Source organism: Enhydra lutris, unplaced genomic scaffold (genome assembly GCF_002288905.1).
Source record: "Enhydra lutris kenyoni isolate GAN:26980312 unplaced genomic scaffold, ASM228890v2 scaffoldscaffold26, whole genome shotgun sequence".
In the NCBI taxonomy this organism is placed as follows: Eukaryota; Metazoa; Chordata; class Mammalia; order Carnivora; family Mustelidae; genus Enhydra; species Enhydra lutris.
The window spans coordinates 2,138,164-2,279,799 of record NW_019154110.1 but is presented as its reverse complement, the minus strand read 5'-3'; the positions used below and the strand labels follow the sequence as shown (position 1 = coordinate 2,279,799).

Genomic DNA, 141,636 nt, shown 5'->3' with positions numbered 1-141,636 from the left:
AAACAAAAAAAAAAGAAAGAAAGAAAAAATGTACACTTCTGTGGGTTTTAGTATATTCACAGATGGGGCAGCCGTCCGACAGACAGAACATTTTCATCACTGCTAAGGTAAACCCTGTATCCTTCCACTCTTAGATGCCCTCTTCCCCATAAGCCCTGGGCAACCACCAGTCTACTTCCCGTCTCTGTAGATTTGCCTGTTTTGGACATTTCACATAAAGGTAGTCGTAGGTGAGGCAACCATTTGCGGCTGTCACGTTTTCAAGGTTCATCTGTGTTGTAGCATGAATAGGAACTTTGTTCCTTTTTATGGCCAAGTAATATTCCACTGTACAGTTTTGCCATATTTTGTTTCTCCGCTCATTGGTGGACGTTGGATGGACATTGGGTTGTTTCCACAGCCTTTTGGCTGTTGCAGACAGTGCTGCTACGAACACGTGTGTGCAAGGTTTTGATAGAACGCCTCTTTTCAGTTCTTTGGGGAACACGTCTGGCCGTGGGATTGTTGAGTCGTATGGTAATTCTACGTTTAACTTTTTTGTTTGTTTGTTTTAAGATTTTATCTTTAAGTCATCTCTACACCCAATGTGGGGCTCGAACTCACAACCCCGAGATCAAAAGCCATTCTGTCTGCCGACAGAAGCAGCCAGGCACCCCTCTGTGTTTGACTTTTGAGGACCTGGCAAACTCTTTTCCACAGTGGCCGCAATGCTTGACATTCCCCCCAGCAGTGTAAGGGGGCTCCAATTTCCCACATCCTCACCGACACTCACTGTTTTCCATTTAAAAAAACGTTCGCCGTCCTGGTAGGTGCGAAACGCTGTTTTGTTGTGGTTTTGGTTTGCGTCTCCCTGATGGCTGACAGTGTCCGACATCTTTTCATGTGCTTTGGGGCACGTGTATATCGGCCTTGGAGAAATGTCTATATCAGTCCTTCGCACATTTTTAAATTGAGTTGCCTTTTACTGTTGAGCTGGAAGGGTTCTTTACTTATTCTGAATACTAGACCCTTATCAGATAGATGATTTGCAAACATTTTCTCCCATTCTGTGGGTCATCTTTTCACCTTGAGAGCATCCTTTGGTGCGCTGAAGTTTTTAATGTCAATGAAGACCAAATTATCTGTTCTTTTTTTTCCTTTTGTTGCTCATGCTTTTGGTGTCGTAGCTAAGAAACCGCTCCTAAGTTTGAGGTTGTAAAGATTTACCCCTATATTTTCTTCGAAGAGTCTTATAGTTTTAGTTCTTTGATCCATTTAGTTAATTTTTAAAAAGATTTTATTTATTTATTTGACAGAGAGAGCGCACAAGCAGGGGGAGTGGCAGAGGAAGAGGGAGAAGCAGCCTCCCCACTGAGCAGGGAGCCCGATGTGAGGCTTGATCCCAGGACCCTGGGACTATGATCCAAGCTGAAGACAGATGCTTACTGACTGAGCTGCCCAGGCGCCCCCATTTAGTTAGAATTTTTAAGTGGTGTGAGGTCAGGGTCCAACTTTATACTTTTGCATATGGCTACCCATTTGTTGGAAGGAGTCTTGTTTCTCCGTTGAATGATCTTGACACCCTTGTCAAGGGCATCAGAATCACCCGGTCACAGATGCATGGGCTTATTCCTGGACGCTCAGTCCTGTTCCCGTGCACGTTTGGAGCATTGTCCAGGCACGAGGCTTGTCCTGTTCCCCGGGAACATTTGGTCCAATAGGAAAGGTCAGACACATTCATGAGCCATCAGGAATTGTCAGGTGCTAGGAAGGGGTAAAAAGTGTTTATGAGGATGTCAGTTGCTTCAGGCTGGGGCAGTGGGTATGGAGTGGGGGGCAGCAAGAGGGCTGCTTGGAGGTGGTGTGGGTTGAGACATGAGGAAGAAGGCCAAGTGTCTCTGCATGTCTGGAGACAAATTTGGCAAGGTGGGGTAGAACCTGTGGGTGGCCATGAACTTCTAGGTGAGGATGCTGGGCTTGATTTGGAAGTGTCTGAGGAGAGCCAGGCCTTTGTCAGGCCCATCTGATCACACGGTAGGCTACGTCTGGGCGGGGGATACTGGAGGCAGGCAAACCACTTAGAATCACAGGGTGCCCGAGGTCTGGGTGAGCACCTGGGTCAGGCAGTGGGAATGGCGGGGAGCAGGGGCCGTCAGAGACCTGTGGCTTCATGCCTCACTGCTCTGAGGGCTCTGGGGCGGGCCAGAGCAGCCTGCATGTGCGGCTGTGACCCAGATAACCCCAAGCCTTCCCAGAACTATTTGGCCAGTTTCTGTGCATCTCAGTTTCTGTGAACCCCTGCACACTCCGTGGTGCTGGGAGCACGGGAGATGGTAGCCGACTACTCCAGTCTTTGGCTTTCATTAGATGCTACATGCCATAGCCAGGGCTCCTTGGGGGACAGAGAAGGGGACCGAAAGTGCCAGCAGCCAGCTGGGTGGCCTTGAGGTTGCACCTCTCAAGCGTCAGGTCTCAGCCCCTTCTCTGGAAGGAGATGATGGTCAAGCTGTCCCCTTGGGATTGTGATGAACTTCAGTGGATCAGCCTGGGGCAAGGACCGGCAGGTAGGTGGTGCCCCGTAAAGCCAGCGGCTTTCTCTCTCCCATGGGATAGCTTCAGGGCCAGGCTGGCCTTTCTCCTGCTGTCTCCTCTGAGCCATGCCGCATGCTGGGCGTGCTCCCTCCTCTCATGCCTGAGTCCTTGGCAGTCCTCACCATGGACATTCAGGATGGGCACCCCCATTTGTTTGGGGTGTTCGCCTCTACCAGGGGAATGGGTGCAGAGAAGTTGACAGCTGGCACCTGGCAGCGCAGTACTTAACCTTGGAGTCGGAACAGAGAAACGTCTGTTTGTGTTTCCATGACCAAGAGGGGACAGCTGGCTGGCAGATAGCAGGCTAGGTCACCTGGGGCTTGCCTTGGCTGCTGACTTTAAGCATATAGCCAGGGCCAGGGTCCCTGCCCAGGCTCTGGTCGAATTGGGCGGAAGAAGAGTGGAGAAGTACCTGGCAGAGCCTGAGAAGAACCCCCCGAGAGCCAGTGTCGTGGCGGGGCCGTGTGGAGGCCGCTGGGGGCAGTGACAGTGTTGAAGCTGCCCCCCAGACCTGGGGGACTGCCCCTGTCTGCATACCTAAAGATTGAGACTGTACCAAGTCAGTGAGCTGGCGTGCACCTTCTTTCCTTCCAGAGGTTTCTCTGCTTCGTGGAGAAGTTTCTGCTGGGCTCCTCTAACGACGACTCCCAGGTGTGAACTAAACTCAGATTTCCTTTGCAAAAATTGTTGGGCTACAACTTTTCAGACCCACACACATTGCATACACAAAAGCAGGCTTGTCTTTCTGCACTAAAAGACAAATAGCACTAACACCCCTTCCCGTGTGCACCCTAAGCGGGGTGCTTGGCAGCCCCGAGAGGACTGGGGATTTTCCAAGCAGAGTCCCAGGGGCCACAGACACGTATCACACTGCAAGCTTGTTTTCTTCTGGTTACCTTAACTGAGCTCTAATTCCATCTCCCATTCTTTTTTTTTTTTTTTTTTTTTTGTGCCATCGACCCTTTTTTTGATAGCCTGGTGAATCCTGTGGTAACTTTCTCAGGATAATGATTTTAAATGCACAAACAGGATTACAGAGCAACCAATTATATTGACTTAAGAGTTATCTGAATATTTTTTAAAAATGAGCTTTTGATACAGTAAGCTCTGTCCTTTGAATCATTAAGTAAATCACCTTACAGTAAGTCTAATAACTATTACAATTTTGAAGTAGTGATGAACATAAATGATATTTGGGGATATCTGCAATTCTGTGATATATAAATATCTGTTGGTCTATTAGCGGCCAAGCCACAGGTATACTAATAATATGACTATGATGTGTTGCCTACATTATAGTGGAAGAAAATAGATAATGTCAGTTGCAAGTTAATAAAAGTAAAGGTATAATTTATTTCCATCCGAGTCACGACTCCCCTGTTAAGAGCTCCCAAGAGAAGCAATGACCAAAGGAGATTGTTGTGTTTATTATTCACAGATTATTCATTTGTCAGAGAGAGAAAAAAAGAGAGAGAGAGAGAGAGAGCAAGCGAACGCACAAGCAGGGGGAGCGGCAGGTAGAGGGAGACACAGGCTCCCCACTGAGCAAGAAGCCTGATGCTGGACTCAATCCCAGGACCCTCAGGTCATGCCCTGAGCTGAAGTCAGACCCCTAACCGACTGAGCCTCCGAGGTGTCCCGGAAATTGTTTCCTTGAATCCTCTTTTTGCGTCAACCATGACAACTCTCCTAGATTTAGGCTCCTCTCCCAGTTTCCTGTACCTAGGAGCTCCAGGGGGCATTTTAGACCAACTTATGCATCTGTGCATACACACCAAAGGGTCCTTATAGCCACTGTCTGCACCCCCAGTGTAGGGCTCCAGTTTCTGTGGTCGCCCTGTGTTTTAGGTTGAATCGTGTCCCCCAGAGGGCTATGGTGAATTCCCACCCCCCCAGCACTTCAGGATGTGGACTTATTGAGAATTAGGGGCACTGTGATTGTCCTTGATTCCAGTGAGGTCATCCTGGAGTCCCCTTGGTCTCAGTCCAGGACAGTGAGAGGCACAGGGAGACAACCATGTGAACACGCACAGGAAGAATGCCACGTGAAGATGAAGATGGAGATTCGAACGATACAGTATCAAGCCAAGGAGCACCGAGGATTGCCGTGCGAACCCCAGAAGCCAAGAGAGGAGCATGGGACAGATTCCTTTCTAGGTCTTTCAGAAAGAACTTGGCCCTGTCAGCATCTCAGGTTTGGACTTCTGAGCTCTAGAATTGTGTAAGCCCCCTGATTTTTGGTGAATGGATCCAGCAGCCCTAGGAGACTGATGCCACATGGTCTGATGGGGAATGGACCACTGCTGGTGAGGCCACCGTCCCTCCTGTGTGTGTGCAGGTAGAGTCTGGCTCTAGGGGTCTGGACCCCCAGGGTGGGGCTCCACCAGCTATTACTGCCTGGAGCTGGGACTTGGCCCTGCCCTGTTTTAGGCCTTTCAGAAGTAACAAAAGCGAGCTGTGCCTCTGGGGACATGTAGGCAGAGCATGTGGCTGTTAAAATTGGAGGGCTGGCATTCGAAGTGAGAGGGGGAAGAAGTGGGATGCTTTGCATCTCATTTTGATTGGAGGCTTTCCACAGCATTTCAGCCTGGGAACGAGAAAGCGGATTCAGTTAGACAAAGAGACAGGCAGGGGTTTGGGCCCAGCCGAGTGGGCATCATGGGTGAGGATTTACTTCCCTGGGGAGAAGACCCTGCCGTGGTAAGGGAGGCCTCCTCCCTCCCGAAGCCTTCTGGGGGCACAAAGAACCACCCCAGGTCACCCTGCAGCAAAGTCAGACACACGGTCCACACTCAGTGCGGTTTTGTTGAATGAATGAGGGCGATGGAGCCAAAAGTGGCTGCTGCTTGCCTTTCGGAGGGCCACAGCAGACTCTTCGCTCCGTGACTCAGTGGGGCTGTGCCACAGAACAGGCCATGAGGTGTCCAGGATTGGCTGGCCTGGAAGACAATGGACAAGAAAGGCTGCGGGAATCCGAGCAGGGGCCGTAGGGTCTAAGAGGACGTGAAAGGAGGACGGTGAGCCAGAGACACGAGGACAGGTAGGGTGCCTTACGTAGCCTTGGAAAATGATGGAAAGAAATTCACCCCCAGTGCCAAAGCGTACTGTTACGCGTGGACTCTGCATTTCCTGCGTGGGCACGCAATGGGTCCATCGTGCCATCACTGTGCCTACTTCTTGTACCGAATCCTGCCATAAACCCTTGTCCAGGTCATTTGTCATTTGTGATATCGACAGTGCCTTTGTGCTTGGATGTGCTGTTGTTGACCATTCCTCAGGAGCTGGGGTCCTTTCTAGATTTCCTATGGTTCTAGTCGGTGGAGACCACTTTGAAGGGTGGGCCAGAGGCAGGACCCGCGAGGCCTATGCGGGGGATGGGCCTGCGCGTGGTTAGGGAAGTGTGAGGGTCACACTATGGGGCCTCCACTTGAGGCCGGGGAGGCTGGGCGTTCGTCCACAGGCTGCGGTCAATGCTCGAAGGTTAGTATTAGGTCCGTAAAGGTGGACCGACACCCGCCATGTTCCGAGCACCGTGCTGGGGCCGCCGAGGTGCATCCTGGGAGCTGCGGTCTTCATACGGGTAACAGAGGTGGAGCGCCCCCCGCCCGCCATACGAAGGGGGATGAAATGCTGTGCGGAGGCAAGGGAACTGGATTCCAAACAGGAGCTGGGTGGGGAGGAGTAAGGGAATTCCCAGACAGGCGGGGCCAGGCCACCTCAGGTAGATGGTGTGCAGGAGCCATGTTTCCTGAGAGGCAGACCCGCGCGGCCAGAATGCTCCCAGGCTCCTGGCGGCTAGAGCGTGAGTTTCATGGAGGGATGTGGTGGCAGGTGAGCTGGGAAGGGTTGTTTGGGCCAGATCATGGATGACCTTGAGTGTGGCATTGGGTTTTGTTTGTTTGTTTTTTCCTTTGGCAGTGGGGATCCCTTGGAGGTTTTTGAACAAGGGAATCCCACGACCTGACCTGAGCTTTAAGGATGAGCTCTCTGGCTGCAAGTGAAGAACGTGAGGCCTCAGGAGGTCCAAAGGCCATCTGTGAGGCCTAACAGGAGAGGCGGAGAACAGAACGGAGCGGGGAGGGAAGAGTCACCCGAGGAAGCAGATCTGTGAGGACGCCTGCTGACGGGGTGGGTTCTAGGGACATTTGTCAGGCAGTGGCTTCCTCAGGGTGCCTCTTCTCCCGAACCCTGGAGCCCTGCCTCATGCGTAATTAGCCCAAGACACCACAGAGAGTTTTCCTCTGGCTTCAGACAGGCCTCTGAGGCTTCCTGTCTGGCTCTTTGATCCTCCCGGGGCTGCTGACAGGTGGAGGGAACGTGGATGTCTCCGCTCACCTTATCTTGCTATTAGCATGTTGCCCGTATCATGGTAACCGAACAGATGTCAGGGCCTGTTGCTAGGGGTTCCCTGGAATATTAATACCTGGGCGTAGAACTGAGGGCTCTTGCAGGCATCTCGGAGGCCTTGGGAAGCACCAGCTCGGGGGCAAGTATTTTTAATATTCATCCCTGCTTTTTCTCCCTTCTTTAGACCCTCGCCACCTCCTCCCCTGCCACCCCATCCCCTCATAGCGAGCTTGTCTCGGGTAGGCAGACCGGTGCTAGAGGGGGAACGGCCTCTCCACCCTCCCGGGTGAAGGCTCACAGCAGTGGGGCCCCGGGGGCTAGAAGCAGGCTCTGAGGCCTCGAGGGTGCGGGTGCTGCCGTCTGGGTGTCGGCTCAGATTTGGCACCAGGATGAAGCCTCTTTCCAGCTCTGCACAGGCCACCCGAGGAGGCTCCGGGCCCTCCCCCAGCACCTCCTCCTCACTCTGGCATGGTGCTGGGGGTAGGCTGCTTCTGTTTGCCCCTTGTGTCTATTTGCCTCCCGTGTCTGGGCTTTTGGCCTTCCCATGGGAAGCTCACAGGTTTGAAAGTCCAACTCCACAAACATCTGTGGGAGGGGGTTTGGAGGGGTACTGAGGCCGGGGTTGCAATTTTATTTACCAGGTATCATTTGTATCGGTTATTCGTTGCCACGATATTGCTGCATAATAACCACCCCCAAACTTGGTACGACATTTATTTATGGTTCCTGAGTCCGTGGGCCAGCTGTGGCCCTTGGCTGGACCACGCATTCCTTTCATCATGCTTCAGCAGCTCAGAAAAAAACCTCCTGCACTGCACATGGAGGGATGCATGTTTCTCGTTCTCTCTCAGTGGCTCTTTGTAGCCAGAGCCCTGTACTTGCTGGTGAGTGTGTTGGCCTTTGTACAGAGTGTCATCTCTTCGGCCCCGCGGTTTCTCTGAGCCCTTCCCTTCAGCCTGCTTCATTCCCACTCTTTTCTCTGTATCAGTTCTTCTCTTCCCACGAGGTTGTCGATGCACACCATACCCAGGGGAGTCATCGTCCCAGTCGTCTCCGTGGAAGTCTCCCTAAAACAAAATCAAGGAGGTGGAAAATACCAGGGTCTAAAGGTGGGAGACGGAACCACACCAAAGAAAAGGTCATTAGCTTTGATAATAGGGCAGTTGCCTCTTATCCCCACCCTGTCCCCTGGCAGGCAGAGCAGAATGTGTGTGTGTGTGTGTGTGTGTGTGTGTGTGTAATCCTTCTCAAAGGGCGGGTGGGTTTGCAGCTCCCCACCGGTGTGTGTGTGTGTGTGTGTGTGTGTGTGTGTGTGTGTGTAATCCTTCTCAAAGGGTGGGTGGGTTTGCAGCTCCCCACCCTCTGTGACCTCAGAGACAGCCTGGGCTGCAGCGTGTCCCAGTACAGTGTTAAAGCGGTTTGGAAGGCTGGGAGTCTGACCGCAGGGTTTTCTTGGATCAGTGATGATTTGGGCTGCTCAGTGGAGTCTATAGGAGCGTGCTCTCATCTCATCCTCACCTGGGATGGAGGGGGAGCCCCCACCCCCGTTTGGAGGAAAACATTGGCTGGAGGGGAATTACCTGACCACCTGGGTCACTTGGGGCTCTGGGTTCACATCTGTGTTCACTTTACTGGATTCTGAGTGCAGGAAGACCTTTAAGGTGACAGAAGGTTTCTTTCAAGTAGATCTGAATGTTTATGAAGAGGAGGCCTTGTTTTAGTGATTATGGGAATGTGTACATCATAAAACCAAATTGTTGGAGATTTCCAGATAGGTTTTAAGTTCTGGGATCAAAAATACAAAATCCACATGAGGCTAATGGGACACTTCAAAAGTGCTGCTGTCGCTTCAAAAAGTAGTGGATAATTCTATAAGCACCTTGGAGAGAGTAGGCCGAGACCAGCACCTGAAAACTTTGAGGGACTGTGAATGTCACTGTGGTAAAAGTTGTCTCAACAATATATGAGAAAAAAATATGCTTTCCCTTTGGGGAATTTATCCTAAGAAAACAATCAGAGATAGGCACAGAGGTTCACCCCCCAGAGATCCATTTTGCTGTTGAATATAAATACAGTAGAACAAAATTGGAAACGATCTATGGGCTCCCAAACAGGACAATGATAAAATATATCCAGAATGCTAAGCCAAATGATTAAAATCCATGTTTTTGAGGAATTTTAACAACGTAGGAAAGTACAATGTGATAAGAGAACACCAAGCAGGATGTGTGGCAAGAATCCAATTTTATTTGAAATCTCTATGGAAATACCTGGGGGGAAAAAATGGGAGGCCTTACATTGAGACGTCAGGAGTCTCCATGTGGGGTGGGCAATGAGTGAGTGTGGGCTGGTTTTGCTTGTGATACCCTGCTGTGCCCAGTGGAGACAGCCGGGCCGTGAGGGCAGGGTTTGTCTGCAGTGACTAACGCCCAGGGTGAGGGGGTTTGGACCTTAGAGAATTGAATCTCCCTGGAAGCCCAAGTTTGTTTTCACAGATCTGCTTCAGAAAGTTGCCTGAGGCTCATGAACTCCTTCCCCACAGAATTGTCTCAGGACATGATCACCAGGCATTTCCACTTCCCTGTTCCTGGTACCCAGAGTTAGGGTGTCCCTTGAGCCCAGGTGCCCCTGAGGGCACAGCCTCCAAGGGCTCAGTGAGCCTCGCTCTGTGGGAAGGAGGCCCCACTCACAGGCCCGGAGTCCCAGCCTTTGGGCACACTGCCTTCTTGGAGGGGAGGTGCTGACTACCCTGTGGTGAATCCTGAGGAACAGACCATTTTATGAGTGAGCAAGTCGCAGAGCATGGTTGGCCCCGCTCTGCTCTGGGCACGCTTGGCTTGTTGTCTGCATTGCTCCTTGTCAGGGAACACCTGTCTCTCTGATGAATCAGTTCCACTGAACAGAGAGTCACTGGGCACCTGCTGCGTGGCTGACCCTGTACTGGGCTCCAGGGATGGAGAGGGGAGGAGGACACAGGCCCCTGGAGAGTTCACAGGCCCGTGGGGGAGGATATGGGAGCGTGTGGTCAGTAGAATGGGGGGACTCTGGGTTCCCAGGTCTGAGCCCACCTCCTGCAGGACCAATCTCCTTCCTCGGTGGAACGCATATATGAGTATGCACACACACACTGGTTACTCTCTCCTTTGGGCTCTTTGCCTTCACAGCCGGACGGACTTCAGAGATAGACCTGGCCCCAGCTGCCTGTTATCCCCTTGCTTACAGAGGAGGCCAGAGCTCGGCGCAGCCCTCTTTCCACAGACCCTGCCACCTTGCTTCTCTCTAGGCCCTTGGCCCAGTCCCTCTTTCCTCCTGGAGAACGTGTGGTTTGCGTTTCCTGTCTTTACTTGCCTTCTCTAAGCCCCTGTTTGGTTCCCTCCTCAGCTGATTTTTGACCCGGACTGATTGGAGTTTGTTCATACAAGAGTGTAGTCCATGTTCAACTCCCAGGGTCCTGCTCTTTGGAGTCTTTAAGGTCCCAGCTCTGAAGTGTGCACGGGCCTTGGGAAGGGGCCCTCCCCGGCCCTCCTTCCGGAGCCCCCGTTGGAGGGGAGCAGAGCCCTGCGAGGTGTGTGTTGATTGGTGGTGAGCACACAGCTTGGCAGAAGGGCCCCCGGATGAAAAGGGTTCAGGAAGGACAGGGCTTGGCTGGAGAGTCAGGGAGCTGGCGGCTCAGACTGAAGAGCTCTGGAGAACCTAAGCTGGCTCCGTTGGCAGTTTCCTAAAATGTGACTCCTCGAGCTGCCCTTCCTCTCTCACCATCTGTCCCCATCTGTCCCGAGGTTGCTCTGCGTGGGCAGAGGACAGCTGTGCCTTATGAGATGTTCGCGGCAGCCTGGGTGGAAGCCCGAGTTCTCTCCCGGAGCCACCCCTGTGGACATGCTCAGCCATGATCTTAGCAGATCTTAGCATCGATGAGGACCCTGCCAGCCAGCATTCACAGTCTGAGACCCCAGGAAGTGACATCTGTCTGCTTGCCTTCCCTGAAGCTGGGGGACAGGGGCATGCCTTTCTGCTCCCACCCCGGGGGGACTAGGCTGGGATGGGGCTCAGTTCCCACCTCCTGGGTTGGAGCAGCCACCAGTTTCCTGTCCCCCACCGCCCTGCCCCTACTACCACCTGTCCCTCCCTCCCTGCTTATTGGAATTGCTCAGGGTGGCCCCTCCGGCATGTCTGTCTCAGCCCCTTCAGTACCTATGAGAAAACGCAGGCCCAAGGAAGATAACTGACTGGTTCCTGGCCTTCCAGTAAGTTTGCATAAAAGCCAGACTTTCTCAGGTCTTTTCTGTCCTTGAGTCTTTTCCCCTCCTCACTGCCCCTGAACCCTTCCCTCCGCCCTACAGTGGAGGGTGACCCCATGCAGAGACATCGCTATGGAACAAAGGGTTATTAGACCAGCGCTGTTAGCTGTGTAACCTTTCCTCAGTCTCTTAACCTCTCTTGTTTCTCTTCTAACAAGAAAAATAGTGATGAGATTTAGAAAGAACAGAACAGAAATGCCTGTGGGTGGTTGCAGAGTTGTTTCAGCTAAAGTTTTAAAAAGAGAAGAAGAGGAATAGAATTCAAATGGGTCAGAGGAAAAATTAATGTTAGCTAGGGGGTTCTCTTGCCTGTGATCCCCATGGATCTTGCCTCTCTAGGAAGTGACCCAAAGGAGACAAAAAGAGGTTCATTCCATAAAGATTGATTTCGGCTTTTGAAACTGCTGCATCTCCTTTCCACCTGTGCTGTCGTCTCCTGGATGTCCCCACCTGTCCTCACCATGAAGGAGGTGAAGGTTTAAGCCTGAGAGCATAGGACCCTTTTTTCTCCTCAACACCCCCCTCCCCCCTGAACTCCATACACTCTAGGTTTAGAAGTTCCTGCAGAAGATGGAGTTCCCACCCTGAGGTTCCCTGGCTTGCTCCAACCCTCTGGGGTCACCACTGGTGTGCCGCTGCTTCTGTGGGGGTGACTGGTAGAGCAGAGGGGTGACCCCCTCCTCACTATGTCCAGCTGCCCCTGCACCGTCAGGAAGGCTCAGGACCCTCGTAGCCTGGGACCTGGCGCCCCCTGCAGGAGCGGTGGCACCTGGGCCGTGATCACAAATGACCAGCGGGACGCCCACTTTACCCAGGCACCTTCTCTCCTGGTCAGAGAGACCCCCATCACTTTCATTTCTTGAAGCTTCTAGAGTATTCTTTTAAACAATAATAAACAGGGCTAATGAGCTGTAGTGTGGTCTGCACGTTCACTTGGAACAGAGTAATGCTTTTCACAGCCACGGGGCAGTGTGATTGTGCTGTTCCCAAGATAACAAGTTCTGAAAAGCAACAAAACAAACCGCAGAGCACTGGAGGCTGGAAGTGGGATGCTGGTTTACAGGTGTTTGATAAGTGTGTCATTTTTGTCCTGGTCTGTGTTTTCCTGGATCATACGTTAGCCTCATTTGGGAGAAGGTCAAGACTTTCCATTTGAGAAGGCCTTTAGTGATGGTGGCATCCTAGTGCTGGGCCTGGCCATGGGGTCTCTGCAGGTGGGTCTTTTAGGGTCTGGATGTGCATTGGGCTCTCTCCCAAGGTGGCCCACAGTGGAGAGAGAGCAGGTGCTTGGATGTGCCGAATGGGACAGAGACCACTGCAGTCAGGGTCATGGGCTTGGTCTCTGTGTGGGTCAGTTAGCTACAGCCTACTCACTGCCCCCTGCTGGTCATCATAGGAATCGGTGACATTACTCTGGAGCAGCAGTTCTCAAACCATGATCCCTGGATCTGGAGAGGCTGTCTCCACCACCTTTCAGGAAATTCACAAGGTCAGAACTGTTTTCATAATAATAACGAAATGCTCCATCCCATTCTCTCACAAATGTACAGAAAAGGAAGAGTTCATGAATATGGTTTCAGATGCCACATTAGCGCTAAATCTTTAAGAAGCTACCATCTGTTGAACCTGGTACATGAGGAAAAAATATCCACGAATATTTGGAAAGACTGTTAAAATACTCCTCCTTTTCCCAACTGTAGTACGTGTTTGTGAGAGTCTAGATGTCTGTCATGTGGAACAAAACCACAGAATCACAAAAGATTGAACAAAAAATCAGATATCATCCAGCTAACTTTTGTTAAACCAAACATTACACAGATCTTTAAAAATGCAAAACAAAGCCATTGTTTTCACTCGTTTTTGTTCTGAAAATGCAGCTCTCTAAATTGAAACATGTGAATGCCTAATGGGTTTATTGTTTTTCGATGAATCTAAATTAATTTTTTTTCTCAGTATTAATTTCTAATGTGGTATCAATAGATACAGCCCACATAATTTGGTGTTCTCAAAAACTTTTTATGACCATTTAATGAGATGTAGTTCATATACCATAAAATTCACATTCTAGAAGGATTCAATTCATTGGTTTTAGTTTATTCTCAAAGTTGTGCAACCATCACCACGACCTAATGGCAGAATATTTTCATGACCCCAAAAAGAAACCCTGAACCCATTAGCAGAAACTCATTCCTTCTTCTTTCCGCCCGCACTCCAGCCCCTGACAACCATTAGTCTGCTTTCTGCCTCTGTGGATTTGCCTGTTCTGGACATTTCTTATAAATGGAATAATACAACATGTGGTCTTTTGTGACTGGCTTTTTTTTTTTTTTTTTTTTAAGTAGGCTCTATGCCCAGTGTGGGGCCCAATGCAGAGCTTGAACTCATGACCCTGAGATCAAGACCTGGGTTGAAATTAAGAGCCGGACATGTAAGCGACTGAGCCACCCAGGCTCCCCTTTTGTGCCACCTTCTTAGACTTAGCCATCTTATAGCTTATAGCAGTACTTCACTTTTAATGGCCAAATAATATTCTGTTGTGTATGGGTAACTCCATATGATCTCCATTTATCAGTAGGCGGACATTTGAATTAGTTCCATTTTTGGGCTGTTGTGAATAATGCTGCTATGAACATACAAGCTTTTTTTTTTAATATTTTACTTGTTTATTTGACAGAGAGCACAAGCAGGGGGAGGGGCAGGCAGAGGGAGAGGGAGAAGCAGGGTCCCCACTGAGCAGGGAGCCTGACCTGGGGCTGGATCCCAGGACCCCGAGATCATGACCTGAGCCCTTGAAGGCACACGCTTAACCGACTGAGCCACCCAGGCTCCCCACCAGCCTCAGTAGTTTTTAAGAGTAGGAAGGATTCCTCTGTTTGAGATCTGTTGGACTAGATGGGATTGGACAAGGGCAGTGTGGATAACTCAGTGCAGCCCGTCATCTTTGCTCTGGGGTTGAGTTACAGCCGCCATTCTCTCCGCCCATACACACACACACACGCACACACGCATACACACACAGTCCATTCAGCATACATGCTCAGTACCCTTAAGCTAGATCATCAAAGAGCTGGTCATAGCCTCGGGGGCAAGGAGAAAGGCAGCTGGACTAGACCATGCACATTAAAGCACCAGGAAGTTCTGAAGCAGAGTGGCCTCCCCGCTGGATTCCCAGTGGTGCCATCTTCCTTGTAGTCCTGGCTGTAGCTTTGGCTCCCCACCCTCCTTCCTGTCCTGGGGAGCATTGTGATGGTCAGCAGAACATGTTGGGGAGCAGAAGCCGTGAAGGTGGCCAACTTTAGCTGCACCCGTGGGCCTGGGGTGGCCATGGTGGGTCCCCCAGGCTTGGAAGTGGCATACGGCTTCCCCGGGCCATCTAGCTGTGTGCCCCGCAGCCCCAGCCCCTCCTGCTTGGCACTGTGCTTCATGGGTAGGGGCTGTACTTGGGAGTGGTAGGAGTCAATTGCCCTCCCCTTTTTCCTCTTCCTTCCCTTTCTGCTTCTAACTCCTGATGTCCTGCCAGTCCTGTCCAATCTGGTCACTTAGCTGCATGAGCTACCTAGTTCCCCCTCCCCAAATTATGATCCTTTTGAACGATGAGTTTTGAGGGAACAGAAGCCAGAGGATTCTGATGGCCAGTCATCTGCGGGTGGCCAGGTACGGGGACATGCCGGAAGTGCCAGTGCTTGGTGCCTGACGGTCCCTGGCTGCCACCTGCACCCCAGCTGATGGCGTGCTCTTGGTTGTTCCCCCTTCTCCCTTCAGATGTGACTCCCTGCCCCGCCCTGGGCACTCCGAGCCATGGCCGACACCATCTTCGGCAGTGGGAATGACCAGTGGGTTTGCCCCAATGATCGGCAGCTCGCCCTGCGAGCCAAGTGAGTACCTCCAAGGCCCTGCCAGCCCTTCCCTTCCCTCCTTCTCCCTGCTTCCCTCCTTTTGGGGGCAAGATTCAATATCAGGGACCCAGAAAGAGAAGTTTGGGGACAAGTGCATGTCTAATGCCCGCCACACTCCTGGCCCCAAGGTTGGCACTGAACATTCACTCCTTTAACTGGAATTTACCCTCATTTCTCCAAGGAGGAAAGGGAGGCCGGGCTCCTTGCCCAATGGCAGACCTTGGGACACACGCCCAGGCCCCCTGACTCCCAGGCCTACAGCAGGCTGCAGGGGATCAAACCACTTCCTCTGCCTTCTCTGGTGAGAGTGTAAATCCCCCTGTCACTGAGCCTTCAGTCTCTGAGCCCCTGGAGGCGGGGAGCCTTTGATACCTGGATGCCCCTTCACCTGAGGGCCTCACACTGAGAGGGCAGAGCAAAGGCTGGGCAATAAACCTTGCCAGGCTGAAACACACAGCCAGCCTCGAAGTGTCCCCAGTCTCCTCCAGTACCCTGTCAGGGTCTCTCCGGTTCCGGTTTGTCCCCTCCGGCTCCCAGTTTTCCTGTTATCCCTCAGCCTGGTGACCCCTCAGACCCAGTTAGGTCAGGCCATCTCCACCCACCTCCCCACTGTGGCCAGAGACCAGGGCCTCCCAGATACCTCTCCTGCCTTCCAGGCTTCCCTCTCCATCAGGGATTTGGAGGCCCCTGGTGTCTGATAAGCCCCAAGAACACCTCTTCATCTGTCAAACCATGCCAATTATAGGAGCCAGCATTTCCCATAGGGGACCAAGTTCAAGAAATTTGCAATTAGATGTTACAGGCCTGCAGGGGGACAGAGCTGAAACATCAAAGAGGGCTAGAAAAATTAATCCAAAATGCCCAAGAGTGGAGTCCTCCGTGATTGGCAGGCATCTCTGTGCATCGGTTAATTTGTCCCTCTCTCCAGGATGGCTCGGCTCCTTTCAGTCTCCTGTGCAGCCCCTGCAGGGGAGACCAGGGAGGAAACCAGTCGCTCTCCCTCTCTGCCCCGATGCTGGGCGTGACGATGTGTCCTCCTTGGCAGGATACAAGGAGCTGGGGAGAGCTGCTGCCGGGGCCTGGTGTGACCCCTCATGACCCCCTGGCATTTCCTTCAGTTCTCCCTGACCTTGTCTTGCCCTCAGCAGCAGCCAGAAGCTGTTGTAGCATTTTTTAGTAGAGCAGATGCTTTTATCTCCTCCCCAGGGTGTGCTGCCTTGTAATGCCAGGCTCCTTGTAATGCCAGGCTCTGTAAAGGAGAATACTACAGATCTTGCGTCCAGGTTCTGTCCCGTGAAGGTTCCTCTGGGAGGCCTGGGGAATTTGCCTTCCCTGGCTTCGGCTCAGGTCTGTCCTCCAGCACTATAGGATGCTCTCTAAACCCCTATTAGGGGCCAGGCACTGACTGCACAGCTGTGAACAAGACTGATGTGGTCCTTTGTCTTAAGACCCTGGTGGGGAGAGGGAAGCAATATACATGGAATTACCCCTGCGCGGCTACTTAGACAGCAGAAACAGGCAGTGGGGTGAAGGCAGGTACTAATTTAATCTGGGAATTTGGAGAGGCTTCCCTGAGAATGTGGTTTATGTTAAGTCCTGGAGTAGCAGTAAGTGTTAGATGGAAATAGGGGGAAGGAGCTTCTAGGCAGAAGGAACAGCATGTGCAAAGGCCTTGGGGTAGAAGGAACAGGACATATACAGGGCCTGGCAGGAGGCCGGTGTGGCTTGAATGCAGAAGGAGGTGATGAATGGGGTGAAAGGAAGTTGGGGAAGTGGGCAGGGGCCAGATGGTGTAGGGCTGGTCCTCCAGACTCACATTCAAGAGGGGCGGACAGAGGGTCCTACTTGGCCTTAAAATAATGTTTAAGCTCCATGATGGAGCTATGCCTGGGTTGTCTGGGAATTCTGAGAATGGACTCAATCCATCTTGGAGGGGATCTTCACCCAGAATATGAAGCAAGTCCTTTTTTTTTTTTTTTTTTTTGAGATTTCATTTATTTATTTATTTTAGAGGGTGAGGGCATGAGCAGGATGTTGGAAGGAGGAAGAGGGAAAGAGAGAATCTCAAGCAGATCCATGCTGAGCCCGGAGCTTGATGTGCTGCTTGATCCCAGGACCCTGGGATCATGACCTGTGCTGAGACCAAAAGTTGGACACTCAACCGACTGAGCACCCAGGCGGTCCCTAAAAGAAGTCTTAAGACTAAAAGAAGTCTTTTTTTTTTTTTTTTAAGTGTTTTAAATTTATTTGACAGAGAGAGATCACAAGTAGGCAGAGAGGCAGGCAGAGAGAGAGGAAGGGGGAAGCAGGCTCCCCGCCGAGCAGAGAGCCCGTGTGTGTGTGTGTGTGTGTGTGTGTGTGTGTGTAATCCTTCTCAAAGGGCGGGTGGGTTTGCAGCTCCCCACCGGTGTGTGTGTGTGTGTGTGTGTGTGTGTGTGTGTGTGTGTGTAATCCTTCTCAAAGGGTGGGTGGGTTTGCAGCTCCCCACCCTCTGTGACCTCAGAGACAGCCTGGGCTGCAGCATGTCCCAGTACAGTGTTAAAGCGGTTTGGAAGGCTGGGAGTCTGACCGCAGGGTTTTCTTGGATCAGTGATGATTTGGGCTGCTCAGTGGAGTCTATAGGAGCGTGCTCTCATCTCATCCTCACCTGGGATGGAGGGGGAGCCCCCACCCCCGTTTGGAGGAAAACATTGGCTGGAGGGGAATTACCTGACCACCTGGGTCACTTGGGGCTCTGGGTTCACATCTGTGTTCACTTTACTGGATTCTGAGTGCAGGAAGACCTTTAAGGTGACAGAAGGTTTCTTTCAAGTAGATCTGAATGTTTATGAAGAGGAGGCCTTGTTTTAGTGATTATGGGAATGTGTACATCATAAAACCAAATTGTTGGAGATTTCCAGATAGGTTTTAAGTTCTGGGATCAAAAATACAAAATCCACATGAGGCTAATGGGACACTTCAAAAGTGCTGCTGTCGCTTCAAAAAGTAGTGGATAATTCTATAAGCACCTTGGAGAGAGTAGGCCGAGACCAGCACCTGAAAACTTTGAGGGACTGTGAATGTCACTGTGGTAAAAGTTGTCTCAACAATATATGAGAAAAAAATATGCTTTCCCTTTGGGGAATTTATCCTAAGAAAACAATCAGAGATAGGCACAGAGGTTCACCCCCCAGAGATCCATTTTGCTGTTGAATATAAATACAGTAGAACAAAATTGGAAACGATCTATGGGCTCCCAAACAGGACAATGATAAAATATATCCAGAATGCTAAGCCAAATGATTAAAATCCATGTTTTTGAGGAATTTTAACAACGTAGGAAAGTACAATGTGATAAGAGAACACCAAGCAGGATGTGTGGCAAGAATCCAATTTTATTTGAAATCTCTATGGAAATACCTGGGGGGAAAAAATGGGAGGCCTTACATTGAGACGTCAGGAGTCTCCATGTGGGGTGGGCAATGAGTGAGTGTGGGCTGGTTTTGCTTGTGATACCCTGCTGTGCCCAGTGGAGACAGCCGGGCCGTGAGGGCAGGGTTTGTCTGCAGTGACTAACGCCCAGGGTGAGGGGGTTTGGACCTTAGAGAATTGAATCTCCCTGGAAGCCCAAGTTTGTTTTCACAGATCTGCTTCAGAAAGTTGCCTGAGGCTCATGAACTCCTTCCCCACAGAATTGTCTCAGGACATGATCACCAGGCATTTCCACTTCCCTGTTCCTGGTACCCAGAGTGAGGGTGTCCCTTGAGCCCAGGTGCCCCTGAGGGCACAGCCTCCAAGGGCTCAGTGAGCCTCGCTCTGTGGGAAGGAGGCCCCACTCACAGGCCCGGAGTCCCAGCCTTTGGGCACACTGCCTTCTTGGAGGGGAGGTGCTGACTACCCTGTGGTGAATCCTGAGGAACAGACCATTTTATGAGTGAGCAAGTCGCAGAGCATGGTTGGCCCCGCTCTGCTCTGGGCACGCTTGGCTTGTTGTCTGCATTGCTCCTTGTCAGGGAACACCTGTCTCTCTGATGAATCAGTTCCACTGAACAGAGAGTCACTGGGCACCTGCTGCGTGGCTGACCCTGTACTGGGCTCCAGGGATGGAGAGGGGAGGAGGACACAGGCCCCTGGAGAGTTCACAGGCCCGTGGGGGAGGATATGGGAGCGTGTGGTCAGTAGAATGGGGGGACTCTGGGTTCCCAGGTCTGAGCCCACCTCCTGCAGGACCAATCTCCTTCCTCGGTGGAACGCATATATGAGTATGCACACACACACTGGTTACTCTCTCCTTTGGGCTCTTTGCCTTCACAGCCGGACGGACTTCAGAGATAGACCTGGCCCCAGCTGCCTGTTATCCCCTTGCTTACAGAGGAGGCCAGAGCTCGGCGCAGCCCTCTTTCCACAGACCCTGCCACCTTGCTTCTCTCTAGGCCCTTGGCCCAGTCCCTCTTTCCTCCTGGAGAACGTGTGGTTTGCGTTTCCTGTCTTTACTTGCCTTCTCTAAGCCCCTGTTTGGTTCCCTCCTCAGCTGATTTTTGACCCGGACTGATTGGAGTTTGTTCATACAAGAGTGTAGTCCATGTTCAACTCCCAGGGTCCTGCTCTTTGGAGTCTTTAAGGTCCCAGCTCTGAAGTGTGCACGGGCCTTGGGAAGGGGCCCTCCCCGGCCCTCCTTCCGGAGCCCCCGTTGGAGGGGAGCAGAGCCCTGCGAGGTGTGTGTTGATTGGTGGTGAGCACACAGCTTGGCAGAAGGGCCCCCGGATGAAAAGGGTTCAGGAAGGACAGGGCTTGGCTGGAGAGTCAGGGAGCTGGCGGCTCAGACTGAAGAGCTCTGGAGAACCTAAGCTGGCTCCGTTGGCAGTTTCCTAAAATGTGACTCCTCGAGCTGCCCTTCCTCTCTCACCATCTGTCCCCATCTGTCCCGAGGTTGCTCTGCGTGGGCAGAGGACAGCTGTGCCTTATGAGATGTTCGCGGCAGCCTGGGTGGAAGCCCGAGTTCTCTCCCGGAGCCACCCCTGTGGACATGCTCAGCCATGATCTTAGCAGATCTTAGCATCGATGAGGACCCTGCCAGCCAGCATTCACAGTCTGAGACCCCAGGAAGTGACATCTGTCTGCTTGCCTTCCCTGAAGCTGGGGGACAGGGGCATGCCTTTCTGCTCCCACCCCGGGGGGACTAGGCTGGGATGGGGCTCAGTTCCCACCTCCTGGGTTGGAGCAGCCACCAGTTTCCTGTCCCCCACCGCCCTGCCCCTACTACCACCTGTCCCTCCCTCCCTGCTTATTGGAATTGCTCAGGGTGGCCCCTCCGGCATGTCTGTCTCAGCCCCTTCAGTACCTATGAGAAAACGCAGGCCCAAGGAAGATAACTGACTGGTTCCTGGCCTTCCAGTAAGTTTGCATAAAAGCCAGACTTTCTCAGGTCTTTTCTGTCCTTGAGTCTTTTCCCCTCCTCACTGCCCCTGAACCCTTCCCTCCGCCCTACAGTGGAGGGTGACCCCATGCAGAGACATCGCTATGGAACAAAGGGTTATTAGACCAGCGCTGTTAGCTGTGTAACCTTTCCTCAGTCTCTTAACCTCTCTTGTTTCTCTTCTAACAAGAAAAATAGTGATGAGATTTAGAAAGAACAGAACAGAAATGCCTGTGGGTGGTTGCAGAGTTGTTTCAGCTAAAGTTTTAAAAAGAGAAGAAGAGGAATAGAATTCAAATGGGTCAGAGGAAAAATTAATGTTAGCTAGGGGGTTCTCTTGCCTGTGATCCCCATGGATCTTGCCTCTCTAGGAAGTGACCCAAAGGAGACAAAAAGAGGTTCATTCCATAAAGATTGATTTCGGCTTTTGAAACTGCTGCATCTCCTTTCCACCTGTGCTGTCGTCTCCTGGATGTCCCCACCTGTCCTCACCATGAAGGAGGTGAAGGTTTAAGCCTGAGAGCATAGGACCCTTTTTTCTCCTCAACACCCCCCTCCCCCCTGAACTCCATACACTCTAGGTTTAGAAGTTCCTGCAGAAGATGGAGTTCCCACCCTGAGGTTCCCTGGCTTGCTCCAACCCTCTGGGGTCACCACTGGTGTGCCGCTGCTTCTGTGGGGGTGACTGGTAGAGCAGAGGGGTGACCCCCTCCTCACTATGTCCAGCTGCCCCTGCACCGTCAGGAAGGCTCAGGACCCTCGTAGCCTGGGACCTGGCGCCCCCTGCAGGAGCGGTGGCACCTGGGCCGTGATCACAAATGACCAGCGGGACGCCCACTTTACCCAGGCACCTTCTCTCCTGGTCAGAGAGACCCCCATCACTTTCATTTCTTGAAGCTTCTAGAGTATTCTTTTAAACAATAATAAACAGGGCTAATGAGCTGTAGTGTGGTCTGCACGTTCACTTGGAACAGAGTAATGCTTTTCACAGCCACGGGGCAGTGTGATTGTGCTGTTCCCAAGATAACAAGTTCTGAAAAGCAACAAAACAAACCGCAGAGCACTGGAGGCTGGAAGTGGGATGCTGGTTTACAGGTGTTTGATAAGTGTGTCATTTTTGTCCTGGTCTGTGTTTTCCTGGATCATACGTTAGCCTCATTTGGGAGAAGGTCAAGACTTTCCATTTGAGAAGGCCTTTAGTGATGGTGGCATCCTAGTGCTGGGCCTGGCCATGGGGTCTCTGCAGGTGGGTCTTTTAGGGTCTGGATGTGCATTGGGCTCTCTCCCAAGGTGGCCCACAGTGGAGAGAGAGCAGGTGCTTGGATGTGCCGAATGGGACAGAGACCACTGCAGTCAGGGTCATGGGCTTGGTCTCTGTGTGGGTCAGTTAGCTACAGCCTACTCACTGCCCCCTGCTGGTCATCATAGGAATCGGTGACATTACTCTGGAGCAGCAGTTCTCAAACCATGATCCCTGGATCTGGAGAGGCTGTCTCCACCACCTTTCAGGAAATTCACAAGGTCAGAACTGTTTTCATAATAATAACGAAATGCTCCATCCCATTCTCTCACAAATGTACAGAAAAGGAAGAGTTCATGAATATGGTTTCAGATGCCACATTAGCGCTAAATCTTTAAGAAGCTACCATCTGTTGAACCTGGTACATGAGGAAAAAATATCCACGAATATTTGGAAAGACTGTTAAAATACTCCTCCTTTTCCCAACTGTAGTACGTGTTTGTGAGAGTCTAGATGTCTGTCATGTGGAACAAAACCACAGAATCACAAAAGATTGAACAAAAAATCAGATATCATCCAGCTAACTTTTGTTAAACCAAACATTACACAGATCTTTAAAAATGCAAAACAAAGCCATTATTTTCACTCGTTTTTGTTCTGAAAATGCAGCTCTCTAAATTGAAACATGTGAATGCCTAATGGGTTTATTGTTTTTCGATGAATCTAAATTAATTTTTTTTCTCAGTATTAATTTCTAATGTGGTATCAATAGATACAGCCCACATAATTTGGTGTTCTCAAAAACTTTTTATGACCATTTAATGAGATGTAGTTCATATACCATAAAATTCACATTCTAGAAGGATTCAATTCATTGGTTTTAGTTTATTCTCAAAGTTGTGCAACCATCACCACGACCTAATGGCAGAATATTTTCATGACCCCAAAAAGAAACCCTGAACCCATTAGCAGAAACTCATTCCTTCTTCTTTCCGCCCGCACTCCAGCCCCTGACAACCATTAGTCTGCTTTCTGCCTCTGTGGATTTGCCTGTTCTGGACATTTCTTATAAATGGAATAATACAACATGTGGTCTTTTGTGACTGGCTTTTTTTTTTTTTTTTTTTTAAGTAGGCTCTATGCCCAGTGTGGGGCCCAATGCAGAGCTTGAACTCATGACCCTGAGATCAAGACCTGGGTTGAAATTAAGAGCCGGACATGTAAGCGACTGAGCCACCCAGGCTCCCCTTTTGTGCCACCTTCTTAGACTTAGCCATCTTATAGCTTATAGCAGTACTTCACTTTTAATGGCCAAATAATATTCTGTTGTGTATGGGTAACTCCATATGATCTCCATTTATCAGTAGGCGGACATTTGAATTAGTTCCATTTTTGGGCTGTTGTGAATAATGCTGCTATGAACATACAAGCTTTTTTTTTTAATATTTTACTTGTTTATTTGACAGAGAGCACAAGCAGGGGGAGGGGCAGGCAGAGGGAGAGGGAGAAGCAGGGTCCCCACTGAGCAGGGAGCCTGACCTGGGGCTGGATCCCAGGACCCCGAGATCATGACCTGAGCCCTTGAAGGCACACGCTTAACCGACTGAGCCACCCAGGCTCCCCACCAGCCTCAGTAGTTTTTAAGAGTAGGAAGGATTCCTCTGTTTGAGATCTGTTGGACTAGATGGGATTGGACAAGGGCAGTGTGGATAACTCAGTGCAGCCCGTCATCTTTGCTCTGGGGTTGAGTTACAGCCGCCATTCTCTCCGCCCATACACACACACACACGCACACACGCATACACACACAGTCCATTCAGCATACATGCTCAGTACCCTTAAGCTAGATCATCAAAGAGCTGGTCATAGCCTCGGGGGCAAGGAGAAAGGCAGCTGGACTAGACCATGCACATTAAAGCACCAGGAAGTTCTGAAGCAGAGTGGCCTCCCCGCTGGATTCCCAGTGGTGCCATCTTCCTTGTAGTCCTGGCTGTAGCTTTGGCTCCCCACCCTCCTTCCTGTCCTGGGGAGCATTGTGATGGTCAGCAGAACATGTTGGGGAGCAGAAGCCGTGAAGGTGGCCAACTTTAGCTGCACCCGTGGGCCTGGGGTGGCCATGGTGGGTCCCCCAGGCTTGGAAGTGGCATACGGCTTCCCCGGGCCATCTAGCTGTGTGCCCCGCAGCCCCAGCCCCTCCTGCTTGGCACTGTGCTTCATGGGTAGGGGCTGTACTTGGGAGTGGTAGGAGTCAATTGCCCTCCCCTTTTTCCTCTTCCTTCCCTTTCTGCTTCTAACTCCTGATGTCCTGCCAGTCCTGTCCAATCTGGTCACTTAGCTGCATGAGCTACCTAGTTCCCCCTCCCCAAATTATGATCCTTTTGAACGATGAGTTTTGAGGGAACAGAAGCCAGAGGATTCTGATGGCCAGTCATCTGCGGGTGGCCAGGTACGGGGACATGCCGGAAGTGCCAGTGCTTGGTGCCTGACGGTCCCTGGCTGCCACCTGCACCCCAGCTGATGGCGTGCTCTTGGTTGTTCCCCCTTCTCCCTTCAGATGTGACTCCCTGCCCCGCCCTGGGCACTCCGAGCCATGGCCGACACCATCTTCGGCAGTGGGAATGACCAGTGGGTTTGCCCCAATGATCGGCAGCTCGCCCTGCGAGCCAAGTGAGTACCTCCAAGGCCCTGCCAGCCCTTCCCTTCCCTCCTTCTCCCTGCTTCCCTCCTTTTGGGGGCAAGATTCAATATCAGGGACCCAGAAAGAGAAGTTTGGGGACAAGTGCATGTCTAATGCCCGCCACACTCCTGGCCCCAAGGTTGGCACTGAACATTCACTCCTTTAACTGGAATTTACCCTCATTTCTCCAAGGAGGAAAGGGAGGCCGGGCTCCTTGCCCAATGGCAGACCTTGGGACACACGCCCAGGCCCCCTGACTCCCAGGCCTACAGCAGGCTGCAGGGGATCAAACCACTTCCTCTGCCTTCTCTGGTGAGAGTGTAAATCCCCCTGTCACTGAGCCTTCAGTCTCTGAGCCCCTGGAGGCGGGGAGCCTTTGATACCTGGATGCCCCTTCACCTGAGGGCCTCACACTGAGAGGGCAGAGCAAAGGCTGGGCAATAAACCTTGCCAGGCTGAAACACACAGCCAGCCTCGAAGTGTCCCCAGTCTCCTCCAGTACCCTGTCAGGGTCTCTCCGGTTCCGGTTTGTCCCCTCCGGCTCCCAGTTTTCCTGTTATCCCTCAGCCTGGTGACCCCTCAGACCCAGTTAGGTCAGGCCATCTCCACCCACCTCCCCACTGTGGCCAGAGACCAGGGCCTCCCAGATACCTCTCCTGCCTTCCAGGCTTCCCTCTCCATCAGGGATTTGGAGGCCCCTGGTGTCTGATAAGCCCCAAGAACACCTCTTCATCTGTCAAACCATGCCAATTATAGGAGCCAGCATTTCCCATAGGGGACCAAGTTCAAGAAATTTGCAATTAGATGTTACAGGCCTGCAGGGGGACAGAGCTGAAACATCAAAGAGGGCTAGAAAAATTAATCCAAAATGCCCAAGAGTGGAGTCCTCCGTGATTGGCAGGCATCTCTGTGCATCGGTTAATTTGTCCCTCTCTCCAGGATGGCTCGGCTCCTTTCAGTCTCCTGTGCAGCCCCTGCAGGGGAGACCAGGGAGGAAACCAGTCGCTCTCCCTCTCTGCCCCGATGCTGGGCGTGACGATGTGTCCTCCTTGGCAGGATACAAGGAGCTGGGGAGAGCTGCTGCCGGGGCCTGGTGTGACCCCTCATGACCCCCTGGCATTTCCTTCAGTTCTCCCTGACCTTGTCTTGCCCTCAGCAGCAGCCAGAAGCTGTTGTAGCATTTTTTAGTAGAGCAGATGCTTTTATCTCCTCCCCAGGGTGTGCTGCCTTGTAATGCCAGGCTCCTTGTAATGCCAGGCTCTGTAAAGGAGAATACTACAGATCTTGCGTCCAGGTTCTGTCCCGTGAAGGTTCCTCTGGGAGGCCTGGGGAATTTGCCTTCCCTGGCTTCGGCTCAGGTCTGTCCTCCAGCACTATAGGATGCTCTCTAAACCCCTATTAGGGGCCAGGCACTGACTGCACAGCTGTGAACAAGACTGATGTGGTCCTTTGTCTTAAGACCCTGGTGGGGAGAGGGAAGCAATATACATGGAATTACCCCTGCGCGGCTACTTAGACAGCAGAAACAGGCAGTGGGGTGAAGGCAGGTACTAATTTAATCTGGGAATTTGGAGAGGCTTCCCTGAGAATGTGGTTTATGTTAAGTCCTGGAGTAGCAGTAAGTGTTAGATGGAAATAGGGGGAAGGAGCTTCTAGGCAGAAGGAACAGCATGTGCAAAGGCCTTGGGGTAGAAGGAACAGGACATATACAGGGCCTGGCAGGAGGCCGGTGTGGCTTGAATGCAGAAGGAGGTGATGAATGGGGTGAAAGGAAGTTGGGGAAGTGGGCAGGGGCCAGATGGTGTAGGGCTGGTCCTCCAGACTCACATTCAAGAGGGGCGGACAGAGGGTCCTACTTGGCCTTAAAATAATGTTTAAGCTCCATGATGGAGCTATGCCTGGGTTGTCTGGGAATTCTGAGAATGGACTCAATCCATCTTGGAGGGGATCTTCACCCAGAATATGAAGCAAGTCCTTTTTTTTTTTTTTTTTTTTTGAGATTTCATTTATTTATTTATTTTAGAGGGTGAGGGCATGAGCAGGATGTTGGAAGGAGGAAGAGGGAAAGAGAGAATCTCAAGCAGATCCATGCTGAGCCCGGAGCTTGATGTGCTGCTTGATCCCAGGACCCTGGGATCATGACCTGTGCTGAGACCAAAAGTTGGACACTCAACCGACTGAGCACCCAGGCGGTCCCTAAAAGAAGTCTTAAGACTAAAAGAAGTCTTTTTTTTTTTTTTTTAAGTGTTTTAAATTTATTTGACAGAGAGAGATCACAAGTAGGCAGAGAGGCAGGCAGAGAGAGAGGAAGGGGGAAGCAGGCTCCCCGCCGAGCAGAGAGCCCGATGCGGGACTCGATCCCAGGACCCTGAGATCATGACCTGAGCCGAAGGCAGCGGCTTAACCCACTGAGCCACCCAGGTGCCCAAGACTAAAAGAAGTCTTAAAAAGGAATAGGAGTGATGCAGTGGAAAGGGGATTTAGGGAGGGGGGCAGGCACTGCAGGTGGATGGCACAGCGTGGGCAAAGGCCTGGAGAAGACAGCATGCAGCCCAAAGCACACTGTGTGAGGCCAGGGCAGCGGAGGGGTGAAGGTTCCGTACCAGGGGACCCTACTGATGGGTGCCAGGGGCCACTGAAGACTCTTCCTTGGGGCTTACAATCACAGATGCATTTGGCAGCCACGAGCAGTCCACCTTTGTGGCGTTGGGTGGGGGCATTCAGGGGAACAAGAGGCTCCGTGTTAACCAGGGCCATCGTGGGAGTTGCAACCTGACCAGATAGGGGCAGTGGGCCAGGGGAGGAGTTTGTCTGACGGGGCAGGTTGTCAGGGTTTGGTCGGTGACCAGATGGAGGCAGAAAAGGAGGCCAAGAAGATGACCCAGGGAAGCCTGGCTGGGCTTTCAGCAGCCATGGGCCCTGGACTCCATCTAATCGCTCTCAGCCTCCTTACTCTGCTGAGAGAAGGGGAGGCCAGCCTTATAGGATGACAGGAGGGTCTGGCGTGAGGAGGTATGCCATGCCCGAGGTTGGCGCCAGGCCCAGAGCTAACCGGGTAGGAGTGGCACCCTGCAGGGCGGATGATGGTGCTGGTGCTGTGCCCTCCCATTTCTGTGTTCCCGGACCTGCCTTTTCCCTGTGGGGTAGGAGGCCTGAGCCTGGGGACCCTGTTCTCCAGTTCTCCTTCGCTGGCCCAGGGACTTACACCCGGAGGGTGTCCTGGCCAATCCCTAATTACCTGAAACCCAGAAATGCTCAGGTGGAGAGAACCTGCAGCTTGGGGTGGGCAAGTGTTTCTTTTCAAGGCCTAAACCCCTTGAGTCTGCTCGATACACAGAAGAAAGGTGGGCCCGTGCCCCTGCTCACTCTAAGGACTGGCCTCCCTTCCTCTGTCTACCGGCCCTGCCCCTTTCCCACTGTTCGCTTCCCCCGGCCCTGTGAGGACCTCTTCCAAAAGTGTTGCTCTGGGCAGTACTTCTTTTTCACTTGGAGACATAGGCAGTCTAGAAGTCTGGAGACCCTTGGTACAGCACCTTACTTTATGTCTTTGCACCTTTGCACGTGTGGCTTTCCTGCCTGAACACCATTACCTTCTTTCTCTGGGGGAAGCACCTTTCATCCTGCAAAATCCTGTAGGAGCACTGCATCTTTGGTCTAGCCATTCCTGATGGTTCTGCCCATGAGAATGCTAGTCATCATCAGGAACCATCCTGGATGAAGCAGTTGGGCATTTGCTATGTGCAGAGTACTTTGTATACCCTGACCCATTTACTCTGCATGGCATCCCTTAAAGGGACGGATCAGGAAATCCGGGATGAGCAGCTGCCCACATTCTATGGTTGGGAAGGGACTGAGCTAAAGTTAAGACCATCTGGTGGACATCGGTCTGAACCCTTCCCCTTAACGGGCCTGCTGGACTTGCAGAGGAAGGACATGTTCTTTAGCTCTCCTGATGTGCACCGCATGGATAGTTACAAGAACCGTTAGCTGCAGTAGCCCGGATGGGGCAGTGAAGTAAGACCACCAGTGTCCATCCGTGTCAGGGAACCATCAAGAAGGCGTCCACATCCTCACCCTCCTGCCCTGTGTCCTGCATCAGAAACTCTTGCTTGCTGTCATTTCTTTAGGGAAGCCCTTCTAGAACCTTACCTCTGATTGGGTTAGTTCCCTGATTTATACAGCCTCCTAATGTCCACCTGCATGTACCCCGCCAGCAGCCTGTCCCCAGCACCTACCCAGTCTGGCCTTGCAGAGGACGCCCAGTGAATAGGCCACAAACGAATAGCTCTTCTCGTTTTGCATTAAGTAAATATTGGTGTCATTGATGGGTTGTCTTGTGTCCCCAAGCCTGTTGTCATTCTTCGGGGTGGTCACTTTGCTCTCTTGCCCACCTCCGTGTTCCTAGCACCTGGCACAGAATGTCTCGGACAGGCTGGGATCCTGGGCAGAGATTTGGGGCTTGGTCTGTGGCTGCCACTCCATTCCCTCGAGAAAGACAGAAAGGGCATGCGTCCTTCCACTCTGCACTCCTGTCTGTCACCTGCCTGCCCTCGTTGGTTCTCTTTCTGTGCGGCAGCGCCGCCCTTCTGCCCTCAAACCCTCTCGTTTCCAAACTGCTATGTGCACCTCCTTTTACATTCAGGGTTCATTTTTGATCTAATTACCATTCTTTCCCATGCCACAGTGAGCTCCATTCACTTAGATGCCACAGAGCTCAGTCTTTTTTTTTTTTTTTAAGATTTTATTTATTTATTTGAGAGAGAGAGGACAAGGGGGGAGAGGAGCCCAGGGAGAGGGAGAAGCAGGCTCCCCATTGAGCAGGGAGATTGATACAGTACTCCATTCCAGGACCCTGGGATCATGACCTGAGCCGAAGGCAGAGGCTTCACTGTCTGAGCCACCCAGGTGCCCCCAGATCTCAGTCTTGCTGATCTTCTGCACTCTTCCCTCGCAGCCCCTGTGCTGTGGCAGTGGCCTTCTCCGTCTGTCCAGTGGGTCATACCCACGATGCTAAGGTAGCCCTGCCATCTTTGTGGGGCCCGGTGGCTGGCAGGCGTCAGAGCCAGTATCTGAAGCATCTGCCCTGTTCCCCGAACCCCTCTTCTGCACATATAGCACTTGGGCTATCCCCAGACAGTTCTTGGCGGTGGGAGGGCTTTGTGATATGGAGGGGCTGCCTGAGTTTGCCCTGCAGTGGCATCAGGGCCGGCCATGTGCTCTCTCCAGGCTGCAGACGGGCTGGTCTGTGCACACCTACCAGACAGAGAAGCAGAGGAAGAGCCAGTGCCTCAGCCCTGCTGAGGTGGAGGCCATCTTGCAGGTCATCCAGAGGGCAGAGCGGCTGGACGTCATGGAGCAGCAGAGAATCGGGTAAGGACTGCTTCTGAGCTGGGGCAGGAACAGAATGCTTGAGAAGGAAGCAAAGTCATTTAGTGTCAGATCTGTGGGCTGAGAGTGGCGCCCTGGGTCCTAGCGCTGGCATGCAGCACTGGGAGGGAGTCTGCTTTGCCCGAACACCCCTGGGGTGTAGACGCATCACCCAGCCCCACAAAATCTCAATATTCTCCTCTGTAAGAAGTGGATTGTGGCTCCTGCATGGGCCCTAGGCGGTGCGGGGATGAATGAGCATGGTGAAATGCATTTGGAGCTCTTCAGCTCCATACATGTGAGGGTCTGCTCTGGTCCAGCCAGAGGAGGGATTTGAGGGGAATTGGAACCTGGATCGTCCTGCCCCAACAAGGACTCCAAGAGAAGATGCTCTCCAGCTTGTTCTAAGCTCTTCTCCTGGCCTCCAGCATCCAGAGCTGACCTCTATCCAGCCTTCAGACAGTTTGGTGGTGTCTCTTTTTGTTTGTTGAATTAAGAAAGCAGTTCATACCTCCTAGAAAATTGGAAAGACACGGAAAAACACAAGTAGGAAAACAAATGCAGTGCATGGCATTGAGCAGGATTTAATTTGATTCTGATCTCCTTGTTCTATTCATCTTTTTTGTTAAAATATGTGATCATTTAAAAAGTCAGACATTGTAGAAATGCAGGTTTGTTTTTTTTTTAAAGAATCTATTTATTTATTTTGTCAGTGAGTGAGAGAAAGAGAAAGAACACAAGCAGGGGGAGTAGCAGGAAGAGGGAGAAGCAGGCTTCTTGCTGAGCAGAGAGCCCAATGCAGGGCTCAATCCCAGGACCTTGGAATCATGACCCGAGCCAAAGGCAGAGGCCTTAACCAACTGAGCCATCCAGGCGGTATATTCTCCCCTGATCACCTCAGGGGAGAGTATAGGGAGAGGGGGCCTAGGTGTTGGGCCCTGGGCTCTGCCTCTTAGGAACTATGTAACGCTGGTGGGAAGTGACTTTACATCTCTCAGCCTCAGTCTTCTTATCTTTAAAATGGGGGAAATAACATCCTCCTCCCTGGGAGGTTGAGATAACATACCTGCACTCTGTCCTGTGTTCCTTCATTCAAGAACTTTCCCTGTGTGTCCCCTGGGGACTGGAGATATAGTGGCCAACAAAACAGAAGTGGCCACTAGTTTTGTGAGGGTTGTAGTGTTGCCATGAAAAGAAGGGGTCATGGTGGGCTGAGGGGCCATGGGACCCTGAGGAGAGTCCCCTGTCCTAGGCTTAGTACGTTTCAGGGATGGCTCCTGGACACCCGGCGTCAGAGGTTCGAAGGGAAGCTCTTTTCTTTCTTCCTTCAGCTTCTTCATTCAGCCACTTGCTCAAACCAAAACCTCTACGTCATCCCAGGTCGTCTTCTCTCTCTCTCTGACCTCCTGTACTCCATTTCCATGAATGCTGCCTCAGTGCCCCTTCAGTGGGCCTCCCAGCATCTCCTGTTGGCTTCCTCACCTGCACTCCCCTGTTGTAGTCCTGGATTTCTAGGAGTGAGCTTTGAAAACTGCCACTCGGGGGGGCACCTGGTTGACTCAGTTAGAAGAACCTGTGACCCTTGATCTTGGGGTACTAAGTTTGAGCCACACGTCAGGTGTAGAAATTACTTACATAAATGAATAAATAAATAAGAATTTTAAAGAATTAAAAAAAAAATTCAAATGTCCCTTAGATCAAATCCCACCTCTACTTAAAATTCTTCAGCGGCTTCATGTTGATCTTAGAAAATAATCCAAACCCTATTTTGTGTCCTATAAAACCAATGTAACCTGCCCCCTTCTCACCCCTCCAGCCTCCTTTTATCCCAGGATCCTTCAGGCTCACAAGGGAATGGCCACACTGGGCTCCTGGCTGTTCTCGTATGCCAAAGCCTTTGTCTTTGCCACCCCCCCGCCCAACGCTCTTCCCTCTATCTGGAGTGCCCCCCACCCTGCCCTGCTTTTCGCCTGGTTTTGCCTTGTCATCCTTTAGCTCTCAGTTCACATGTTCTCACAGAGGCCTTCACTGATCTCCACCAGACATGCTCCCTCTCAGTCTTCTCCCTACACACTTACTTGATTTCATAGCACTCCCCCTGTCTGAAGTCAGTTTGCTTGTTGACTTTTTATGGGCTTTCTCTTTATTGTCCTATGAGAGCATGTCTGTCTCTGGCTTGTTTGCTACAATATCCCCAGGGCATGGCACATTGTAGGTACTCAATTAATAATTGGTGAGCAAATGAATGATTAGAAGGTAGCCTGGAAAAAGGGTGGGGCAGGGAACAGTATCCCAAGTGAGGGTACAGCACATGGGCCCTGGTATAGTGCTGGGGCCCCATGGCAGCCATACTGGGACAGTGGTCAGGTTGGGAACAGGAAACACATCCATCTGACTCTGTCCTGTGCTGCAGACGGCTGGTGGAGCGGCTGGAGACCATGAGGCGGAACGTGATGGGGAATGGCCTTTCCCAGTGTCTGCTCTGTGGGGAGGTACTAGGCTTCTTGGGCAGCTCATCAGTGTTCTGCAAAGACTGCAGGAAGGTAAGACCCTGCTCTGGCTTCCCAATCTGGACCTGCTCTGTGACTTTACACCCTGGCTTCTAGGAGTGTATGTTGTATGTGTCAGTGTGTGTCCTTGTGTGCAGGTGTGTGCACATGATATCCTGTCCTTCTTGGCAAGAAGAGTTAGAGCCTATGGTTGAATGGTCTGGCTTCTAGGACCAACTCCGGGGAGTGGACCTCTGGGTCTCACAGGCCTGGGTATAAATTCAGCTTTTCCACTAGCTGGATGATCTCAGAAAACTGGTTTAATATTTTGAGCCTCATCTTCCTCATCTGTAAAATAGGGATAATGTACCTTAGAAAATTGTGAGGATTAAATATTATATTCATTGGGTCTTAAAAACCTTGTCTGGCACAGAAGTACTCAGAAAACTTTATTAGTTATTAAAGAACTAAAATTCTCCTCAGGGCGAAACAGTGTGCTAGGATTATTCTTCTAATTCTGTTGATCTGCTCTCAATCCCTGGTCCCTCAAATGAGAATGATCTTTGCTGCAAAGTCAAGTGGATTTTTCCCTTTTCTTATACTCCACTGGTTACTTAAATGGTGCCACATATTAAATTGTTTCAGATTGAGTCCCAGACTTCTTAAAATAACTTTTTGTTTTTCCTGGAGTTTCTAATTGCCTTTCTTTTCTTACTGACCCAAGAATAATGTGCCTTCCAATCCTTAGGATTATTTAGTATCCCAATTTTACTGTCTATTGCATGGAGCCTACATTTTTCCCTCTTTTGGACCTTTAGTCCTACTCCAGTGTAAACTTATTGCTGCATAGCTGTCATCATGGGACTTCCCTTTACTACCCTCCTAGGTTAGAGAGCTGTTCCCAAGATACCATATCTCCCTCTTTCCTTTGTTTTTACTCTAGTTTTACTGTAACTTATCTTCCATTTGTTTTAAGCCTCAAGTTATTTTAGTCAAGACAGAGATAGAAACTTCTCTCGAGATTATATTGGTTGAGGGAACAAAAACCAAATAATGATCAAATAAATAAGAATGTTTCAGGAAGCAATACATTCTAGGAAGAAATAATAGGAAATAGAAGATTGGGGATGGGGTGGAGTGAAGTGGCTAGAGCCAAGAGGACTGTAGGATATAGAGAAGTCAAAGAAGTAAAGATGGACTTAGCTGCGTGAAAGCTGTTGGCAACCTTGATAAGGTCATTTTGAGTGGCATTCAAAAACTGGGTGAGGGAACCCAGATGCAAAAGGGTCAATACACTGAACTAATAAGTGGAAAAGTCAGGATTTCAGTTAAGGTCATTTCCCCGCCTGTTCTGGGACATGTGGTGACCTGGGCTAAGGACTGTGGAGTCTCTGGTGAAGGGTCTCAAGAACAGTGGAGATGTGACCGGGGCCTGGGTGGCAGGATAGGGGTGGGCACTCCTGTGCCCGCCTCTCCTTAACCCTTCCATGGCCCCAGGCTAGATACCAACATAGGCAGTGGGCAGAGGGACTCAGAATGTCTTGCTCCCAGCCCTTGGGCAGATTGGGTTGTACTTTATGACTTCTGCCTGGGACAGTGGGGCCCAGCATCCCATTTCCCCTTTCTGCCCCTCAACCCACAACTGCTGTTAATGTTCAGGTTTGCAGGACCATGACGAGGGGGCAGAGGCTTGTCTCTTCGCCTGGAAAAGTATGGGACCTCTGCTATTGGGGCAGGATGCTGTCTTGACTGGTAAAGGATCCTTGGAGAGCCATTTCCTAGACAACAGTGGGAATCCCAGGGGAGGATCCCAGCTGCTTGTGGAGGGGTGGTAAAAAATGTTCTTCTAGATGCTCTGGACACTCCCCACCCCATTGTACCCTGGAGTACTGGGCTGTTCCAGTTTTTCTCTTTTTTAAGGTTTTATTTATTTATTTATTTATTTGAGAGAGAATAAGAGCTAGCGAGGGAGAGAGCACACACAGAGGGAAAGGGAGAGAGAGAGAGTTCCAAAGATGGAACTCCTGCTGAGCAGGGAGCCCTATATGGGGCTTGATCCCAGGACCCCAGGATCACAATGTGAGCCTAAGGCAGAAGCTTAACCAATTGAGCCGTGGGCTTAACCCAGACAGCCCTGGGCTGGTCCAGTTTGAAATTGTTCATATCCTGCTGCAGACCGAGAATCTGATCTTGGCTTGGGCAGCAAGGTGAAGAGGCCTTGGGGTTTCCAAGGGAAGTGCTCCTGGGTAGAAGTGGGAGGAGAGGGTGCAAGTAGGCATTTGTGTGTTTTCTTCTTCATCCTTGAGAAGATGGTGTCATTCGTTCGTTCATTCATTCATTCAGTCATTCTGCAAATAGTAGAGGGCCCACTATATGCAGGCCCTGTTCTAGGTGCAGGCAATACCATGAGCAAGAGAGACAAAGCCCTTGCTCTCATGGAGCCTTTTTCCAGGAGTGGGAGAAGGGGAACAACAAACAAACAAAATACTATCCGGTAGACTAAGGGCTCTGTAGTGAGTTAGAACAGGGCAGTGTGGTAGGGTACAACTAGGAGGGCCTTTCTGAGCTTAGACCTGAGCACAAGCAGGACCCGGCTCTGGGAAGATCTGGATGGAAAAGTGTTCCAGGCAGAGGGAGCAGCCGGCATGAAGTTCCTGAGGGGGAAAGCAGCTGGGCATGTTCAGGGAACTGATGAAGGCCTCTGGGGCAGAGGTGGACATGCCCATCACATGAGAGCTTCATAAGTCAAGGTCAGGAGTTGAGATTTGATTCTAAGTTTCATGGGATGCCAGTGGAGTGTTGTGAGCGTGGTGTGATGTGATCTGATTTGTCTTTATAAGTGATGAGCCTCTCTGCTGTCTGGTGAGTGGTTGGCAGGGGGACATAAAGCGATAGTGAGTGGCGAGTTAGGCACTGCCTGTCCTTGGGGATGAGACAGTGGGGCTGGAGATGAGGCAGCACGGCATGGAGGCCATGTTCTAAGAAAGTCCATCTTTTCACTGTATCGAAGCAGGTGGGTGATGGAGGGTCGCAGGAGGAAAAGCGGGTCCTAGACTGCCGCCAGGCCAGAGTGAGAGGTTACTGGGTCCGTCCTGCGTGATGGGGGGCCGTGGGCCCCCTGCCTGCCTGCCAGTGCTGTTACTATGCACACGCATGGGTTGCAGTCCTGGTGTGGGGGTGGGGGTAGGCTGCAGAAGGGACGCTGGGAGATCTGGGAAGTGTCCAGATCTAAGTCTCAGGTGCTCCTGGCCACATGGAGCTATCCCCAGCAAGATCCCTGGCACATTCAGCAGCCACAAGCTAATGAGTGTGCCAGCAGAGCCTGTGATGCCGGGCAGGCCTTGGTGCGGTGACCCCCTCCGTAATTGGGCCTGCACGCCCGGGCCACCAGCCCTCATTATGGGAGGGATGTGGTGGGAAGGGAGAGGGGCTGGCTGCTAATTAGAGAGGCCTAGCGCTTCTGATTGCTTAGCAGCTGAGTCAGCCAGCTTTCGGTTTGATTGAGAGCCTTGTCTGCACCAACCAGGGGGGAGGCCAGATGGAGCTGCCGGAGAGCCAGCCTGAGCCTGGGATGGCATTGTCACCGTGACAGGGAAGCAGTCGCAATTGTTCTGGTCTCAGCCAAAATGTGTTCCAAGGTGTGGACAGAGGGGCCTGCCCGGAAAACAGTGGTCGCCACAGTGTGTGCTGAGTACCCGGGGAAAAAGAAAGCTTCTGCTCTAAGATCCCAGCCCCAGCACTAGCCCCCACCACCGGCTCAGACTCAGGCCCATGTTTAGGGCCCTCTGCTCGCCTTGCCCTCCCCACACCTCCCCACCCCCACACCACACACACCCAGCTCAGGGTCCCCACAGCCTCCCTCAGGCCATCCTTGCTCTTGCAGACAGTGGACACCAAACCTGTGGTCTTTCTTACCTTACAGTGTCCCTTGGGCTTTAGAACGCTCTTTCACAAAACTCCTTGTTTGATCCTCAGGACGAAGCTATAGGGAGAGCAGGGGTGGTGAGGCTATTCCCCAGTCATAGCTGGAGAGTAAGGGTTCAGTTGAGGTCACGTGGCCTGCTTGGGTTACCCAGCCGGGTGGTGGGGAGCTGGGTCCCCCGGGGGTGTTTGCTGAGCCATGCTGGGCCTCCTCTCCTTCAGGCCAAAGCAGTCACAGCATTTCCCTTCCTTGGAGAAGCAGGGTTTCATCTTTCTTTCCTTTTTTTTTTTTTTTTAAGATTTTATTTATTTATTTGACAGAAATCACAAGTAAGCAGAGAGGCAGGCAGAGAGAGAGAGGTGGGGAAACAGGCTCCCAGCTGAGCAGAGAGCCCGATGCGGGGCTCGATCCCAGGACCCTGAGATCATGACCTGAGCCGAAGGCAGAGGCTTTAACCCACTGAGCCACCCAGGCACCCCAGGGTTTCATCTTTCTAAAGAATGCAGGAGAAGAAGCATATTCACGGGTTAAATATCGAGAACTTTTCTTTAAAATCAGGAATAAGGCAAGTTCTATGTATGTTTATCACTGCTTCTATCTAACATTGAACTAGCCCCGGCCCGGTGCATTCAGGCAAGGAAAGAAATGTATGGTGTACAGATTGGAGAAGCAGAGCTAAAGCTGTCATCCTCTGTGAATAACGTCATTATGTAACGAGAGCGTCTGACAGAATTTAAATACAAATGGTCACAATTAGTTGGTGGATTTATTAGCAGGGTTGTTGCCTACAAGTTTAATACTACTTGTCAGAAAATCAGTATTCCCATAGACCAGAGACAAAAATGAGAGAAAATAAAAAGTGCAATTTAGGGCAGTGGAGCCACTGATGGGCAGACAATGGTCTTTTGAATAAATAATGCAAAGCTGTTTGGATATTCATCTGGAAAAAAAAATGTATCTTGACTTACCTCACACTGGGCACAAAAGTCAATTCTACATGGATCTCGGATTTATTTATTTATTTATTTATTTATTCAAGCTTTTATTTATTTGTCAGGGAGAGAGGGAGCACAAGCAGGGGGAGGGCCAGAGGGATAAGCAGGCCCCACTCTGAGCAAGGAGCTCGATGTGGGACCCCCTCCCAGAGTGGGTGTCTGTGTCAGCATGGACAATGCCTTTGGGGACCCCCCCACACCCAGATGGCCCTGTCTGGAGGCTGCCCTCACCACCACTGGGGGAAACAGCTCTTCTAGTCCTTTCTCCAAAACCTTCCCAAGCAGCCTGCATGTTCTCTGGGTGTTCCCAGTGCGAAAGCTAAATACCTGGGGCCGGATCGAGCCCACCTTGAGGGGCCAAGGGCTGATGCGGGCAACAGAATGGAGCAGCCCTCTTGGGGAACTTTCACTTCCTCTTAGGGCCAGCTCCGCTCCCTGGGCCTTGCAAATGAAATGGACTTTCACGAAGGGCTGTCTGTCTGCAGAATTTTGTCCTCCGCTCATTCTGCAGTCTTTATTGGGCACTGACTGTGTTCCAGGCCGTGGCGGTACCAGCGATGAACAAGGCAGGAGGCATCCCAGCCCTCGGAAGTGGGGCTAATAACTCCTCTCACTGGCTGTGCAAACAGTGTTGTAAGCGCTTTTCACGCATGAACGTACTCAGTCCTGCTAACAACCCTGTGGGGTAAGCACTGTCCTCATTGCCCTTTTACAGATGGGGAAACTGAGGCACTGAGCGGTTAAGCCTCACCCAGGGGACCTCAGCAAGTTAGTTAGGGGAGCCAGGATTTGAAACCAAGCAGGCCGGTCCTGAGCATCCTGGCTACACACTGGGGCCCTGCCTCACCTCTGTGGAGTGGATGACCTAGAAAGGCAAGATGGTCAAGAATAACTAAATACGCTAATTCCAGAAAGCGGCAGACAAAACCATAGGGAACAGGGGGAGGCACAGTGACAGCCAGTGGGGCAGGAGTAGTAAGGAGCTGTTTTATTTTGGATGCATGGTGTGGGCCCCTGTGAGATGACATTGAGCTGAGACGGTGACAAGAAATTGACGTTGGATCTGAAGAAAGCGTCCCAGGCCCAGGGAAGGGAGGGGTGAGCGGACAAGATGCTGAGGGGGAAGAGAGAGGCACAAATGAGAAGCAGAGGAAAGAAGGCCAGGGAGCCTGGGGAGGGAGAGGGCCCCACAGATGACCCTTCAGATCTCTGTAGGCTGCCCCTTGTCAGACCTCCATGGTGGGGGCTGCTCCACCCTGCTCCTTTGATGTGCTTGAGTCCCCCAAAACAGGAGGCAGTTTTTAGAAATGTTGTTTTAATTTGTGTAAAATGTACATTCCATAAAATTTATGATTTTAACCGTTTTTAAGGGTACAGTTCCGGGGCATTAAGTCCATTCACATTGTTGTCTACCATCAACATCCATCTCCAGAACTTTCTCATCTTGCAAATCCGAAACTCTGCACCCATTAAACACTAACCTCCATTCCCACCCACCCCAGTTCCTGTCACCCGCCAGCCTACTTCTTGTCTCTGGGAGTCTGGCTTCTCCAGGTGCCTCGTATAAACAGAACCCTGGAGCGTTTGTCTTTTTGTGACTGGCTTCTTTCACTTAGCATGATGTCTTCAGGGTCCATGCATGTGGGAGTCTGTGTCAGAAATTCCCGCCTTTTTAAGGCCAAATAATACTCCACTGGGTGTACCTAACCCACTTTGTCGATGCGTGCATCGGTCGGTGGGAATGTGGATTGCTTCCACATTCTCGCTGTGTGAGTAGTGCTGTGAGGAATATGGATATGCAAATCTCTTTTCAAGGCTCTGCTTTCCATCCTCTCCAGAAGTGGCATTGCCACTGCGATTCTGTGTCTCCTTTCCTGAGGAGCTGTCCTGCAGGTCTCCATGGCACCCACACTGTTTTCACAATGCCACCAAAGGTGCAGGAGGACTGGGAGGGGCTAGGTACTCATGGGTCCACCTCCTGGATGGCTGAAGGTCATGCCCGAGCCCTGCCCCCACGCCCAGTCCAGCCCCCTGTCCCGCCCCCATCCCCAGCAGCTTTGTTCGGACCACAAAAACAGCAGCCTCCTCCAACAGCAGCCACGTCCTCTCCTCGCCTTGTCCTTTCTCCTTCTCAACCTAATTCAGATGTAGAAGACGTGTGTTTGTGCCTCATTACCAAGATGAATTTTTTTCATTCAGCTACTCAGGTTTCCTCAATTCCCAGGAAAAGTCACTTAATTCGTCTGCCCTGCGGGCCTGCTCTGGCTGCTTATGTGTTGCCCAGGCTGCTTGGCAGGAATTGACTTGGCTGCTGTTGCAGGAGGATGGACCAGACACCACACGCACACGCGCACACACACACACAGGAGGCAACGTTTGCCTCCCTCCAGCATCTGAGGAACAGAATATCTCCACGAGGGCACACTTCTCTCTTGCTGTTCCGGTGCCTGTGGCGTGGCTTTTCTGCCCCCACGCTGGCTTCTTTCTTGGCCATTCTGTGCAGTTCGGAGCCCATTCTGTTCACTCCATTGTGCCGCTGACCTTGATCTCAGGGTCATCAGGACAAAAGCAGCAGAGGAGCTGACGAGCAAGGATGGCCTCTGGGAAGCACGCAGCCTTCTGAGCTCAAGGCCAGGAGCTTCCCAGAGAGAGAAGGCGGGGGAGTTGTGGCCACTGGGTCATTCCCTGAGGCCCTCTGGGGACTCTCGCCTCGCTCAGCTTCCCGCCAAGCCCCGCCTCCCAGAGCTCACCGGTGGTGACCGACAGTGCGGGGCTGTGTGAGAATGTGTAGCACAGAGGTGTGTTGTGATCCAGGATCCAGAGCACAGGGCTCCAGGAGAGCTGGAGGGCTGCAGAGAAGAGCTGGTTCTCAGCCGTCTGCGCCCAGGAGGGTGGGCTCTGAGGTCCCAGGGGAGGGCGTTTCAGGAGACACAGTTGTGTAGAGGCAGGGTGAGAGGGAGAGCTCAGACTGGTGGCCCATGGGCCATAGCTGGCAGTTGAGGGTGTGGGGGAGTGCCGGTGGGGGACAGGTGGAGGGGGAGAGACAGGCTGGGGGAGGGAAGGAATCCAGCGGGCTGCTGAGGATCCTATAGGCAGCAAAGCCATCGAAGGGTGTGAAAAAGGGAAGGACAAACAGGTGGGTCTTTGGGGAGGTTCCTTCCAGAGACAGATTTGGAGGAGGGAATGCATAGTGGGTTGGGGAGCCTGCTGGATGCTGAATTATCCAAGTAGTAATAACAGGGGCCTGCATTCAGAGAGGAACACCAGGATGGAGACTCAAAAGACAGAAAGGAGTTGTAAATAACAGAAGCCGCCAGTGATTGGAGACCACTGAGCTGCCGTCGCCCTAGGACGCCATGGTCCCCACTTTGCAGGGGAGGAAACAGGTGTGTGTGTGTCCCTCGCCTGGCCGCATGAGGGTCAGTGGCAGGGCCAGATGGCCTTGCCCAGGTGCTATGCTTGTGCTCAGGGACTGGCATGCGGGGCCGGGGCAGGAGCAGGCCTGGGGAGTGGCTGGTGGGACCGGGTGGGGCATGCAAGATCCGAGGCCGAGGCCGCAGCATCTGAAGAGGGACCCTGGAGGGAGACGAGCAGCCCAGAGGTGGATGTTGCGGGGGTGGGGCGAGACTGAAGTGACCTGGGAGAAAGTGAAGATCTGGGTTGAGTAGAAGACTCCCACCTCATGCAGCATGTTGGGAGAGTAGGGGGCAGCTGTCTTCTCCCTTTGACCCTGCCTAAATGACTCATCCAGAGACATTTCTGTGACTTACTGTCCCCATGTGGGTGTCCTGCTTTTGAAGTGCCAGGGCCTCTCTGTACAGCAAGTGAGCCAGGATGGGTCACTGGGCACCTGCTCCATACAGTCAGGTCACCCAGGTGTGACAGGGATCACCCTGAGAAGGATGGATCCATGTAAATGTCAGGGGAGCTGCCCAGTAGGCTGCTGGGGGGCAGAGGCTGTGGGAGAGAGCTGGGCCACCAGGGAGGGCTGGTTCTCCTCTGCTCTGGGGTAGGCGCTGCCCCAGCCTCCTGATTGTCCCTTGCGGGGCCACCTTCTTGTGCTGCCTCTTGACAGTGCCCCTACTCGGGCTTCACCTTGAGCCCTGACTCTGCCAGCACCTGCACCTCCAGCTCTGAGTGTGGCATTCTGGGGACGCTGCCTGCTCCCTGTTCTTCTCCTGCACCAGGGACCCAAGGTCTGGGGGGCACTCCATGGGGTGTCAATACCAATTTTTGTACAGCCTTTGAACTGGAATGGTTTTTACATTTGCAAATGGTTGAAAAAATCGAAGATATATATCTTGTGACACATGGAAGTTACATAAAATTTAAGTTTCAGTGTCCATCAAGTTCTGTGGGAACAGGCTCTGCCAATTCATATACAGCTGCTTTGACTTGACAGTGGCACCCTTGAGTCATTGTGACAGAGAGCCTAAAATGCTTACTTTCTGGCCTTTTGCCAAAAATGTGCCAACCCTTGTCCCAACCTGTTAATATCCCCACAGGGTGCCAGGCCCTCAGAAGTGAGGAGGGGTATGTGTCGTGGGGGGCTGTGGGTGTTGCTGGGGCCCAGAGTATTAAAGGATTTCGTAAGATAGCCTCCCCTTATTTGTATTGGTTCTCTTCATCTAGAATTTATTTTCCCCCTTGGAATTTCAAAAAATACTTTTCACCTTTGCATAGAGGTGCTGCCTGTGTGCACCACCTCCCTTGAGTGAATTGCCTCTCCCCTCTCTGCCTCAGTTTCCTGACCTGAAAATGAAGACTAGGGATAGCACCTACCTCACACAGGGGTGGGAAGGGCGGAAGGAGTGAGGTATATGGTAAGCTCTTAGAAACAGTGCCTGGCATATGGTAACTGCATAATAATTCTAGAAATCAAACAGTACAGAGCATGTAAAATTCAATTCCCCACTCCCCATCCTTCACAGCCTGGGCATTTGTCCTTCTGCCCCCTTCTGTCTCCACATGTGTACAAGTGGGCATAGGTGTGTATACATACATAACTGTAAATGGGACCATAATATACTCTTTACTCTGGTTTCCTTTTTTTTTTTTAACCTTTTTTTCTTTTTCACTCAATAACATCAAAGATATCCCCCTTCAGGTCCATACATGGAAATCTAATTCCATCTGTAGGAGCTGTACGACGTAAGAGAATTTTTCACACTTCCCTGTGACCCTTCTCTTCTAGGCTGCTCACAAACACCCTCTGGGGGTCGGGATTGGGGAGGGACGCAGGGCCCAACCCCTCTCCCTGTTAGGTGTGTTCTCTCCCCACAGTCCCACCTCTCTCAGGGCCACAGCCCCACTCTGCAGCTTGGGCTTCTCTGGTGCACATGCGTGAGCACACTCACTCCTCTGCCTCCACCAAGCCTGCAATCCAGCTGGGGCCGCGGGTCAGGTTTTTTCCCAGGAGGGAGTGCGAGGATGGGCATATCGACTGGGGTGCGGCTGGGACTGCGGTGCCTACGTCTGTAGGTGCGAGCCATCTGCATCTGTGTCACCAGTACCGGCCAGCTCTGTCCACACCTGCAGCAAGTGGACCTGCAGTCAGGAGAGCCTGCCATAGGCACATCTCTGTTCCGATCCCCCCAGGGGACCCTGGGGCAGCATCCCAGGGCCTCGGTCTCCCCCTCCCCTGCCCCCGCCCCAGCAGAAGGAAACCATGAGGTAAGAGGGTCTCTCGGGCCCTTCTAGCACTTTCCTCCTATGAAGCTCAGGCTGCGTCAGCCTTTGCAGCCTTCCTGCCCCAGACCTGCTCCCCAGGGACCAGCACCAGCCTCACAGATCACGGAGCAGCAGCTGAGAACTAAAACTCGTTTCTCAAGCCTCCGGAACGCAGCTGGGTTTCTTGTTTTAAAGCCGTGATCAGTTTGTTTCCCAGTGTGCTTTGGCTCTGGCTGTGGTTGCATCCCTGTCCTCTCAGCAGGAGGAGGCCAGTGTGGGGGTTGACATGTGCTTCTGAGAGCTCCTTTGCCTCTGATGTTTCTCTGATGCCACACGGCCCTCACAGCCCCCCTCAGAGGTAGGTAGGCAAAGGGCAGTGATTATACCCATTTTCCAGATGGAGAAATAGGCTAAAGAAGAGCTACTCTCACTGCTCATTTCAACCCTTTGCCCATATATCCTGTGGGAAGTAGAGAGAGCTAAAGACATGTAGGAGACCCTGCAAAGGAAGGTGCTGTCTGGTGCCAGCTTGCCGGTGGGATACCAAGGGTATTGACCAAGTGCATTCCCCTTAGAGCCCACCATCATAGGGTGCAGTGCCCAACCCTAGCACTTGCCCCCCTTCCTGAAGCAGACCTATTACAGAGTGAGCCTGGGGACTTACCCTGATTTGTCACACCCCTGAGGTATCTGAGTGGCTGGACGTGTGTTGGTGGGGGGTGTCTGCTGGGGGTTCTTGAGTGGTGAACCAGAATCACTGGGAGGCCAGCTCCTCACTGAGCCGGCAAAGGCTTCTGCAGGCTGCAGGGTGTTAGGGACTGTGGTTGGGCCTCGTCCCTGAGGACACCTGTCCAGCACGCCCTCAAGCCCCTCAGGCCCCATCCAGGCTTAGCAGCTCTTTTCCTAGGGTCTGGTCAGGGTAGCTTTGAGAGAACACAGACAGCAGGAAACAGTGTTGGCAAATCTGTTTAGTGGCTGTTACCAGGAACGGTAATTTCGTGCAGCCTCTTGTCCTCTGTTGTGGTAAATAACAGATAATGACATTTCCAGGCAGTGGTGTGGCCCTCACCTCTCCGGCAAGCTGCCACACTTCGGAGGGCCTGCGATTCTTCATCGCTCTCCAGTGGCCTCTGTTTTTCCCTTCACGACATTTCCCTCCCGGCTGTTTGCTGTTCGCTGACCTTAACTCAAGGTGGATTTAGCTGGTTCTCTGTTCCCCCATTGTGAGGAGCATAAGGCGCCTCTTCTGCTGAGGGGAGAGCGGGGAATGCACTCTCCTCCTAGAGCTCCCATTAGCCCTGGCTTCCAGACCAAGAAAGAACCACGCCCTTCTCAGAGACAGCTTGGGGACTCTGTAAGGTCCCTTCCAAACCCTTTCCTCACCTTTGTCATTCCACCTTCTGTGGGAGGCGTGTCTTGACAGATGGAGAAGCTGAGGCCGGGAGGCCTTCCTGAGACCCCTCCTGTCTGGGAACCACACTTGCCTTGCTGAGCTTCCAGGTGTAGCCAGGAGTGTGGCTTGGGCCCTCCGGGGAGAGGGTCCTGAGCGCCAGGAGCCCCTGCAGAGCCTCCCCACCCAGCTCCCAACTGCCTGCAGTGGAGACTCATTCCCTTTCCAGCTCATTCTCTGCTCAGGTGTGATTGGTGTGCTGCTTCCTACCGCCTACAGCATCAAGTCTCACCGTGCCCACATGGTATCCATGGCCTCCTGTCCATTCCCTGGGCACACGCTGGGGATGTCAGCAGCATAAATGAAACACCTGGGCTGGGGGGCCTGAGGCCTGAGGCTGGGGCCTGACTCCACCCTGCCTAGACCGGTCACTGCTCTCCTTGGTGCTCTGTTCAGGATCATCCTCAGGGCCCCTCCTTGATCATTAGTGCTGCTGCTCCTGGAATGTTCTGAAGCCCTAGGGTGTTTGTCTAGTCTGCTGTGTTTTTCAAGTTTAGGGAAAAAAAAAAAGTCAGTTCCAACAGGGTATTTTTTAGCTCCAAGAATGTTCACTGTGTCCCAGGCACTGGAGGGAGAGGGTATTTTCACATAAACTGAACTTTTGAGAGTAATGATAATCCTGTGAACTCAGAGAAGGCAGTGCTGACCCCGAGGACAGATGGGAGTCCCTAGGGGCTGGAATGTCCCATGCCAAGGTGGTGGGCGCAGGCTGGGGGATTGGTGGGGTCTCCTGTCTTGAACCAGGCGGACCCTGGCTTCCTGACTTGGCTTCTCGCAGACCCTGACCAGCCACCCCCAGTCTCCCCAACCCTCCCGTTTCCCAATCTTGTTCTTTGGCCAAGCAACTTGAGGTCATTGGAGGGTTGGCAGTCTCGTCCAGCTTTGGGCCCCACGGTTGTGCTCCAGGTCCCCTTCCGCCTCCTCCGGGTACTGGCCCCTGTGACAGCGCCTTGTCCTTCTGTGCTTTCCCTCTCCACCAGCTCCATCCCTAAGAATCCAAGTGTTCAAGTCCCCTTCAGACTAAGCAAACATTTATGGAGCACCTTGGGCACCATCCAGGTTCTAGAGCTCCCTCAGGGAATGAGGCGGTCAAAGCTTTGGACTTCCCAGAGCACCTTCCAGGGGTGGTGAAATCAACATGGAAAGTTCCCCGATCTGCAGCCAAGTTCCCCAGCTTTAGCCCTTCCTCTTTGTCTGTTGTTTGGCCTTCCTCCCCAGCCCTGGTCCCATGTACCAGCTACCAAGGGCAGCTATTCCAAGGGAGTGCACTCGCACTGCAGGCAGTAGCACGTCCAAAGCCTGACCTTCTCCCTACCCTGTTAACTTCACCACCATACGACCTGTTGTCTACGCTAGCAGCCCAGAATGACCCGGCATCCTTCCTTTGCCTCGCCTCCCTTACCTAACCGGGAGCTGGAATTCCATAGGCATTTGGGAATGTTCTGGAAAAAGAACCTTTGCTGAGAATGTGGAGGACAGATCGACCAGGAACCTGACTGAATCACTCGGCAAAAGCATTTTTTCTGAAACCCAGATCTGATCTGTCCCTCCCGTCCTCAAAACCTGTGGCATCCCCGCCTTGCTTATCGCTTGGCCCCTCCCTCCTTTCCTGGCTGACTTCATGCCAGGGACCTGCTGAAGTTGGGCATTTGAATGCAAACGATCCTTTTTCTCCAAGGAGTCATCCATAACCTTAGAGGGGGCACAGTCCCAGGAGAGACCATTTCAGTATGATGCAATCAGCACTCTAGAAATGTCTACTCATTGTGGAAGTGCACACTAGGGAGTAACTAGTACTTCGCTGGGGTGGTAAATCAAGGAGGGAGCCTTGGAGGAGGAGACATTCGCTTTGTGCCTGAAGGACGTTTGCTAGGCATGAAGCAAGCCTGGGAAAAAGCTTGGAAGCATGGAAGTACCTAGAGTGTTGGGAGCAGACAGTGGGGTGTGGATGGGGGGCCGGGCTGGGAGGGGCCAAGGATCAGGATCCTCAGGTGTGTGTGTGTATGTTTTCTTCTCTCTCTGCCCCTCACCTGGGAGCCTTGCTGGGCTTGCAGCCTGCTCCAGAACCTGGAGTTAGCGGCCTTCAGAGGTGTTTACTGAATGTTCTGGGCCTGCATAAGCTCTGGCCTGCAGCTAAGGTTGCTGCCTACCAACTTCTAGGGAGAGGGATGGTGGAGGCTTAACAGGAGGCTCTTGCCTTGTCTTCCTGTAGAGATTTCAAGTCTTCCAAACATGGGGCTGTAAGGTCAGTGTCTTTGGGGTCACAGGCCCTGGAGCCGCAGAGTTTGTGCGCTAGGGTCTGTTGGGCAGACCTGGCCAAGGGCTCCTTGGGTGGCCAGCACTGAGACCACGGTGAGTGTCCCCCATCCAAGGTGTGACTTTGTGGTGGCCCCTGAGGAGCCAGGCTTACTTGGAGCTGAGTGCTGAGAGGGTGCTGAGAGGGGCAGGGCATTTTCAAGATGCTGGATTGTGAGGACCAAAAAAGAAAAAAAGATCCAGTCTTTTCTTCAGCTGTAGTTCCAAGAACCAACGTTCCTTTAACAGAACCCAAGCCAAATTTCTACCAGGTGGCAGGTGGCTGTTCCAGTGAGAAATTATCCGTGAGAAGTCTAGGCTTCTGAAAAGCAGAGGTTGATGGCTGCAGCCCTGGCTGGGCTGAGGGAGGCTAGAGCTGGCTCTGGGACTTTCGGTTCCTTGTGTTCACGTTCCTGGCACAGCCAATGTCTGTCTGTCCGTTTCCTGGGCCCTAGAAGCATCCTTCTTAACAAGTGGGGGGTTGTAGAGGGCCACGGGCAAGAGGCAAGATCAGGACCGGGATCCCAGTCCAGCTTTCCACTTCCCTTGTATGACCCCAGACAAATTACTGAAGCTGTCTGCCCCGTTCCTGTCATCGTTAAATGAATAATCCGTGTGAAACCCCCATGCTGTGCCCAGCACATGGTATGCATTATATAAGCTCTTGATTTTATTATTACGGACCTGGGTCCCCCTCCACCGACTCTGCCACTTCCTTGTAACACGAACTTGGTCAAGCCACCCCACTTCTCTGGGCTTCCAATCCCTCATCCATGACATTCAGATCATAAAACCACCCTCGCAGGGCTGTTGCGAATGTAAACGAGATTGAATATGATGATGATAATGTGTGTTGAACGCTGAGCATGGTGCCGGGCTCAATAAATGGTGGCTATTATCATTATTATGAGTTGTAATTCTAAGTAACCACGCAGCAGGGAGCAAGATGGATGGAAGCTGGCTCCCTCCACCACCTGGGCCTTTGCCTGCCCTCCCTCCTGACAGAGTAGAGCTGGAGAGCAGCAGGCCACTGTGTAACATGGTGGGGGATACCATGGAGACCACTGGTCCCAGCCTCGTCCCCCAGGGACTCCAGTGGAGCCCACTGGACCTACGGCTAGGAGTCTGGGGGACAAGATGGCCTCAGCCATTGCTCAGGTGCCGTCCATTCCAGGAACCCAGGCTGGCAAGCCAGGTGCAGAAGCAAGGAGTTCTTCCCCTGGGCTGGAAGGAGCTAATCCAGGCTCGAGGATTCTAGTCCAGGACTTGTCAGAGCCTAGCAGAGGAGCAGCAGGCTGCATTCAGAGCTTCTGGAAAGCTTGAAGGTGGAACCCATTGACCATTATATTCCTTCTCCCTTGGCCGGTTGGCTCAGTGACAAGCAAGCCCTGAGGTGCACACCAGGCCCAGGAGATTTTAGGAGGGTTGTGTTCAGGGATTTGATAGAACCGTTCTCAGAGGAGTAGCAAGTTCTTACGCATGTTGATTCCCATTTGTCTGGAAAAGAGGCAAAAACCAGACACAGTCTCTGGTCCAAGAGGTGATGCTGAGGAGAAGTAGGACCAGGAAGAGTTAGTGGGGTTGTGGGGGCGGGGGGCGGTACCTGCCCCCGCTCCCCGGCCCGGTCAGCCTGGCAGCTTCATCTTGCCCAAAGTAGCCTATGACCCTGTCAGTTGCACACAGTGGGGCGCGAGCACAGAGATGATCCAGAGTCACATCCAGTTACGATTTCTTATCATCTGCTTGTGCATGTTAAAAAACCCAGACTTTTTTCGACTTCCCTCTCCACTCGGGGCTCGGTGCTCACTGGCTGGAGTGAGGTGTTTTGGAAGCTAGTCCTGAAATCTGTGGTGCTCCTTTTCAATTGGGAGAGGCGTCTGGGGGCTGGGCGGGCGGCGGGGTGCTGATGGGCTGATGTCAGCAGCTCATCTGGTGGGGGTGGGCCTGCTGTAATCTGGCCGTGCAGCCTCCCAGAAGTCTGGGTGAAGAGGGGGAACTCGGCCCTGCATGGTCACGCACCTGCCACCTGCACCCGGGATGGAGAGAACTGGTGTGTCCCTGGGCCAGCGTTATGGTGGGAAGCACAGAGAGAGTTGACTTCCTTCTGAAATTCTCCGGTTGCCTCCTGGCTAGTGTCTCAGATGGAGCAGCAGATGGCTGGCGTTTTCGAGGCTGCGAGTCTTTGGGCCCCAGTGACTCGGTACTTGCAGGCAATCAGGGCTGAGGTCAGCATGCCCGTAGCCCCACTGGCCCCGGGTGAATGGGAAGGAGGCAGTGCCTGGCTGTGTCCTGTCCCACTTGAGGTATGACCTTGTCTGCAGTTCCGGAGGGGGGCTGGCTCTGCCGTCACTTGGAGGTGCGGGGGATGGTTGAAGGCGTGGATAGGTATCTGGGCAGCCGCTTGGAGCTCAAATACCATGGGGTTCCCAGCCCAGCTCTCCATGGCCAAGTTCCTTAATCTCAAGCCTCAGATCCCTCGTGTAAAACCGGGACAGTAATATCCACCTCCTAAGTTATTATGAAAATTGATAAGGTTCTACATAAAACACCTAATTTGGTGCCTGCTGTCGCATAAGTGCTCCATGGACTATATAAATATTTATAATATGTACATGGGTATCTCAGCTTTGTGAAGTCACCTGGCAGCAGGACCTAGGTTCCTGATACAGAAACTGGGAGACAAGTCCATCCCCAGCACCTTCACTCATGGCCCACGGGGGCTGGTGAAGCCCCTCCAAACCTGGCTTATGTCTGCAGGGTTGAGCAGGGCTGAGCCTCTGATCTGGGGGTCAGGGACTCAGTGACATCATCTGGGAGAGGCTGAGGGACAAGGCTGACGATCTCATTCGAGCCACAGTCAACCCAAAAGTCCTTTCTCCTGCCTGTTTGTGCATGTGCTTTCGGCTTCTTGAATCCATCCTGACCCACAAAAATCCAGATCTGGCCAAAAAATGAACTTGGGGCAAGTAATTTCCCAGAGCATTTAGCATAGGCTTCCTTTAAATAGGAATTCTGTTTATCCATTGGAAATAGATTTTGACCTAGCACGATGGGATTTACGTTTGGGGTGCTATCCTTCCATATATTTTTCTGTGCATATACCGACTTCTAAATAGATACAGGCACTTATGCATATTTATATGGCAGAGTATCACATTCCGCATACTGTTTATAATGTGCTCTTTAAATTTAATTTATTGTGAGTGTTGCTCCATTTCAGTACAAATACAGCTTTGCTGGGATTGTTTCCACTTTTTTTGGTTTCCGTCGTCAGCATTTTTACTGCTGCATAGCTTTCCCTGAAATGCGATCGAATGGTTCCTTGTGGAGGATTCGATCTCTGGCCCCGGGAGCACATCCTGTGGTGGGAGGGGCATGCTTGCTCCTCCCACTGCTTCCCGCAGGTGCTGCCCACATTCGGGTGGGGCCCTGTGTCCCCTCACTCCCCAGGGGTGGGGCAGCTGCTCCGTGAGCATCACAGCGGCGTGGGTCCTCACAAGGGTGTCTCACCTACAGATTACCCTGAGTCACCCTCAGATGATCGGAACTCCCCAGGAAGTCCTTTTCTAGATGAGTGTTGCCAGTTCATAAACCCCTCCGTTTGGTGGGACACCGAGTCACTGAGGACAAGGGGTCATGCCTTGTCCCTTCCTTCATCCATGCCTTCATGTCCATGCCTTCATCCCCTTCCTTCCTAGAACAGAGCCTTGCGTCAGGTATCAGATGTTTGCTGAAGCACCAGATATTTTCAAATGAACCATCTTCGGTATTCATGTCTACTGCCCAACGTACACGTCCCGGCCTCCTTGCATGAACCATTTGAGCACATTTCCATCTCTCTCTGCTTGACTGAGCATCACTCATGAGGCTTTCTGAGTGACGACTGATGGTGCCGTGAAGCCCTCGGGAGGTGTTGAGGGCCGTGTGGCTGTGTCCCGCTCGCTAAATGCTCTCCGACCTCTGGTCCTGTGAGGCGTTGGGGTCTGCGTGCCCAATGGTGGCATTCCTGCCTGCTGTGGGCCCTGCGCCCCCTCCCTTCTCCTAACCAGCAGCAGCTTGGGAAGCCCCACAGACCGTGGGTTCTCCCTGAAATGGGTTGGGGGGCTCACAGTGAGGAGGTAAAGTCCTGGCTTGGGAATAAAATGCTTGAGATCTGGAACAAGTGGCCTCCCAGACCTTTTGTACTTCTGCTCCTTGGCCGTGGTGTGGGAAGGTGAAGGTGTTGGATTGCAGTGTGGGGGTTTGAGGAGAAGAGGGGTGACCCAAGTGGCCTGGATGATGATGATGTCCAAGAGGGCACCCGATGGGACCATGGAATGAGTCTGCACACATAGGTGGCCTGCAGGATGTACCCCTGGGCATGCAGGAGCGGTCACGGGGAGGGCAGGGAACATATCCCTCCTCTCCCCCATACCCCCACATCCTTTACAAAGGACGCTCAGTGTCATTTCCTCTGGGACTGGGCCAGTCTGGCTGAATTCCTGCCCCATGCCCTGAGAGAGAGGCCCACCCAGCCAGCCATCCTGCCACTGCAGACACTCAGTCCCCTGTCAGGGCTCTCCTGCTGTCCTGCTCGTGAGCACCACATGGTGTGGGTGGGAGCGCACCCGGGCCTGTGCTGCAGACTGTTTCCTGTCTCTGGGTCTCTCGGCTCCCCAGCAGTTCGGCATGTTCTATGAAGGGCTATGTCTTGCTTTCTCAATGATAATACTAAAAGTATCTCCTGTTTATTTGTTCATGCATTCCACAAGTATTCATTGTGCTGGTCACCGGAAACAGGAAAGTGAACAGAAATAGACATGGCCTCTGACAGCCTAGTAGAGGCAATGATAGTCACCATACCTGAGGGTAAAAATCTTGACCTGACAGTGGAGGAAAACAGGAAAGAGAAAGTTACAGAAGCTCCACTGAAGTACGAAGTCAGGGAAGGCTTCCTTGAAGAAGTGGTGCTTTTTGCTGAGGTCTGAAGGAGCATAGGTTAACAATGAGAGAGCATGACCAAGTATATCCCAGACAGAGGGAGCAGCATATGCAAAGGTCCTGTGGTGGAAGAAGCAAGTGAAGACCAGAGCCTGAAGGCAAGCCCACATGGCTAGGTCTCAGAGCGTGGAGAGCAAGGTGGTAAAGCCGGGGAGAAGGGTGTGAACTAAGGCAGACGAGGAGGGTCCAACCCGGGCATGCATGGCACACCATGTAAGAGCAGGTGGCCTCCATCCAGAGAACAACAGGAAGTCTCTGGAGGTTTTTAAGCTGGCAGGGACAGGAGAAATGACATGATTAGATTTGCATCTTGAAAAGATCACTCCTGCTGCTATGCCGGAAGCAACTGGAGGCTGGCCACAGTGGGGGTGAGGAGATGTGCTGGGAGGCCACGGTATAGGCAGGGGCACTGGTGATGGCTGCAGTGTGGACTGGGGTGGGGGGGGGGCGGCTCACAATGAAGGGGAAGTGACTGTGCCAAGGGAGATGTAGAGTTCTCAGCGATGGATTATTTGGTGGGAATGAGGGAGGGTGAGGACCAAGGACATTTCTAGGTTTGGGCCTGTGTGACTGATGGGTACTGGCATCCTTCGCTGAGACAGGTGTGCGGGGAAGAACTGTGGTTGTTGCTGCTCTTTACCACATAGTACGCTAAGCACTTTCATGAATCATCTCCTCGATCCTTCCAACAGTGGGAGTCTGCCAGTTACCACTGTTTTACGGGCAAAGAAGTGCGGCTCAGAAACAAGTCCAAGTTTGCATCTATATGGCAGATTGTACTTTCCTGCCCCAAAGCCTGTGTCCTGCGGCATGAGCCACCCCCTCTGAGCTGCAATACATATTTGCAGAAGGGACGTGGAGGGAAAGAAGAGAGAGCACGTGCAGGCTGAAGGCCTGGAGCTTTGTTGGTTCTACTCCGAGGCTGACCCAGGAGCTAGACTTGTACTGTTTAACGCCCACATGGTTGCAGCTGCAGGAAGTGACAGAGAGCCACGGCCCGCAAGCTGGAGCTCGCTCCCCCTGGGCAGTTCCACTCTGTGGAAACCCATCTCAGGCAGGAAGTAAGGGACCACCCCAGGCCCCTCCCCCCGACACTGCCCCTGACATAATGGTGCAGTGTTTCCTTTGCACCGAGTCGATATCATGGCTGCCTTGTCCTCTCTGTCCTGGGCTTTTTAAAATGCCACCTGCCTAATTTTCTTTATTGGAACCTTGGAGCAAAGACCAAACCGATAAGGAGAAAAGGCTCATTATTCTCTTATTGATCCAAGATTTAATAGAGCAGCCATTGTGTATTATTTGAACAGAAGCATGTTATCTTTTTGCTGGCCCAAATTCCCCAGCCAGGGATGCTGCAGACCCATGAAGATGGCAGAGGTGGCGAGAACTGGGGTTCTCCGCCAGTGATGGCTGTTACTTGAAAGCAGGCTTGTGCGTGGGCTGGGGCGGGTGTGTCCTGTTGTGCTACCCCAATCCCCCACAGCACCCCACAGGACAGGAGGCAGAGGGCACACTGGGGACATGCAACCCATCCCTCTTCCTGGGAATTAACTAACAGCCTTTGATGCAGCTTTTGGAGGGCGGCTGGTCCACACCACTCCTGTCCCCAGGCTGGGCGGTCTGCGTCCCACGGTCTCTGGGGAGAAGACAACACGGCCGTTCTGCACTCTCCCGGTTTCTTGCAGTGACCCCAGCAGCGCAGATGTTCATTCCACCAGATATTTATTGAGGGAATGTGTGTGCCCACCCTCCCAGCCTCACTTCCAAGTGTTCGCTCCTGGAACCCGTGTCCTGCAGCTGGGGAGCAGTGTGGCTGCTCCCCCATCCCCAGCAGAGCCTTGACCCAGGGTCATCCTGCGTTGCCTTCTCTGCCTAGTCAAGAGGCATCAGCCACACTCCTGGGGACATGAATCAGCTCCCTGGAGAGCCATGGGCACCTGCTGGGCACCTGAGCTGGGGAGGGAGTTATCCAGCTTTCCTGGGGTGTGGAAGAAGGAAGCCTCCTAAATCCTGACTGTCCCCCATTTGCTGGGGGGCCTTGGGCAGTCGTAAACACTTCTGAACCTGTTTTCTCATCCTCATAATGGAGAGCATGACACTCCCCTTGTTCATACTTTGTCACCAGGGCCCTAGTGCGTGGCGCCTGCCATTGTCAGTAAATGGTAGTAACTGGCCCTCTCTCCTCTCGTTATTCCTCACATGTTCATCTCACTGGGAGGGGCAGGGTGAGCTTAGAGGGCGAGCTGTCATCCTACCTGCTAAGCAGTAGGAAAATCGCGCCACGCTGGGAGGGCCTCACTTACTCTCACACATGTGCCATTCATTTGGGATGGTGGGAAACAGCAAGGAAAACAGCCAACTCGGGGCGCCTAGGTGGCTCAGTGGGTTAAAGCCTCTGCCTTCGGCTCAGGTCATGATCTCAGGGTCCTGGGATTGAGCCCCGCATTGGACTCTCTGCTCAAGCAGGGAGCCTGCTTCCTCCTCTCTCTCTCTGCCTGCCTCTCTGCCTACTTGTGATCTCTGTCTGTCAAATAAATAAATAAAAATATTAAAAAGAAAAAAAGAAACAGCCAACTGGCTTCAGGGTTTCCTTCTTCTCTCTTTACCCCCAACAGGAAAGGCCCGTGTTGTGCTTTTCCGAGGCCGATCTTGTGGGCTTATGGGGGCCCCTGTCCTTGGGGTAGAACGGTTGCTGGGAAGGGTAGGGGGAGTCCCCAGACCAGGTCAGGAGAGGCAGCTCGGGCCTTCTGGGAGACAGGCCACTGGCCCCCAGTGATGCTCAGCCCCAGCCTGTCACACAGCCCAAACCCAGGCCTGGTATGAAAGTGGCCGGGCCTCCATCCCCCTCCGAGGGACCACAGTTGCTCAGAGGGAAAACAGCAGAGTAGTGGGCACCCCAGACAGCACTCACTGACCCCTTCCCAGATGGACTGCACCTCCAGAGACCCCCAGCTCAGGGCCTTCACAGGAGCTGCCCAGGGGCCCCAGCTGTGACTGGGATGGACTTTCTTCCGGCCCAGACAGACGAAAGCTTGAAGCAGGTTGCATTTTATTTGGAGAAATGGATGTGGCACTTCTCATACCTGAGTGTTGAATGGTAGCAAATGTCTTACCACCCCCCCCCCCCCCACCCCCCCCATGTATCCAAGCTTTCCTTCTGCCGAGAGCTGGCTCCCACCTCCCGCGGTGCTGGGCTCATCCACCTGATCAGGCGGTGACGACATGCTCTGGGAAGCCAAGTCGGTGACATTTCCCTCTCTGAGGAGAGTGTGTTCCTTCCTCAGTTGGCAGCCTGCAGAAAAGGCCAAGCTACAGATCTCACCTTCCCTGGGTGGCGGGAGGCAGGAGAGAGCCCCCAGCCTGGCAGGGACAGGGTGGCTTCCATGGGGGTAGGAAGATGGATTAGCAGGTGGGGCAGCTCTCTGAGGAGGACACGTGGCCGCTGAGTCATACTGTGCCTGGGTTAGCTGGAAACAGGGCCCAGCCCCACAAAGTCCCCCCTCCCTCCCTGTGAATTTCATCTGGCCTTGCCCAACCCCGCTTGCTGCTTGCTGCTGTGTGTTTCAGAGAAGCGAGACGTGGATGCACAAGTCATGAACTTCAGCAACACTGTAAAAGGAAAAACACTAAGGAAGCTAGGTTCGGGCTACTTAGGCGTCTGGAGAAAATTATATAAGGCTCTAGAGTCGGACCTGAGGCTATCACTCACCTGCTGCGTGAACTTGGGCAAATTTTCCAAGTACTCTGACCCCCGGGTTGCTTGCCTGTGAAACGGGCCTCCTACTTACATAGCAGGGCTCCTGGAATCATCCCGTGGGCAGTGTGGCATAAACCTGCCACCGGTGTTTCTCCCCAGATCATTCTCTCACCTCGTCAGGCACGCATGTGAGGTCTTTGTGCAGTTGTATACAAATGTGTGTGTTCGTTGTTGAACAGTATCATTTGCTGCTCTTGTTACCAGGTAGCGACATAATCTGCTAAGTCAAGGCCACATCGTATTCCGTTCTGCTGGCCTGGATCTTCCCCTGGTATCAGGGGTTTGGGTTGCTTCCAGCTCTTTACTGTGGAAAATGATAAGCCATGAATATCAGCCAACTTCCTTTTTTATGGGACCCTAACAGAATGCAGTGGGGGCGTGGTGGGGAATTTACGTCGTGGCGATCCACGGATGGGTACCCCTGTCGTGCGCTAAAGCCGGCTATGGGTTTTAGGTGATCTGTGCCCTTTGAGTTATGTACCCTGCTGGTCTGAGTCTCACACCATCCCCTTGGAAGATGCCAATGGGTTCCTTGGTCAGTTTCTCAGCCCCTCAACCAAGGAGGAAGTAGCTGAAGTGCTTACATTCCTGTGTCCTCTCTCTTGTAGAAAGTCTGCACCAAATGTGGGATCGAGGCCTCCCCTGGCCAGAAGCGGCCTCTTTGGCTGTGTAAGATCTGCAGCGAGCAGAGAGAGGTAGGATGCCCAGCGCAACAGGTGGGGGTGGGCTGGGGTGGGTCCAAGCACACTTGCAGTTGGGGAAATCCATGGTTGGTCTCTGGGAGGGCCTTCTCTAGAGGCCAGGTGGGACCACTGAGGATGGCCAGGAAGAAGGGTGGGGAGGGTTAGTCTGCTTGCCTGTTCCGCGTGCAGAGGGGGCAGGGGGCCCTGGTTCTGCTGTGCCTGGGCCCCGTGGTTTCGGTGGGAAGTCCCTCACACTGAGCACAGGTGCGTATAGCATTTTGGGCGAGGCTCTTATTACAGTAACAGCAATGGCTATCCTAGGCTGTTAACTATGCACCCGGCACTGCATCAAGTTCTTTATATAGATAGATTCTTTCCATTCTGACACCACCCCACGGGCGGTTGCTATGATTATCCCCTTTTACTGGTGGAGCAATGGAGACACAAGTAACTTACAGGCACACTAGCTGGTGGGAGAACTGGAAACCCAACACAGCCGTGGTCTGCCGTGATGATACCACCCCAGAGTCCCTTCTGGCACGAAGCTTCCATATTTCTAGTTCTGACCCCATTTAAGGAGAAGAAATCAAGGCTCAGTGAGTTCTCTGAGGCAATCACAGATGGGGGGCTCGAACTGTGTCTCCTAACCCCAAACCCAGGGCTCCCTCCACTGTACCAGGGTCGGGGCTGAAACAGAGGATGTCAGCACGAAGCTTCTCTCCGTGGAGGGTCACGGGGCAGGGATCTGCTAACAGAATGAGCTGGGCACAATGCAGCATACCCCTGGTTTTCCAGGTGTGGGTTTATTTTTTTACTTACCTTGCTTGGCAACTGATACGGGCTTTTAATCGGAGGATCCATAAAAGGTCTTCAGTTGTGGGAAATTTTCAGCTGTGCTGTCCTTGAATATTGCCCTCCTGCTAACGCATGTCTCCTCTCCTGGAAATCCCCTTGGATCCATTGCCAAACCTCAATCCATCCTCCAGGGGCTCCGAACTGCTCTTTCTTGTTTCTTCCTTTGTCTTTCTGGATACTTTCTGGGGAGAGTCGTTAGTACTGGGTAGTCTTTAGTTCATTAAAGCTTGGGACCGTCTCCCAACTGTTGGTTTTGTCCTTTGTCTTTCTTAGCGTCAGCTTTCCTCAGGTGTCTTGGAATTTGGGTCTGTATGCTCAGCTTGAGTGGGAGTCAGTCTGTCTCCCTGCCCCACCACCTCCAGCCAGATCTCCTGCCGAGGGGTCTTGCGTTTCCTCCACCCAGGGCCTGGGTCCCCCCTCGCCCCCCCACCCCCAAGTGCAAAGCCATGTGTCTTGGGTTAGTGATTGTCCACAGTGACAATGGGGATTATGCCCAGAGTTGATCATCACTGACTTGGGCAGGGCGGACGTCTGTGCTCTTTTCAGCCTCCTTCCCCCGGTGGGAAATCCCTTCACCAGCTCCCATTTTCAGTGGCTCTGGTTCTGGTGCTCCACCTCCCAGGTGGCACTTTTAGTCCCTATGGCCTGGAAGGCTAAGCTCCCAGCTGCCTCCCTCCACCTGCTTCTGGACTCAGAGCTCAGTAGGCTGTGCCTTCAGCCCCTCAAAATAGTAACTGTTTGGAGTCTCTAATCCATTGAGATAGATATAGAGAATATATCTTATTTTTAAACACAGATAACTTTTCTTGTTGTTTTTAGAATATTCTTATCAGTCCCTGCTGTGTTTTTGGAACAAGGAAGGTCCTCAGAGTATGAACTATCATTCTGTCTTGCCTGGAGTTCCCTGATTTCTCATCCATTGCAGGGTGAAAGCACCAGAGGTGCTGTGGGAATCGAACAAGGTCATTAAAGTGTACAAAAGGCACATAAATGTCTGTCTTGAACAGGAACTTCATAATATCAGAGGCCTCCCTCTCACCCAGGCAGAAATCCCCACTTTGAACCTGAGGTCTTTCTGGGCTTCAGGGTTCCCTTTTAAGAGGCAGGGATATCCACTGCCACAAGAGAGGAAATTCCTTCAAAGAGTATCTTGTGGCAGACACTTAGCAGGATGAAATGACAGTCACCCCCAAGCTGTGGGAGGACAGAGAGGAAGGAGCTGCCAGGGAAAAGGAGGTGGAGGATGAACTCAGCAAATGTAATGATTTAGTGGAGCAGTCCGGAGGCAGCTGCCCCTGGCCAGCACCCCCTCAGGTCACCCTTACGCTACCACCCCCCCAACTGTCCTGAGCTGCCTCGTGCAGGGCCCACCACCGGCCCCTCCTAATCTCCAGAGCCCAGAAAAGTCCAAAATAGCTTAGGATGAATTTTCTTATCTCTTCTAAGGCAAAGAATATGAGGCTGTGCAGTGTGCTATCAGTTTGTCCTTGAACTTCTAGAGGCCGATACAACTTAGCAAGATCAGGAGTGCTCCTCCGTTCCCTCTCTGTGGCACCTGGCATACCGCAGCCAGTTAGGGGGTGTGGCTGGGCCGCAACAGACGGTACGCAGGTCTTGAAGGCTGCGTGCCCGTGGAGGCTGTATCTAGGGGCTGCTTTGGGGGTGGGAGAGTGACAGAGTAATTGGTTTCCTCATGCCTTTTTGTCTTAGAAAAAATTATCTAATCACAACAAAGAGATAGTTAAATAGAAAGCATTTAAAATGTCATTTTAAGTGCCACTTAGAGCTGGTTCTGAGCCTGTGATAAAAACGTGGCGTTCTGTCCTGCGGCAGAAGCTACATCCTGATGGGAGAACCTGAATTTTCTGGTAGAGACTCATATTTTTGTGTCCAGATGCTCAGATCTGCCTCTCCTTTTGACATGTCCCTCCTTGTCCTCTCTGGCTGTAATTGTCCAGATTTTTTTCCTGGGTGCTGGTTAAAGGTCCCGGGTGCTTTCAGGTTGGTGTTGCTGCCTGCTCTGTGTACTTCAGCCCCACCAATGTGAACTTCAGCCCCAGTTTAATGCGTTTATCCATTTGAGCATCCAACATGTATTTACCAAGCATCTTCTATGTGCTAGGCAAAGTAGCTCCTCTCGTGGGAGAGGGAGACCACCAACATCATAAATCCTGCCATGTCACAGATGGTGACAAGGTGCTCAGGGTAAAGGGGGGAGGGTGCTGGGAATGTGGCAGGTAGCTGCTGTGTTTTATGTGGCGGTCAGGGAAGGGCTCATGGATGAGATGGCATTTGAGCACACTATGTTGTTCTGTGATTGGAAAGTATTCCAAGTGGAGGGTATAGTGAGTGCAAAGGCCCTGAGGCAGGCAGTCCTTGGTAGGCTTGAGGAACAGCAAGGAAGCCAGCGTGACTGGAAGATGTGGTCAGAGATGTGGCAGGGAGTCAGAGCATGTTGGTCCTTGTAGACCGGTGTAAAGACTTTGGCTTTTGCTCGGAGTGGAAGGGGGAGCACTTGGAGGGTCTTTAACAGAGTAGAGACATGACCTGAATTCCCTACCTCTTTTTTTTTTTTTTTTAGATTTTATTTATTTATTTGACAGAGATCACAAGTAGGCAGAGAGGCAGGCAGAGGGAGAGGAAGCAGGCTCCCCGTCGAGCAGAGAGCCCGATGCAGGGCTTGATCCTAGGACCCTGAGATCATGACCCAAGCCGAAGGCAGAGGCTTTAACCCACTGAGCCACCCAGGCGCCCCTCCCCTACTTTTTTTTTTTTTTTTTAAGATTTTAAAATTTATTTCACACACAGAGATCACAAGTAGGCAGAGAGGCAGGCAGAGAGAGAGGAGGAAGCAGGCTCCCCGTCGAGCAGAGAGCCCGATGCGGGACTTGATCCCAGGACCCTGAGATCATGACCTGAGCTGAAGGCAGAGGCTTTAACACACTGAGCCACCCAGGCGCCCCTCCCCTACCTCTTTTTTTTTTTTTTTTTTTTTTAAGATTTTATTTATTTGACAGAGATCACAAGTGGGCAGAGAGGCAAGCAGAGAGAGAGAGAGGAGGAAGCAGGCTCACCACAGAGCAGAGAGCCCGATGTGGGACTCAATCCCAGGACCCCGAGATCATGACCGGAGCGGAAGGCAGAGGCTTAACCCACTGAGCCACCCAGGTGCCCCTCCCCTACCTCTTTTTAAAGGATAATCTGGCTATTGTTTTGAGAATAAATGGTGTATTATAATGTCAAAGTCAGTATGATGGTATTTCAGCTCTCTTAGTTAATATTATCCTAGATATTTAAGTTTTTAGCTGTTGTTACTCCTTGAAGTTTTCATTTATTTATTTAATTTTTTTTTAGATTTTTAAAAATTTATTCATTTGAAAGAGAGTGTGTGAGCAAGAGCACAAGCAATGGGGAGGGGCAGAAGGAGAGGGAGAAGCAGGCTCCCCACTGAGCAGGAAGCCCGATGGGGGGCTCAATCCCAGGACCCTGAGATCATGACCTGAGCAGAAGGCAGACGCTTAACTGACGGAGCCACCCAGGTGCCCCTGTTGTTTTTATTTATTTATTTGACAGACAGAAATCACAGGTAGGCAGAGAGAGAGAGAGGAGGAAGCAGGCTTCCCGCCGAGCAGAGAGAGCCTGATGCAGGGCTCGATCCCAGGACACCGAGATCATGACCTGAGCCGAAGGCAGAGGCTCAACCACTAAGCCACCCAAGCGCCCCTGTTGTTTTTATTTTTAAGTAATCTGTATGCCCAACATGGGGCTTGAACCCACAACCTCAAGATCAAGAGTCACATGCTCCACCAACTGAAACAGCCAGGCGCCCTGAAGTTTTCATTTTTTTTAACATTACATACTTTACTCTTTTCTGATTATGAAGTTATTGTGGATTATTGACATTTACAGTGTATCAAAAAGCATAAAGAAATACACTCCCCCTCCCCCAGAATGGAAAATCTTAGGATCCAGAGACAATCACTGCTAACCAACATCTTGGCATGTTTACTTCCGGTCTTTTTTCTACCTTATTTCTTTATATTGTTGAACCTATGTTTTAAAATTAACATTGTATTGTAAGTAGTTTTCAGCACAGTCATTAACTCTTTGAAAACATTCTGCATGTGGCTATGTTTGCTTATTTAGGATATCTAAGTTATTTCCTTTTTTTCCCTTATTAACAACCACGGTATATATCTGTACATAACTTCTTGCCTGCATTTAAAATTATATCCTCAGAATGGATTCTTGGAAGAGAAAAATAAATAGCAGCATTTATATTCCCTCTTTTCTTATAGACCTTTAAGTTACTACTTTTGATTTATTCCATAATTAGCTGGCATATAATTTTGTGTAATCATAAATAAGGGCACATGCATGGTATGTCTTTTTCTATCTAGTAATAACCCTTGCTTTTATTTCTTAATTTTTTGAAAGGATTTATTTATTTATTTATTTGAGAGATGGAGAGTAGGGATGGGGTGGAGGGAGAGGGAGACAGAGAATTCCAAGCAGACTCACCACTGAGCACAGAGCCCAACGTGGGGCTCCATCTCACAACCCTGAGATCATGACCTGAGCCAAATCAACAGTAGGTTGCTTAACTGGCTAAGCCATGCAGGTGCCTCAATAGCTCTTGTCTTTATACAAAAAAGACACTTGACTGATGGTAGAATTGATACTCTTTCTCACTCTGAATTCTGTGGATTTTGTCCCTGTTGTCCGCCAACCACATGTGAAAAGAATCACCATGAGGGAGAGTCAGCAAATGCAACAAGTAGGACTGGTTTCCAGAGAACGGGAGAAAATAGAGAAACTAGAGATATAAATACATTTTTTAAATTAGTGAAGTAAAAGAGATAAGAGAAGGAAGAGAAACCACATCGAACAAACAGGACCTTTGAGAAAGGAATCACCAAATTTGAAAAATGAACCAAGTGAAATTCCCTTCCAATAATTTCAAATGGTTCATTTGAAAAAAATGAACCATTTTCATTTCTAAAAAATGAAAAATGTGGGGTGCTTGGGTGGCTCAGTTGGTTAAGCAACTGCTTTCAGCTCAGGTCCTGGTCCTGGAGTCCCAGAATCCAGTTCCGCATCAGGCTCCCTGCTCAGTAGGGAGTCTGTTTCTCCTTCCCTTCTTATGCTCTCTCTCTCTCATTTTCTCTCTCTCTCTCAAATAAATAAAATCTTTAAAAAATAAATAAAAATGAAAAATTTTATTAATAAATTTAAAAACTCAATTGAACTTAATTTGGTAGTTTTCTAGAGCAATAATTTAACTAATGTCATTCCTATTAACAGCCACATAGGCTTCCTTATCATTTGCTTTTTTTTTATTTCTTTATTTATTTGACAGAGATCACAAGTAGGCAGAGAGGCAGGCAGGCAGAGAGAGGGAAGCAGGCTGCTCACCGAGCAGAGAGCCCAATGTGGGGCTCGATCCCAGGACCCTGAGATCATGACCTGAGCCAAAGGCAGAGGCTTAACCCACTGAGCCATCCAGGCAGCCCCATATCATTTGCTTCTTATCAGTTGTTTTTTATTTTTGATCCCTGGTTGTCACTCCCAACAGCCTGGAGTCCCAAGGCCCTATTTCTGCTCTACCAACTGTCATGAATATGATGTCTTTATGTTTTTGTGACCACACAATAATACAGTCTTTACCCAATTAGCCTTTTTTCAACTTGCTGCTACATAAGCATTGGATCTCCCCACTCCCCTCCCCCACTCCCATCTCCATTCCCTCCTTGAACAGGCACAATCTGTAGTCACTTTTCGGATTTCCTTGTTGGCAAATTAATAAACTTGGACATGTGTTCGAGATTTAAAGAAGCAGAAAGAGGGGGCACGGCTGGTGCCTGGGGGTTGCAGTTGATTCTTGGTCTCATCTCAGGTCATGATCTCAGGGTCTTGAGGTCAAATCCCGCGTCAGGCTCAGCACCAAATTGGCTCGGTTCTCTCTCTTTCTCTCTGTCTCTTCCCTCCACTCTTCTCTTTCTCTAAAATAAATAAATAAATAAATGGAAGGGAAGGAGGGAGGCAAGGAAGGGAGGGACGGAGGGAGGGAAGGAGGGAAGGAAGGACGGACGGATGGACCCGAAGGGGACGTAAAGGGGCCCTTAGTAGACTGGTTAAATGGCACTTCAGGCACGGCTGTAGAACCCCAAAGAGGACCTTGGGAACCAAGAGGATCGTTTCGAGCGTGCAGCTGAGCCTCCAAGTAGATGAAGCCCGTGAAGGCAAAACTGAGAAAAAGAGAAGGCGGGATGACAGGATCCAGTGCACAACAGAAAGTAGTTTTCACGGCAAGCACAGACACGGGGGAGAAGTCTGAAGCCAGACTTTGCTTTTATTCCTCCCTAAATAACCTGGAGGTGTTACGTATATGTATATATTGGGAAATGAAAATTTTTGTCTGGATATGCCTGGGTCATTTTCATTGATTTTGGTCTAGAACAGACATACTTGGATCTTCGACTCCGGAAAGTGTTTCAACTATGTTTGGCTTGTTGCTTCGTTCTCACCCATTCTTGTTTCTTCTTGGGGGCACTTTTAATTTGAAGGGCGCATTTCCATTCTCTGTCTTCTGTATCCACGGTCGTCTGCCAGATCATTTTCAACTCCCCCGTCCTGACTTTGGAGGTCTGTGTTTGTCTTGGTGCACACGCACCCGTCCACCTTCAGACGCTGTGAGGGCTGCAGACTCAGGGTTTACCTGTGACAGCACATGCACAGCTAGCAAACCCTTTCCTTTGCCGGGGATTTCACTCCCCTGAAGACGCGCCGTGGCTCTCCTGTGACCCGGCCTTCTGGCCATTGGGTTTAGAGGGGATGGAGAAATCTGCAGGCCTAGTTTGTCCTTCCTGCCTGTCCCTGCTCTCCCACTGTTGAGCCTTAAAAAAGCACACCTTCCCAGATGCAGCTCACTATGCCTGTTCCTTCCCACACCTGGTTCTTTTCTGGGAGTCTCTCTCCCATCAATGAAGACAGGGTTGGGGGAGGGAGGCAGCTCCTCCATGGCACCAGAAACCCACAGACATGCCGGGAAGGCTGCCCAGGGGGCTTTGGACCCTTGCCCCCCACCATCCCCGCTAGGTGGACCAGTGATGTGCTTCCCATCTGGCCCACTCTGTCGTCTGCTGGGGGACCAGCTGTATGTAGGTTGACCGTCAGATTCCTCCTTGGCTGGTGTCCTTCTGCCCTTTCTTCACATGCTTTCCTGAATGTGTTAGTGGGCTTCTAAGCACATGACGTTGCAAGGCGGAAATCATTTCATTTCTTGTTTAGCCTTTAATCCCAATTCATTTAAAAAAAAAAAAAAAAAAGAGTGACTCACTCAGAGTTCTACTGTAATCCATGGAAAAGTTAATTAGACTCTAAATTCCCCAGGATTCTAGAAACCATTCCTCTAGCCTCTTTTCAGAGGCTATAGCTTTGGAGTAAGTCTTTGAGAATGCAGGCGGTCTGCAAGAGGGCTGAGCTAGGAAGGGGAGAAGACCAATTTGTAAGCAATTGAAAGCTGATTAATACAATTAGAGCGTTTGCTTTGCCTTCGCAGTTTCACTCTGCATCCTGATTATAACTCAGTGGAGTCCGGGCCACACCAACACTTACTCCGCTTCCTACAGCGCTCTGCATATAAAAGGGGCTCAGGAAATGTTTCCCAATTGAAAGAGACGTTTGCAAAAATGCGGGTTCCCTGTTCAGATCACTTCAGAACCTTTTCCCAGCAGGGTGCTTTTGATTTCCCAGAGTCTAGTCACAGCCAGCCTTGGCTGGGGTCCCACATGGATGCCCATTGGCACTGAGTCTGTATTCTCACCTCCTGGCCCCTCTCTCCTGTTTGTTGATTGACTGAAAAGGTGTTTTTGAAGTAGGAAAGTGGCTTCCCATGGTGCTCTTTAAATCATCTCTAAATTGGGGTGCCTGGGTGGCTCAGATGGTTAAGCATCTGCCTTCGGCCCATATCAGGATCCCAGGGTCCTGGGATCGAGCCCCTTATAGAGCCCCGCATTGGGCTCCTAGCTCAGTGGGGAGTCTGCGTCTCCCTCTCCCCTGCTTGTGCTATCTCTATGTCTCTCTCTAATAAATAAATAAAATCTTTTAAAAAAATCATCTCTAAATGGCCTAGCCTGACCAGTATAGCCCAGATAAGCACCTGGGAGAGGGTCCACCTTGGCACAGGCCTGTGGGAGGACAGGAGAAGCAGGGGCTCCCCTCACTGCCAGCCAGTGCCAGTGGGAGGCAGCCGCGCCTGCCAAGCCCAGCACCCCCATGGCACCTGCCTCCCAGGCCGGCAGCCTGCGCTCCCTGCAAAACTGCCATCTGCTTCCCCACGCTGCTTCTCTCCCGGTCCTGCTGTTACTTGCAGTTTGGATTTTTGCTGCAAACAGCTTTGCCAGAGGGCCCCCTCCAGAGGCCCATGGGTGTGCTCAGGAGTGGGTGGCTGGCACTCGAGGAGGCAGGCGGGTGGCTGCTTGAGGGCCCCACCATCTGTGTCTGGCTCTGGGCTGCTGTCACGGCGTCCCAGGGGGACCCGGATGGTCATACTTCCTCGGTGTGTTGGTCACCTCCCACACTCCGTGGCTGTGCCAGGCAGACCGTCGGTGCAGGCTCCTGGCCTCCCACACACATGGAAGTGGCAGAAGTAGGATCCTGGGGTCAACTAGCCCCGCCTTCCTCCTGTGGGGGAAGGGCAGAGTCATCTCCCGCCCTCTTCCCCGCCCCTTATTTGAGGTGCCTACCTGCACCTGTGTCTGTGCACTGCAGAGAGGACTTTCTCACTACTGTGCTCCTGGCCACTGGCCCCATTGTCCTGCCGGTGCACACCAGAGGAATCCAGTCCAGCACTGAGTATGGACATTAACTGGGCTCCCACTGTGGTCCAGACAGTGAATATCTAGCTTCAGCCTCTCAGGAGCCCGGTGAGGTACTCATTATTGTCCTTGTGGTAAAGATGCTGGAACTGAGGCTTAGAGAAAGGAGGTCACTTGCCCAAAGACACCAGGTGGTAATTGATGGGACCAGGAGTTAGAGCAGGAGTGTCTGCCTCCAGAGCTTCTAACAACTCAACTTTCTGTTCTTTTGTTCGTTCATTCATCCGTTCACTCATCATGGAGGACTCACTATGTGCCAGGTACTATTTTAGGCCCTTGGAAAATAGCAGTGAACAAAACAGCCAAATACCTGTACCTTGAGTTTACATCCTAGCAGGGGCTGGGAGAGAAGAGAGGGAACAGACAATGAATGTAACTGAACTAATCGATAAGCAATTATATAGGCTGTCAGATTCTGAATGGGGAAAAAAAAAGGAACAGAGAGACAAGGATCAGGAGTGGTGGGTGCAGGATGGGGAGGGCGTCACCACCTAATTAGGACAGCTGATATTGAAAAAGCAAGAAATTGGGGCGCCTGGGTGGCTCAGTTGGTTAAGCGTCTGCCTTCATCTCAGGTCATGATCCCGGGGCCCTGGGATCGAGCCCCAAATCAGGCTCCTTGTTCAGCGGGGAGCCTGCTTCTCCCTCTCCCTCTGCTGCTTCTCTCCTTGCTTGTGCCTTCTCTCACTCTGTCAAATGAATACATAAAATCCTAAAAAAAACAAACAAAAAAAAAACAAACAGAAAATAGTACGTGTTGGTGAGGATGTGGAGAGATTGGCCCCTCGCACACTGCTGGGGGGAATGTGGAACACTGAGCTTTTGTGGACAAGCGGCACCTCAGCAGATTAGTGATCTACCAGTTCTCCTTCTGGGCGTATCCCCTAAAGAACCGAAAGCAGGGATTCCAACAGACATCGTGCACTAATGTTCATTGCCACATTATTCACATCAGCCTGCAGGTGAAAACAGCCCAGGTGTCAGCTCTTGATGAATGGATGGACAAAATATTGTGTGTATTGATTATTGCTTATAGTACCCGGTCTTAAAAAGGAATGGAATTCTGACACACGCTACAACATGGAAGAACCTGGAGGACATTATGCTAAGGGAAATAAGCGAGACACATAAAGTCCTACACAATATTGTAGGACCCCATGTATGTGGGCTCCCTAGGGTAGTCACACTCATAAAAGGTGGAATTGTGGTTGCCAGGGGCTGGGGGTTGGGGGAAGGAGGAAGTACTCTTTCATGGGCCAGAGTTTCAGATGAAAATGATAAAGGTCTGGAGACGAACAGGATTGGTAGTAACGCAGTCACGTGAGTGTACTTAATGGCCCTGGACTGTGTAGCTAAAAATGGGCAGAATGGTAAGATTTATATAATATATATTTTAACCACAGTTTTAAAAAAGGGGGAGGGGGCACCTGGGTGGCTCCGTTGGTTAAGCATCTGCCTTCAACTCAGATCATGATCTCAGGACTCTGGGATTAAGCCCTACATTGGGCTCCCTGCTCAGCGGGGAGTCTGCTTTTCCCTCTGCTGCTCCCCCTGCTTGTGCTTTCTGGCTCGGTCTCTCTCAAATAAATAACTAAATAAAATATTAAAAAAATAAAAATGTATAAAGGGGGAAGAGGTGGAGACCGACCAGGGTGGACCCCTTTGAGAAGGTAAGATGTGAGCAAAGACCTAAAGAAGGTATAGCAGGGAGGCCAGGGGCTCTGGGGGAGGAACTCTCCAGGATGGGGACACGCTGTGCTGACGTGTTCACAGAGCAGCATGGAGCTGGTGAGATAACCCCCCTTCTGAATTCAAGGTCCTGAGTTCCACTCGGGGGGGGTGGGGAGGAAGGGGGCTTGACGGGAGGTGGGTGGGGGGGCTTTGACCATAGGGAGTAGGGAGACGGGTTGACATGGCCGGCTATGAAGCCTTACCAGGAGCGTGGCCCACAGCTCCTAACGCTTGGCTCTGTCACACCGTGGGCGCCCCCCACTTATTCAGCCACCGCATGGTGCTCAGTGGTCTGTGGGCTTGGGAACTTTGTGATCTGTGTGACCAACCTCATATATAGCATAACGTGGTACAGTCCAGCTTCACTGTCCCTGTGGGTATGTGGGTATCATGACACCACAACCCAGCTCTGCCCACGTGCCCCTGTTATTAGACCTCTATGACCTGGTTTTCTTTGCTATGATGTCATCTTGTATGTGTCCCTGGGAGGTGGGCGAAAAGCTAGGGAGAAAGAATATAATTTCATTGTTTTCCTGCATTAATTTGAATAAAAATTTGGATCATCAGATTTTCCTGCCCGTTTTTCAGATGCCAAATGACATTGGCTGGCACGATTGTGCCCCTCCCCCAGCCAGCTGTCTTGCAGATGGAGACTAGGGAGTAGAGTGTGACTCCATCCTTCAGGAAGTATTAAGCTCCTAGGTGGTGCCCAGCCCTGGAAAAACACATCCATTCCCTCTTCTAATGAAATAACTCAAGTCACATGACCTGCCACAGTGCCAGAAAATCCCTCTGTCAAAAAACAAAGCAGAAAAGAATTGGCCTTTGTTGGGATCCTCCTCTGGGCCAGGCATGGGGGTCTGTATCCCCACTTTCCAGCCAAATGGAAGCTCTGGGACCTCAAGTGACAAGTCCAAGGTGACACAGGAAGGACACAAAGAGCTAGGATTTGAATCTGGCCGTCTCACAGGCTCTTACAACTAGACCAGCTTCCTGCTCCTGATTTTCTACCAGACCAGTGACCACTGCTCTCAAGAATAGGCCCTCAGCCCTCCTATTCCAGGACAGCTCCAGGGCTGGAGGGAGACAGGATGGATGAATAGAGGTGGTCCTCGGCCTCTCTCCCCTTCATTGCCAAAGTAGTCATCCCCTCTGCCCCCCAGGGGACTCCTGGATTCCTGCCCTGCTTCTTCTTGTTATGACTTTGTAGGTCATTACATCCCAGACCACGCTGATGCACCCAGAACTGAAGCCCAGCCTGGCCCTGACCGCTTTCTAATAACCATCTGCATCTCCGAACCTGGCTTTGGGTCCCAGCACCTAGTTGTCCCCTTGACCCTTGAACTTTGCTGGCTCTTCCAACCTGCATCAACTTGAGGGTCGTGTCACAGTCATGGGCCAGTTCCTGATGCTCCCTTGTCTACAAACTAAATCAGAGTGGCCCTTTTGGTAGGAGTCCCGGCTGGTTCATTTCCACACTGTACCTGGTACCTTTTGCATATCATCTCCTATGCACGATGTTCCATGTCACCTCCAACTCCTGGTTGTATGACCTAGAGACACTCTCACAGTGATCCCCAGGAGACATGACCAAGAGTGCATGTAGCAGTATATTTTGTTACAGCAAAAAACTGCAGACAGCCCAAATGGCCTTTCACGGTGCAGTGGATAGATAAATCATGGCTATGGAATAATATATAGCAGTGAAAAAGGAACAGCAGCTAAACTCATCAAAGGATGAATTAGAAACACAATAAGCAAAAGGAAAAAAGTCACCAAAGAATACACAGTGATCCAAGAATATGATGTTCAGAAACAAGTAATAGTAAATACTATTTTATTTAGAAAGGCACACATATGTGGTTTTTCATTTTTTGTTTTGTTGTTGTTTAATAGAAAAACAAGGGATTGCTTAACACAAGATTCTTTTTTTTTTTTTTTTAAAACAGCTTTTTTCGAGATGTTGGAAATTTTCCCCCCCCCCCTTTTTTTTTGACAGAGACAAGAGAGGGAACACAAGCAGGGGGGAGTGGGAGAGGGAGAACTAGGCTTCCTGCTGAGCAGGGAGCCTCATGCAGGGCTCAATCCCAGGACCCCAGGATCATGACCTGAGCAGAAGGCAGATACTTAATGACTGAGCCACACAGGCACCCCAATACAAGGTTCCTTCCTAATGGCTTCCTCTGGAAGACAGGGAGGACTTAGAGGGGCTTCTCAGATTCAGTAATACTTAATTTCTTCACCAGTTCACAGGTGTTTACTTGAGTATAGTTGTTTGAAATATACTGTGTTTTCATGCAGTTTCGTGTGGATGCTGGATTTCACAGCACACCCCTTAAAGATAACAAGGGATTGCAAAAACGAGACCCCAAAAAGCTTGAGTCAGTGCTAAGAACAAAAACTTTAAAGATCTCTCAGAAGGCAGGAGGGGAGAAAGCTGCAAACAATAAGAGAGACCACTGTGTCTCTGGAAGACAGACAAGACCATGGAACCTCAGAATTCTCGGTTTTCCCCAAAAAGGAGCAAGAGCCATTGGAAATGAAGCAATAATCAGATCCGTAGCTGAGGAAAGCATTCCCGAGAGGCCCACCAGTCCTGCCGGGTAGCGGTCAGCCCAGAAGCACTTTCACATTGGCCGTGGAATATGTTTCTGAGTCTGTGTTTAAACACAGTCATGTTTGTTGTTCTGGGAATTGAATCAAAATCACAGAGCTCCTCTGAAAAGACCTGGCTGGGTATAATTGGCCTGTCCAATTTTCTGGTTCCAGCTCTATTCATCTCCCGCGTGCGGCCCACTCCATCTGGGGACAGAGGCGGGCTCCGTGGCCAAACACCACCACAACACGCTTGCCCTCTCAAATCTGGCTTAGAACAGGCAAGACAGTTAAATATTTGGGGTGCAGAAGGATTTCAGGCTGCCGGCAAATGAAGAGTAAGAGTGGGCCCGCAGGCTCTGTTGACAAAGCAAGTAATTAACAACAGTTGTGAAAGCGTCCTGAGCCTGCCTTGGATTTGGTGACCTCGCTAGACCAGTCCGAAAACGGGGACAAGATGGCCTCTGGGACCCGAGAGAGAAGGAAGATGAAGTATTTAACTATCATATTAATATTCATATTTAACTATCTTGCTGCACGTGGGGAATGAATAGAGCTAGAATCAGAACATTGGACAGGCCGATTATACCCTGTGGCGGGGGGGTGGTCCCTGTTCTCAGTGGCTTGCGGGGACCTTTCCACATCACAGGTGATGGGGAGATGCGGGGGGCCAGGACGGCACCCGGGGGACACGCAGCCCCAGAGCTGAGGCAGTGAGAAAGGGGTGAGGCCCCAGGTGGAGGCTGGCCCATCCCACACAGCCCCGCCACAGTCACAGAGAGCCACCTCCCTCCGAAGCTGGCAAACACTCCTCACCAGGAATTGTGCGGAAGCCTCCCAGGAGCGAGCCCCTTGCCAGGGGTTAATGGAAGCCGAAGCATTTCCTTTGGTTCTGAAATAATCTAGCCAAGGTGTTTAAATTATCTGTCAAGAAAACAGATAGCACCCTCAGAAGAGTCTTTCTCACTGCATTTTTTTTCCGTTCCACTACGCTGCCAATTGCTTGCCTTCCAGACTGATCTGCTTGCTCAAAAACCACTTGAAATGAGAAGAAAATTCGCAAGGGTTCCCTCACGCTCTCAGGCTGTGGTGGGGTTGGCAGAGAGGTCAGGTGTGAGCTCCATCTTGGCTGAGGCTTGATTTCCATCCTCATCTCCTGATGAGGCGCAGGCCTGGCCTCAGTGTGGGGAACCCGCCAGCCCCCAGCAGTACCCAGGAAGCAAGAGACTGTCCAGACAGGATGAGCTGGGGCCTAAAGGATGGGGAGATAGCCAGACTCCCCAACACACACACACACACACACACACACACACACACACACACACTCTGGAGGTTTTAAAGTACTATCCTTTATTTTTTATTTTATTTATTTATTTGACAGAGAGAGACAGTGAGAGAGAGAATACAAGCAGGGGAAGCGGGAGAGGGAGAAGTGGGCTTCCCTTGGAGCAGGGAGCCTATTGTGGGGCTCAATCCCAGGACGCTGGAATCATGACCTGAGCCGAAGGCAGATGCTTAATGACTGAGCCACCCAGGCACCCCAAGTAGTATCCTTTAAAAATCTTTATCCTTTACAACACAAATACTGACAGGAGGGGTTTCACTTAGCTTTCTGGAACATGTCAGTCATGGGTTAGCACTTCCCAAAGGGTAAGTAGAGCCTGCAGTAGGAAGAGAGCTCTGTCCCGCTGCTCTGGGGCTGCTCAAAGGCCTTTGTTGGTGAGGGATGGCTAGGTTTCACCCTCCAGGCCCTTGGGGAATGGATATAGGAAGACTGTCAGAAGAGAACAGTTCCTGAAGGCAGGACATGAAACACAGTCTCCGGTGGTAGAAGAACTTGGCCGTGGCCCTCAGTCTGGGGTGGCTTTATGCCACGGGCCACTCATTTGCAAACACATTCGATCTTTTCTTCCATGGCTCTGTCTTAACAGAGAGGCGGTGCTGAATGAATGTTGTTTGAATTAATATCTGCTCCGTCTTCAGAGGCTGATTGTAAGCGTCATCTTTCTGACATAAGGGAAGCCAGCAATGAGGAAAGATGGCCGCTCTAAACTCAGTTTGTACAGAGCAAAAATGGCAAGGAAAAAGGAGAACATTTTCAAAATAAGAGAGAGATAGGGAATGAGGGAAGGAGGAAGAGAAAGAAAAAAAATTCAGAAAATCATGTATTTCGGTATGACAAAACTTTCTCCTAGTTTTAATTCTGTTGGTTGCCTTAAAGGGACGGATAAGCGTGTATTTACCTATAGAATTTTTTAAATATTTAAGGCAGTATTTGTCTAATTGCTTACGTTACAATAGAGACAGTGTCTGTTAACACCCCTTGGCCTCTGAGAATGAGGAGCCCAGTGCTTTTTTATCAGCCACTTTTTTAAAACTTATTTAAAAATCAGTTAATTAACATACAATGTATTGGTTTCAGAGGTAGAGGTCAGTGATTCATCAGTTGTAGGCAACACCCAGTGCTCATCGCATCACGTGCCCTCCTAATGCCCATAACCCGGTTACCCCCCTCCCTTCCAGCAACCCTCAGTTTCCTATGATTAAGAGTCTCTCATGATTTGTCTCCCTCTCTGATTTGGTCTTGTTTTATTTTTCACTCCCTTCCCCTATACTCTTCTGTTTTGTTTCTTATATTTCACATATGTGTGAAATTATATGATAATTGTCTTTCTCTAATTGACTTATTTCACTTAGCATAATACGCTCTAGTTCCATCCATGTTATTGCAAATGGCCAGATTTCTTTTTCTTTTTCTTTTTTTTTTTTTTTGGATGGCTGAGTTGATATTCCATTGTGTATATATACCACTTCTTCTTTATCCATAGTTTGGCTATTGTGGATATTGCTGCTATAAACATTTGGGTGCACGTGTCCCTTTGGGTCCCTACATTTGTATCTTTAGGGTAAATACCCAGTAGCGTGATTGCTGGGTCGTGGGGTAGCTCTATTTTCAACTTTTTGAGGAAGGTCCATACTGTTTTCCAGAGTGGCTGCACCAGCTTGCATTCCCACCAACAGTGTAGGAGGGTTCCCCTTTCTCCACACCCTTTCCAACACCTGTCATTTCCTGACTTGTTAATTTTAGCCATTCTGACTGGTGTGAGGTGGTTTCTCATTGTGGTTTTGATTTGTTTTTCCCTGATGCCGAGTGATTTTTCATGTGTCTGTTATAGACATTTGGATGTCTTCTTTGGAGAAGTGTCTGCTCATGTCTTCTGCCCATTTTTAAATTGGGTTATTTGTTCTTTGGGTGTTGAGTTTGATAAATTCTTTATAGATTTTGGATACTAGCCCTTTATCTGATAAGACATTTGCAAATATCTTCTCCCATTCTGTTGATTGTCTTTTGGTTTTGTTGACTCTTTCCTTTGCTGTGCAGAAAAAGCTTTTTATCTTGATGAGGTCCCAACAGTTCATTTTTGCCCTTGCTTCCCTTGCCTTTAGCGGTGTGTCTAGCAAGAAGTTGCTGCAGCTGAGGTCAAAGAGTTTGCTGCCTGTGTTCTCCTCAAGAATTTTGATGGTTTCCTGTCTCACATTGAGGTCTTTCATCCATTTTGAGTCTATTTTTGTGTGTTGTGTAAGGAAATGGTCCAGTTTCATTTTTCTGCATGTGGCTGTCCAGTTTTCCCAACACAATTTGTTGAAGAGGCTGTCTTTTTTCCATTGGACATTCTTTCCTGCTTTGTCAAAGATTAGTTGGCCATAGAGTTGAGGGTCCATTTCTGAGCTCTCTATTCTGTTCCATTGATCTATGTGTCTGTTTTTGTGCCAGTACCATACTGTCTTGATGATTACAGCTTTGTAATAGAGCTTGAAGTCTGGAATTGTGATGCCACCGACTTTGGTTTTCCTTTTCAACATTCCTTTGGCTATTCAGGGTCTTTTCTGGTTGCATACAAATTTTAGGATTATTTGTTCTAGCTCTGTGGAAAAAGTTGATGGTATTTTGATAGGGATACACTGAATGTGTAGATTACTCTGGGTAGCTTAGACATTTCCACAATGTTTGTTCTTCCAATCCATGAGCATGGAATGTTTTTCCATTTCTTTGTGTCTTGCTCCATTTCTTTCATGAGTACTCTATGGTTTTTCTGAGTGCAGATCCTTTATGTCTCTGGTTAGGTTTAGTCCTATGTATGTTACAGTTTTAAGCCAATTTTTGCTTTTGTTGAGACAATCTGGAATTTTGGGTCAGAGTCTCTTTTGTTAACTGATTATTTTATTTTTTTAAGAGATTTTATTTACTTATTTGACAAAGAACATGAGCAGGGGGGAGAAGCAAGGGAAGAGGGAGAAGCAGTCTCCCTGACCCCGATGTGAGGCTCCATCTCATGATCTCCCGGATCATGGCCTGAGCCAAAGGCAGACGCTTAACCGAGGAACCACCCAGGCAACCAACGGTCCCTAACACAACACCCAGGCTTAATATTTTACATCTACATTTTAAGCATCATTTCCTTCACATTTTTATCATTTTGTAGTTATACGTATCCAGTTATTTAGACTGAATTCTGTCTTTATTTCATTAATCACTGTTCATTTTCTGGTACCATATGTTCCCCACTCAGGAGCTTTTTATTTTAATTCATTTGTTGATCAAATGAACTCTACTTTTGAGCAATTTTTTTTAAGGAAAACTGGATGCACCTGTTTTCTATTTTTTGCTGATGTGACCCACAGTACCTTTTCAGGATAAGAATCACAGCCATACTCCGGATCGCAGAGACACCCCCTTACCTAGGGCAGGTAGAGGTTGCTGTTCTAGAGTTGAGGGCTGGCAGATACCGCGGGGCTCCCTGGGCTGCCTCTGTGTGGAAACAGGCCTAGTGGCCTACTCTCTGCCCCCACTCACTGCTCACGCTGAGCAGACACACGGTCAGGTCCATGCCACAGTCACACACACTATATAAATGCAGGGTCTCCTTCCTCCTTGAGTAGGGCAGCAGGTAATCAAGCTGTTAGCCAGAACTTTAAGGTGTGATGGTCCCAATCTGGTTTGAACTAGTACTAAAAACGCATTTGTGTGTTACATTAGCACATCTCATGTCAACTCGCCTTGCTCGGTATCAGCTTGTTGCTGTTGGCTGTAATTATGGCTTTTCATACTCAGCTTGTCGCCACAGAAACCTGGTTAGAGGGTCCTGGCCAGCTGTCTTTGAGAGCAGATGCACTCCAGCCAATAGCACATGATGCCCCCAGCCCTTCCTGCTTTCTGAGGGACTCAGTGCTGGAAGCCCCGATTCCCTTTGGAAAACCGTCCAGGTTTTTCCCATCGTCAAAATTCCGACTCCTGGGGTGCCTGGGTAGCTCAGTCAGTGAAACATCTGCCTTTGGCTCAGGTCATGGTCCCAGTGTCCTGGGATCGACTCCCACATCTGGCTCCCTGCTCCATGGGGAGCCTGCTTTTCCCTTTCCCTCTCCCTCTGCCTCTCCCCCTGCTTATGCACGCTCATGCTCTCTTTCTTTCTCTTTCTCCCTCGGCGGGTCTTATTTTACAAAAGTGACTAAGTGACAACACAGAGGCGAATGCCCTTGAAAGAACAATATATTGCATATAGTTCCCAAGAGAAGGGGGCACACCACACACGGGTCATATGGGGAAGCACCAGGTTTGGTCAGGAGGCAGGAAAGAGTGAGGGGAAAGCCTAGGCCAGGGCCTTTACTGGGGTTTCTATGGGAAGGGCAAGGCAGGGCAGGGTAACTGTCTTTGGATTGGATAGTTGAAGCAGTTTAAGGAGGCGTTGGGGCATACGGGGCGGCCCTGGCTGATTTAGGGCAGGGGGATACTGGCCGGGTGGGTGAGGGTCAGCTAAGGCAGTGTTTGGCGGTGTGGGGACGAGGGCTTATCACATGACCTTCACGTGCCTGCAAAAACCACATCACAGGGCCAATAGCAACGTCTTTGGCCAGTAGTTTGGCCATGTGATCAATGGATGCCAAATAGACAAATACAGAATCTAAGAAAAGTTAGAACACGTTGTCCCTATGTTAGTTCAGGTTGAGAAATGCATTTGATTTAGCAAACCCATGTATGATTTTATAAGAGGTTGAAGAGGGTAGGTCCCAGGCCAGACTGCATGGGCTCCAGTTTATGTTCTTGTTTTCCCTGTTCTCTCTGCACTGGGTGTGTCCTCGTCTGTAAAATAAAGTTACACTGATACCGACAGGACATTGGTGAGAGTTAAATAAGTTATTGTATATAAACTCCTGAGAACGGTCCCTAACACATACATAGTGCTCGACAATTACTGGGGATTTAACTTCTTAATTTTTTGTAACCATTAAACACCTCAGGGTCAGATGGCATGTGAAGATCATGTTTTTTTAAAGATTTATTTATTTGCCAGAGAGAGAGCACCAGCAGAGGAAGCAGCAGGCAGAGGGAGAGGGAGAAGCAGACTCCCCGCTGAGTAGGGAACCCGATGAAGGACTCGATCCCAGGACCCCGGGATCATGACCTGAGAAGAAGGTTAACGCTTAATCGACTGAACCACTCGGGCACCCCTGAAGATCACATTTATGATAATTATCTTGACCCCTACATCCCCCAAATGAAAATTACCATGATCCAATTAATTCCTTTTGAATTTTTCATTTCTGTGCCATATTTTAATTGACCTGGTATTTAAATCATGACTTTCTGGTCTGAGATTCAATTTTCCCTGAAGGTTTTTACTGATTTTTTTTCCTCAATGACAAATGAATAATGAAATGCTATGCCCTTTTTTTTAAAAAATCTTACTAACATGGTATTTATTTGCCTTCCCTCTGTCAAACCCTAAACCAGCCACTTTCTGCAGGCTACCTGGGGAGGTATAGGAAAAGAAACATACAGCGCAGATGAGACTCAGGAGAAAGACTTAGGGGAGGTGGAGACAGCTCCTTCAGATGGTGAAGAGGATGAGAAAGGCCACCAGCAGGCAAAAGAACCTCATGGCCTCCAAGAACGCAAAGCCCAGAATGGCATAGGAGAAGAGCTGTTGCTTCAGAGAGGGATTCCTGGCCTAACTGATGATGAGGCTCCCCAACACAGCAGTCCCAGTCCCAATGAACTTGGCTTCCCTGTCGATGTCCCTTGAAATGCACTGGTTTGGAAGCTGTGGCTGGGAATAGTGAGGTCAGGGGATATGGGGCTGCCAAGCTGCTGAGGTTCTTATAGGGTACCCCATCTGTCAGTGTCCCTTGTGCTTTTAGCCCCACTGCAGACAGTGAGAGGTGAGAGGTGCTCCTGTCCAAGAAGAGGGTGGAGATGAACTTTGCATAGGCAGACATCACAGGGAGTGAGGGCTGTGGCAGGAGAGCTGCTCCCAGGGCAGAGAAGACAGAGAGTGAAATGTTATGCCCTTTTACAGCTTTTTGATTTTACCTTCTGTTGTGCAGAGCCTTCTCTTTTCCTGTCAGAAACCCCTGTAGAGCCTCTTCAGGCTCCAACCTACACTGGTTACTAAGAGCCAACCTCATGGGACTTCCTTCCACCACCCTCCAGAGTTGGAAACACTGTTTCCAGGAGCCTGTGTCTTCCACTTTTTAGTTTTTCACCTGCATTTTGCTGGAGCCCATCCTTAAGTAGCCTCTTAAAAAGAGAATGTGTAAGGAAAACTTGGAGTCCTTGCAGGTTTAAAAAGTCTCTACTTTGGGCGCCTGGGTGGCTCAGTGGGTTAAGCCGCTGCCTTCGGCTCAGGTCATGATCTCAGGGTCCTGGGATCAAGTCCCACATAGGGCTCTCTGCTCAGCAAGAAGCCTGCTTCCTCCTCTCTCTCTCTCTCTGCCTGCCTCTCCGTCTACTTGTGATCTCTCTCTGTCAAATAAATAAATAAAATCTTTAAAAAAAAAAGTAAATAAAAAAATAAAAAAATAAAAATAAAAAGTCTCTACTTTGCTCTCATGTTCAATTGATAGTTTAGATGATAGAACACTAGATGCATACCTTTTTTCAACCTGTGCTGTCAATGATAAGTCTGATACTGTTCTGATTCTGGTTTCCTCATAGGTCTATTTCTTTCTGGAAGCTTCTAGGATCTTCTTTCTTATACTTGGAACTAAATGATTTTATGAGTATGTAATTATTGCTTTTTTAACCTCTCATTTTTCCTACCTTATAGTTAATAAAAATCCTTTAATCTGAAGACACATGTTCTTCTTCAGGTCCAGGAATTTTTTTTTTTAATTTCTCTTTCTGGGAAGTCTATTATTAGGAGTTAGATCCCTCAAATTGAGCATTTTTGTTCCCTATCACTTCTTTTACATTTTTCTGTTTCATTCTCTTTGTGTTCCACATTCCAAATTTCCTCATTTTTCTCTTTTAGCCTTTATTTTACATTTTTATATTTCCACTTTGTATTTTTAACTTCTAGGAGCCTTTTATTCTCCAGTTGTTGCTTTTAAGTCCCTGAATTTAGCTTTCCTACTTTAGTCAATTAGTTATCAACATACCTGATTATTTCTTTTTCTAGAAGTGTCTAAATAGAGGATGGACCTCCTGCTGGAGGCCTGGAGCCTTAAATGGCTTAAAACAACAATCATTTCTTTGCTCTTGAGTCTGCAGTGTGGGCTGGGTGCAGCAGGGAGGTTCTTCTGCCGAGACCTCCCAGGGTCATCCAAGGGCTGCAGTCATGGACCATTCAACTGGGGGAGGGGTCCGAGAAGGCTCCTTCCTCTGCGGATGGTGCTGGCTATGGCTGGGGTGTCTCTATTCTTCTCTGTGTGGCCTCTCATCTCGTACGCTGGACAAGGCTCTCTCACAGAATGGCCACAGTGTTCCAGACAGTGAGAAAGGAAGCTGCCTGGCCTCTCGAGATCTGGCCAGAAGTCCCATGTTCCCACCTCCACGATCTGTTGGTCAAAGTAAGTCACAAGCCTAGAGCAGATGTGAGGGGTGGGGAAACAGACCCCACTTCTTGATGGGAGGAAAGGATAATAATTGGGGGGGCATTTTTTAAGCTTCTATAACCTCCCGGCTTCTCACTCTGTCTTACTCTGCTGAGGCTGCCATAACAAGAGAGCACAGAAGGAAGGCTTAAACAACTAGAATTTACTGCTCACCCTCTGGAGGCTAGAAGTCCCAGATCGGAGCTCCGGCAGAGCTGGTTCCCACTGAGAGCACTCTTCCTGGCCTGCAGATGGCTGCCCCCTCTGTGTGTCCTCCCACAGAGGCGAGAGAAGCAAGCTCTCTGTTGTCTCTTCTAAGGACATGAATGCCATCACGAGGGCCCCACCATTACAGCCCCATCTGGCCCTAACTACCTCCCAAAGACCCATCTCCAAACACTGCCTCCCAGGACATCAACATAGGAATTGGGGCATGGGACCCACTTCAGTTCATGGCACCCTCTAAGCCAGGGCTTCTCTTAAGGAACTTGAGTTACATAAAACCTTGAAATTCAGATGAGCTCATGGCCTCAGCTGGCAGATTTTGGTGTGCTTTCAGGCACTGGGGCCCTATGTGCATCCTACTGTTATAAGATTTGGAGCTTTCAATCTGGTGCAGGAAACAGGCATATACATGGGTAGTCAGAACTGTGTGTGCATTGCAGTGGGAGACCTGCACAGTTCTGTGGAAGCTTCTGGATAAATGTCATTTCCTAAAGGCTGGATTTCTTCATCCCAGCCCAGGGAGGGAAGAAGGAAAACAGGTACAAAGGCCTGGAAGCAAGAGACAGCTTGATGTGGTCAGGGAGTGGGAGCGGCTCTGTCTGGCTGATCCCGAGGGCAGGGCAGGAGGAGGCAAGAGATGGGGCTGGTGAGGGAGGCAAGGCTGGTAGAGTTCTGGGGTCCTGTTGGCCATGCTGTGGAGTTTAGCTTGCCTGGTGGAGTTCCCAGGAGGTTGACATGCTGGGCGTGCGTGCGTGCGTGTGTGTATATGTGTTCAGGTAATGGGTTAGGGAAGGCTGTGCAACCTCTCTGCCAGGTGGGTTGACTCCTTAAGAAACTCTTTTTATAAGACCAAAGTGGAAGCAGGAAGACTTCTCTGTTAGAGGCCATTTCCTGTGTCTTTTCAAGACCAGGCCAGCCTGGAGCTTGTTAAGCAGACAGAACATGGTCTCCCTAAAGACAGAGCCTGAGTTCTGTCCCCTGAGGATGATTCCTTTGCTTTGCCTTCCTCGTTTATTCGTTCAATTTGTCAGTCGGCAACATTCTTGCCACGCTGCGGCTCCTCGCGGGGCCCTGGGAATACGGGGGTGGCTCGGGCACAGCCTTGCCCTTGGGCTCCCAGCTCCCTGGCTGGGCAAAATGCTGGAGCTGCTGCATTTGCATGTGGCCTCCAGGAGCATGGCAGACGTGCTCGGCCTCGGCTCGAGGTGGTGCAGAAGACTTCTGACAGGCAGTGTCACTGCCTTGGTGGGAGACGAGGATGAAGGGCATGTCAGGTGGAAGGAACAGCATGTGCAAAGGCCCCAGACTGTACCTCTGCTCAGACCCAGGTGCCTCACCCGAATTCATTCAAGGACACTCCTGAGTTGTTTGAGAGGCAGGAGAACATGGAAGGGATGGGGTAATGAGCGGGGGACAGAGGTCTTGAGCCATCCCTTGCCCATCCTCCCCAGTGGCTGGTCCCCTAGGATCCGCTTATTACTGACAGGGCCTGGCACTCACCACCTTCTCCAGCTACAGCCATTTAGGAGATGCCAATGATTAGTGATGTGATCATTATCATGGTAATTAAAATTCCCTGGGAACAGCTTGGCTAATATCCATCAGTAGCTGCAGTCAGATTGGCCTTGAGCTGAAATCCTAATGAAAACCTCGAAGCAGAGCACAAAGCAGTGCTATACGGGGAGGGTTTCATGCCACCGGCCACCCCTCCAAATGCCGCTGCGTGGGTCTTTTCTTAGTTAACGGCATTTTCAAGGCTGGCCGCCGTCCTGGCCTTATCACTGCAGACCCCACACGTGGGGAGAGGACTAGGGCTTTGCAGAGTCCCACGGCCTCTCCTGGAAGTGGAGGTTTTCCAATCTGTGGAGGGCTTCTGCTGCTGTTCTTGGGGCAGGCCAGGGGTGGGGGGTGCTGGGCCAGGCCGCAGGGCATGGGCCTGGATGCTCAGAGCAGAAAAAACGGGATTCAAAGTCAAAGCTCCGGTCCTGCATTTTTCAAGGCATGAGAAGTTCTGAGAATGGGCAGGGATTCACGTGGGGGGAGGAGGCACCCCCTCAGCCAGCTGGGATCCCTCCCATCTCAACTCAGCAGTCCTGCTCTCCCCTGTGGAAGGCACTTTCCAAAACACTGCATTTCACACGCTCCTTCCCAGGAGTGCCCTCCACAGTGGGTAAGGCCCCTGCATGCTCTGGTCACCCCTGCTGTGGGGGCTCAGGAAGTGCGGTTCCTTGAGCCGGTCTGGGATCGCTGGCCTTTCTGGTCTTCTGGTCTCTGTCCACTGCGGTGGCATCAGAAGTAGGCAGACCCCAGGCCCCGGGACTATGAACTCACATGGAATGACTGACCCACTGGACCCCAGGGTAACCCCATGGGGTCATCTCCCTGCTGAGCATAAATGTCAGAATGAATTATATGAAAGTCATGGGGGGATTTATAGGTCAAAAATAACTGAATACCAAAAAACCACTGACTGTCCACATGTTCATGCAGTGGAGCCTAATAACTTTGGGCTCTTTATCCTATTTTGGGGGGAGAGGGTAGCAAAGCAAAGCAAAGTTTTGTTTTGTTTTAAGATTTTATTTATTTATTTGATAGAGATCACAAGTAGGCAGAGAGGCAGGCAGAGAGAGGGGGAAGCAGACTCCCCACTAAGCAGAGAGCCCGATGCGGAGCTCGATCCCAGGACCCTGAGATCATGACCTGAGCCGAAGGCAGAGGCTTAACCCACTGAGCCACCGAGGCACTGTAGGTTTGTTGAGCAATAGCAAAGTGATGGTACAAAGCTCCCAGAGAGTGAGGGGACCCAAGAGGGTTGCCATCTTTATCCTATTTTCTTGAGGCTGAGGGCCTGAGGCCTGTTGGCTGTGAGGAGCCAGGGGACCCAGGGACAGCCCGGGCTACGGGTGGCACTGGCGCTGTAGGAAGGGCTGGGAGTACATAGTCAGTGAGGTTTGCAGGAGAATGCTGGACACTGGTACGCCCTGCTGAGCACGTCGTCGTCTTCTTCTTCTTCTTCTTCTTCTTCTTCTTCTTCTTCTAAGATTTTATTTATTTATTCAACAGACCACAAGCAGGGGGAGTGGAAGAGGGAGAAGCAGACTCCCCACTAAGCAAGGAGCCCAATGCAGAGCTCAACCCACAACTGAGGGATCGTGCCCTAAGCCCAAGGCAGACGTTTAACTGACAGAGCCACCCAAGCACTCCTAAACACTTCTTCTTTATCCCTCTTTAATCTGAAACAGTTAATCCACTTCATTAATTACAAGGACTTAGGTGAAACCCTCAGGTCACATCTCTAGGAAGGTGACAGCTGTATGGATTGGGACACTTTCTGGCAAACTACCTATAGCTACCAGTTCAGCCACGCAGCCTGCTTGCTGAGCACCTACTGTGTGTCAGACATGTGCTAGGAGTTCGAAGATACAGTGGGTGAGTGCCCTGTCCCTGGGCCCCTTCCTGGATGGTAGAGCCTAGTGGTCTCTAAAAGTGAAAGGACCAGGGGCACCTGGGTGGCTCGGTTGGTTAAGTGTCTGCCTTTGGCTCAAGTCATGATCCCCAGGGTCCTGGGATTGAGTCCTGTGTCAGGCTCCCTGCTCAGCAGGGAGTCTGCTTCTTCTCCCTCTGCCTGCTGCTCCTCCTGCTTGTGCTCTCTCTCTCTCTGTCAAATAAATAAAATTTTAAAAACAGGGGCACCTGGGTGGCTCAGTGGGTTAAGCCACTGCCTTCGGCTCAGGTCATGATCTCAGGGTCCTGGGATCGAGTCCCGCATCGGGCTCTCTGCTCAGCAGGGAGCCTGCTTCCCTCTCTCTCTCTCTGCCTGCCTCTCTGTCTACTTGTGATCTCTCTCTGTCAAATAAACAAATAAAATCTTAAAAAAAAAAACATAAAATGAAAGAACAAGCCAAAAGGCAGACACGACTCAAGTGTCCATCCATGGATGAATGGCTAGATAAAATGTGGTGTAGACCTACCATGGAATACTAGTGTTGAACCTCAAAAAGGAAGAAAATTCTGACACAGGTTGTGACACCTTGAGGATATTATGCTCAGTGAAAGGCCAGTCACAAAAAGATCAATACCCCACAATTCCATTCATATGAAGTACCTAGAGTCATCAAATTCTTTCTGAGTCAGATTCTCAGAAAGTAGAATGGTGGCTGTCAGGAGCTGGCGGGGACAGGGGACTAGGGAGCTGTTCTGTGAGTGCAGAATTTCCATTTTACAAGATAAAAGTGCTGTGGAGATGGGTTATACAACATGAATGTGCTTAACACTACCGAACCATACACTTAGAAATGGCTAAGATGGTAAATTTCATGTTATGGATTTATTTTTTAATATTTTAATATTTTATTTAGTTGATAGTATGCATGAGCAGGGAGGCAGGTGGGGTGGGGTGCAGGGGGAGAACCAGACTCCCTGCTGATCAGGGAGCTGGACAACAAGACAGAGGGCTCGATCCCAGGACCCAGAGATCATAACCTGAGCCCAAGGTAGACACTCAACCAACTGAGCCACCTATGGATATTTTTTAAACTAAAATTAATTTTAATTTAAAACAAAAAAGGAAAGTGAGGACTGTGCACATGCCTGGGCCAGAACCATAGTCCCAGCTCTGGAGGAAGAGCCGAGAAGCCCACGATGAGGCCTCAGTGAGGATCAGGCATGCGTCTGGCCCTGTGGAGTCTCCAAACGCAGCTCCGTATCATCTCTTGGTCTGTCCCACTGAAAGCCACACAGCACTAACACATAAACCTTGTCACTGGGTCACCCTTGGTGTTGTCCCCTCCAGTCCCCTTCAAAGAGGCCCACACAATGTGCCCCAGAGGGGACCATGGGGCCCCCATCCTCCTTCCTGTGGCACCTAACTCTGGTGGCCTCAGGTCCTGACATGCATGTCCCCCACATCTGGCAGCCCGTGGGAACTGCTCTGAGTGGGTCCCCAGACCAGACCCTAGATCTCACCAGGAAATAAATGTAGTGCAGGCTTCCCAGCCTGAAGGCATTTAGCACACCCCTGGAGACTCAGCTCTTCTTCCTGGAGGGTGGTCTGGCAATGGATGTTCCCATCTAAACTTAGACACATGCCTTGACCCAGCAGATCCGCCCCCAGGGTGTTTTGGTTATACCCATTATGGGTGTAAGGCCATAATGGACACCTGACTGCTGTGTTTGCAAAGATGATCGCTGCAGCACTGTTCACAAGAGTGAAACTTTGGAAACCAGGTAAATGTCTATCAGTGGAAGGCTGGTTTAATTAGGTTTCATAAATCCAAACTCTGAAGCCATGAAAAAGGGGTGGTGGAGACACAGAACTGTTGCTCTGATGCAGAGTTAGGTGGGAGGCAAACACAGGGTGCGTCTACGTGATCCTTCAGAACAAATTGTGTACGTGCCCTGGGCATACAGTTGGCTCTTGAGGGCTTGATCCATTCGGTCCCCCCGAGGCCCAGCCCATGTTGGGGGACAGGAGGCCGGTGTGCTCAGGGGAGGGCAGGCAAAGCAGAGGCAGAGTGAGCCCCTCGCTGGCCACCTGTGGCCTCTTGGGCTTGGGCCTGTGTTCTCAGGAACCACGTAGCAGCTCCACCGAGACAAGGTGGCCTTGGCAGCCACTGCTTGAGCCCCTTCCCTCTGCCTGTATGGCAGCTCCCTCCCCTCAAGGTGCCCAGTCTGCAGGACACTCAGTCCCCATGAGGTCTGCCCTGCTGAGGCTTTACTCACCACTTAGCCACACTTAGTGAGCATCTACTTTGCATCTGTAAACGTTGGGATAAGACTCTGGGGCCTCCACTGTGGAACAGAGGCCAGTAGAATGAGGGCTGGCCTTGGGCAAGTTGCTTAAGTTGTTGGAGCCTCAATTTTCCCATCTGGAAAGTGGGGATAGTAACAGAGCTTCTTCAAAGAACTTATCACCAGATGCCTCTGGCAATGGGGAGGAGACTTTTTAATTTTGCACCACGTCAATTTTAGACTATGTGTACATGCTCTCAATTCAAATAAATACTTACTGTAGGAGGGCCGTGAGAGGATCAGAAAGGGTTTTTTAAAGGGGGCTCCACAGGCATTCATCCTTCCAGATGGATTCTATGTTATTCAAGAGCCACACGAAAGCAGGCCCTTCTGCAAGGGTACCTGGGAGGGAGGGGTGAGTGATTCGAGCCAGGGACAGGGTTGGGACTCAGTGGCCCCAGGCCTAGCACTCTGGAGCATAAGAAGATGACTCGTGATAGCTGAGTGATTTCAGTGCTGCACAGTTAGGTGCCGAGTCTTTGTAGACCAATTACCTGGGTTGAGCCTCTCTAGGAAAACCTGTTGAGTAGATTCTAAGTGGGAAGCACTGTATGTTCTTTGGCTCTGTTGGAGAACCATACGTACTTTGGTATCTTAAAGGCTCTGAGAAATCCTGCCGTAATGCTTTGTTGTTTAACCTAGTGCTTCCCAAGTGTACATGATTAGGAACTTTTTTTTTTTTTTTGGTCCAGTCTGTGTTAACAACCCATAGAACTAAGGTACAGCGGAGGCTTGGGGATTAGGAAACTCTGTCCTAGAGAAAATCAGGGCAGCCTCTGGCCTTCTGATTTTAAAATTCTCTCTTCTGAGGGGCGCCTGGGTGGCTCAGTTAGTTAAGCGTCCAACTTTTGATTTTGGCTCAGGTCGTGATCTCAGGGTTGTGAGACGGAGCCCGCCGTGGAGCTTGCTTAAGAGTCTCTCACCTGGGGCGCCTGGGTGGCTCAGTGGGTTAAGCCTCTGCCTTCGGCTCAAGTCATGATCTCAGGGTCCTGGGATCAAGCCCCACATTGGCTCTCTGCTCAGCAGGGAGCCTGCTTCCCCCTCTCTCTCTGCCTGCCCCTCTGCTTACTTGTGATCTCTCTCTGTCAAATAAATAAATAAAATCTTTAAAAAAAAAAAAAAAGAGTCTCTCTCTCTCCTCTCCCTCTACCCCTCCGCCCCCTCTCCAATAAAGAAATTACTCGGGAACTTGGTCCACTGGTTTTAGGATTTCCTTGTCTGTCAGATGAGAGGAAGAGGGTGGCAGTGACGGCCATAAGCATCACATCTGTCTGGTGGCGTCTTACATTCATTCCAGAGTCTGGTCCTCGTGGCTGCCCTGTGAGACAGGAACTCTTCCTACATTCCACCTCCTGGTGATGAAACTGGGAATCTGGAAGGTCCATGTGTCCCTATCTCACAGCAGCCCAGTGACAGATCCAAGGTTTGGACCCCAGCCGTCTGCTCTGAATCGCCAAAGTCTTCTCTGAGAAGGTCACGTTCCTTCACACTCTCCCCCTCCTCTTACTGAATACCCTGAACGTATATCCTTCGGTGGAAAAGAGATCAGGGAGTACTTGGCATTTCTTGAAGTAGGCATGGAGAGTTGGATGACCGTATCTCAGTGCTGCTAGGAATTCTAACCTGGGACTCTCTGAGGTTGGGGCCCTCCCTGCACTGGCACAGAACATGCCTCATCCCCAGGGAGTTCTCCAGAACAGCTTCCAGTATTGCACCGTCCCCCAGCCCGGCTCTTCTCCGAGCTTCCTGCCTCTCGCTCTGCCCCAGAGCCTCTAGGGAAGGGGCAGAGGGGAGGAATGAATGTGGAGCACCTTCTGGGCGCCCACAGCACAGAGCCCTTTCCAATAGGAGAGGAGGGCGGGCCAGTGTGTGAGCGCAGTACAGGGAGGGCTGCCCTGCGTCCCTTGCTCTAAGCAGATGTCACCCCTGCCAGGTCTGGAAGAGGTCGGGGGCCTGGTTCTACAAAGGGCTCCCCAAGTACATCCTGCCGCTGAAGACCCCCGGCCGGGCTGATGACCCCCACTTCCGACCTCTGCCCATGGAGCCCACCGAGCAAAAGCCCAGAAGCACTGAGACTAGTCGTGTCTACACGTGGGCCCGAGGGAGAGGTAAGTCCCCTTTGCCACCTGTCCCAAGATAGCAGCTGTCACAATCCCGCTGTCAGCCAGCTGGGCAGTGCCAAGGCACCAGGCCGGTGTCTGCCACACCTGCACAGGGCTCATCCTGGCACATCGTCCCTCCCTGGGCCCTCAGCTTGCCACCCACGCCCACGTGGGCAGCTGGACCTTAGCACAGGGATCGCTTGGAGCAGGGGGTCCATTGGGGGGCCATTTCACAAGCAAAGGCTCCTTTGGGGCTAGGGATGCTGTGAGCACTGTGGATCTTCGCAGGAGCGTGATACCTGCTGAGGTTTCTCGCAAAGTATGAAAACGCAGCTTTCCAAAGCTGGCCTGTACCATCTCTTCTTGGCGCTTCTGCTGCATCTCAGGAAGGGAGGACTCCTGGCTTCCCTGGTCCTAATGAGCAAGATGACTGTGCCCAGGGCCCTCTGGGTCACATGGAAGCTGCACTGCTGTGGCAGCCGGCCAGGTGGCTGCCATCGGAAGGGAGCTCAGCCCCACTGGTGGTCACAGTACCTGGTATGGTAGGCGGCCCTCCCCGGTTTGCAGGATGCTTTAATGTTCGTGATCTTCATTTTTAAAATTCCCGGTCTCACATCAGGCTCCAGAGGTGATCAGGGTGGGTATTTAAGCTCTGTTTTAGAGACCTGTAGCCTGAGGCCCACAGAAGAGGTTGCACTTACTGAGCTGCTGTATGGCTGAGATGGGACCAAAAGGCCGGGTCTTATCCTCTGGGCCCTTGCTCCTTCTGGCCTAAAGGGTCCAAGTTTAGGGTCCGTGTAGACATGGCAGCTATTTTTTGGGGCTCTTAAAGATCTTTGTGTTTGGTTTAAGACCTGGCATCTATCTTTTGGGCTTTTTTTCCCTTGTTGCAAAATTAAGGTGTGTTTATTAAAAAATGTTGAAGGCTGCCAAGTGATATCCTGTGGAAAGTAAACGTCAGCTGTAGGTCAGCCTGTCCAGCCATGACCGGCATTAACAGCGGGGTCTCTGTTCTCCTGAAACCCTCTCCTAGGCGTCCCCCGCCTCTTTGTCCAGAAGGCCTTCCTCGCAAATTCTGCTGGCCTCTGTTTGCACTTCTCCTTCCCACAAGTTCGCCATCACTGCCACAGCAAAACCCTTGTAGGAACCGTGGGCAAGGGTAAGGGTCCCCTGGGCAGGCGGGCAGGGGCACAGGCTGCATGGCACTGGCCTCAGGGAGGAGACCGTAATGGGGCTTTCTGGAGAAGTGGCTCCCTCCTCCACTCGGTCCCTTTTCCACCCTCCAGCTGAGGCTTCCTCCTGCCCCTGCCCTGTTCGGGGCCCACCTGTGTCCCTTGGGGTGATGGAGGAGTTACAGCTGGGGAGACAGAATATTGTTCTGAGTGGGCCCCAGGGGCCCTCACTGCCCTGTGTGCTCAGCATCCACGCGGGGCACACGTTCACACACACTCATGTGCTCACGCACACCCCTGGGAAGGACAGGGTCTCCCTCCCCACAGTCATGCAGACACAGATGCCTTTTGATGATGCGGGTGAGAAGGCCAGCGGCCCACACACACGCAGGTGGCATGGTTTATTAACTGAGTTTGCTCTGTGGCCAGGCCAGACCACGTGGAGGTCCTCCAGGTGAACTTGGGCTCCGTCTGCAGACTGGGTCAGAAGCTTCCAGGGTTCTGGAGCAGGAGGCAGCACATCCTTTGTGCAGCCCCCGGGCCAGGCATGTTGCAGTTCTGTGATGATCCTCATTTTAGTGACGAGCAGGAAGGGGGGTCCAGGCAGATGACTTATGTGTCTTGCCCATGGGCAGCAGAAAAGTGACAGTTGCTGGCTCCAGGCTGGTTGGAGAGGCCCAGAGGGTATCTGCATACATGCAGAGATGGGGTACACTGGGGGGTGCATGGAGTACGTGGTGTGGTTAGGCCTGAGAACTGAGGTACGCGGTGTGGGCAGGCCTGAGAACTCAGGCCTGAGAAAGCCCACAGTCGAGAGGAAGGAAGACTAGGAGCTGGTGGACGACATGGAGGAGGCATTGCTGGAGAGGGAGGACGAAAGCTCAGAGGTTCTCTGCCACGGGAACCAAAGCACCAGGGGTTTGCAAGGAGGGGGTCACAAGCCTGATGCTGTGGTTGTCCTCTTTGATGAGCCTCTGCAGAAGTGGGATCTGTGCTTTCTGATTGAGTTTGGTTCCCCTGGCCATTGCAACTCCTACTGTGTACTCATAGAGGCATTCGGGTGGCTATTGGACCCCCATGGGAGACTGGAAGCCCAGGCCACCTGGAACCACCCTTGTGATGGGCCTGGGCCTGGGACGAGGGGAGATCAGCCCCACACTAGCCCTTCTGTGGCTTCCTGGTGGTGTACAGGTCTGGAGTTCAGGCCTGTGGCAGCCCCACACTAAAGCTCTGTCTTGCCTGTCTGGAAGCCTCCCGAGCTGCCAGGGGCTACTGCATCAGTCCCAATTCCTTCTCAAGCTGTTCTCCAGGCTATCAGACTCCTGGCGGCAGACAGCCCCTGGCTGGCAGCCTTGGGAGTCTGGCATAGAGACCTCACGGGGCCTTTCCAAACCACTGACAACCGGAGAACCAATTAAAATTTTTCCAGCTCCAGGCGTGGCTTCCCCTCCCCAGGCCTACCATCAGCCATACCCAGGTGCCTAGCAGTTGGTTGGGGTCAAAACTATAGTTCGTGGGCCAAGTGAGAGCCCGTGTGGTAAGCCTAGCCCTTAGAGCACCCCATTCAACCCAAACTGAGCTCAGGGCCAGGCAGAAATAGAGGGACCAGCACTGGGGTGGGGCCCCACCCCACCACACTGGAAGCTGCATACTGGCAGGGCCATGTCTATCCTGAATAGGCCAGTTCCTTACTACCTAGCATGGGAGACGCATGGGATAGAGGCTTCTTAGGTAAAAGAGTGGATGAATGAATGAATGAACTACCCATACCCCACCAGGATATTTGAAAAACTGTGGAAGGATTTTCCCTAGGGCCTGCAGACTCCCCTGGGTCACAGTTCTGTTGGACAACCCCAAGAGAGACTTGAGGACTATGAAAACCACCCCCACTCTCATGAAGCAGCTCCCCTCATGAAGCAGAGCCCCTGCCTCTGGAAACCCCAGGACCATCATCCCCCTCCTGCCCCCCAGTCCCTGCTTCCCAGCATGAAAGCTGATCCTAGGGGGCACCTGGGGGGCTCCATCAGCTAAGCATCTCCTTAGGTTGTGGTCTCAGGGTTGTGGGATCAAGCGGGGAGTCTGCTTCTTCCTCTCCCTCTGCACCCCCAACCCTGCTCACGTGTCCCCTCTCTCTCGCTCTTGCTCGGTCTCTTAAATAACTAAATAAAATCTTAAAAAAAAAAAAAAAAAGCTACTCCTGGCATCAGATGCTCTCTCTTCTCTTCCCCTACCCCTGTTCCTCTATATCTCTCTCCCTCTCTCTCCCCCCCAATACATAAATAAATCTTAAAAATGATACCTGTTTTGTGCTTGCTACAGTAGCACATACACTAAAAATTACCTGTTTGAACCCATACCCCATTTTTTATTAAGTGGTTTATTTTTCTCATATTGATTTGTAGGTGCTGCTTATATGTTAGGGATGGTAGATGGCTGGCAAATGCTTTCCTCCTTGACTTTCCATTTAGTTTGACCTTGGTCTTTACTCATAGTATTTTGCCATTCAAAACCTGTTTCTCCTCATTTTTGTGAAGTCAAGTATGTCTTTTGTTGGCTTTGTGGTTTCTAGGTTTCCTATCTTGCTTCAAAATGTCTTCCTCCCCAAGGTTAAAAACAAATATATGCTAAATAAAACATTTAGTATGAGAACAAAAGGAAATTGCTTAAATATGATACAACTACCAAGGAAGAAAAAATATCCAATACCAAATATTACATTCACTGATAAAGAACCGAAGCCATGCTCTATCAAAATGCAAATCAAGAATACCCCTATTGGGGGGCGCCTGGGTGGCTCAGTCGGTTAAGTGTCTGACTTTGGCTCAGGTCGTGATCCTGGAGTCCCAGGATTAGGCCCCAAAGTGAGGCTCCCTGCTCAGTGGGAGTCTCCTTCTCCCTCTGCCCTTCACCCTGCTAATGCCCTCTCTTGCTCTCTTTAAAAAAACAAAAAAACAAAAAAAAAAAAAAAACAGACATCAGTTGACAGTGTTTTTGTAGTATTTAACTAATGAAATAAGGCAAGAAAATAATCTGTTGCTATTGGAAAAGAGAAAAAATTATATTATTTGCAGATGATGTGACTGTATACTAAGAAAACCCAAGAGAGCCTACTAAGACAACCCATTGGGATTAATAAGACAATCTGGGAACCGACAGGATGCAAAGTATATTGATAGTTTACACACCAAAAAAAATTGATAGTTTTACTCTCTGCTAATTAGAAGGAACAATGGGGAAATTCACTCATAATTGCAGCAAAAATTATAAAATAACTAGAAGTGAAGTTGAAAACAATTATAGTTCAACTTGAAGAAAATTATAGAACTTTATTACAGGACCAAAAAAAAGCAAGAGACAAACAGAGAGGCAGACAAAGATCTGGATCCCTCCAGATTAATAAATGTAATAATTCCTATCTGATTTCCCAGTGGAGTTTTTAGGAAGGAACAGATTCAGACATTTCTCTTATCCACTGGATAAACGAAACATGGCTTAATCATACAGTGGAATATTATTCAGCCTTAAAAAAGGAATGAGCTGCTGACATTGGCTACACTATGGATGAACTGTGCATACTCTCTGCTAAGTGAAAGATGCCAGAGACAAAGGTCATAACAGTTGTATCACCCTGATTATATGAAATGTTCAGAACAGGCAAATCCATGGGGCACCTGGGTGGCTCAGTCAGTTAAATGTCTGCCTTCGGGTCAGGTCATGATCCCAGGGTCCTGGGATCGAGTCCCAAGATGGGCTCCCTGTTCAGTGGGGTGTCTTGCTTCTCCCTCTCCCACTCCCCCTGCTTGTGCTCTCTTGCTCACTTTCTCCCTCTCAAATAAATAAATAAATCTTAAAAAAAAAAAAAAAAAAGAACAGGGAAATCCATGGAAACAGAATGTAGATTCATGATTGCCAGGACCAGGGAGCTAGGGGGAAGAGGGAAGGATTGCTAATGGGTACAGAGAACATGTGATAAAGATATTCTGGAACTGAATAGTGGTGATGGTTGCAAGACACTAATGAATATACTAAAAACCATGGAATCGTACACTTCCAGAGGGTGAATTTGATGGTATATGAGTTATATTTCATTATAACATAATGTTTTGAGGTTTTTTTTAAGATTTTATTTTATTTATTTGACAGAGATCACAAGTAGGCAGAGAGGCAGGCAGAGAGAGAGAGGGGGGAATCAGGCTCCCTGCTGAGCAGAGAGCCCGATGCGGGGCTTGATCCCAGGACCCTGGGATCGTGACCTGAGCTGAAGACAGAGGCTCTAACACACTGAGCCACCTAGGCACCCCCAAAATATTTTTTTCTTTTTTAAGAATGGCAAGGTAGTAGAAGGAGCTGCTTACTCTTAAGGCTTACTATAAAATTACTATAATCAATAGAAATAGTAAAGGATTGGCATCAGAATAAATAGAATATTTATTTTTAGGATAAATAGGTAAGTAGAACAGAATAGGGAAATAATAGACCTAAGGATGTATGGAAGCTGAACATAGGTAGTTTTTCAATTCAGTGGGAAAATAACAGGTTTATGTAACAACCAGAATTAGCATAATTAGATTTCCACCCGTTCCATGTGTATTCAGAAACATGCCACAGAAAGATTAAAGATCTAAATGTTAGGAGCTCCTGGGTGGTGCAGTTGGCTGGGCGTTCAACTCTTGATTTCGGCTCAGGTCATGAGCTCAGGGCCTTGAGATCGAGCCCCATGTTGGGCTCCTTGCTGGTCATGGAACCTGCTTAAGATTCTCTTTCCCTCTGCCCCTCCCACCCCTCCCTCAAAAAAAAAAAAAAAAAAGTTAAAAATAACACAAAGAGGGCACCTGGGTGGCTCAGTGGGTTAAGCCTCTGCCTTCAGCTCAGGTCATGATCTGCTCAGCCGGGAGCCTGCTCCCCCCACCTCTCTACCTGCCTCTCTGCCTGCCTGTGATCTCTCTCTCTCCTTCAAATAAATAAAATCTTAAAAAAAAAAAACACAATATATTAGAAAAGATCCAAGATATTTTTTTCTGCTGTGTTATCTCAAAGAGAGCTGGTGACGCTCCGGCACGTGTAGAACAGGTTGGCTGACTACCTGAGTTTACTTCTCTCCCCTTTTCTGTACCCTGGGTGTTGATTTGGGACAAGGATTTGCCCACAGACCACTAGGCAAGCCTTCTGTAAGCTTGCTTATAGCAGGTCATTCATTCTTTCCCCAGGATGGAGGAAGGAACAGAGTGACCTGAGTGGCCTTGGGTCTGACCTGTGTGTCTCTGGGAGAAGTCCACCTTCCCACCTAAACAATCTAATCTTTTTTTTTTTTTTAATGTTTTTATTTATTTGAGACTGAGACAGAGTGACAGAGATAGCACAAGCAGGGTGGAGAGAGAGAAGCTGCTCCCTGATGACTGGGGAATCCCGACATGGGGCTTGATCCCAGGACCCTGGGGTCATGACCTGAGCCGAAGGCAGTAGCTTAACCCACTGAGCCACCCAGGTGCCCTGCACCTGGTAGATCTAAATGGAGTGTGTGCTCCACACTGCTTTTCAGTGGCGGATCATTACTCCCAGTTCATGGCAGTAATGACTAATGCCAGTTTGCACACTCCTGGGTCTCTTTGCTCCCCTGTGAAAAAAAAAGGTGTAAAATGTGGAGCCAGTACTATGGGTTCTTGGGTCTTAATCCCTTTAGAGCTTGGCCCACCTCTTTAGCAGACTTCTTTCCTTTGAGCTGGATTCTCACCCGTGGGCTATGTACAAAGATATTTGCTGGCAGTAGGGGTGGCTGATACCATATTAACTTGGCATATCTGGGTCATAAGAGATTATCTGTTTTGTCATATGCTAGAAAGTTTAGGGAAGGCACCTGCAGCTGTGGTTCAGCAGCTCAGTGATGTCAGGACAGGTGTCTTTATAATTCTTGCTCTTTCCCTCATGGTCACAAGATGGTTGCAGCAGCTTCAGCCATCACTATAAAGAATGGAAGAAAGTTAAAAGGGGAGGCTGAAAAATCAAGCCTTTAACTTCTGCAGCCTTGCATTATGATAGAAGCAGGCAGTGGGGAGGAGGGCTTGTCTTGGATACTAGATGAGCCTAATTCCCTACAAGAGCTAGAGAGAGCTGAATTTATCTGAGTGAAGTCATTACAGCTGGAAATTATTCTCAGATGGGATTTTGTGCTTCTCTCCCTCCAGTGACAAGGATCCTTAACATGATGGGGCTTCTTTTCTTCAGCCCTCAGTGCTCTGACTGGAGGCAACATTGGGCAACATTGCCCTATCTACTCGATGGTTGGTCTGCCCCATCTGGCCACCTGTGGCTGAGCTCCTGAAATTGGGGGCCTGAAGCCCTGAGTCTAGAGTACATACACTGTTCGAAGGGCATTCTAGGATGTGTCTACTTTTCTCAGATGAGAACCAGAGAGCTGGGATCCCTTGGAGACCAACCTCAGCTTGGTAAGGCTTTGCCATGTTGGTCTTTACCTGGAGCCTGGGGCTGGGCAGGTGGGAGGGGACTAAAGCCTTCATCACTGCTCTGTGGCCTGGCCGGCTTAGGGAGGCCTTTTCATTTTGTCTTCCACCACAGACCCATAAAACCCTACCCAAGTGTACAGATACCCATTTCCTCCCCACTCCTCCTCAGAGATAGCACAGAAGCCACAGTAGGCCAGAAGGTCCCTGGCTGAGGCACAGGAAGGTCTCTAGAGTTCCCATAGCTGTGGGGCAAGTGCACTTTCCCATCTCTGCTGAGCCGGTGTCACTGTCCCTCTGCAGGGCCCTCCCATGTCCTGCCCTCTGGCAGCCCCGTGAGCAGAGCAAGGGCTTCCTGGAAGGATGTGAACAGATTTACACACTGGGTGATTCAAGGTCTGTTCCAGAAAAGTACTTCAAGGTTTTGCATTTGTTCCAGTTGGATCGTTTTGAGAAAAATAGAGGGGTTTCATTATCGCTTCCTTGGTTCACTAAATTTTAAACACTTTTTAAAAAAATCCTCAACTGTGGTTCCGTTTGCAGTCCAGGGAAAGCAAGTGTCAGGATTGTTTGGGTTGAGCGGTCTGGTTCAGGTCAGGCTACAAATGTTTACCCTGGGCCAGCCTTGCTGAATGACCCCCGGCTAACCCACCTCCACCCCCGACACTGCCGTGCGCCACACTGGGCGCCACATTGGCAGCAGCCAGAGCTCTGCAACTCATGGTCATTATCTCATCAGATGCTCAGACAGCCCATGGGGCAGCTTCAGGATAGACGAGGAGGGGGAGGCTGTCCTACACACTTGCAGCCAAGAGGCCATTCCTCTCCCCTCTGGGTTCAGCATAGAGTAAACCGTTGCCCAAATCCCCACGCACAGTGGCTGTCCCCTTTCAGTTTTGGCAGGAGGATTTTTGGTTGCGAGGAATGGAGACCACCAAGGCCAGCTCAAGTACAGGGGTTGCTGCCAGGCTGCTGGGAAAGGTCTTCCGGAAGCAGAGGAGACAAGGCTTGTGAGACTTGTGGGGTGGAAGAGTATGGTAGCGGCTGCTTCTCGGGTCAGCTCCATCCCCTGCATCTGGCGTGCCCCTCCTCTGGCTGCACTTACGACCCCACATCTGCACTCAGGGAGGAGGTGGTTGGCCCACCTCATTCCTACTCAGGCTGTCCTTTTCACATCTAGCCTGTATCCCATCAGATGGCATGGCTACTTAGGGCTGCAGAGCTGGGACAGCACAGGGGGAAATTTGTATCTCTTGCTCAATAGCCATAGAATTGGATGTTTGGGGTCTGACATGGTAGTGAGTTCCCTGTCACTGGGAGCATTCAAGCAGAGGCTGGCTATTATAGGGAGGATACTGTGCTTTAGAAACTGAGGGAAATTCAATACAGACTTGTTACTATGTGTCCAGAGTTTGCCTCCATACTGTGATCAGGGCTGGGGAGATGGGAATACATGGTATGGCCCAAGATGGAGAAATCCACATGGCCCACGAAAGCTTGGAACCGCAGACCTCTTTCTCGTTAGTGCAGAGCTGCAGCCAACAGAGCTAATCAGCAGTTCGGTGGCAGCCGTTTTTCCATCAAACCCATATGCTGTTTCCTGACTTCTTAACGCAGTGTGCTATTTATACCAGTAGATCCATTCATTCTTAATGAGCCACGGTTGTGGATTGTAAAATGTTTTATTTTCATACAGGATTGCTCACTGCCCAGAGCCAGCTGTTGCTATGCCACCTTCCTTCTTTCTCTGTTCCTAAGAAATTAGCATTTTGGAAGCTCCTTGGAGCACTCAGCTGCCCCCTCCCACTCCCTACTCCCCCCCCCCCCATATGTTCCCAGCCAGACTCTGGACTTGCCATTTCTGTCACATTGGCTCAAACATGGCACATGAACTCCCTGAAGCCTTCAGAGCAGCTGGGAGGGTGTGTTCCTTGCAGGGGGCCAGGCTGGCTGAGGCTTGAAGAAGGAGGCAGAGGATGGCAGAGCAGGAGGGCTTCCATGTTGGGAAGTGGGATGCCATCTGTCCTCTGAGGGTTGGACACTTGCCTGTGTTTGAGGTTGCAACTCGATCTGGCTCACTGGTTTAAGTTCACTGACAACTTTTTTAAATGTGAAGAATTCTTATTATTTGAAAAGATATGGAATTCTGGCTATTCTGAACATCAGAAAGTCTGCTGACTGCCCCCTCCCTGGACAAATTGGACAGACTAAGGCAGCTTCCCTCTTCACACTGGGCATGCTTTCTTGGGTTTGCCGAAGTCCCCACCCCTCCTTGTTGTCTCTTGCCACTCTGATTACCACCCTTCCAGCGTTATTAAGAAGAAACTGAAATAGTTCTTGTTTCCACACCCCTATTGAAAAGAGAGAGCCTAAGAATTAGACCAACAGGAACATCTGTTGCAACAAAAATGGGCACACTGCTCTGCGGAAATAAATACTCATATCCAGAAAGATGATAAATATATCAAAATAAATATCATGCCCAGCCCACCTCACCCACTGACACTGCCAGCTGACCTGTGGAAAGCAGAGCTTGACAGCATCACATCTGTGCCTCGCCACCCCCAATCCTGGCCCCAGGCTAGGGAAATTAGTTTTTGGAAGTCTTTCTTCCTCTCTGGGCTCTGGTTGCCCCAGGAGTAGGATGGAGATGAGGGGGCTGGGACAGTCTGTTGTCTTCCAGCTTTGGTATCTTACAGTTCCAAATCCAAGGGAAGGAAACTTTCTGGAGAAATTTCTGGCAAGTGGTGAAGGAGCTCACAGATCTTACGCTGAGGCTGCCCCTCCCGCAGAGACCAGCCCCATCTCAGCACTGGCCCTGCCCTCCCTGTGCGCACACACAAGCACACACGCGCAGGCGCGCAGGATCCCGGGAGCTTTAGAGAAAAGGCTGGAGACACTGTCTTCTGAGTGTCTGAGAGGGCGTCAGGCGTCCCTCACTGCAACCCATAAACGCCTGACTCCGGTCTGCATGGTGTAGGTCGGCTGTTTGGGTCCAGAAGACAAACGAGAAAGGGTCATAGTGCTGTGTGGAGCTCCCCCCAGCCATTTGAGGAGCTAGATGCCTTCCTTCTCCACAGGCAGGAGAAGACCAAGGGGTTGGCGCTCAGCTGGCAGTCTTCCCTTGTGGCTGCCATTCCTGCACGCTCTGAGGGCCCGGGGACTGTTTGCCTGTAGGTCTGTGCAGGTGAAAGAGGCCGGCCTCGGGCCTCGGTGCTGAGCGTCCAGACAAAACCAGCAAGGGTGGTCGCCGCCAAGGCTGGCTTGCGTGGTTGCTCACCGCAGCCTGTGCCCGGCGCGGGGCATTCCTTGTTTCATGGGATCCCCTGACAACTGGGGCAGGGTGAGCCGTGTACTACTGTGGTCCCATGTTACAGTAGGGCACCAAGAGGTCAGATAATCTCAGTGTGGACAGAAAGATGCCCTCCGCATTTAGGAAACTCTGCCCTTCCCCTAAATCTCAGGGAAGTCGAGGCCCAGCCACCTTTTTTGTGGCTGTTTTCAAAGAGAATCCCATGCATACTAATTTGTCCTGACCTTCAGAGCCCTTGGTGAAGCCAAATGCTAGCCCGATGCCAGTGGGTGGGAAGGGGGGGTAGCTTCCCCAGAACAGAAGCCCTAAACTTCAGTGAACTGTGGGCTCCCACTGCTGCACCCCACCCCTGCCCCAGCAGCACCCCCTGCCTGTCCTGGGCATCCTCCTTGGCTTGGGGATTGACTTCCCAAGAGCAGAAGGCCCTCGTTAGCCACACCACAGAGGTCAGGGGCATGGCTCTCCATTCTCGTTTGTCCAAGCCCAGTGACAGCCTCAGTTGATTGGATGATTCCAGCTCCAAGGCAAGGTCTTGGGCCTCCTTGTCCCCACTCCCACCCCATCTGAGCCAACACCGGGGAAGCAGCCCCCACAGCCAGCCTCTGGCTTCTGTTAATGGATGTGTGCTGAACTTCCACTTGGGGGTCTGGGCGGGGCTCCGCCCTGTGCCATGAAGCACACCCTCTCCAGCCACTCACCTGTGTCACCATGGAAACCTACAATTCAACTCTACCCGCTCTAGATTTCTCAGCCTCTAGGAACCTGGGTGACGTGAATAAACCCAGGCCTGCCTGCCCTATCCAACACCAGTAAAGCCCAAGGAGATAGCTGTGCCATCATAGGTGAAGGCTGGCCTGGCACATAGGCTGAGCTGATTCCCCACTGCTGGCCCAGGAGCCGCAGGAGGGATAGGAGAGTGCATCTACCCAGATTTCCATATAGGACGGGGGGGCCAGGCCTCTCCTGCCTCACTTGCTTCTGGGTCCACCTGGGGTTCAGGTAGTCCTGGCAGCCCATCCCCCACATTCAGGCTCTGAGCACAGACCCCATGGCCCTGAGCCTCTGCTCAGGTAGGGGAACTGGAGGGATGAACCCAAAAGCCAAGAAGGCTGGACCCTGAGGGAATGGGACAGAGAGGCCTGGGGAAAGAGAGAGACACAGACCCAAAGACAGATGGGCAAAGATGCTGAGAGATGAGACTAGAGAGTGAGAACCTGACTAAAAACAGAGGAACCAAGGAAAAAAAAACCAAGAAGACCCAGAACACAAAGACACACAAGACATATAAGACAGGAAAGAAAGATAAGAGAAGCAAAGGCAGAGAGAGATTTTTTTAAAACATCAGCAAAAAAGGAGGCCCAAAGAGACAAAAGACAAAAGCCCAGAGACCCATAGAGTCAGAAGGAGAGAGAACTGTGGTAAGGATAGAAGCAAGGAACATTTTGCTTCCCAGCAAAGGCAGGAGATATTCATTCACTTTGTTTCATCTGTGCTATAAATCAGCAGCAATAACCTGCCAGAGAGAAATAGTGCAGAGCACACCCAAAGCCAGACCTCACCCCTAAGTGCCTGAGCCTGAAACCTTTCTGTTGAGCCAGCGGGGCTGTCCAGGCCCCAGAGAAGCCCACTGCCTGGACTTTGCCTTTCCTGTTCTCTGTCAGGGATGCAAGACACACCCTGGCCCCAGCATTTCTGTTCCAGCATTTGTGTCTAAACTCTGCCTGGTTTTAAATTCCACCTCTTCCAAGAAGCCTTCCCTGACTTCCCTTCTCCTTGAACACTCTGCCTCCGCAGAGAGTATCATGTTCACTCTGGAGGAAGCTGTTCTTATCTTCCATCCTCCCCCTCCCATTCTATCTGGAGCTCCTCCACCAAGGGCAGGACCACAGGATTTCAATGCTGGCAACCACATCACTATTGATTTGAGGATTCGTCTTCATTATCCAGCGCCTCCTGTCTCTCTGTGAGCCCAAAGAAAGGAGTTAATTAAAATCAATGATGAAGGAATAAGCAAGCACAGGAAACTCTCCACTCCCCAACTCTCAGTTCCCAGCTTGGTCTGTGCTGTCCCTACTGATGTCCCTGGTGGCACCCCAGACGGGAGACCAAGGAAGAAGGCCTCCCTGAGTGCCATATGCTCACCCCACTCTCTGAGGTTATCCTGTGATATTTCCACCTCACAGATGAGGAAACGAAGCTCAGGGCAGTCAGGGAGCTGGCAAGCAAAGGTCACAGATCTCCTGACTCTGGGGTCTGGGAGAGAGGGAGGTGGGCTCTGTCCCTCTCTGGCTTCCCAGGATCCATCCCTATGAGGACAGGTTCCCCTGGCCTTGGATTTGAAAGAAGAGCAGACTGTGTGTGAACAGTGCCTCAGGCCCGCCACCCATCATCTCCTGCCCAGGGCCTACCCACCCCATGTTTGCGACAACCAGCCTCTGACCCCCCCTCTCCCCATCTGTCTGTCCCTGGCTCAGGCTGAGGCCACCAGCAGCCTGGCTTGGCCCACCTGAGTGTCCTTCAAAAGTGTGGAGGCTATGAGGAGGCACCTGCTGGGTCTACCCCTTCTGGAACTGGAGCTGGCTCGTCACCACCTTGCTGACCACCATCCAGTCCTACTGTCTCTATTCACTGCTGTATCCTCTCCTGGGGAGGTTTTTCCAGGAAGCGGGCCAGTATTTCCTGCGTGTCTGCTTGACCCAAAGCTCAGTGCTGGGGGCCGAGGAAAGGAGGCAGATGCGGATTTTGAGACGGGGCCCTGACCTCAAGCGGTTCCTGGTACAGTTGGGGGACTCAAGACAGTCATTCATAGGAAAAGAAATGCAATGCCGGGCGGTGTCTGAGGGGCCTGGAGAGCTGCCCCAGCAGTCATGGGGAGAGTGAGGAAGGGCCTGTCTCCCATTTTCCCTTCCCCTAGGGCCAAAGACACTTTTCAATAGAGGCACAATTTAGCTGGGCTTCTGGGGGATGAACTGGAATTGAATTTTTAAGAATATTTACAGGCCTGCATAGCTTGTTGAACTTGCAGTGCCTTTTGTCCTACTCGATCTTATTTCTTCTGGGTTGCTCTTGTCTCTGTTTCACAGAGGAGAAGATTGAGGCTCAGGATGATGAAGGTCTTTGCCCAGGAGTGTCCAAGGCAGGGCCAGGACTCAAGCCTGGATGTGGGGAGGGAGCTAGAAGTCTGTCACTCACATCACAGTGCCTGCCTCTGACAGTTTCTCTGGAGAGAAATCCAGAAAGCGTGCGTTGGGAAGACAGCGGAGGAGCTGGCTGGCCTTGAGGGGAGGACTCCTGAGGGAGCAGAGCACGGAGGGCAAGGGCAGACTGGGGGATGCCCTGCCTGCTGGGAGGGAGGAAAGAGCAGAGGTCTCAGAAGGAACTAAGCCTGGGCTCAAATCCTAGCCCAGCCTGCAAATGGCCTCTGAAACATCTCGTTCCTCTGGCACAACCTAGGAATCCACATCCCCCTCCCCCAGAGAAGGTGAGTCCACCTCTGTGAGGTTGGTCCTGGCACCAAACACAGTGAGGCCAGTCCTGCAGCAGGTGGTGTGGGCCTTGAGTTCCGGAAGAGTCCCTCAAACGAAAGGCCCCTCCCATGTGCCAGACGCGGCCTGTGTTACCATGTGAATGCTCACAAGAAAGCCAGAAAAGGACCCAGCAGAACCAGTGCCCCTTCACCACCCCATACCTCCCCCCTGCGACCACCAGACAGAGCCCCAGACTTGGGAGGCCCCTCAGTGGGATTTCAGGCTGCAGGCCCCGCCCTCTTTGCGGGAGGTACAGCTTCTTGCCTGTCCCAGTGGGGATAGTTCTGCTGCTGCCCTCTGCAGCCTGGTAGGCAGGGTAAGGCTAATTGGGGACGTCTATGCATTCCCCGGGGCCTTCTCATCTTCCCTTTACATTAAAAAAAAATTATTTTGGTTTTAGTATGCAAAATTTTCCACCATCTGCTTTGCCTTGGCAGAATGTTTGCTGAAAATATCTCTCTTCCTCTCTAATTCCCATCATTTCTGGGGGCTTTGGAAGCCTCCAAGTGGAACAGCAGCAGCTCGCTAGTGCCTCCCAGGCTCACGGGCTGTTCTTGTGCCAGCAGGCGGATGTTGTGGCCCAGAAGTCACATCTCCCCACCTCTCAGCCGGAGAGGGACCCTGAGGGCCCTCCACCAAAGAAACACAGCCAACCTGAGGTTGAATCCTAGGGTTCAGACTGAAGAGCTGTCCAGGTTGGTCTCTTTGTGTGTGATAATGCCCTGAGAAATGCCCAGGGCCACAAAGAGAGGGGGTGGCCGAGAAGAGCCAGGAACTATGTCCCCCCAAATCCCAGTGCAGTGCTTGGAGGTCAAGTGGCCAGCATCCTGCCTGTCGCCTGGACCATCCCAGGCAAGGTGTCTTCACAGGACAGCAGCTGCTCCACGTGTCCTTTGAGGCAGTCAGGAAAGACTTTCCAAAAGGGAAGACTTCCCCCCACCTTCGTGTACCAAAACTCTGAGTTTCCATGGTGACAGTCAAATTGCAAATCCATCCAAGAGTGAGTCGGGGAAAAAGAAAAAGCTGGCCTGTCCCCAGAGAAGCTAGCCACTGCTAAGGATGAGAGCTGAGCAGAGTGGGGCAGCCCTTCTGGGGCATGATGGGAAAATCTCAGGGATGCCAGCTCCCCCAGCAGAGGGTCCTGGGTCTAGGGCCGCTGGGGTGAGGGAGGCCTTCCTTCCTCCCTGCCTTCTGGCAGAGCCCAGGTGAGTCCATTTGGTGACTCCTCCTTCTCCTTGGGCAGATGAGTGGGACCGTCTTGTCCCTGGTGCTTTCCCATCTTCGATCTGAAAAATCAGGCGTGGGCTGAACACAAGCACTCATCACCAAGCCATCTTAGACTGTCTTGGGGGAATTAGAAGGGAAAAATCAGCCTTCAGACACACAGAGTGTTTTGTTGAGGATGGAAGAGCAAGGGCCAAAAGATTTATGAGCCTAAAAGCTTCTTTAATAGACCTGGAAGATTTATGATCACAGCTGCCATGCAGCGAGAAAGGTGGCAATCGGCAATCGAATGGCAGATTACCCAAGATTTAGGTTTTATAGCGACAGTCAGAGGGGGAGGAGGAAGAAAAACTTCTTCCCTGCTGCAGGAGGAATGTTGGGGTAAATAGTGTTTGCACTGGGTCCTGTCCAGGTACATTCTCAGCAGTGTCTTCTTGGTGTGTTTCTTTCCCACCGACAGTAACTGCCAAGGTCAGGTGTGGACACTACTAGCTTCCTTCAGTTTCTTTCTTTCAAGTAGAGTTTATTACAGTGGATTAGAATGGGATTGGGTTTGCACTACCAAGACCTCTAAGCTGAGGTCTGGCCCCAGTTCAGAGTTCCAGACACAGTGAGCCAGGGAGGCATGGCCTAGGGGGATGAGTCTTGTCGATTGGCTGGTTCCCTGCCCTGGGACACCTTTGTGAGCTCAGTTGTCATCTAGAACTGTTTCCCCTTTCCATGGCTATGGGCATTTGGGGTCTGTAAAAGGAGACAAAGAACAAGTCGACCGCCTAACTTGCCTAACTTGAGGAGGACTTATTTTTTTATAGAACTTGAACAACCTAGGCACTTGGGACTAAGCAACATGGTGCCCAAACCTGGCCTCCAAGTTTGGGATGCTTGGGACAAGACCCACCCCTCACAACAAAATCTGCTTCCCTGGTGTAACACAATACTGTCTTCTTGCAGTTTAAGCTCACTCTGGGACCCGCGTGACCCAACACTGCATGTGCGGATGACAGGCGGGGGGAGGGTGAAGGAGCAGGATAAATGAGCTTGCCACCAAAACCTGAGTCCGAGACGCCCTCTCCCATCGTCTCCTTTGGAGCTCTTGGTATTTTGCTCCCTTGGTCACCTACACAGTAGCGCCCAAGGACCCTGGCCTTGTTTCAACCCTGGAGAGCTGCCTGTCCCCCCTGCCCCAGCCCCAGGCTCACTCCCCTCTGGCCCCAGAATTATGAAGATTGACCATAGGGGAGACAGAGCATTCCAAGTCAGGAAGAATGACTACATTATGCATAAGCAGAGACTCAGGGAAGCCATTTGGAAATCAATCCCAGCTCTCCTCAGGGACTCCCCTTTGCTTAACAGGCTGCCAGTCCCCCTTCTATCAGGAGGACACCACCCTCCCTGATTTCTTTGCAGCTGCCCCAAGGGAGACCTGGGGAGCTGCTCTCAGCCTCCTGCCCACATCCCACTCCCTTTGTCCAGGGACCCCCAGGGCAGATGCCTCATCTGTCACCGAGTGAGTCAAAAATATGTCAATGCTTACAAAACCAACACCCGTGAGGTCCCGTAGATGGAGTCATGATCAAAGACACCCCATCTGGGACCTGCAAAGCAGCTGCAGAATAAATCAGGCCTTTGCACTTCTCAAATACTATGAAGGGGCATATGGACCCCCAGCCCCTCTGAATCCCAGGCTCCATCACAAAAGCCCGCAAAGCCACACCAGAACTCTTTTTCTGGGGAAGGCCATGGAGGGAAAGAGAGCAGAAAAGGCAAAAATCCTTGAGCAGCTAGAGGAAGGAAAAGCTGGGAACAGTCACGTTAGCATCACTGTTGTCCCACCCACGTGGGTCAGGCTGTGCGCAAGAAGTGCGCCAGCCTCGTTCACCAGTGCACTTTGGCCCTGCCCCCCAGGATCCCGGCAGTCTGCTGGGGGAAGCACATGCACGCGCGCGCGCACACACACGCACACACACGCACACGCATGCTGAAAGCAGACAGTGGCTGTAGCAGAATGCCTAGAGCATTCAGCCAGCCAGTCGCAGGTGAGAGGGAAGGCTCCCTGGAGGAGACAGGCGCCTGGCTGGCTCAGTCGGTACAGCATGGGACTCTTGACCTTGGGGTTGTAAGTTTGAGCCCAACGTTGGGTGTGGAGATTACTAAAAGAACAAATCAGTAAACAAAAAGTACCCAGGAGAAGAGGCACGGGCAGGGAATTCTGAGCCGTAGGAAGTGAGTTGCTGGAGGAGGTACTAACCGGCAGTTTGGTAAGAACCCAGTCGTGTGGAGAAGCCTGAGTAAGATTGGGCAGGATGGGGATGCCTGGGTGGCTCAGTTGTTAAGCATCTGCCTTTGGCTTAGGTCATGATCCGGGGGCCTGGGATCAAGCCCCGCACTGGGCTCCCTGTTCAGCAGGGAGTCTCCCTCTCTCTCTGCTGCTCCCCAGCTCATGCTCTGTCTCTTTCTTTCTAATAAATAAATATGATCTTAAAGAATGAAAGAGTAGGCTAGGATGTACGTGTTAGCTGGAGCATTCCCCTCCGTGCCAAGAGAGGTGCCCACAGGTGGAGCCCCGGTGGGAAGCGAGTGAAGGAGTCCCGACTGGAGACACGGAGGTTTGGAGCTAAGCAGGAGACCATGGTGAGGAGGCCACTGGTTGGAGAACCACTCGGGAGGCAAAGCGGGCAGAATGTGGGGATGGGGAGAGGGAAGAGTCAAGCAGTCATCAGGACTTCTTCCCGAAGCACCTGTGTATCAGACACTCTGCCGAGGCCGCACGGGGTAGAGAATCTCCTAGAGCTGGAATGGTTGGCCAGCTCCATCCCTCCGGTTGCCAGATTCAGTGACCTGTGACTCCCTTTGCTTAAGGCACAAAGGCTTTCCAGAAGGCCCTAGAAGCTCCATGGCCTGGGTCCTGCTGTGGCTACTCTTGTACCCCAGGGGATTTCCCTGCCTGACCACTGTCCTTCCTGCAGGATGCTGACGCTGGCTCAGTGCTTTCCCCTGCACACAGCTCCACAGGGAGCCTAACCCATCACATGAAGCCTCTCAGCCACCCTGGGCATAGACTGACTTGATTTCCGATCTCGTCACCGACCCCACCCCATGGGTCTCTGGGGCTCGGAGCTGTTGGGCAGTCGTGCTCTCTGGGCAGCTGACACTGTGCTGGGCAGAGTGCCCAGCCTCTCCTCCCTTCCTTCCGGACCCAGCATGTCGCCCTCCCCGGCAAGGCACATGGACTCACACCCCATCCACCGAGTCAGTGCCCCGTGAGAGTGGTTTACCCATGACCCCAGACCTTCTGTGCTGTGTGGTACTTGGTATGAGGATGACATCACCTAATTAAATGTTACGTAAACTGCTGGAAAGAGCCAGGAAAAGACAGAGTTGTTTCATTAAAACCAGGACTTCCTAAAGTCTTGAGAGAAGCGACGTGCTTAAAAAAGCTATTGAATCAGGTGTGGGCAGGACAACTGTAAAAAGCAGGAGAAAGGAATGGAAAAGCAGAGAAGGATCCTGCACTCACCCCGCTTTGCTAATGTCTCTAAGCTGTGCTCCAGTGTAGAGACCCCGTGCCTGGGGAGAACAGACACTGCCATACAGACACAGCTTAGACACAAAAGACCCTGTGGGACTGATCTCAAAGCAGCCCCCAATCCCTCCATCAAAAGATGGGTGAATGGGTATACATTTCTATGCTTAAAATTAAAATAGAATGTTTAATCTATGAATATATCCGGTATTATGACTCCCACTGTTGATCCACTGGCCAAATGTGGTGCCAGGTAGTCCAAAAAAGGTTTCTACCACAGCAGGTGTTTGCCGGGAGAGCTCCCTCTCCTCCCCTCTCCTGGGACTCCAGCCCCATCGGCCTGGCTCCCGTCTGTGTTCACAAGACCCCACTGTACATTCCTGGACGAACTGGGACGAGTGCCCAGGCCTGCCAGCTCCCAGTTCATTTCTCCCAGTAAAATCAGACTGGTTGCAGACACAGAGGGGTAGAGCCATTCTGCCAGGGAGTGACCCCAGCTCTCCCACTTAGCACCTTGGGCAAATGCCTTGGCTTCCGCACCTGCAAGCCCCGTGTTCGGGGTTGTCCAGAAGCTTCAGCGAGCTGGCAGATATCAAGTGCCTGGAGTGCTCTATAAGGGTTGGCGAGGACCGGATATTTTGTACCTGTAACACAGCCTCAGCACAAGGTAGAGGGGCGTGGCCTTACACCCTGAGTGTGGCCAGGTGCACGTCTCAGAGCAGTTGTGCCTGCAACCCAAGGGGATAATCGGCTCCTACCAGAGCAAGAGGCTCCCAAGTCTGCCAGTGGGACAGGGTCACCTATGGAGACGGCCAGCTGTAGGGGGGTAAGCCTGAGGCCCAGCCTCTTCACGCCGGCACTCACCTCTTTGGCTGACAGAACGGAGTACCCTGCCATTCCGCTCCCCGGGCCACTGTTTCTGTATCCCAAACACAAGGACCAGCCAAGGTTCCACGCCATTTGGTCCCAGCAGAAGGGAGGCCTGCCCCAGGCCCTCTGCCCGATGTGCCTACTGGTAGTGACCAGGAAGGGTAAGCTCTCATGCTGGTGTCTGTTCTTTCCAGTGGTTTCCAGTGACAGTGACAGTGACTCAGATCTCAGCGCCTCTAGCCTGGAGGACAGACTTCTGACAGGGGTCAGGGAGCCCACAGGTGCCAAGCCCTTCGGGGAAGCAGGTAAGCAGAACGAGGACACTGCTTGTTCCTGAAGCACCTGGTGCCGATGGCGTGGCTGCTTCCTCGGCTCGTGGCCACCCAGCTGGTGTCTGCAGAACTGTTCTTGACAGGGGAGGAGGAGGGGGCGTGGGGCTGGGATGACCAGGAGCTAAGCATTAGCTTCTCTGCAGAGCGGGACATAGAGGAGACCCAGATGGATTGGCAGGGCTGAAGGGAGGATGGCAGATCTAGCACACCTGCCTGCATACCTGGATTCCCCACTAGGCTCCCAGCAAGCATCCCCAGGGTGAGATTTTTTTGTCTCGTGAGTGGTAAGAGCTGTGAACATCAGGTACAAAGTGCCTTGGTCTAGCTCGGCTCTGCCATGAAACCACGGTGGGGCCCTGATTAATACATATCTTTACCTCTAGGGCCTCTGTCTCCCAGAGCATGTGGTCCCCAAAGTGTTTTCTGAGTTTGACCTCTCTGAGCTGGCCTCTATGACCTTGTCATATGAAAGAGAATTAATGGAGCCTGGAGGCTAGCGCAGAGAAAACCTGGGGGCACACTTTTCTTTCCTTTAAACCCACAGAGGGCCTTCCTGGGAAAAGGACCAGGTCAGTTAGAGTTACTCCAGACGGTAGAAAACTGGGGTATTTGAAAAACATTTCAGGGAGGCTGATTTTAATGCATAAGCAGAGAGCTTTATAATAACTGTTCCAAACTGAAAGGACATGCCTCAGGGTGTTGTCCTGGGACCAAGGTGGGGTGATCTGCCAGTGCCAATATGGAGGGAATTCCCGATGGGGATGGCAGTTCAGGCTGGATCAGAGCCGGCAGATGGCTGGCATGCACACTTCCGCTTCCGCTCCTGTGCCCCTGGCAGACATTACTAGTCGATCTCAGGACTCTCCCACAGAGCCTGATACGGCCTCAGAAGCCTCCTCAGCACACTGTTCCAAGTGGTCATTACTGGTAGGTGGAGACCACACAGGAGACGACACTGGTTTCTGGACTAGACGATCTCTGAGCCCTCTCAGTCTCAAGAGTCTAACTTAGAAGAGTGTGAAGGACACTCACCTGCCAGCCTTGGTTTCTGGGGCAGATTTTAAACGCCCCCGCACCGCCCACGCCCCACAGAGCACTGAACCCTCCCTCATACCAGCTCTCAGCCATGACCAAGGGGGTGTGGTAGGTAGGAAGAGATGGAGCACAGAGTAGTACAGGCCTCACCTCTGTGCTCTGTGCTTGGCCACGAGCTAACAGCTATACATAAGGGAAGAGTACTTAGTTAATAAAGGCAACAATTAATAACACCACTGAGGGGCCCCTGGGGGGTTTGTCAGTTGAGCCTCTGTCTTCCCTCGGCTCAGGTCATGATCCCAGAGTCTGAGGATCGAGTCCCGCATCAGGCTCTCTGCTCAGCAGGGAGCCCGCTTCCCCTCTCCCACTGCCCCTCCCCCAACATGTGTGCTTGCTCTCTCTTGCTCATGCTCTCTCTCTCAAATAAATAAATAGAGTCTAAAAAAAACCAAAAACAAACACTGGGGGGCACCCGGCTGGGTCAGGCCATAGAACATGTGACTCCTGATCTCAGGGTCAAGTTCAAGCCCCATGTTGGTGTAGAGACTACTTAAATAAACAAACAAACTTAAAAAAAATCCCATTGAGTTAGTGAATATGTACACCCTTCCCCCTCAATCGGTGAAGGCAGGAAAAACTCATCATTGCTAGTTTTCATGCTGGTGACTTGTTCCTTGCTGAACCCACCTGAAGGCCTATGCAGTGACCTTTGTATATCCTGGACCAGCCAGTACTGGTCAGAGGGTAGAGTCTCCTGAGAACATGGCAGCCATATGGGGCAGCAGGTAAGGGACTCTGAGCAGACAATCCCACAGACATCTAACACAGTTCCAAATGAGAGGATTTTATTTTTTTTTAAGATTTTTTTTATTTTTATTTTTTATTTATTTGACAGAAAGAAATCACAACTAGGCAGGGAGGCAGGCAGAGAGAGAGGGGGAAGCAGGCTCCCTGCTGAGCAGAGAGCCTGGTGTGGGGCTTCGATCCCAGGACCCTGGGATCATGACCCTAGCCGAAGGCAGAGGCTTTAACCCACTGAGCCACCCAGGCACCCCAAGAAGATTTTATTTTTTTACCTATTTTTAAGTAGACCGCTCTCAGCGTGGAGCCCAACATGGGGCTTGAACTCATGACTGTGAGATTGAGACCTGAGCTGAGATCAAGAGTCAGACGCTCAACCAACTGAGCCACCCAGACACCCCCAAACTGAGATTTTAGATCAGCTCCTTATCAGGCTGAGATTATCCCCATCTCAGTTCATGGTCCCTTGCAGGTGGCAGCATGGAGTCCCCCAAGATGGGGCCCCCCCGCCAGTCCAGCCCCCTCTCCGGGAGCCAGAGCAGCCTGGCCAGTGAGACTGGGACCAGCTCTGCAGACCCGCAGGGCACCTCAGCCTGGCCAGACCCAAAGAGCCCCGGTGAGTACCAAGCTGCTCCTTCTAATGCACCCACCTCTCCCTTTTCTGCTTCCCCATGGTCCTCCTTCCTCACCCAGTCCACCCAAACCACAGTGCTAGGTGACGTTCGCAATTCTCTGTTTATTGAGCGCTGTGCCGGGCACGGGGGGATCCGAGGTGAGCCAGACCCCTCTCCTGCCTGCAGTGAACCAACCCGGGCAACTTGGGAGCATCATGCAGTGGGTTCAGGTAGTGTGAGGGACCTCGGTTCTGCCCCCAGTCTCCTTCAAGAAAAAAGCCCCAGCTGGACTTGGCACCTCTGGGCCAGGAGCCGTGGACACGCGGCCCATGCCTTCATCAGCCAGCAGCTGACCTCCCCACCGCCCCGCCCAGTAGTGACTCTCCCACAGGCTGTGTGTGCTGGCAGCAACCCCCCCCACATCGGGAAGCCTTGTGGGAGCTCTCACCCGCTCCCTGTCTTCCCTCCTCCCCTTTCTCCTGCCTCGATGGTGCCAAGAAGCTACGGGCTAGGGCATTTAAGAGAGGCCACAGGTGAGCAGGTCTCTGGAGAGCAAGGCCCTGTGGCCGTGTATGTGGAGTGTACCCTCTCCCCTCCTTCTCCTGAAATCCCCTGCAGAGGACAGTCTGGAATCAGCCACGTTTTAGTCCCAGCCGTGCCACCCACAGACACGTGAACCTGGGCAAACCATCAGATTCAGCCATATGAAATTGCCTCTTTATAGATCAAAAATAGTCAGATGTTGGCATCGATATGACTCAACCTAATATTTGATCTCTCTGCACCCAATTCCATTATTGCTAATGTGGGGACCATGCTGTGTTCCTCATGGGGCTGGGGGTGGATGGGAGAAATGCAACATTCTCGTGGAGTGCGTCCCCTAAGTAGGTCTTCAGCAGATAGCCAGTAAGGCTATCTGTGTGACCCAGGGCATAGAAGGGGCCCCAGGGCTTGCGGAACAAGCTGGGGTAAGTTTTATATTACCACGCCATTCCCAAAGTTCAGGCTGTCGCTGGGGAGGGATCCGGCCTCTGCTCACCCTATAGTGGCCTTTTTTTTTCCTCTCCCCTAAAGGCAAAAGGCCTGCCTGGGCAATTCCCCGTTGCTGACACGACCTCCCAACGCCCCGCCTGCCTGCCCCAGCAGAGACATGTTTGGTGCACGGAGCAGACTTTGCAGTGGAGGAGTTCGAGAGAGAAAGCGAGCTGGGGGGGTCTGGTAAGCAGTCTGCAGCCCTCAGCTGGCCAGCCCTGTTGGACGTGACCTCCGACTCAACCAACCAGTGTTTGGGGGGCTGAGTCTCCTTCCCCCCACTCAGTGCCTTTCTGCCCCCTTTTTCCCTGGGAGCCTTCCTCCCTCCCCTCACCACAGCCATCCCACTCAGCCCTGATCTTTATTTATTGCCCTTCCCTTGCACCCTCCCCGTCTACCTCCATATTCATTTTAAGTTTGGTCTTGTCTTGGGGTGGGCTGGAAGGGCCTGCAGACCAGCCTTATGGGCCCTCCCGTATGCACTGCAGCATGCACTGGGCTGGGCTTTCTCTTATTAATGGAAGAAGAACCCAGTCCTGAACATTGCCCTTCAAAGCTGAGCTTGGGCCCTAGAGATGAGCAGTGGGTCCTAGAGGGTGCAGGGTGAGAAGCTTGCCCACCCTTCCGCCTCCCGAGGGCTCTGGAAGCAGGATCAGCACCCTCCCTTGGCTCAAGATTGGCTCAGGAGCTGCTGTCGAATGCTGGCCCTTGCTTGGGTTTCTGGGGACCCCTCTGATGGCCTCCCCAGGTTCTGCTCAGCCTCTCTCCAGCTCGTGGAGCCTGGAAGGGCTCTGGGGGATACGGTGAATTCCCTCATTGAAGAGCAGTCTTCAGCTGCATCCCCAGCTGGGGGACACGTCTCCCCTAAGCATGAAAAATAATTCAGACAGTGAGCAAATGCTTTTGGAAAACCCTTCCCTGAAGACAGAGCTTGAGAGAGAGAGAGAGAGAGAGAGAGAGAGAGAGAGAGAGAGTGTGTGTGTGTGTGTGTGTGTGTGTGTGTGTGTGTGTTGGTATCCTCATCTCTCCATCCGGCCACTCTCCCACTGCCCCGTACTCCTGTTCCTTGAAGGGCCTTCTCTCCGGGCTCTCAGGCCCTCACCGTTAGCTTTTTTGCCCTTGCCGCTGGCAGATGGTAAAAAGACAGACTGTTTCCCTGTGACAAGTTATGCTTCAAAATTTGTAACAATAAAGATTAGAATTTGCATTGAGCCAGTGTGTTGCCCCAAAGACCACAGTCACTTGTGTTTCTGAGATGCATCGATAGAGAAATGGTTGGAAAAGATGTAGTGTGTTGCTTGCAGTGAAAAGAATGAGCTCAATCTCTGTGTGGTAGAACTCACAACCCTCGTGTTGAATGGAAAAACAAGGCCATTTCTGCTTAGAAAAAAATTTAAGTATACATACAAATAATCAAAATGAGTTGTATGAACTTTTTTTAAAGCTTTTATTTATTTATTTGACAGAGACACACACACAGTGAGAGAGGGAACACAAGCAGAGGGAGTGGGAGAGGGAGAAGTAGATTCCCCGCTGAGCAGGGAGCCCGATGCGGAACTCAATCCTAGGACCCTGGGATCACAACCCGAGCCAAAGGCAGATGCTGAACAACTGAGCCACCCAGGTGCCCCAGAGTTGTAAGAACTTCTGTGCACAGATGTGAAAATGCTTGTAAAATAGACAGGGACTTGTGGTTCAATAGAGCAGACTGAACACATTTTTATTTCTTCTTACCCCCAAGCTCCACCAGGACGACCTAAAGGAATGAAGTGGCATAAATTACAAAGCCGTAAAGGAGAGGAGAGGGATGGCAACAGAGAGGAGAGGTCTGGGAACTTTGGGAGATGGAAGATACACTGTCAGCTTCCCCAGCTCCCCAAAATGTCTCCAAGGGAGAAAGCCAGCCATGAACAAGACCATTTGCTTTGCAGAATCTGCCAAATTCTCAGAACTCGGAGAGGCCAGGTGTCCCTAAGGTGAAAGTTAGGATGGGTATGAAAATAGTATTGTTGGGAAGACGTTAGATCCCCAAGTCCCTTCTCATCGCCCACATGGCCCTTTCCTGACCCTGGTAGACCCTAGAAGACCCAGGTTTACTGCTGGCCAAGGGTGCACTAGAAGGATTTGGGACTGGGGACCCCAAGCCCAGCCAAAGACTGGAGTGAGGCAGTGGTTAATGGAGAGACTCTCCAGCCCCTTCCCCACTAACAGCTGGCTTATTCTCCATCCACCTGCCCCCAAGGCAAGATGTTATTCAGCCTGTCACTGGGGAATGAACTGAAAAGGTTGATCGATCCTAATGTTGGCGATTCCCCTTCTCTGCCCAGTCACCCCCGTGAGGCCCCTTGTACGCAAGCCCTGCCCACATGTACAGTTTCTAGTAGCTTGGCTGTGTGGCCCTCAGCTGGAACAGGCAGAGGTGCCAACCGTTGACCAAAACCAACAAACCAAAAATAGAGATTCCAATACCCAGGAGAAAGGGGTCAGGGAACAATCCTCCGAGGATACTCACCCATGAAACAGGAAAAGAAAGTTAGTTATAGAGAGACAGCAAGCAAGCAAGTGGGCGGAGGGACAGAGGGGAGAGGGAGAATTTTTTTTTTTAATAAAGATCTATTTATTTATTTATTTGAGAGAGAGAGAGATCTAGCCAGGGGGAGGGTCCCCCCTCTGGGGGAAGGGAAAGAGAATCCTCAAGCCAACCCCATGCTGAGCCCAGGGGCCAATTCCGGGGGCTCGATCTCATAACCCTGAGATCATGACCTGAACTGAAATCGAGTGTAATTTTTTAAAAAAGAAGTGTTAAAATGAAATAAAAAGGAAGTGTCAAGGCTCTTGAAAATTAAAAATATAATAGCAGAATTTAAAAATCCATTAGAGGGGCATCTGGGTGGCTCAGTCAGTTGGGCGTCTGCCTTCAGCTCAGGTCATGATCCCAGGGTCCTGGGATCGAGCCCCACATCGGGCTCTCTGCTCAGCGGGGATCCTGCTTCCTCCCCCCACCCCACCCCACCCTCTGCCTACTTGTGATCTCTCTCTCTCTCTTTCTTTCTCTCTCAAATAAGTAAAATCTTAAAAAATAAATAAATTTAAAAAATAAATAAACATGCATTAGAAGGGATGGAGATGAGAGAAGAATCTCCTGGGAAGTAAAACACAAAAAGAGATGTGAGTGTACAAGGAAAAAGTCAAGAAAATTGGACGACCCAAAGGTAAGGCCCATGAAGAAGGCCAACTTCCAATGGATAGGCATTTCAAACCAAGAAACACACAAAAAAAGGGGGGGGGTTGAAAAGTGTTGAAGACGTTCTCTCCATCACCTGAGGTCTCCCGAAACAGACTCTCGCTCACGGGGCCAGGGCCAGGGTCTGTGAGTGTCTGTCTAACAAGCCACTGGCTGGAGGACCACACGTGTGGGCCAGTGGCCCCCATGCGGACCAGTAGTCATGACCACTGGCTAATATGAATACCCATTGAGTTTTACAAGCCCATCACACCGGACACCATCCCCACCTCCCCCCACTCTCCGAAATTCTAGTTTCATCAATTTGGGGCTCAGCCTTGAAATCAGGATTCTGTAAACCACACATGTCTCCAGTGTGCTGGCAGAAATGGGAACCATTTCACTACAGAAGCTCCTCTGAGTGGGCTCCGGGAGACGTGTACAAAGTGTCAAGAGCAGTACCTTTTTATTAGCCAAAAATTGGAAAGGACCTACGTAGTGTCAACAGAAGAATAGATACATAAGTGGTGATACAGTGTAGTCCAACAATGAAATATCCTGGTGGAAATGAGTGGGTACTCTCAGATGACTCTCACGAGCAACCAGGAGCAAAGAAACAGATGGCAGAAAAATACATACTTTATGACACCATCTATATAGAGATTTTAAAACGGGGTGAAATGACATATATTAACATATATTTTATGCAGCAAAAGAATAAAGAAAGGCACAGGAAGGATAAACAACAGATCTCAAGGCGCATCTCAAGAAGAGGGGGCCCGCTACAGAGGGGTTTCAACGTGTTAGTAATGTTTTAACGTCATTGATGGATAGATAGTTTTACAATGTTTATATCATAGTATTTCATTATGTGTTTTATTTGCATTATTTTATAGTTCTGAAATCTTTCAAAATAAAGCAAGGAACTATAGCAAGCTTTCTTATCATGAAGTTTCAGGATCCCAGGATTAAAAATCCTAAAGGGAGCGGCAGTGCCCTGGAGGGCCCTATAGGACCCAGGATCCAGGGGTGGAATGGGTGAAGTGGGGTAGACCGGAGGAAACTGGGGGGCCCTCACTGCTTGGAGGTGCAGAAGAGCAGCAAGGGGGGGTGCGTGGGTGGCTCAGTGGGTTAAGCCTCTGCCTTTGGCTCGGGTCATGATCTCAGGGTCCTGGGATCGAGGCCCGTGTCGGGCTCTCTGCTCAGCGGGGAGCCTGCTTCCTCCTCTCCCTGCCTGCCTTTCTGCCTACTTGTGATCTCTGTCCGTCAGATAAATAAATAAAATCTTTAAAAAACAAAAAAATAATAAATAAAAAATCCTAAAGGGATAAAAGAAAAAAAGCAACAAGTCACATACCAAGGATCAGGGATTTTAAATGGCATTGAAATTCTCAAACCAGATTTTTTTTTTAATATTTTATTTATTTATTTGACAGCGCAAGAAGGCAGAGCAGCAGGCAGAGGTAGAGGGAGAAGCAGGCTGTCCATGGAGCAGGAAGTCCGATGTGGGACTCGATCTCAGGACCCTGGGATCATGACCTGAGCCAAAGGCAGCTGCTTAACCAAGTGAGCCACCCAGGGTTGTTTTTTTTTTTAAAAGATTTTATTTATTTATTTATTTATGTATCAGAGAGAGAGAGCACAAGCAGGGGAGAGTGGCAGGCAGAGGGAGAAGCAGGTTCCCCACTGAGCAAGGAGCCCAATGTGGGACTCAATCCCAGGACCCTAGGATCATAACCTGAACTGAAGGTAGAAGCTCAACCAACTGAGCCACCCAGGCGTCCCTCTCAAAGCAGATTTTGAAGTATTATCTTCTGAATTCTGATAGGAAATGTTTTCTAATCTAGATTTGTACCCAGCCAAATCTCAGTGATGGTAGAATGAAGATATTTTCAGACACGTGAGATTTTTAAATAATTGACCTCCCATACATTCTTTCTCAGGCAGCTAAAGGATGTGCTCCAGCCAGACAAGGGAGAAAACCAGGAAAGAGGATAGCGGGGACTGGAAACTGGAGATCCAACACAGGAGAGGGGCAGAAAGAGACCCCAGGATGATGATAGTGGCTGTGTGGCTGGGCTAGAGGCCAAGATTGGAGCATGAGCACAGAGGCAGTATATAAGGATATACAGAAGGGTAAGAAGCATATGTGTGTTGGGGAGCATGTATATGGTATGATATTTTATATTGTGTTATATAATATGTAATACCGAAAAATCAAGAAATCGAATTTGATACCGAATTGAATTTTGGTACAAAAGTGAATACCAGTAGAATGGTTAGGGGTTCAAATGGTTGCCTAGAGTGGGAGTGAGGAGGCGTGGGGCTTCTGCCCTATTTTATAAACCTTGAAGGACAGTTGTTCTTATTTCCACAATATACTATATCACATTTCTTTTTTTCTTTTTTTTTTTTTTAAGATTCTAGTTATTTGACAGAGGGAGAGACACAGCAAGAGAGGGAACACAAGCAGGGGGAGTGGGAGAGGGAGAAGCAGGCTCCCCGCTGAGCAGGGAGCCCAGTGCATGGCTGGATCCCAGGACCCTACGATCACCACCTGAGCCGAAGGCAGACACTTAATGACTGAACCACTCAGGCACCCCTCTATCGCATTTCTAACACTGAGCTCTTATTAAAGGGAAAAAAAAAAAAAAAAAAAAAAAAACTCGGGATAAACCCGCAGGGTAGGAGTGAGAATCCTGAGCCATAACAGGTGAGGGAGAGGGAGCAACAAGGACCTGCAGGGCAGAGAAAACACAGCCCAGGAGGTCTCTATATCCAGATCCTGGCCTGTAAGGGCTGTTTGTCCTGCTTCCTGGCTGTAAGCTACCCCTCAGTAGAAGGACTCCCCCTTAAACCTCTCAGACCTGATGCAGCACAAGCCCCCAGACTCAGCCCCCACCAGACCCCTGTGCCGGGGCCAGACCCAGTCCCCGGAGGGACCTGATCCTACAGTCCCCAAGGTAAACTCCAATTGAGTATCCCAGAGGCATGTCACAGGGTCGATGAGGCTCTGAAGCAGTTTCCTCTTGAGTAAATCTGGAAGTCCTCAGCTTTAGGTGGGAAAGTGGAATGTGGAGGTGGAATGTGGACCCCAAGGGGCCTGGGAGCTGCCAGGAGTCAAGGGTTCTTTGTGGACTGGTCTGGGAACCAAGAAATCTTTTTTTTTTTTTCCCTTTTCTTTCTTTCTTTCTTTCTTTCTTTCTTTCTTTTAACAAAAGTGCTTTTTGAGTCTCAAACAGGCAAACTTATGAATTAACTTTTGGAGCTGAAGCTTTCATGGCAGCGGGTGGAGAATGTCAGGGAGTACAGACATGATCTGATTGGTCCCCAACGCAGGATAACCCAAGCAGTCCCTAAAAGAGATAGCAGGTGTAGAGCTCATAAAGTTCGAACACCTTGTGTCAAATCCCAGCTCCACCACTTAGTACCTGAAATTATGGTTACATCTCTGTGCCTCAGTTTCTCAGCTATAAAATGGGATAGTACTTCCTTCATAGGACTTGTGGAGATTCAAAGCCTGAAAGCACGTATAAAACTCCTACCACTGCTAGTAGTTATGACTCCCATAGAATTCAGACGTGGTGCTTCAGAAGATGCTCCGATGATGTAAGAACATAAGGGCAGAGTGCCTGGGCAACTCGGCCGTTCAAGCATTTGCCTTCAGCTCAGGTCATGAACCCTGGGTCCTGGGTTCAAGGCCCTCATTGGGCTCCCTGCTCAGCGGGGAGTCTGCTTCTCCCTCTGCCTCTGCTCCACCCCCTCCCAAACACTGAGCCACCCAGTCACCCCCTTGAAATTCTCAATAATTTTTAACAAGGGCCCATATTCTCATTCTGCACTGGGCCCTGTATATTATGTGGCTGATCCTGGCCAGTCCTGAATGTTCCTCCTGGGAGCACACTCTGTAAGGACGGCCAGATCCTCTGTCAAGACCTGATGAAGAGAGTCCTTAAACTCTCCACCCTCTGTCTTTGTCACTCCCCATCTATAAGATGGTGGAAAGGAACTAAATAGAGAGTTTTCTTTTTTTTTTTTAAGATTTTTTTTAAGATTTTATTTATTTGATAGAGATCACAAGCAGGCAGAGAGAGGAGGAAGCAGGCTCCCCGCTGAGCAGAGCGCCTGATGCAGGGCTCGATCCCAGGACCCTGGGATCATGACCTGAGCCGAAGACAGAGGCTTTAACCCACTGCGCTGCCCAGGTGCCCCTAAATAGAGAGTTTTCTAATTGTGACCCCCAGAGCTCCCTGAGTTGGGGGTGGGGACACAGGAAGTCCCAGGGGGTAGTTTGGGACCCGTGCCCATCCGTACTGCCAACATAGGGGCTCCCCTTTGACCTGTTCTCTGCTTCATTCATAGCAGGCAGAAGGCTGAGATGGCTAGAAACTGATCTGTCTGGATCACCCACCCCAGGCTGCCCACGCAAGCACCCTGCCTCTCGGGAGGGAGGAGAAGCCTCCAGCATGAGGCTACCAGGTGGAGGGCCCAGCTGCAGGAGAGATGCCCCAGGTACCAGCCAGAAACCCTTGCCAGGGGAGATAGACACCAAACACCCACACGCGCGGACACACGTACACACTAGCGCACACAGACACAGAAAGATGCATCTGTTTACAAACTGCGTGACCGGTTGGTTTAAATCGCTCATCCACAGTGCCAGCAGACCAGCAAAGGCTCTTCTGCGCAGGGGAGGGATGAGACCAAAGGAAAGCCCAGCACTGGCCTTGCTCAGTACTGTGGAGGTGGGGAGGGGAGGTGGATAGAAGCTGGAAGAGCCCTAGGAGCCCCGGACAAGCTGGCCCCCTAGTCTTCAGCCAGACAGGCGAACTCTGAGCAGACCCCGGGATGCCGGCAGCTTCCTCAGTGCCAATTACCGGAGAAACAATTCAGCGTGCTCACCCCCTGCCTCTCAGCAGATACTCTTTGGGGACATTTTAAGTCTGACTGTACCTGCTGAGCCGCTAACAAGTGAATCCTTTCCCTCCCTCCTTCCCTCCCTTCTGACTGCCATCGCTCCACCTCTCTGTCCAGGCTCACGCTTTATGAGGGAAAGGGAACAGAAGGCTAGGTGTTGTCATCCTGCCCCCCGTGCAGAGCCTGGGTTCTACCTCCAGATGGGGTGGGGCAGGGCTGAGCTCCCAAGTCCGTCCACCCACAGGCTCCATCAAAGCAGAGGCCACGTCTCGTTCATCTTAGGTTAGCCGTCAGGGATGTTGCTGGTGGGTGAGTGGGCAGACAGGGCGGATGGAGGGAGGGAGGCAGGGAGGAATGGAACAGAGCCCAAACGTGGCCTTTCCCGATGCTTCGGGCTTTCCAAGTCTAAACAGATGACTCAGCCCCGGTCCCTGCGAAGCACAGCTGCTAATATCTGGGCATGTGGCCCCACGAGTCCTCCTGGAGAGGAACTGTCTTTGTTTAGGAAAATACTCTCAAAGGCTGATCACAGATGATCGCAAGAACACACTTCCCCAGGGGACCAAGGCCACACAAAAGATGCCAGAAGTGAAGAAGGGAGAGAGGTGAGAGACTGAAACCAGAGAGATGGGGATCCCTGACTACAGCCCCCACCACCCCCCGTGTGGCCACGTGCCCCCTTGGGGTGGCTGAAGCATAGGCTGCCATGTCCCGTTGGGTGCCGTTGGCACCACAGGGAAGGAAGCGACTCCTCACCCCGCCCTGACCGTCCCCAGGGTCACCTGCCTGCCTAGATCCTTATGTAGATGGATTTGGGTGAAGAAGGGTCTGAATTTTACATGTTCCAGTGGTTCAAAAGTTAGAGTATGGAAACTCAAGTCCGCCCCCGACCAGGGAGTTAACTCAGCCAAAGTAAGAACTCAGAGTCGAGCAAGCTGACGCTCAGGACAGTACAGGGCCCCTGGCAAAGGCTCTGGCCTCCCCCAGGGCACTGGAGTGGACTCTGAGGGCTCCCGCCCTAGATCTGAGGAGTGTGGAGACCACAGCCAGCGTCTCCACAACTGAGGGGCTTCCCAGAAGTGCCCAAACCAGCGAAGTTCCCAGGACAACTGGGAAGAGCCCATCTCCGTAAACAGCTGACATCTAGGTCACACGTGCCCCGGCTGGCTGCGAGGCGGCTAGACTAAACTCTTCACACACTTCCGTCCGTCCATCCTCACATCACTGGGAGGGCAACATTATTCCTCCCACTCCGCAGATGAAAAAACTGAGGCCGGGAGAGGTTAAGCAATTTACATGAGATAACCTGCCAGCAGGGGGCGGAGCGAGGGTGTGCAGGGGAGGCCCCAGCTCTTAAGCTGTGTGCTCTTGACTCTGGTCTCCTGAGGACCCTCACCTTGTGCACAACTGCAACCAGCAGCCTCAAGCAGCCTCACTCTGCACCCTGGTCCAGGGCCACGGTCTCATTTTCTAGAACCATCCCCATTCCTGCCAGAGCCTTGGCCTTCCTAGGTACCCCCAGCTGTGGATCCTGGAAGGTCTCTGCCACCCCTGTGGAACTCCACCACACACCTGTGGAGTCAGAAGAAACCAGAACACCCCCGCTTCCTGCCCCGGTTTGTAAACTCAGCCCTGTCCCCGCTACAGTCCACCCCCTGTCCCCCATCTGACGGCAGTACCTCCTTTATCCCCTCCAAGCATGGAAGAGCACGGGAAGCGGCATTTCCCGCCCAGCCCAGGGATTTCCAAGCTGGGAATTCAAACAGCTCAGCACGGAATAGGCTCAAACAGAGTCAGCTAATGGAAATAACAAGATGATAAATTATTCCAGGGAAAGAGAGATTTTCCTTATACCCTGCTTGACTCAGAAAACACTGTGATCACGGTAGAAATTGGAGGTGTCGGAGCTGGTATCTGGGGAAAGAGAAATGAAAGCATTCTCCTTTCTGCTGTTAGTACAGCCCTGGGGAGTGAGAGAGAATGTGAGGTCAACCCCAGGCCGGGCACACGGCTGCCCCCAAGCAGGCGTGTCCTCCCTGGAAGCCCCAAGCAGCAGAACCTGCCACCAGCTGGCTGAAGAGGTTGGGGAGTCAAGGGCAGAAAGCCCAGGCCCTGGAGAGAGGCGAAGCTGTATCCTTTTCTTAACTCTGCTGCTAGCTGGCTGTGTGATGTTAGGCAGATAACTTAACCTCTCTGACAGTCTTCTGGAGAGAATAACCGTGAGGATTACATGAAATAGGGTATGGCACATGCTTCAAACATGGCCTCATTCATGTAAAGGCAGTAAATGTCCTGAAGTATCCACTCTTTCTGGCTACACCCACCTCCCAGGATCAGAGGGGGCCCAAAATAGCTACCGAGCTCTGGGGGCAAGCTCTGGGAGGGGAGGAAAGCAAATGCAATTGGATCTACAATCCTGGGGTACCAGGCCCGCCCCAAGGGCCAGCTCCCAGATGGAAGCTCCTGCCCCTGCCCAACACTGTAATTTGGGAGGGGAGAGGGGAGGGTTTGCTTCCCACCAGCCAAGGCACGCTCCCTGTGGTGCTCTCCACCCTCTCTGAAGCTTCCACATAACCAGAGTGCATCCTTTCCCTTGTCAGTTCCAGTCTTGTTTTGGTTTTATGATCGCTTTTTGCCAGTTTTAGGAAAATCATCCCGATACGTAGTAGGAGCACCTTTTTCTCCAGATCAACATAGAAGTGTCTTGTCAGTTTTGCTTGGCTACTCAGGGTGCTACGGAAAGGAGACCTCTCCGTCCCCACGCTCAATGACCCTGGGCCCTTGGGGCGGCGGCCTTCCCCCTGAATGCCCTTGTTAACTCGGCCAGCCCCCCACAGTCCTCCCAGCTGCCTTTGGAACCCGCTGCCCACTGCCCTGGGGCTGCCACAAGGGAGATAAACAGGCTTTACCAAATCATTGTTCGTAATTTGCAGTGAGGCCAAATCTTGGGCTCTGAACCCAGCTCTGTTCTAAAGACATTTATTTTTTATTTTTTTTTACTGTTCAGAGGCCTTTGATTCCTTCACTTCCCCAGAGCTGGCTGAGTTCCCGGGGTTGAGGTTGCCTTGAAATCTGACTGCTGAAGGAGAAAAAGAATTTCCGTCCATTTTGTTGTTAACTCGATCCAGAGTCTGAGCTGGTAACACAAAAATTCCAAACATCCTGGATTGCCTTTCCTTGGCTAGGTTGTTTTGGCGCAAACAGATATGAAACTGGGAAGGAAAGAGAGAAACAAAGTCCCAGTTGCAGGATGAGGCATGCCAAGTGGGGGGCACCCCAAACAGGCCCGAACTTTAGGGGGGCCACAAGCCAGAAAAATCTCCCCCGGATTTGGGGGTTGGCATGCAGCTGCCCATATTTTTATCTTGCCAAGTAAGAATATAAAATCATAGCCGCCATACAAGATCACTCTCATTTCAGAAAAGAAAGGAAAAAGGGGCTCCTAGGTGGCTCAGTGGGTTAAACCACTGCCTTCGGCTTAGGTCGTGATCTCAAGGTCCTGGGAGCCCACATCAGGCTCTCTGCTCAGCGGGGAGCCTGCTTCCCCCTCTCTCTCTGCCTACGTGTGATCTCCCTCTCTGTCAAGTAAATATATAAAATCTTTAAAAAAAAAAAAAAAAGAAAGAAAAGAAAGGAAAAAGAATCAAGAAAAAAGCCATCTTTCTCAAATGAAGTGGATTTAATTTTGTAACAACAGCAACTTACTATGTGGTCCTCTGCTTTTCTTCTTTTGCCATGGCTGCGGAAAACCTGCTTCACGAACATGTCAGCTGACCAGCTTTTGCAAACCCCAGGCAGGATCAAGACTTGGGAGCTGGACGCCAGCACTCCTGGGTCTGTGTCCAGGGCAGCTCCTGTGCTGTTGCATGGGGGGGCCGGGTATTTCCAGGCCTCTCGGAGCAGACACACAGTTTGGCTTTGCATCCCGAGCTCACCACCTCCTATTAGTCATAGGATCCTGCGGAAGACCCATGTGCCTCAGTTTCCCATCTAAAATGGCAGCCAAGGGGTCCCTGGGTGGCTCAGTGGGTTAAAGCCTCTGCCTTCGGCTCAGGTCATGATCTCAGGGTCCTGGGATTGAGCCCCACATCGGGCTCTCTGCTCAGCGGGGAGCCTGCTTCCTCCTCTCTCTCTGCCTACTGTGATCTCTGTCTGTCAAATAAATAAATAAAATCTTAAAAAAATAAATAAAATAAAATAAAATGGCAGCCATGACCATGCACACCTCGTGGGCCCGTGATGAGGCCATGTACCTGGCATCCAGTGCTTGCTCCCTCAGTGTTTGCTGGTGCTTTTTCAACGGGGCTCCCACAGCTCCGTGCGGGTCTGTGTATGTTCAAATGGGTCCAGGGACAGGAGTGATCTTTAGGGAACAGGAAGCATTCCAGACCAGGGAGCAGAGACTCCGTGGATTGGACCCCTGGCAACACAAGGCTGGGCTGGCCCTATGGCTCCAGAAGCTCAGCGAAGTCTCCAGAGATCATACCCAGCTCCGTTTCCCAGGCGCTGAAGCTTTATTTAGCAAAGGTCCTCAGCAGGCACCCAGGCAAAGAGGGGGCTGTCGGAACAGTGATAGGGTTGAAACCCCCACTCCCAGTGCAAGCACATGCGCACGCGCGTGTGCACGTGCACACACACACACACACACACACACTGACGTTCTTTGCCCTCTGAGCACCAGAGCATCTCTGAACACCGACTCTGGTCAGGGGTGCTCGTGTGGTCGCGCGTGCATGTGAGCATGGATGTCTGCATCTGCACGGGCGTGTGCAGATGTGCACACACACGTGTACACATGTGGTCACCTGTACAAGTGCAGGAGTACACACACAGACGCAGGTATGTACATGTGTCTGTGGTTATAGGCATGAGCACAGAGGAATTTAAACAATGGTTCTGACCTCTCTCTCCTTTTCCGCCTGTTCTCCCCTTCCTTCTTCTCCCTTTCTCCCTTTCCAGTAATAAAAAAAAGGCAAGCTGCCGACGGGTCTAGAAGAGGGTCAGGGGACCCGGGAGTCATGCAGATCTGCGTCTGAATCCTAGCCTCAGTGTCCCATCCGTGAGATTCGAGCGTCCGCCTACCAGGCGGTTTCTCACCCTCTCTGTGCCCTGGGTCACTGCCACTTGTGGGGGGCTGTGAGGGCTGAGTGAGTGAGGGGCGGGGCGCTCTCAGACTGGTGCGGGGTACACAGTGGGAGCTTTATGATGGCAACTCTTCAAAAATTTTTTAGAAAAAAAGGAAAAACAAGCATTTAGACTTCTCAGGGGGGATGGAACGGTTCTAAAATTGGATTGTGCTGATGGTTGTGCCACCCTGTAAATCTGCTAAAAATCATTAAGTCCTACACTTAAAACGGGTAAGTTTTATAGTATATAAATTATACCCCAATAAAGCTGTTTTTTTTCCATAAAACATTCAGAGTCGAGTTGCAAAATAATACATGCAGTATCAGTGCCATCTGTGAGAAGTGTTAAACTGTATAAAACAATACTTCTCTAATATAAATATGCGTAGTAAAAATATCAAAGGCGGGTGTGGGGGGCTCCACACCAGCTGCATAATTATGCTTGCCTCCCCCTGGGGGGGTAGGCATGGGACCCAGGAAGGGAAAGTTTTATCTGCGATATTTTATGGTATTGATATTTTTAAAAACCCAGGGAATCCAGGCCACGGTGTCACAGAAACCAGAGCACAAAGGGACAGGGGACGCGAGCAAGTGAAGGACCCGCTCTGGAGGCTCATTTCTCGACTCCGGGGCTGAAATGTGATTATGCATCATGCTTTAGGCAATTTTCAAGGTTATAGTTCACTTTTTTTAAGTTAGAAACCCTCTCAAAAAAAAAAAAAAGATGAAAATGTTCTTTTTGTTGAGAATGCTTTTGGGTTTGTTATGTTAATCTCTATACTCTTATGCATTGAAATTCAAAATAGTTAAAACAAGATAATAGCCTGCCTTGCGGGCTGGGGTGAGGGCTGGTAGAGGGTAAGGAGCCGCCTCTGGGACCACAGACTGAAGCACGTGAGGGGGCGGGGGGGGGGGGGGGGGGGGGGGGGGGGCAGGGCCTGGGGCATTGCCTTGGTCCTCCTTCCTCAACCAGGCCTGGGGTGGCCTTGGCTGTCCTCAGTCCCCGTGGGGGCGACTGAGCTATAGCAGCCCCTCAGCCTGCCTCCCCCCCACCCCGCCCCCAGATCCCAGACACCCTGAGCGCGGGCAGACAGTTGGCAAAGGGGCCTCAGACAGCCTTCCTGATTTACCAGGCTCTCCACGTCTCCCGGCTGATGGATGACCTGTGCTTTCCCTCTCTCCTCCCTCTAAATGCTTCTGTCTCCAAGGCCACCCGCCCAGAGTAGGAGCGCGTGCGCAGGCGGGGAGGAGCTGGGCCCACGGGCTGGCAGGGCCTGGGCTGGCCTTCCCTGCCTCCTTCCACCCCCTGGCCCTGACTGTAACCCTGAGGTCTCGCCCACAGCCAGAGCCAGGCCTGGTTGGTCTGGGTTGCCTAGGTGCTCAGATCCCTCCCCTTCGAGCACTGTGAATTGAGCTCTACCAGCCATGGGCCAGACTCCGTGCTAGATCCATACCCCCGGGGAGCTCCCCGACTAGAAACAATAAACAGGACCTGAACTCTGCAGCTTTGGTAGGGTTGTCAGTCTCTCTAGGAGAAGGTCTTGAGCCGAGATCTGAAAGTGAGAATGAGCCACCCATGGAGGGATTTGGTGCAAGGATATTTTGGAAAAGTAGCTGGCTAGGGATCCCTGGGTGGCTGAGTCCGTTAAGCGACTGACTTCGGCTCAGGTCCTGATCTCAGAGTCCTGGGATGGAGTCCCGGGCAGGGCTCCCACTCAGCATGGAGTCTGCTTGTCCTTCTGCCCCTCCCCCTGCTCGTGGTATGTGCGTGCTCTCTCTCTGCCTCTCTCTCAAATAGACATATAAAATCTTAAAGAAAGAGAAATGAAAAGGAAGGAAGGAAGGAAAGAAGGAAAGAAAGAGAAAGAAAGAAAGAAAGAAAGAGAAAGAGGAAGAAAGAAAGAGAAAGAAAAAGGGAAGAGAAGAAAAGAAAAGACAAAAAGAAAAGGAGCGGGCCAGTACAAATGCTCTGAGGCAAGCCCTTGTTTATGTCCAGGGGCAGGCAGACAAGGGGAGATACTGGGCTCAAGCCCTGTCCCTGACGCAAAGTTACCAGATGACCTTGGACAGGTTGGGTCACCTCTCAGGACCCCGCTTTCCATGTTAGTCAAGGTGTGCTGGGCTTGTGATTCCTGGGTCCCACTCCAGGCCTGCCACCTGGGCTCCCTGGGGGGTGAGTCCTGAGACTGCCCCAGGGGGTTCAAGGTCATCTCAAGTAAGACCCCACACTTCGAGGGCCACAAAGATGGAGCAGTCTCCTCCACGTCTTCAAGAAATTTGACACTGTGGGGAGACAGACTCTTAAACCTAAAATCCCAAGCTGTGTGACAAGCCCCGGAGCGTGTCACGGACACGGCCCCACGGGGGTATCGTGGGAAGAACCCGAGCAGCAGGGTCAGGGAGCGGTGAACGCGGCAGGCAATGGTGCAGCGGCCCCACCAGTGGGCGTGATTGGGCACGAGCCCGTGCCGTGGGGGAGGCGCCGGAGGAGCTGGAAGGGCCCTTCACTGTCCCCAACTCTTCAACTCTAAATACAGATGCCGCCAGGTGCTCCACACGCTCTCCCAGAAGGCAGGCAGAGCCACTCTTGGCATCCAAGGTCCAGGGGCAGTGTGACACTCAGCAGGGCATCAGGCCTCCACCCCCCACCCCTGGGGAACCCCTGCACCCCGGAAGCTCCTGCCGGCTGAACTACAAACAGTTCTGCAAACAGCCACACTCTCCCACCCCAGCTTTAGTGTGGACCCTGCCCCCTGCAAGGACCCCACCACCACCACCACCTGGGCTGGGCTGTCTCTTTCTCAGCCTTGAGTTTCAGAGACCCAGAAGCTAGGGCGGGGGTGGGGGCAGAGCTCCAGTCCCCCGCCAAGACCCTGGGCTCTCTCAGGAGGGCAGGGGTGAGGCCTCAAGCCTACCCCACAGGAGTGTGGGCCCCCAGGGCGGGTGTCCCATGAACGGGGAGGATGGGAAAAACCATGGAAGACGCTAAGCAAACCTCACCCAGCCTCGACACCCCTCACACATCTGCAAAGCACTGTGCTCCGTTATCTTCAGCTTAAATATGTGTGACCAACTTGGATTGTCGATGGGAGTTGGGGGAAGAGTCACTGCCACAGTCAGCGTGACAGGGCTGAACACATTGAGCCTGGTGATGGTCAAGGGCATGGACTCTGGAACCAAACTGCTGGGCTCAAATGTTGGTTCTGGCTCTTTCTAGTTGTGAAGACTTGGGCAATGGACTCAACCTCATGTACTTAATGAAAACCATTTTACTGTAATAATTACAAGTCTCTGTCCATGTACAGTAGAGAAATATAACCAGAACACCGATTGCCGTCCCAGATTCTTTTGTTAGGACGAAGCTAGGCCCAATATTTACAGCAGTTTTAAAGCAAGTTGATTTATAAAGAAAATTGTAAAGTAAATAATGCAGATCATAGTCTTGGGGCTGGCTTTTAAGTTACAGAGCTTAGGGACTGCCAGTTCAGGGAGCTGCTTGGCTCTGCTCTGGGCTTTCACAGGGGACCCAATGGTTTTCAAACTGCTCTTCAGACCCTCGACCCCCCGGAAGTTTGGGGCGGGTGGAGATGCACAGCTCTCGGGCGACAGAGCCGTCAGTAGCAGCAGGGGACTATGAAGGAAGCTACTCTGCCCTGGGAGTTCGGCACCCCCACATCTGGTGTCTGGTCCCTGCAACCCTGTCTGGGCTGCAGACTAGCATGGCCACAGGGCATGGCAGGGCCCAGGGTGAGGCCATGGGGGATGGTGGGCGCGATGAAGCTGCAAGGAAGGTGGTTGGCAGTTGAGGGGTCCAGGACTGGGTCCTTGGTGTTGGCCGGCAGAGGTGTCAGGAGCCACTGGAACGACATGGGAAGGATCGTGTGTATGTCGATGGGGGCTGGGGTGCAGCGCGGTGGTAGGAGCCTCAGAAGGGTTTGGGGGTGCTCCATGCCGAGGGATGGAAGGGGTTGGTGAAATGGTGGGGGAGGCCCGGGTCATCAGAAGTCTTGTTTCCATAGAAGCAGGACTGTCTGAGACATAGGGACAGGGTTCCGAGGGAAGTCAGTGGTGGGAGGAAGCGTGTAGCTAGGGAAGCTCAGAGATGCATGGGCACTCAGGCCCCCCAGGTCATTGTGGACAGGAATCCTGCTGGAGAGTTAGGCGGCCTCTCAGCCAAGGTGAGGCCTCAGCAGCGGCCCCCTCTGCCCAGCGGAGGACCTGGGAAGTCAGAGCGCCCTCCCGTGGAGAGTCCTGCCTCCGTGGGTCCAGGTGCCGGCTCCTGGCTCCCACCATCCCAGCCATGGAACAGGGATTACGACTTGCCTCCAGGGCTGGAAATCCAGACAGTGGTGTTTTAAATAAGTATTACTTTTTTATTTCTTTTAAGATTTTATTTATTTATTTGAGAGAGAGAAAGAGCCTGAGAGGGGAGAAGGTCAGAGGGAGAAGCAGATTCCCAGTGGAGCTGGGAGCCCGATGTGGGACTCCATCCCGGGACTCCGGGATCATGACCTGAGCCGAAGGCAGTCGCTTAACCAACTGAGCCACCCAGACACCCTAAATAATTATAATTTTTTATTGAGGTACAATTGACATATATTTGTACAACATCATGATTTGATGTTGGGTTCAAGCCCAGAGGTATCTTACACACACATGAAAGTATACATGTATATATGTATCCTCTTATTTATATACTGTTTATGCCTCTTTTTTTTACTTAACCACACTTCTGAGGTGAAAAGGTTTTTAGTGCCTCAGAATATCAATAGATCTTCCCAATCCATGCACATGAGCTGCCTTGTCCTTCCTGACGGCTGCACACTATTCCACCACACAGGTGACTCCTTCTGTATTTGACCTACTCCCTTACTGATAGAAACTCTTCAATTTTCAGTTTTCTACATTTACTATTGGCAGCACACGCCCACCCTTCGCAGCTCAGGTCTAACAGCACCGAGGAAGCGAGGAGAACAAATTCAATACAATGAGATGTCCTTTCTCATCAGTCAGACTAACAAAAAGTCAAGTCTGGACACACCACGTGTGATGCGGATGTGGAGAACGAAGAACTCTCACGCGTGGCTGCTGGGAATGGAAATGGTCACAACCGCTTTGGAGAGCATTTGGGCACTAAAGTTCTCTCTGTCCTTCTGCCCAGCCACTCTCTCTCTCCGAGGGACTGTAAAGGCACTGTCACATGTGGGCCAGCAGACAAGAATATCCATGACAGGGGACGCCAGGGTGGCTCAGTCGTTAAGCGTCTGCCTTCGGCTCAGGTCATGGTCCCAGGGTCTGGGGATCAAGCTCCGCATCGGCGGGAAGCCTGCTTCTCCCTCTCCCACTCCCCCTGCTTGTGTTCCCTCTCTCACTCTCTCTCTGTGTCAAATAAATAAATTAAATCTTAAAAACAACCACAAAGCAAACTAAAGCTACATGCACGCACCCACAGAAGTAAATCTCACAAACCATAGGAAGTGGAAAAAATCAGCTGAATAAGGCTATGTACCATATATCATTTATATGAGATTTTACAACAAGCAAGACAATACCACGCCTTGTTTACAGATGCATATGTATTTAGTAAATGTAAAAATGGACACATGGTGCGATGATAATCAATTTTGAGACAGGGACCTCCTCTGGGGAGAGCAATGGAATGGAGGAGGGATATCGGGGCATTTCAAATGCGTCTGTATTTTTTTTTTTTTAATTGTGGGAATTGCATGTTTAGCTTTCTGGGGAGCCTGTAGTGTTTTATTTGTAAGCTGGCGGTGGGTTTAAGCAGTCTTTAGATTATCCTCCGGGCCTTTCTTGTATGACTGAACTATTTCATGAACTTTAAAAAGTAGAACGAGTTACCTGAACTTTAAAAGTAGAATGAATTAAAATTGGAAGCTGCCATTTGCACTGTGAACCCTTTCTGAATTGCATCATTAATCTAAAGCTGTTTAAGGGAACATGTACGGCTGTTGACCTAGGCTTCAAAATTGACAGAGCTCCTGCCCATTCTAACCTCCGCTAACGCTGACGTGGCCACGCCCATCCTACAGACACTCAGACAAGACCCTGGGCTCCAGCAGCCCTGGGGCCTCCGGGAGCAGAGCCCTGCCTCAACTGGGCTGTCTCCCAAGCCTCAGACTACACCCCTGTCCTCCAGCAGGTCATTTCCGGATCTGCCCCTAAGAATTCTGTCTTATCCTTTGCTGGCATCCGATCTCCCCCAGAGGCAGCCTGATCCCAGGCTCAGTCCCTCTAGGCAGGTAAGCCTCTCCCCTGGGTCGCTTTCCTTCCAGCAGCAGAGACAGAGCTGTGGTCCTTCCACCCAACCCCTGGGTGTGAGTCTGGGTTCTGCCTCCTGTGACCTTGGGCCAGGTCCCCCATCTCGGCAGGCCCATTTCCTCACAGGGGAATTAAGAGGGGCAGGTGAGGGGCTCACACATCCGTGGTCCGCACACCACTGGACAGGTGTCTCAGAAGGAGGAAGGCGACGAGCATCCCTAAGCCACTTAGCCCTTCCCAGCAGCTCAGGAGCATTTGAAACCTACAAAACAACACCATCAGGTAAGTGTTACCTTTTCCCCACTGGTAGGCGTAATGCTAGTAAATGCATTTATGCATTTAAGGTGTTTATGAGAATGTGCATGCGTAATAAATGATCACATCCAGGTGCCCCTCAGCAGCCACAGGCTACCGTGCAAACACTTATGGGGCCTCGCTTACTCGGTATTGCACCACACTTCCCACGCTGAGGCCACCGTGCCGGGCAAGGAGGAGGCAGTGGTCTGCTTTCCATCACTGGAATCTAAAGAAAAGGGGGACTTTACCACCAGGCCCCCTGGAGAATGTAACACAGGGCCTGTCACAGGGAAGGGGCTCAATATATGCTTGGGAAAGTACGGATTCTTAAGAGCCCCTGGGAGGCCTCTTCACCAACCAGCCACGGTGCTGAGAATTCCCCCATCAGCCCCTCCTTTGGGTAAAAGATTCCTAGGAATATAGAGAAGGTTCTTTCAGCACAACATGCCAAGAGCTCCTCCAGCAATCCGGGAAGAGTGGAAATTGGGGGTACATGTCAGGGCAGGGCCAGGGAGGGCCCTTCCTCCCCGGCCCGTGGACCCCAGCCAGCCAGAGATACCAACCAAGAACATCTAAACACGTGCAGGGTCATTTCCCCTAAGATGTCTGTCACCTTCTGGAAGGAAAGGCTTTAACTGGTCATTCTCAGCCAGGAAAAGAAGTCACAATGCCCAAAGTGGTGTGTGTGGGACTCTGCCAAAGCACTCTAGAAATTCCAACACCTACCCCCACCTGGGTGTTGCACATTGGACAGTTTCGAGGCAGCAAAATGGGTGGAGAATCAGGGTATTAAACCTTAGCACCTTCCAACCCAGCGATTCGCATAAAAATAATTTTGCAAAAAAATAATTCAGGGGTGCTTGTTAAGATGCATCCTGAGTCTTCACACACATATCTGAGTCAGTGGGTGTGAGGTAGGGATCTGGAATCTGCGTTATTAACAAGCATCCTGCTGATGACCCAGAACCCTGGGCCATCCTTCGAGGAACCCACTTCTACTTCATTGGATGGAGGCCTTAGGGGGTGGGGGTGGTTCTCAGAAGCCTGTTAGGAGAAGCAGGTGGGGAGGAAGTGTAGGCCCAAGGTTTCTGAAGGCTGTGACTGAGGGCAGACTGTCCCATTAACTCTGTTAAGGGCTGATCCAGCTGCCAACATGGAAGGCAATGTGGCAGATGGGGTCCAGACTTAAAGATCCTCATTCCTGCCAGCTAGCACCCCAGCCTTGGCAAGTACATTCACTTCTCCCAGCACTTCGCCCAGCATCCTCACCTGGTCCTTGCAGCAGACAAGAAGAGGGCGGCCCACTGCACTTCACTGGTAGGGAAACAGGGGCAGGCACAGGGCATACAGAGATGGTTTGCACCAGGAAGGTAGGGGAAAGAGAATTACAATTGACCGAGTGCCTGTTGCATGCCAGTCACTTTATATCCCTCCTTTCCAGCATCTCTCACAAAATTGTCTGTGTCCTCCCCAATGCCACCAGTGAGATGGACGAGACTAAGGAAGCAACTTGCCCAAAGTCAGACATAGTTAGGAGCTGGGAGACAGTGGCTTTTGAGTCTAAATTTGCCTGACTCCCCAGCCCAAACTCTTTCTAGAAAATGGACACCTGCTCAGATAGCACCAATTCTATCCCTCCAGGGGATTCTACCCCATCTCAGTGTGGCTCTCCATTTTGCCCCTTGCTGGAGGCTGGTCCACATATGCCACGTCTTTCTCCAAGGTGTATCCCAGGGTTCCCTGACTCAGTGCTTTGGAGGCTGGGCCCGCCCCACTTCTTCCAGGCCCTCTGAGAGCCAGTACCTGCAGATCCAAAAGCTGTGAGCTGATCTTCCAAAAAGCCAGACACACAGGTCAAGAAGCCAGAAGGAGAGGTCAGTGCCCTTCTATCCCCACCCCAGTGAGCAGAGATATTCCTTTTCTTTTCTTTTTTTAAAAAATTTTATTTATTTATGGGGCACCTGGGTGGCTCAGTGGATTAAGCCTCTGCCTTCAGCTCTGGTCATGATCCCAGCGTCCTGGGATCAAGTCCCGCATCGGGCTCTCTGCTCATCGGGGAGCCTGCTTCTCCGTCTCTCTCTGCCTGCCTCTCTGCCTACTTTGATCTCTGTCTGTCAAATAAATAAAATCTTTAAAAAATTTTTTTTAATTTTATTTATTTATTTACTTACTTACTTACTTATTCGAGAGAGAAAAAGGGTGAGCACAAGCAAGGGGAGGGACAGAATGAGAGAGAGAAGCAGACTCCCTGTTGAGCAGGGAGCCCCACATAGGGCTCGATCCCAGGATCATGACCTAAGCAGAAGGCAGATGCTTAACCAACTGAGCCACCCAGGCGCCCCCAGAGGTATACCTTTGACGTCAAAAGGGCACAGGGTCAGGGGTCAGGATATCCACTCTCATTCCCAGTCACTTGCCTTCCTGAAGCCTCAGTTTCCCCAATTGTGAAAAGATGACAGCACTCTCTCTCTCCTCAAGTGAAAGAATTATGAAATGATGCTTCAGTGTGTCTGTATTTTAATACCCGTATCATTACATAATCACTTTGTGAAGCAGCCACCTTGGGACAGAAGTCACTCTGTGCCTGTTTAAGGACGAATCCCCTTAGCATTCCCAGGAATGAGAAATCCACTATGTTAGGCTTCCAGCCTCTTCTGTCCTTCCCTTGGCCTTTGACTCCTCGAAGGCTGGATTTTTCTCCTACCAGGATCCCAGATGGTCCTTAGGGGGCCCCCAGGCCAGTTCATTTCTAAGGTAACCCCTGAGACTACTGGCCCCTCCCACACTTCCCCTCCTCTTCCTCCTGAGTTCTGGCTGTCTCCATCCCAGAAGCTCAGGAAGAGCTCTGGGGGACAACATTTAACCTGTGTTTCCAGCTCTGCTCTGACCCCTAGAGCTTTGTAGGGGTGGGGGAGGAAGAGACAGAGGAGGGGGTGTCAGGACAACTGGGTTTCTCATCCCAGCTCTGCTACAAGCCGGCATCACTGTGGGTAAGTCCATGTGCCGGAGCTTTGATTTCCTCACCTGAACATAAGAACAGTATATCCTGTTTACAATGTGGCATGATGTGAAGAATCAATGCAGTGAGCGCTGTGAACGTTCTTGATACAGCGCAGTGACTGTCACCATCCAGGGCAGAACCAACCCAAGACAGCATGTGGTTCTCCATCCTTTCTCATCAGTGAGACTTGTCTCCCCAGGGAAAGGAGAAGAGAAAGCCAACCCTATTGAGCACCTCTGTTCAGGGGTCTCACCATAAGGCTGGTGGGTTGGAATTAGCCCCATTTCACAGATGAGAAAACTGAGGTTCAAAGACATCGAAGATCTCAGAATGTAGCAGCTTGAAGTGATGGGAAAGGGCCTCTTCTCTCTTCTCTCTGCTCCCCACCCTTTCAAGGGGTTATGGTGGAGGGAGGGAAACAGGCTTGGGGCCCCTCATTCAGACTCATGGAAGGGACCCAGCCGGGAAGATAAGCATTTCTGGTATATCCCTAGAAACCAGGGAGTAAACAGGATTCTGCCCAGGCCCAAGGCTTTCCAGACACACCTGTATAAGCAGCAGCCATTCCCAACAGAGCTTTGTTCTCGGAAAGCACTGGGGCTGGGCTGTCCAGATTTGTTTAGTTCTCTGACTGTGTGGGGGAGCCTGAGTCCGTGTGCAGGCAAGGCCCTGCCTCCCCACCTCTGCCTCATCCATCACTCACTGGGAAGGGGTCTTCTGCCCAGGACCCTCTCCTGACCACAGCCTGTGTTCAAGGTTTTTACCCACCCTGTCCCCATGGGGAGAGGGGGGAGACAGGGCCCTCCACTGACCAAGTGAGGGACTGACTCAGGATTACAGAGAGTGTGTGCTTGTATGTGACCTGAGAGGAAGTGTGAACAGACTGTGCCTACAATGACCTTGGACCACCGAGGATGTACATGTCCTCCTAGCATGTCAGCAACCTGTCCCCACACTCCTAGGAGGGTGGCCATGAGTCCTGTAGATGTGGGGAGAGGGGAGGGCTGTGCTCTGAGTCCCCTGATCACTTCCAAGGGTGTGTTTGTGTATCCTGTTAGGCAGGTGTGTGCTAGGGGCGTAGGGTACCACAGCAACCTCAACCAGCCCTGTACGGATACATGTTCCTGTATGTGTCCTGCAAGTGTGAGCCGGTGGACGCTTCTGCCAAGCGTCTGCACACGCTCCTGTGTGCTTGGAGTGAGATCTGGCACACCCGCGTATGTCCTTTGAGAGCGAACAGAACCCCACAGGGGTCTGGCACGGGCGGGAACGTGCGAGTGTGCGTCCTGCGGCTCCCCTCTCGGCTTCTCGGCGGGCCTGCCGGTGTGCACGAGTGGAAGGCGCCCGGTGCCCGCGGGTGTGCGCGCGCCGGTGCCAGCGCGAGTGAGTGCGGCGCCGCTCGCTCCGCTCAGCTCCGCGCCCGCCCGCGCAGCCCGCACACTCACACTGCTTGGCTGCTGCCGGGTGACGCGGGCTGGGCCCGCCCCCCCGCCTGCCGGCCCCCGGCACTCACTAGCTGGCCGCCGCCGAGCAGGCAGCAGCCGCATCAGGACCGTCCGGGGGTGCCGCCGGCGATGCCCGCAGCCCTCGCCGCGCCCCGCCGGGCCTGCTGAGCCGCACCCCCTCCCACCCCCCACCCCGGGCCGGGGCCGCGCCGGGCCCGGGCCGGGCCGCGCCCGGGTGGGGCCGCGCTGCCTGCATGACCCTCCGGCGGCGCGGGGAGAAGGCGACCATCAGCATCCAGGAGCATATGGCCATCGACGTGTGCCCCGGCCCAATCCGGCCCATCAAGCAAATATCCGACTACTTCCCCCGCTTCCCGCGGGGCCTGCCCCCGGACGCCGAGCTCCGCGCCGCTGCGCCCCCGGACGCCCCCGCGCGCCCCGCCGCGGCTAGCGCGGGCCGCCGAAGCCCCTCCGACGGCGCCCGCGACGACGACGAGGATGTCGACCAGCTCTTCGGAGCCTACGGCGCCAGCCCGGGCCCCAGCCCCGGCCCCAGCCCCGCGCGGCCGCCTGCCAAGCCGCCCGAGGACGAGCCCGACGCCGACGGGTACGAGTCCGACGACTGCAGTAAGTTTCCAACTCGCCGACTTCCCGCCCCCTCCCCTGGCCCGGCCTCCGGCGCGCTCCCCCGACCCCGCGGGTCCCCCGGCCCCCTGCGGTCTCCCCTTTCGCCGGTATCCACCCCCGCCTGTAGCGGCCCCCTCGCCTGCTCCGTGCGCCCTCCGCGCGCCTTGCAGACCCAGCCCCGACCCCTCCCTGACCCGCACTGGAGAGGTGGGAAGTTTGGGGGCGCCCCCTGAGGGCGTCCCATTTGCGGGGCCCGGTTCTCCGAACCCGCGCCGCGCCCCTTCTCGGCCCGCCGGCGGGGAGCTCCGGTGCGGGCGGCGGCTTTTGTTCCCGGGAAGGGCGGAGCTGCGCCCCGGGGAGACACCAGTTGCTGCCTGCCGCGCGGTCCTCCCGGCCCGGGAGCCAGCTGCGGGCCGGCCTCGGGAGGGAGGCGGCGGGCGCGGGGGCTGGGACTGGGCGGGCCTCCCGAGTGGGCCCGGCGGCCCGCAGAGCGCAGTGGCTCGGCTGGCGCCCGGGCCAAGCACCGGAGGACCGCGGGGCCGCTTGTCCTTTGGAAAAACCTTGGCGGCTCCTGCTCCCGCGTCCGTGAACCCCGCCGCGACTCTGTCCTGGGCCGCCGACCTTCGCCCACCTGTTACGCCCGCTTTCCACCTCCAGGAAGGGCCCCCAGCCCGCACCTCCTCCTCTCCGGGCTGAGCCCTGAGCCCCAGGGAGGGGACAGGCGCCGGGGGTCCCCCCGGGCCAAGGCCGGGCAGGGCCAGCGAGCGTTCCTCGCCTTTCCGGTCTCTAAGGTGCCTGCCGCGCCGGAACCGGGAGCGGAGGGGAAACCGAGGCCAAAGAGGTTGCCGCCTGGTTCGGAAGGGGTTGGCGCGAGATGGGGGTGGGGCTGGGAGGTAGCGCTGTTCGCTAGGGCTCCAGCCCCGCTGGAGCCCCAGCCGCGTCACTCTCAAACAACACTAGCGTGGCCCGGGAGGTGGACCTTTCTGGGCAGGGGTCTCTCGCGGGTTTAGCCGAGGGACGCTCGGCCGGGTCCTCCCGCGTGCAGTGCAGCGAGGGTGGCCGCGCCTGGTTTGAGGACTCATGTGGGCCTAGGGCCAGGGGCCTGGAGTTTCCTCAAGCAGATAATGTGTCTCTGGAAGCTGAAGGTGGAGATTACCAGCACCACTGGGGGAGGTGGCCTACCTCTCATCGTCCTACCTAGGGAGGCCTGTCCGCCCTCTGAGGAGGGGACTGCCCCTTGTGCACTTTCTTTGGGCCTGGACCTCCTCACTCTGGCCGGCACCGGGTGTACTGAGGCCTTGCCCTCCCGGGCCCAGAGGTGGGGAACAGTCCTCTTCCTTCACTTTCCTGCCAGCTTTGGGAAATTGGGTTGGGAGAGTTTATGCCCTCAGGGCTGTGCCTGGATCTCTCCCACCATACCCCCTCGTCCCGCTCCTGGCACCCTGGGCACATAGCACCCCCTCACCTGCTGTGCATCTGGGCAGGCCCTAACTGGGACCCAAGTCACCCCTTTGGATGCCCTGAACCCAAAGCCACCTCTGGAAGAAAGGGTAAGGAACTTGCTACCCTTCCAGCATCTTTCCTGCTGGACCAAGAGAGTGAACGGGGCAGGACAGAGCTTCCACAGGAACTCCGGGTGCCCCTCCTGGTGCCACCAAGGGCCCTCTGATGACACACTGTTACGTGGTGAGAAATCCTGTCGTTTCTTTGGACTCTCCCTAAACACCACCCCCCCCCCACCCCGGCAAGAAGGAGGCCCGAAAGTCCCAAACTCAGGCCACTGCCTCATCTCCAGCCCATCGACTCCAGTCCTTCCTTCCCTGAGCACTGACCCAGCAGCAGAGAGTGGGGCAAAGGGGAACAGGACCAGGGCTCGGGACCCAGGGAGCTCACGCGTCCTCACAGGAGACAGACTCACTTGAGGTCGGCAGCGCAAGGCCATGGGGAACACAGCATTGCCCGCCCAGTTGGAGGGCTGGCCACACTCATATCACCAGGCAGTCTGCAGAAAAGAGCTAAGGAGGAGGGCGTATGGCTGAGCCAGGGCCAGCCTGGGCCCCCTCATCCCCTTCAAGGAGCAGCCCACCCCAGGCTTGTATCCCATCAGCAGCTGAGCAGACTTTGCAGGCACGGGAACACAGAAATCTTGGCTTCTTCCTGTGGTGGGACCAGGTTCTGCCGCGGAACCGCTCCCTAGCCCATACCCCAGGCCCGGGCCCCCTCTAGGCTCTGACAACCAGATCCCTACAATTAGCCTAAGTGATTCAAGCCAGATGGTTCCTTACGGCTTTAGCCAGGGTTATGCTATTTGCTGCCCTAATTATTGGATTATCTCTGTTCTAACAAAAAGAAATTAGGGCGGTTGCTCTGTTGTCCAAGGCTGAGAATGAAAGACTTTTTCTACTCGACCTTTTTTCCCTCTTCTCTTTAAATCTCGTCCTTTATTAAGTCACCTCAAGACCCAAGCATCAAATTCACATGTTCCAAACTGATCTAATAGGGGCCAAAGGCAGTCAATGTCAGGGTTAGACGTGTCCTCCCTCCCATTGGTCTACAGTATGGGCTGGCCAAGCTGGACTCCGCTGCCTGCTGTCCCCCAGCCTGGCCCTGGGCCCCACCATCTGCATGTGTCCCTCCCCTGCCCACCGTCTCCCGCCCAGCCTCCAACTGTGGAAACCCAGGTCCTTCTTCCAAGCTGTAAGGACTAGAATGTTTGGGTTGCAAGTAACAGAAAATTCCAAGTGTGATAAACTGTGGGGACAGTTGGGATCACGTGACACCCAGATAAGCTTAGGCAGTGGCTCGTTGGCATCCTCAAAGGTGATGGCTCTGTCCACCTCTCCCCTCGGCCATGCTCTGCTCTCCTTAGGGTGTCCTCCCTCCTGGTCCTGGGTGCCCGTTTCAGGTCCAGGTATCACATGTAACCATAAGATCTTCAATTTGACAAGGACAAGTTTCCTTGCCCATATCTCAGCTGAAAAGCAAGGAAAGCTCTCCCAGGGTCCGCAGGAGACTTGTCCTTCTGTCCCATTGGCCAGAATGGCATCACATGCCCGTGCGGACACCTGCCTCTGCGTGATTCATGCTGGGTGGGGTCAGGAGTGGTGCCGTTGGAGGCAGGGATGGAGTGGAGGAAGTGTTGTCCTCAAGGCCCTCAGCTGGGAGCAGTTCTCAGTCCCTGCTGGCTTTGCATCCCCTTCCGTGGAGCCCAGACATGTTGCTCTCAGACCATAATTTTAGGTACTCAACATTAGAAGACCAGCTGTATGTCAGTTACTGTTCGAGATTCACGGATGCCTGAGACTTGGTCTCTGACAGGAGGGAGTTCAGGGAAACTGAGATGAGCAAGTAGCCCAGCGGTGACAACAGGGAGGCAGGAAGCCAAATGGGAAGCGCTATTTTGCACAGAGTTTACCCATAGAGAAGGCTCTGCTCTGAGCCTGGGAGAAAGGAGGAAGCAGGCTGGCTGAGTAGAAGGAGGAAAGAGAGGTGCTCCTGGTGGGGGGACTGCTGTGTGCAAGGGTAGAGGTGGAGGAAACAGCCCAGCAGAGGTGCCGTAGTCAAGAGGCTGAGCAAGGGGAAAAGATCCATGATGAGGCCAGAGTGGTCACATCATAGAGGCCCTTGAATGCTACACCGAGGAGGTTAAACTGAGTCCAGGAGGCAGTGGTGAACCTTTGAATAATTGAAAGCAAGAGAATGAATAGACTTCTGAGGGTCCTAAAGTTCTAATTCTCTGCCTCTGAGCTCCAGGGAAGCAGGGACAGATGACTCATTCTTTTTTGTACCCCCTGCAGTGCTTGCTTTGGTGCCTCAGTTTCCCCAACTATGAAATGGTTTTAACTCAGGCTTGACCAATTTTCTGTGGTTCTTGCCACAGTTTTTAAAAACTATTTGTGAGGCTGACATTTTTCTTAGGGAGAGAGAGAAAGAAAGGAAGAAAGGAAGGAAGGAAGGAAGAAAAGGACCAGCACCGATTTCCTATTCCCAAGGGTATACGGGTGAGGAAGGTTCAGGTGCAAACCAAGGTCAGAATGATGCTGTCAGTCTCCATCAGCAGAGTAAAGGGGTGTTTGGCCTTAGAGGAACCGACCGGGGCTTGAGCCTGATTTTCTCTGAATTATCCCCATTAAAGCTCTATAATTATCGACAGGCGGGTGACAACTCTCCAAGGCCCATTAGTGACCAACCCTCATTATTTTTCCAAGGATGTAAACTTTGGCCAGGACACGTGATTTCTGTGGTTGGAGGGCAGGACCCCGTGGCTCACACAGACAATCCCTTTTGCCTGCCCTTAGGGGCCTCCTCACCTGCACCACAAGCCCATGGCTGCGTTTCCAACTCAGAGGCCCCTCTAGGATCGCAGCCCAGCCACTGCCCCTCCCCCGCATCCCTGAGAACAGCTTTGCTTTTCTGTTTCTCTGTGGCATCCCCCTAAAATTTCAGCTTCACAAAGTAGCAGACAAAAAAAAAAAAAAAATTGTTGGAAGCCACTAGGCTTAAGACAGGAACTGTCAGGATGGAAGTGAAGAGGCCTGGATTCTGTGTCCAGTTCTGCTGGGCCGCCCTGACCAGGTCACCTCCCCTCTCTGAGCCTCATTTTGCTGAATGGGAAATGAAGACATTGGACTGTAAGATCCCTAAGAGAGCTCCACCACCAGCAGATCTCTAAAAATGGTGACCGTGCTTCTATTAATAAACTATTATTTCTTACAAAACCTCCATTGGAGTTAAAAAAAAAATCACACATTGCGTGAAGGGGCGCTGGGTGCGCTGTTCCTTCCTGGGAATGGACGACAGGTGTCGGTTTCACCGAGCCTCATCAGCCCTCCTTAAACAGGGATGCCTGCAGCGCCAGCAAAAGGAGCTCCTCTCTTCTCCGGGGTCTGAGTTTCCCAGTGGGAAGCAGGTGACCCCCACCGTCTGGCTGGCTGGCCTTCTCTGAGAGCAGGAAATGGGCAGGGATTGGAGGGTGTGTATCTTAACACATGGGCATCACCAAATCCCCGTGCCTGTGAACGGCTGGAAGGCAGATTGGTTTGACAGGACCGGCCGTGTGGACTGAACATGCCTTCTTCGCTGATGTCACTGGTATGGCTGAGGCCCGGTCCCTCCTCTCTGGAGGCGGACGTCTTGAGAGAACAAGCCATGGGTAGGCCTGAACGGAACCGCAGACCAACCGACTGTCACGCCAAGCCGATGGCTTTGGAAAATATCATCAAAGCATGGACCTGGAGAATCTCGGGCCCATGGCTGTGTTCGCTGTGACGGGCCTGGTGAAACCTACCTCCCTTCCGGCACCCCCCCACCTGCCCGCCTGCACAGGTGGGAGCCCTGATACAGGCTGCAGAGGGCCAGGTACGGTTGGCACCAAAGCACATGGACTCGACTCAGGAAAACCAACTTGGGCTCTGCTCGAGGCCTATTGACTCAGAGTTTGGGCACAATTCTGGCAAGTATTCACACCTGGTTGTATAGAAGAAACAAGTGACCATTGAAAAGGCAGGCGGGTTGCTTGTGCAATCAGAGACAAGTATTCTAAGAGGAGTTTCAAGCTGATGGCAAAGGAGGAGGCAGAAAAATGGAGAAAACCTCAGAAAACCTCGTGCTGGGGATCCCTGGATCTGGGCCGCCACCGTGACACCCAGAACCGGTGACTCAGGTCATGCAGAAGGGCGTAAGGGACCGTTTGTATAGTCTCTTCACAAAGGCTGGGAGGGGAGTGATCCAGTTTGTA

At 51.7% G+C, this 141,636-nt stretch overlaps 2 protein-coding genes across 2 annotated transcripts in view; both read left to right on the top strand.

The window, feature by feature from the left end:
- Positions 1–24,337: 24,337 nt before the first annotated feature.
- Positions 24,338–111,896, top strand: LOC111151511 (rabphilin 3A like (without C2 domains)). The gene is made up of 8 exons (XM_022509542.1): positions 24,338–24,414; positions 29,651–29,794; positions 32,205–32,334; positions 55,958–56,044; positions 86,912–87,086; positions 107,362–107,472; positions 109,808–109,951; positions 111,024–111,896. Exons 1-8 carry the CDS (start codon positions 24,338–24,340, stop codon positions 111,056–111,058), a joined length of 903 nt encoding a protein of 300 aa, XP_022365250.1. The 3' UTR covers positions 111,059–111,896.
- Positions 111,897–135,526: 23,630 nt separating this feature from the next.
- LOC111151510 (double C2 domain beta) overlaps positions 135,527–141,636 on the top strand; it is a 28,867-nt gene continuing 22,757 nt past the window's right edge. The window contains exon 1 of the mRNA XM_022509540.1: positions 135,527–135,899. Coding sequence (XP_022365248.1) covers positions 135,527–135,899 — 373 coding nt within the window. The remainder of the gene's footprint in view (positions 135,900–141,636) is intronic.

Coding starts and splice junctions, on each gene's coding strand:
- LOC111151511 (XM_022509542.1), top strand. CDS start 24,338: ATGGCCGACACCATCTTCGGCAGTGGGAATGACCAGTGGGTTTGCCCC. Junction 87,087..107,361: donor CACGTGGGCCCGAGGGAGAG/GTAAGTCCCCTT, acceptor TGTTCTTTCCAG/TGGTTTCCAGTGACAGTGAC. Junction 107,473..109,807: donor CAAGCCCTTCGGGGAAGCAG/GTAAGCAGAACG, acceptor GGTCCCTTGCAG/GTGGCAGCATGGAGTCCCCC.